This window comes from Athene noctua, chromosome 11, assembly GCF_965140245.1.
Source record: "Athene noctua chromosome 11, bAthNoc1.hap1.1, whole genome shotgun sequence".
NCBI classification, from domain to species: domain Eukaryota; kingdom Metazoa; phylum Chordata; class Aves; order Strigiformes; family Strigidae; genus Athene; species Athene noctua.
In genome coordinates this window covers 16,931,911-17,076,089 of record NC_134047.1, presented here as the reverse complement: position 1 = coordinate 17,076,089, position 144,179 = coordinate 16,931,911, and the positions used below count along the sequence as shown (strand labels likewise).

At 42.9% G+C, this 144,179-nt stretch overlaps 2 protein-coding genes across 20 annotated transcripts; one reads left to right on the top strand and one right to left on the bottom strand.

Annotated features, from left to right (window-relative positions):
• The first annotated feature begins 57,728 nt into the window (after window positions 1–57,728).
• MAP7D3 (MAP7 domain containing 3) lies at window positions 57,729–104,603 on the top strand. 15 transcript variants are annotated; one of them, XM_074915486.1, is made up of 23 exons: window positions 57,774–57,886; window positions 58,292–59,722; window positions 64,847–64,905; window positions 71,704–71,805; window positions 72,633–72,713; window positions 74,121–74,284; window positions 77,113–77,227; window positions 78,193–78,225; window positions 83,267–83,368; window positions 85,785–85,883; window positions 86,276–86,374; window positions 87,469–87,594; window positions 89,919–90,064; window positions 90,446–90,582; window positions 91,145–91,389; window positions 95,839–95,974; window positions 97,081–97,261; window positions 98,397–98,501; window positions 98,753–98,806; window positions 99,606–99,699; window positions 100,149–100,347; window positions 101,479–101,774; window positions 103,112–104,603. In XM_074915486.1, exons 2-23 carry the CDS (start codon window positions 59,535–59,537, stop codon window positions 103,117–103,119), a joined length of 2,769 nt encoding a protein of 922 aa, XP_074771587.1. In that variant the 5' UTR covers window positions 57,774–57,886; window positions 58,292–59,534; the 3' UTR covers window positions 103,120–104,603. The 15 variants fall into 15 exon arrangements, 14 of the variants coding, with proteins under 14 accessions (XP_074771592.1, XP_074771593.1, XP_074771587.1 ...); XM_074915492.1 differs by lacking the exons at window positions 58,292–59,722; window positions 103,112–104,603 and adding an exon at window positions 65,619–65,661 and having other exon boundaries at window positions 57,772–57,886; window positions 101,479–103,100; XM_074915487.1 differs by lacking the exon at window positions 103,112–104,603 and having other exon boundaries at window positions 85,785–85,862; window positions 101,479–103,101.
• Window positions 104,604–105,382: 779 nt separating this feature from the next.
• Window positions 105,383–138,852, bottom strand: FHL1 (four and a half LIM domains 1). 5 transcript variants are annotated; one of them, XM_074914973.1, is made up of 7 exons: window positions 118,385–118,406; window positions 117,618–117,620; window positions 109,430–109,611; window positions 108,544–108,721; window positions 107,886–108,055; window positions 107,150–107,336; window positions 105,383–106,369 (listed from the first exon to the last, which is right to left on the bottom strand). In XM_074914973.1, the coding sequence occupies exons 1-7, from the start codon at window positions 118,404–118,406 to the stop codon at window positions 106,212–106,214; spliced, it is 900 nt and encodes a 299-aa protein (XP_074771074.1). In that variant the 3' UTR covers window positions 105,383–106,211. The 5 variants fall into 5 exon arrangements, with proteins under 5 accessions (XP_074771074.1, XP_074771075.1, XP_074771071.1 ...); XM_074914974.1 differs by lacking the exons at window positions 117,618–117,620; window positions 118,385–118,406 and adding an exon at window positions 138,754–138,852; XM_074914970.1 differs by lacking the exon at window positions 117,618–117,620 and having other exon boundaries at window positions 118,385–118,481.
• Window positions 138,853–144,179: the final 5,327 nt, after the last annotated feature.

Here is a 144,179-nt window from a genome sequence, read left to right as displayed (position 1 = left end):
TTGTATGCAGAAAGAATTACTGCATGAAGGCTAACAGTGAGGGTCAAAGCAGGGTGGTAGAGAAGGAAACAGGTCAGACTGTCCATCCACCTAGACTTAGCGATATCATAGCAGAGACAAACTGGGGTAAAAGGAACTCAGGGGAGGACTAAAGCTCCAGTTTCTCTGAAGAACTCCGCAGCCCTCTTCCTTACCCTCCCAGGCCCCTCCCTGGGGTGTGCAGCAGCCAGATTAGGGGCATGAGGGGAGTCAGGCACAGCTTTAGCATGAAGCACCATGACACAGCATGTCCTGCTTCTCAGTGCAAAGCCAGAAAACTTGTATTCAGCAGCAGATTGTGGAACAAAGAGTTTACTAATGCAAATAAAGAATAAAGGCGGAGGATAATAGTTGAACTGTATTTTATATTAAATTTCTTTCTCACTGAAAGCAATTTCAAGTTAGAAACAAGTGGGTATGAGGTGGAACTTGTTTGTATGGTATTAATGCTAACATTTCTCCCAGAAAGCCAAGGAACTGAAGGTGATCTGTCTAATTTCAAGTAGGCTGGCTGTAGCTACTGTACATTGAAATATTCATCTTTTTCCACTAATTGCTGTGTAGGAGTTATTCACAGAATGAAAGAACCTTTTGTATTTGCTATCATACATACCAGTTCTAAGACATTGCTCCATTATATTTTTCTGCTTCTCTGTCATCAGTACAGGTTAGTATTTTACTATATTAGCAATCACCAAAAAATCTTTACTTGAATGATACAGAGAAAGGCATTAAAAACTGAAACTAGGATGTGGTTGAGCAGGCAAGTTACTGATTCAAACACAATTAAGTTTCTCTTGTGATGTTATGAAATGGAGTTTACCTTCTGCTGTATTCAAGGCAAAGTATTACTGAAGGGTGAACTTCTTAGTCGCCACCTCCAAAGGTGGTAGGATTTTATCTGCTATTGTTCCACTTTTGTTGTGTTTTTTTTTATTTTTTGGGTTTTTTTCAAAAGAGGTAATCTGAAACCTATATGGGACACATGAGTACCCATTAGAGGTGGGAATTTCAGTTTTTCTTGTTTCCATATTACATTTGAAGGTACTGGGCAACATTTTCAAACATTTAAACATGCATCTACATCTCTTTAGAGATCTAAATCCAAGTCAGCAGTGCCAGCATGTCTGAAAATAAAACCATACAACTGAAAGGAACATCTTGGAAAGATGCGTCTAATTTCTTAATCTTAAGTTGATCGAAGTCCATCTCAGAGAAAGTAAAGGAAGATACTGATTGAGGAACCTAGATGTCCATGCCTGAGTCAACAAGCTCAAAAATATTACTTGAAACTCAGTATTATGGGTACTAGGTTCTGATGATAAGCATCAGATGAATAAGGGAGCAGAGGTATGGCAGGAGGATGTAAAGAGGAAAAAAAAAAAAAAGAGGGCAAAGTGTGAGAAGGTCTAATGATGTTTTCAGTCTCTGTTTAACATGGGGGCTAATCTTGGAAACACAGGGGGATCAGATCCTTATCTGGTCAGTACTGACACTCCACTGAAGCCTAGAGAATCGAATCATGGAGCTCTGTAATTGTGTTCAGTGATAACTGTACAGTAGAAGTAATTATGTAGGTCAGTGTTTATTTCTACGTGCCACAAAAGAGAATCATCATTAGATAATCAGAAGAAAACAAATTCAGTATCAATGAAAAAATCTTGTTTTCTGTGGATAGTGCAGCCCTATATCCATGGGTGGCATTCTTCGTGAACAGGAATGTTTGGTCTCACCATCTTCTGGAGATACAGCACTGGGGTTGTAATGACCTTCAGCTATGGAAAAGAATTAGAGAAAATATTCCATTATAACAATTTGGTTTAATATAGATATTTAGAAAGAAACCTGTCTATACAGAACTCACTGATTTAATGTCTTTGGGGAAATACCAGAAATCAGTGTGTTTCAAAAAAACAAACAGGAATGTTGGGTGCTTAGGAAAAAGCCTTCCTTTTTTCAGAATATGGGTCTGCAACAGTTTCTTCATCTTGGAAGGCAAAGCCTCCTGCTGGGATTCTTCTGGATTAAACAGGCTCACAGCACGTCCTGTTCAGTTTTCTGTAATCCCCAAGATCTTCACTCTTTTGGGAACGCATGAGATGATAGACTATAGTGCTCCCAACTGGAAGTAGGGCTGGTGAGAATGCCAGCCAGCTGGTCCAGGGTGGAATATCTCTTAGGTACCTAAGGTGGAAGCTGAGCAGAGTTCCCTTGCTTTTGGAGAAGAGCCATAGCAGAACCTTAAGGGCTTTCTTACTTTCCTTAGTACAATAAAGGCCATCTGTAATGAGGCCATTAACCCCAAACTGAAGTCTTGCACAGACTAAGCAGTGGAAGGTTTCCCATTTATTTCCACTGGTTGGGACTTGTGAGTCACCATATGAAACCTGTTTCTTTCTAGTCTATGCAGTACACACCGATTTTCTTACCAATCCTAAAATTTATATCCGGAGAAGTCCTGGGAAGGAAATCTGAACCACTGAAAGTTGAACTTGTTCCATTGGAATTTAGACTCCACAAAGCCTGGGATGGTGATTTGTGGTTTAAATGCCTTGGTGTAGATCCAGCAGTTGCACCTGACCCACTCCAGTCTGAAACCAAAGAGTGGAAGGCACGGGAATAAAATTCTGTGTGGGTGTCACATCTCAAACTACTAGAGACCAGGGAGGAGAAAGGTCTGGGCCTGTTGTCTTGTGCCAACCTTGTACCTACCCTGAAGCCATGGGTCTCCGTGCAGCACAATGCACAATTCCTGCTGTTAGTTATCACACTAGGTCTGTCACACTTGTGCAAGTGGAGCTGGATATCACCAATTCAGTCTTCTATTTCCTCTTTAGGGACCCAGTCTAGTAATACTGATTTGGATAAGGGCATACCAAAAAAGAAAGGAGGTACACAAAGGAGAGGAATGGCAGCCTTACCCTTATTGTGTCATACAGCATCCCTCTGACTCATGCTCAAGGGAGAATACTCTAACATGCTACTTAGAGCATTCTTGCTGAATGCAAATGCAAAACTACACATTCCTCAGCAGCACACAATGCATGGGACTGCTGTGTTAATACAGGATTTTCAGTCTGGTTTCCTGAAAAGACTGAACTGATTTAGCTTCTCCTTTGTTCTACCCATTCATACCAATTTTGATAGACACCCAGAGGTACTGAAGTTATTAAATTCTTTCACGTTTCTATGAAAAATCAACATTATTGGGGTAGCCTAGAATAAGCCACTGCACATGTTATTTCTTACTGAGCTGGTAGATAGCAGAATCTTAGAATAATTTAGGTTGGAAGGGGCCTTTGGGAGTATTCAACCTTCACTCCTGCACAGAGTTGGATCAGGCTGGTCAGGCACCTGTCCAGCTGAATTTTGACTCTCCAAGGAGAGAGACTCTCTCTACCACCAATCTGGGCCACTGCCGCCTATTTAACTACCCTCATTGTGAAAAAAAGTGCTTCCTTATAAATAACGAGAATTTCCATAGCTGCAACTTATGTCTGTTGCTTCTTGTCTTCTTGCTGTGCACCTCTGAGAAGAGTCTGTCTCTTCTCTATAACCACCCCTCAGATAGCCAAAGACAACAATTACATCTCCCTTCTCCTTCCCAGGCTGGGCAAGCCCAGATCCTGCATATAAAAAATAGCTACTAGTATGTCCAATATCCTGTATAAAGTTCTGGATCTTGGCTTTATGAAGACTGGAAGGCCACCAAAAACATAGCTCACATAAGAAAACACTGAATGGCATGCGAAAACAGAATTAGAGACCAAGCCGAAATCTTTTTTGCAAATCTGTTTTTTACTGCATGCTGTCACTCCATCATCATATCATATAAGCAGTTAATGGAAGTGGACAAAAACCTATTAAAGAACAATTATCCGATGCAGTACAGAAAGGCTACTGAGGGGAGCCTTATTTCTTAATGTAGAACAAATGTGATGCCAGTAGCAGGCGAAGACTTACAAATCCAGCTAAACAAAACCCCTCAATGCTTACCAGGATAATTACTCAGATGAAATCTTCCCCAGCAAAAGTGTACTCGGCACTGCTTCACTACTTCTTCCTTCATTAGGCAGTGAAACACAAAGATAAAAAACCCTAAAGAAGTAAGAAGAGAAATGTACAGGTTTTCAGGTGGATTCTCCAACCTTCTGTCCCTTTTGTAATCTTTCTGTATGCCACTTAGTTACTGGTTTATTATGTATGGGGAGAGAGGTGGTCCCTGGGCCAGCATCATGTTGGCCCAGAACTGTAGAGTCCTTTGTGTATATGAAAGGGTAATGGGAAGAGCTAGTGGCAGATTTGTATAAGAATAATCTGCAAGTCACTGTAGATTCTCACAACCATTTTTATGCCCAGATGAAATGAATTGTGTCAGCTCCTGTAAGAGGCATTTAGGGACCCATGTTTCAAAGTCACGAATTCATGTCTTTAATAGTATATCACAGCAATGCTATTAAACAACACTATCATCCTGACTGATTGATTGTTAGACTATCATACATGATGTTACAAATTTATTTCTATTCCACAGCCCTAAATTGTTGTATATATAGCAGTATTCAATTCAGAAATTACCTTGCAAGGTGTTAAAGATGCTGAAGAGATACAAGAAAAATATCCTCACTGGTCCCCAGGCAAAAAAGACAAAGCCCCAGGTTAAGCCCAAAAGAAACATCAAGCTGAAAGCACTTTTGAGGTCTTGAAGAAAACCCCGTTTCCAGAATCTGGATCTCCTTTGTATCCTTGACTTCATAGAGTGGCTTTGAAGGAGAACAGTGATGAACATGGCTGTATTCATCAAAAATATTAAGAAGACATAGGCCACAACGGACATGTAAAACACTATGTTCTGCTGAATCCAGCAACTGCAAGAAAGGAAGGTATGTATTCAGTAAGGAGTTTTGTGAGCGGTGAAACTAATGAAGCCTGGTTTCCAGAATAAGTGTCCTGTGTATGGTTCTCCAGTACCTAGTAAGGGACATTCCGTAACACCCATTACTTTCCCCAAATGAGGACATTCATAGAATCTCTCTACTTGCCTTTTTTATGGATGTTATAGAAATTCAGTAACTTTGAGACTTTGATATTTCTGCCAAATTCAGATAAACCTGACAGTTGTTTCACAACTTGAGGTATACACACAAAGGCACACTAGGAAAACCAAGTTAAATACAACTTAATTGGAAGTCTAAATAATAGTGTAGCACAGAGATGGGCACCGGTTCACTTTTTCTCAGACATAAATTAGTGAGTTTCACTGCTTTTTCCTGAAGATGGGTAACAGTTTTCCCTCTGAGGTGTCATGAGTGTGTGTTGCCTCTCTGATGGGATACAATTCAAATATTCTAGGTAATCTTCATCAACAAATGAACAGATTCTGCTAAACAGAAAGCAGGTGAAAAAGGGAAGCATTTTTTGCTATAAAACCCGTTTTAAAAGGGAGGAAAGATTGAGGTGTTTTCTCACTGGAAAAGAGAGGAGGTTGATTTAAAGAATTTGAAACTATGAAGAGACAGTATGTGAATGGACATTTAAAAAAAAAAAATCAGAAGCAAATGTGGAAAATACTAGAGCAATGATTCTGCCTTTGGGTTTTGCCAGAAATCTAGAACATGCAGGAACATATACAGATGTTCCATTGTACTCAGTTAATGTGATATAAAGAAAGAGATTTTCCAGAAAGTAAAATGGAGTTGACTGGCAGAAACCCTCCCTTGTCCTCCAGCCCAGTCTGCTGATGTCAGAGTTACTCCATGTTGTAACCATCCATCCAAAATTATACAATGAACCAGAACCACTAAAAGGAGAGTGTTAAGATGGGTGAGAAAAGACAAAAGCAAGAGAGAAGTTGTTGCTTTCTGGTTACTTCTTATGTCTTTAAGATTCTCTGGTGACCAGCAAAATGTTTAAAGTATTATACTTACAAATTGCTGAAGGGATTGCTCTCAGAATGTGATCCATTGCCATAAAAGTCTTTATTTATAATGAGCACAATAGTAACTACAATAGCTGGTATTCCTAATATGGAAGACAAGAGAAAAAATTTAGATTAGAAAGAAAAAGCGAAGAACGTGGAAAGATGTCATATAATCTCTGATAAGAACAGCAGACATGTACATCTTAGGATCAAACTCTACCCCTGAAGCTCCTTCTGAAATGAGTGTAATTACATGTGTGGCATAGCAGGTTTAATCTCCTTATTTATATAAATTACAAATGAGTAGGCATGAAAATATCTGTGTTTGCAAAATGTTTATGAGTGTTCAAACATCTCCAGAAGGGACCCAATCTGGTAAAATAAAACCAACTGATTATTACAAAAAGCAGAGTGTCAAAAGATAAGCAGACCACAGCATTTTGTGTTAAGATCTGATAGAGGCAGACAATTTCCAGACAGTGTTTTATAGGTCTTCCCTTCCACTCATTTCCCATTTCCCATACTTCTTTCAGTTCTGGCTTTTCTGTTGAGAACGGCTGCTGCCTACACCATCATCATGGATGGCTGCAGCTGAGAACAATTATGTGTGACATCAGATCTAAAGATAGAGATCATGATACACTACACACTATTCAAAAGCCTAAAACCCCCTTTAAAACACACCAAATGGCAACCCAAAAAATACAGACCAAATTCTGCTCGGGGTCAGTGCCTCTGATAACACTTTTTCTAATAGCTGAGCCAGCATTTTGGGTCCTTTTTGTTACGTTTCTCCCAAGCAAGTCTCTGATGCTCAGTACTGGGAGGAAAGGTGAATCAGTGAAGTCCCCAGGAGAGCTATGAATGAAAGCCCAATCCATCCTCCATGGGGGAATCACACATAGAATGGCAGGCAAGGACACGAGGCTTGGAGAAGGAGATCAGAATCACCTCGGAGCATCACCAATGCAGGGATGAAGGCTGTGGGCAGCTCATACTTCCTCAGGCACACCCACAGACATGAGATACCATGATAAATCATTCCTGTAAAGAGCAAGAGGGGTAGGGAAAGCAGTTCCTTACACCCACTTTCGCCTTTCCTTGCATGGGATTCTGCGCAGGGAGCAACAGGCACTTTCTGTGAATGTCTCTGTGGGCAGAAGAAACTTAAACTAAACCTGCCTGGGGGAAGAAATCCATCCTCAGGGCTCAGGGTGTGCACCACATTTCTACTAGCTCAGTGTCCTAACTTGCTTTTGCAAATGTGCCCCTATCTTAGAGAAGTTAACAAGTACAGAAGTGGAGAATAAACCCACTTACTTACCCCAGCCAGCAATACAGCATTTTAGGATGTACTTTGGGACATAAACATTGAAAACTTTGACAAGAACCAAGTAAAAATGAACAGACTTCAGGCACATCCATGTGAAAGCTGCAAGAAGGAAATAGTGAAGGAGCATGGCCACGGTGATACAGAGACCTGGCTGGTTGAATGAGGACAGCCAGGAATTGGTGAGGAAAACCATGTTCAGCATCAGCAGTGCAGCACAAAGATTGAGCAGGATTTTTGAAGGGTTGTCTCTCCGCAGCTTTCTAAAAAGAAGGGGAAAGTCTGCAGGGTTATCATTGCATGAGTTCTGCTGAGTGCATTCACTAATGCGAAGTAGCACAGATGTATATTTGTCATATTGTAAACTGTTGCGTCTATATTAGTGTTTTCTATCACATCACTAGTGTGTTTTTGGAGCAGATCTCCCAGCCTGAAGAAGCAGAGCTTCTGTATACATGGAGACCTGCTGGGTTTTTCCCACTTGGTGGAGGAGAGACAGACTTAACATCATCTTTTTACTACTGCATCAAATATTATTGTTATTGCAATATTACTGGATTATGAAAGCCCCTATGGTTTTACCTAAGTCTAGGAGCTACTGGCACACACAGCATAAAACGAAACCTATCCAAAAAGACAAAACACAAGAAAGACCGAGAGCAAGAGAAAAGTTTACTTATTTTACTACTGATATCATCCAGCGTACAGTCTATATACAGGGAATAGCCCAGATTCTCTACATGATATCTTACCCATACCCATGGGTAAATTTATGAAATGACAGAAATTTAGGAACGTAGAAGTTGCTGAACAGTTCAGCCTAGTGCTTGTATTGAAGCATGAATGTTTGAATCCCTCTCATTTCACCACAGTCACAGATCAAAATAAAGCAATATTATACTGTCTGCTCACGGTCTTCCCTCTTATGCATCACAGCATCAAATACTACCAAACATTTTGATAGTTGCTGCAAATTCATTGTTGCTAAAATATTAAAAGCAATATAAGAAAAAGGATCACACTTACTCAAGGGCTAGATATGTCACCAGCGTTATACCCAAAAAAAGGGAAGAAGTACCACATCCTGCATAGCTTATCAGAGTTAATATACGATCATGTGTGATATCTATCTCTGTCCGGGACAAGTCCTATGTCACAAGATAAAGAATCATAGTGGTTTGCCATAACAGATAAAATTGCTTTCTACATTTTCACATTGATAAAGAAATTGATTTCTGTTCTGCTCACTGGAGAGTTTCCATTAATATTTTTGTGTGTTTCTTATTGTTTAGTCCTACAGAATATCCAAACTAGTAATGCAGTATATGCAGTATTTAAAGTATCCAGTATTAAGTTGTGAGGCTAGAAAAGCTGTACTTCAGAAGCCACAAATTCAACCAGGATTTGGAAACTCTCTGTGTAAGAGAGACTCTACTTTGTTTCACTGGCAGCTGCCACGCTTGGGAACTGCACAAACCTGCTAAATGTCTTAGAGCCTGGGAGGATCCTGCATGTCCAGAAAGCATCCCTCTGCAAAGATCAGCTGGGAGGCTGGGCCCTCTTCTCCACAGCTGCTGCCAGGAGTAATATTGAGAGGATATTGTTATTCCCAGCTACAGTTTCTCTTCTGTTTGGTGAAACTTCAAACCTCGGCCTAGTAACCTACATCTCTGATGTACAATCAAGGATGCTGTTAAATACTTGTAACTGTGCTGGTCCCTAAAGTGGCAGTGCAGAAGAGGTGAGATCTTAAAATCAGACTGAATACTTTTTGCTTGAATGGAAACTTTAGCAAGTTGTCTGAAGTCTGTAACATCTAAATTCCTTCCTGTGGAAGTCACATTTTTACTACCAAGGAGGGCTTTCATGCCTCTCGGAGCAGGGTGATGCTGAATTCTAGGGGAAGCTGAGCAAGCATCTGAAGGCTAAGGGATGGCCTTACCCCATCATGTAGGTTGTATCCCACTGGGATTAGACACCTTTAATCTACTCACTTTGCTTTGAACTTGCCTATCACTTTGCATTTGTTGCAGCCCATTCTCAGGCAGTCATCTCACTTTCTGACATGCAACTTTTAGAGGCAGTTTTCTCTGCATTACAGAGAAATAAGAGACAATAGTTAATGACATCTCCTGTATTTATATTAAACTTCCCTTTCTGAGGGAGAGTAGATAAAACTTTCACAAAGGTGTCATTAGTTGCCACTGACAGGTCATAAATTTAACATAGTATTTCCAGTGCAGAACACAACATATTAATGTTGATTAAGTTACATTGCAAAGAAGTACAAACTACATCTGCAAAATTTGCCTTGAAGAAAGTGACATTTAGAAGACCTTATACTATAAAAATTATTGTAACTCTTTTGTTTGTTATTACTGATTTTGGCAAAATTACAGATATCTAACAGGCTGTATAGATATAAATCTCCCATCTCTCCCCAAAACTAGCGATGACTTTGTTTAGTGCCACGGGACTTTTTTGGAGATGATTCACAGAGTACTTACCAGTAGGACTCCAAAATGGGTAAGATGGTTACAAAAACAGATTGTGTAATTCATATCTGTATATTCCATTTCACACCCCGATGTATTCCAACCACCCAGTCCATCTGTGTAATAGAGAAAAAGGGATTTTTAAGCAGAGTTAGTCATGCTCAGTCATTTATAGCTCTGCAGCATGTAGAATGTGTGAATATGAGCTCAAGTTAGTACAGATTGCAGGGTCATTTAACAGCACACGAGTGAGATTTCACACAGGAACACATCTTATATGGTTGCCTGAGAACCTCAAAACTTGGATGAAAGCCTTTGATGGAATGAAGAAATATTTAAAGTCATTTACATGCCTGCACACAGAGAAAGCAGAAAGGTAGGGAAAAGTGCTCTGGACTAGATTATGCTGCAGGATGTGGAAACACAGAAGGCAAGAAATATTTACAGGGCAGAGGATTTGTTTAGGCAGAGTGTCGCACGGAAAAAGTTGCATCTTCCCTGGTAAGATTAAATTTATGACCCTATTTATGTGATGTGTATGACATATTCAGAAGCTAAGCTTCTGATTGAAAAAAATATATCTATTCTAACACCAATAATTGCAGAGAAAAACCTCTCCCACATGTTCTGAGCTAACCCAGTACACAATTCTCTTTCTGTGTCTGTTGATTACCTGAGCCATATTCAAGACTTGACGACAGCAAAGCCCCCACTGGCTTCCCTGAAGTGTAAGGTCATCTGACATTTCATTGCATTTCTGCTTCTTTTTTTTAAAACTAAGTTTTCTTATTCATGTAGATGCAGCACTGTACAATGCCAGACATGTATCCCCTCGTAATAACACTGATTACCAAGGTATCAATGTCAGTGGAAGCCAGCGACACAGACAGCCTCAAAGTTTCAAGCTGCAGTGTCAAGAAGCCAAAGGCTCTGTGAGGCTGGTGACAGAGCAAGCGTGACAGCTCTGTAAATAACACTTACCGTTTTTCCAGAAGTCCCAAAAGACGCAGTGCACTGCTGCATTACCCTGAAAGCAAAGAAAAAGGAAGCTGTGACATTTATTCAGTACGTCTGTACACTTGCAGATGGTGCATTTTGCCTGTAATCAGGGTTTATAACTAATGCAGTTCGATTTGATTTCCTCTGTACTGGAAGCCCATTATTTGCATGGTGGTGCTGCAGAGGGTCTGCAGGTCACTGGAGATGCCAGCAGTTCAGGAGCAGTTGGACACTTGGTCACTGGGAACCATCTGGGGTATCAGCCGTCTCACCCGTGGCACTGAAAACCAGCAGAGGGGCTCAATTTTTGCCTTTCCCTTTACTAAGGGAAATCCTGGGAGTCAGTGATTTTCACAGTTTTCCCAGTCTTTCTGTATCTTGTATTGTCTTTTAAGGATGGCAGAAGATCTGACAAGTTGTCCAGCTTAGCCCAGGTCCTGTGTCTGATCTCATTGGGTTCATGTGGTATCTGAGATGTCACATCGAATTACTGGTGAAATTCAAAAGTTATGACTAAGACCTAGAATAACAACCTGAGATTTTATACAGTAGAAAACAAAACCAGTTCTCAACACAAGAAAACCTTTATTTTAGAATTTCAGTGTTTCCACTGTCTCTGAAACCAGACAGGGAAGATACCTAAGAGAAAATGAAGCTTGCCTGCATATTGCAAACAGCTGAACAGATTTAAATGGGTATTCGATGCAATGTTTTCCCTTGGGGACATTCTAGTTTATTACTCACAACGCTGCAGCAAACTTTCCCAAAGCACAGATTCATTTTCTTTTATTATTAATAAAGTCTAATAAAGACAGAGTTTACAGGAAGCCATCTTAACAGATAAGCTGTTAAGACGTATGATCTGTATATAATTAGGCAGCGAGCCAAAGATGTAGGTTAGGATGATATCTCATTAAACATTTAATTAGTATATTTTTAAAAGGTCGAGGAAAAAAAAAATCTTAGAGGTGCCAGATGGCCTGGTGGAGTAAAAATGATAGAAGAGAAGGGATATCTGGATGAAATTTCTGCGTATGTATTATTTGCTAGAACTGAATGGAAAGAGCATATTGCCATAACAGCAGCATTTTTGAGCTGTCATTAACTTGAACTTTAATCAAATTCATCTTATTGAATAATTTTGTTCTGCCCTGGGTTTGCGATATATTTGTGTGGAGGCTGGACCATAAACAGTTGCAACACAAAAATGTTAAGGTGCATCTGAGTCAACAAATTTGACCTATGCCCATCAAAAATAATTCAAGATAGATTTTAGTTCTGAAACATCATTTTGGAACAAAACAAAGCAAATTCTTTTTGAAAACATCTATGAAATGTTTTGATTTCTTTGAAATTTACCCCTTTTGGTGACTAAAATGATTTGCTGAATTCAGAGCAACTACAAATCATTTCAGTCACACCCAAAACTTGCCATTTTTTTAGAAAGTAAACTATTCCTTGAAAAAAATTGCCCAGATCAAACCAAGGAAACAATTAAAATGCCCCTTACAGTGAAGCATGGATTTAGAGTGGAGACACGAGCTTTACTAACCTGTGGGAATTAAACACCGAGATCTGTGTGGTCTGTCAATGTTTTGGTTGATACATCATGGAGATGTCAGGCAGCAAAATGTTTTAAGCTTATTTGTCCTGTTGCCAGTTTATTATAAAGGTAAGTGAACTAGGCTCTACTTCAACACATCTCTGATGAAATGAACACATCCTACCGTATTTTGGACTATGTGCTGAAGAGTAATAATCACAGGCTCATTATGGTTCTGAATTGATGCGTTTTCAATGCTGGCACTCACAACGTAAGTATTCAACATCTCCTTCGTTAAACTGTCATCCTGCAGTGGAAAAACACACGCATGCAAAAAAAAAAAATCCAAGCCCTTCCCTGCTTCCATTTTTTAAAAATGGTATTTATTGGAAATGACAATCAGCTAAACACCATGGGATGCCTGATGTAATTTAGCTACTTGCTAATTCATTAGAAAATGTAGTTAGTTGCAGATTCAGGGACAGTCTTCACATCAGCTGAAGCAGAACAGAGTTTCAGATGCCTCAGCTGGATTGAGAAAGCTGTATAATTGTTTCAGTACATCAAAACATCCAGTTGTACATCATTAAGCTCATTAGACAGTAGACACAATTGTGAATGCTGCTTCTGTGTGAAAAGCATTGCTCAGCACACTGTATGCTCCATCATACCAAAAGAAATGTCTTCCTTTTAAATTACACTCACCCACCCCCCAAGTTAAGAAAACAAGTACTAGAATAGTCCTAAATGCCGCATATCAATGCTGCTATTATTTTAATGGAGACACAAATCTTGAAATTATTTTCATTATAGTTGATATGTACTATGCACATTCCTTAAGAAAGAGCTTACTGTCAGAGGAAGATTAGGGTATATTCTTTCCTACAGAACAAAAGTATTAGAATAACATCAGCTACAGAAAATGAACAAAAAGTCTAAGGTCTACAGACACCGCTCAGAGCATCATTGGCACAGAGGAAGTTTTGCTGCCTGGGTACATTCTCCCTGCACTTTCCTTAGTGTTCCACCAGTCTGATGATAAATGTGCCCGGAACAGATGACACTTGGGATTTTTCTTTTGTGCGCACTAAGAACAGCTGAACCAATTACTGCCACGTTAACATTTGTTAGGAGCTGTAGTGCCAAAGATGTAGGTTAGAATGATATCGCATTACCGCAAAGAGTGATGTAGTGCCAAAAAACTTAAACTGGATCTTTGAATGCTTGTCTGGGTCAGAGTGCTCAATCCCTAGGAATTTCTTCAGTGATTTTGGCAAAAACACTGAGGCCAAGGCCTTTTTGAAAGGGTTGTCTTGAACACTGATCTGCAGGAGAGAGATATGACATGCTCAGAGCCACCTTCCTCAGGTCAAATACACAATGGTACAAAATAGAGGGAGGATTGTCTGGTTTAGTCAGTGGTTCCTGAGGTGATACTTTGCTCTCACCTTGAGATCCATGCCTCTGTCATAGGAGGTAACACCAAAGGCCAGTCCTCCAAACACGTTGGGATCTGGACGCATCACCAACAAAGCCAAGGAAGTGGCTATGACTGACGTATTTCTTCCAGTGTAAGTCACCTTATAGCCTATCTCCTCAGTCGTCTTCAGGATACTTTACCAAGAGCAACAGCAAGAGGAAAAAAAAAATAATATCTATCTCTTGAAAAGTTCTCCTGGCTTCATAATATGCATCCAGGAGGCAATCAGCTAAAAACCTCTGCTCTGATTTATGATTACAAGGACCAATCACTAGAGCAGAATGGGTCCATTTTGGGGTAGATGCCATTTTGTCTGGCACTGGGTCAGGTGATGGCAAGCAGTTGAGTTAGCATGTTTCAGCAGGCTGAAAGTCTGGCAGGTGGGAGATACCTTCCTGGGGGGACAACACAAGGTGGTTGTGGGAAGACCAGAGTCAAAATTCACACCCAGTCAAATACTGCATTTCACCTGGAAGGCAATAACTTGTAAAACCTGCTAATTTGATTATTTGCAATCATCTAATTGTACCCTCAGCTAAAATATCAGAGCCAAAATATTTTAGTTTGCAAGGGACCTCTGGAGGTTTGTCCTCCAATTCCACACCTCCCCCAGGCAGAGCATGCTTTAAAGAGAGGTTAGTTGCTCAGAATCTTGTCCAGTAAAGCTCTGAATATCTCTGAGGATGGAGATTTCACAGGCTTTCTGGGCCCTGCTCTCAGTGGTTTGTTTGGTTGTTTTTTTTTTTTTCTAAGTAGAGAGAAGCGGCCGAAATCCAAAGGAAACAGTAAATTAGGGTTGTTTAATAGTCATGGCTATTAAAAGAGTCAAAGACAGCTCCACATCTAGTTTGGCCACCCTTAAGGCTATTCAGCAGTATGCAAGAAGGGATAATACTCTATTGAAAGTGTGTATGACAGCTGGCCCTGACAGACTAAAAGATAATCTTCCTGTGCTTCTTGGGTCTGGTGTTATCTTCATGCATCGTTGGCCCCAGACACACAAGGAGCCCCACGGGATCCTTTCAGCCACAGATGCCCTAGAGTTGGAAAGTCTGGAGTTCAACTTCCTCAAAATATCTGGGACTGAGTATTTCTACTGAGGCCTGAAAGAAGATGCATAATAGCTCTTGTGAGGATATCATGCTAGCACTCATCAGGTATTGTCATAGTGGTTGTTGTGCTCTTCTGAGCTCTGATTTGTGGAGAAATTAAAACACCTAAGATTGTCTTGTCCATAAAACTGTAAAGATGCTTTCATTGTAATTTGTACATAGCAACACCATCTCCATTAAGAATCAGGAATCCGGGGCTTATTAGAATATCATCCTTGTCCCTAAAACCTTACATTTCACAGGAGGAGAATTTGAAGTAAAGGATGTTTCACTTAAAAAAACCCCACAGCCTATTTGAGAAGGCAGAGGTGTTGAGTGCTGGCAGCTATCACAGCCCCCACTCCACACACTGCAGTGCGGTAGACTTTGAAGAGCGAGCATACAGCCAAAAGGATCACGATGCTACTCAGTGATTTCTCTCCAGCAGATTTTCTAATCTATTTTTGGCTACTCCTCCTTGTGGACTCCTGAGTTTGAAAAGGCAATGCATAGTTGTCCAGTACAAACAACTGGGTTGTTGTGTAGTCCACACCCCACCTAGGACTTAAGTGGAAATTTTATTTTTATTTTGTTATTTCTTATTTTAATATTTCTTATTAAAATATTGTTTTACACTAAATGAGAGAAAATTGTAGATACGCACAGTCTTTAAAATGAGAAATACTGAAAGACTTTATAATATGATGAATACTGCACCTCTTACACTGTTGGCTAGCATTGGATTTGCCAGTGCGAAGTAGAATAATCTTTCCTATTTGGAGGTTCAGGCCATGCAGCGAGAAGTGGGTAAGCTGTCTTGCCCCCAAATCAGAAATGAGTAAACTCTGTGTACTTGCATTTGCCTTTGTAAAGGCTGGCAGTAGATTTCTGAACAGTGCACTGCTCAGCAGCAGAAACCAGACATTTCAAAAACAGGTAGTTGAGTTACCCTTAAGATCTCAAAGGAGAGAGATGCTTTAAAAGTTAATCTAGCAACCTCCATTTTAGCATGTGTGAGAATCACGCAAAGGATGTTGGATTCTAAATGTAATTTTGAAGTCTAACACTGAATAGCTATGTTTGAAAAATCTTTATCAGCGCAGGTACAGCACTCCAGCCTGCGTGCTGATGGAGCAAATACATGTCTCCAGGCTGACCAGCCAACAGACCTCACAGCTGAGCTGTAAAGATCACCTCTGAGATGAGACGGCAGCTAGGCAGTCTCCCTGATCTGCCTCCAGACTGAGGTGCCCATAAAGAACAACTCTATCATGGTGAATCTGCAGAACTGCTTCTGGTAAAAGCACCTTTGACAACACAATAACCATCATCTACTGCCAAGAACCACAAACGAGTTTAAGATCCAAGTACAGAAATTCTTAACTCTTGTGGTAGTATTTTAATAGACTGAATGAATTACTCCATGGTGCCATTTTAGCTTAGGAAGCCATTTCTGGGGAATTTATCTTACTTACCTATTGGCCATTTTCTTAATGGTCTGATCTTCTGTTTCTTGCAGCAAAATATAGTTTAGTACATATAATATAGTCTCTGCAAGTGTCATGCTCATATCTGCAAGCCTTACGATATCAGAAACTTTACTTGCAATGATCTCCAATTCTTCCATACGCAGTGTTGCATTTGGCAAGAGGTATAAAATATGATGTACAACATCTTGTGCATTTTCTGACAAAAATGAAAGTACAGGTTATTTATGTGGCATAGCTATATGTCTAGCTATATAGCTACATATCTCTTTGTTAAAGCAAGGAGTTAGTTTGCTTCTCTTCTCTTTCCATGTGGTCATAATGCTACTGATCTGTAACAAAATTATGTCCTAAGAATAATTCAAGAAGACCTCCACATGTCAATGAAACTGGCAAAAACTTCGAAGTAAAATACGGATATCTCAGGTTGTATTTTAAAGGAAGAAAGCAATGTACTTTTCATAAGAATATTATCACCTGCTTTTCGATTATAAAGATTATCTGTAAATAATATTTACTTTTAACTTTGGATATATTTACAAGCATTTGTGAGTTCAAAAATACACAAGATTCCTCCCTCTCTCCAAATGCTGCTTAACTGATATAGCAGCAAAAGCAAATTTTGAATGGTATATTTGAAAAGTTGTATTTGCCATTCATCATCTCATCATCCTTCTATAATTTTTTTATAGAAGCAGAGTTTTACACCCTGGGAGTCAGACAGACTGTATGCAACTGCAGATATCTTTCAATGGTCTATTCTTTGATGCCACTGCTGAGTAGGTGGATAAGCTATGGTATTGCTTTTGTTCACCATTCAAACAACTTGTGCTGTTTGGCATAGCTTAAAAAAGATATAATCAGGTGGTAAAGGTCACCCTATGGCTTACATGAATTACAGTACAAAGTTTTCAGTTCCATACACTGATTTGTGCTTCTTTGCATGAGATATTATGAATGTATATAATTTGGTGTGGTAACAAAGAGAGTATAGACAGTCAAAACCTATCACATTATTCATTGGTTATTTACTTAGTTCTAAATCTAAGCGTGAAGACTTGTCTCAACTTCTGAAGTGCTACATAGAGAGTTTTGAAGCACCTGCAAAATACCCTCACATTAAAACACTTTAGGATGACCAGGTGAGTAGGATGCACACAAAACAACCTTATCACTTCAGTTCTTCAAATATTCAACATAAGCATTACCTGAGCATACCTATTTTTACTATGATTCACTGGGTCACTGAAGTATCTGGTGCCTTACCTTCTGTTATTGTGATATCATGGAGGTCTAAAATATTATTTGGAAGCTCTTCCAATAATTTACATTCAGTCATATTTGGTTTCTTCCAGAAAGCTTGTTCAAGTTCAATATTAATTGCACTAAAAAATTAAACAGTGTACATTGTTACAAGAAAAAATATATAATAATTGATGTTCCTCATATTTCCCATTTAAGTAGCTCAGAATGTAATTAATTAGCCCAATTTTGAAAACTGACTTGCAAGTCAGATCTGATTTCGCACTCATTTAGCAGAGTTGAAGCGAGCCCAATGGCAGAGCAATTTGAAATGCATCTGGACGTCCTGGAGGGCAGAGAGCCACGAATGGATGGCACAGAATGCTTCAGTGCATCTGTATCCCCCCAACCCTGCTCAAGCAGAAAGTCAGCTTCCCACTGTGCTGCAGCACTCCCTTTTCCTGCAGCCCGTGCTGGACTGGCCCTGGATTCTTTACATCTTCCTTGGCACGGCACTGCTGTGTGCCATGACAGACTGCCATCTGGTTCCCCATCACACAGAGCCTGGCGCTCCCTCCTGTTTCCCAGGCAAGAACCAAAACGAGATGATCTCACTACTCACCAACTCCTTTGAGCAGACTGCAGAGGGTTTTTCCGGCAGCTAACCTCCGCTTCGGTAGCTGGACTTGTTAGCGGCCAGGAATAATTCCCCTTGTAGGTTGTGTGTGAAAAGCTTTCTGGACAGTCCATTAGTGCTGAGGAAGAAACACGTATACACTCTTTAAAAAGATTCAATAGCTGAAAAGAAGACCCCTGATACCCAGGGACCCAGCTGCTCTCTGGACCTCCATTCCTGATGGGAATGAGCAGTAATTTGCAGACCAGATAAGAGTATTTTGCAAGTTTACGGGCTGCAAGAAAATATTTTGCTTACATATTTAATCTGTTACTCTACAATCATTTTCTCTTTTGTTTGACAAGGTCAGTTCTCAGATAAAGCGTTAGTTTCCCAGCATCACAAACAGTATTTAATGACAGTACATCCTGCAGGCTTTTCTAATCTATCTGAAGATGTTTTCACACTGCCCCTCATTATCCCATCAATGTCTTTCCTCCAGGCTTGTAGTTTTATTGTCTGCAGCTGATCTCTTGTAAGTCTTTGGTATAAAATATGTTTTTGAGTTTCAGGTACAGTCTGTTAGCTCTTATCTGACTTACTTCTGTATTTTGAGGAGTGATAGAGATTGTATCCAAGCCAACAAAGAGATTATTTGCCATTTGAGGCTTGGTTTGATATGCACTGACATTAAGCAAGTGTTGGCAATGGGTTTGGTTTTCATGCTTGGCTCTGACCTCTCTCAGTAGCCAGGCTCTGGGGCACTGGCTGGGAGCAGGGGCTCCCAAATTTGCAGCTGCATCAGCCTGACCTTGCCTTCATTACAGAGGTGCTCAGACCTGCCTTAGCACCAGGATTCAAGTTTTAGCTTGCCTCTGTTTGTCTGGAAGCCAAGTTTTCTGATCTTGCTGTCATTGCAAGATGTTCTACAGCCTGTGCATCAGATGAGGTCAGTCTGGTTACTTGTAAGGATGTTTTCTAGCCTAACCTCTCCACAAAATTCAAATTTGATGAAACAATTGTAGCCAAAATTACAAAGCATGTGATTTCCAATGAAGTGTTAATGAAGTATTACCTATTGGCCTGACCGCCACATCTTCAGGTTTCACGTATAAGGATAATGGTCCCTCTTTGTAAGTGTCATTCAACAACTGTTTGATCTTGAGAGCCAGCATTTCTTGTATTTCAAATGATGTGGCCTTTATAATGGCCTTACAGATGTAGCTAAAAATACACAAATAAGGCTACCATATTAGTAACACTTCACAATTATAAGTGGCTACAAAGTTAAGGAGTAACCCAGAAAATTATACTGAATTGGATAATTTATGTATGTATTTTGTTCACCATAAGTGCAGTCCTATGGCAAATGTCACCAAATGCCACTTCTTGTGTACACTAGTACCTTATCTCTGGAAATACTTTCTAAAGTACAAATTATTGGGAATACAGATACAAGAATCTTCTTGTAGTTGCATGGCAAATACCTCAAAAGATTTCCTAATCATGTTACCTTGGCAAAGAAACATCTCTATCACAAGTAAGCATTTTCCAACCATGTTTTAAAGTTTGAAGTGAGCTAGTCATAAAACGAGGTGCTTGAGAGGTGGCAGACTCCAAGGCTCCCTGGAAAACTGAGATTTAACTAACAGTATCTCCACTGGATTCCAGCTTTTTCTCCTCAAAACAGCTATTCTTCTGGATAACTATGTTTGCTGACTTTAAGAGGTCTGGAGAGACTTCTTCTGTCTTTGAGTGGCTTCAGACATGGCAGAAAGATGCAAGAGGCCAGCTCTCAGTTGTGGGTGGACCACCTCAATGGACCTCTGATTTAACTGAGGGCTAACAAGTGAGATTTCCTTAGGTCTGGGATGTTTCAAGTGTTTCCAACTTAATCCTGTCTTTACACAGTTGTTCCCCACTCAGCATGGCCTTTGTAAGCCATTTGCAACCCCTTGAAGGTGATGGGAACCCAGCTCCCCTTCCTCTTCTGGCCTCAAGTCAGAAGGCAATTAGGATTTCCTGCAGAAGAGGTGCAGGGTTCATCCTGGCAGCCTTCTTGGGCACTGTCCACTGACTTCTCTGACCCCAGTGAAGGATACTGCCCACAGCCACCTCTTACAGTGCAGCACAAGCCTCCCAGCTTGCCACAGAAACACTTTTTGCCTCCCAGGTTATGGGGTATGAGAAGGAAACCTTGGATGCTCAAATACATTTCTCTAAGTCAAGCATTACTGTGCTTCTGACTCCACATGAGCTTTTCTGTTTTATATAACTAAAGGTTCCACAGTTATTCTGAAACTAAAACAGCCAAGGAGGGGCATAATTCCTCCTCATCCTAAAAATGAAATCAATATGAACTCTGGAAGCCCAGTTCATAACCATGGGTCTTACCTTTGTGACATCTGCTTTACCTTCATCTTCAATTCACATAGAACGACACAAAAATTAGAAGCTGGTTAGAATCAACTGGTGCAAGTTGGATTTTAAGGAAATCAAATAGCAGAAATCCAGTGTGCTATTGAAATAGAGCCTATTGCTTTAAATGTTATTGGGAACTGACTCTCTAGAGTAGCTTTTGTTTCACAGTACTTCTAGAGTTACATCAGGATAAACCAAAACATTATAGTGCATTGATGCTGCCTCACGCAGAGAGCAGAGCAGATCTGTATCTATAACACTGTTCAATGACTGTGCTCACCAGCAGGCTATTGCAAAGCAGGTTGCTTGCAGATAGTGCTGGGCACATCCAGCATTCCTTTGCACAGAACATATCAACATCTATTGAGACACAGTGGTTCTCCAGCCCAACAATTTACATTTACACCTACCAGAGTGAAGGTCAATAAATAATATTTTCAACAAAACACAATAGTATCAGCATTTAGACCACACAACTACTATATTCTCTATGCAGAGCTAAGAAAAAGTAAATTTTAAAACCAGAAAATAACTAAGTACATACATGAGCTCTCCTATAGACACTGCTTTGTGGATAATTACCCCTGCAAGCAAAAGAGAATCATTATTTCATAGTAAGCATATAAATATAACATGCCCTATTCTGCTATCACCTAAAAAAAATACCACAATGAGCCAGACCTTGCAGGAGAGGAGACATCTTGAATTCAACATAGGTATATCTACATAAATTGCCAAGACCAAGTGCTGTAACAGATATGCACCCTGACAAAAAACGCTTCTTCCAGAACGGGACTCACCCTTCTCTTATGGGTTTCCAAATTGGATTCACCCATGTAAACAGTGCAGTGTGTTACTGTATTGCCATTTGTAAAGCAAGCAGTAACTGTGGAAGTCAGAGAAGAAAGTAGGAGGTTGGAATATGCATAAAATGATAAAACTCCATGTCCGTACAGGTGATACTTTTATGAAATGCTGAATATCCCTCTGTGAGCAGCTGCTCACAGTTTGGATACAAATACAGTTGGATTGGGCTAAAAGGGATGAAGCAGAGGAGTCTTGTGCAACAAACCATTGTTTCTGAGCAGGGTTTAGGAACTAAAATATCCTTTCATTAGACACCGCCATGCAAGAGACAGTGTGTACCTACCTACACAAACTAGACAGCCCCCAGCGGTCTGTGACCCTTACTCTGCTGGTGGATGTGACCCCTAAACTTCTCTGCATTCACATGCAATTACTGAAACAGGGCTTCAGCAGTGCTAATGTGAATAAACCCTGAAGGTATCAGCGCTCTGACTTACTTTTCATCTGCTGCAAGTACAAATTTCTGTTCTTTTTGAATTGCCAGGATGACATACCAGATACATCAGCCTCCCCCCCCCCCCCCCCCCCCCCCGGCTCTTTGCTCACACACTGCAGAGGCAGCAAAGGTTTCATCTCATTAACCCCTATATATGGACAAAGATGAGTTCTCAGTTTGGTAGCAGCTACTTGCCTTGCATTAGGCAGGGTATATATTTCAGGTGAATAAGCCCAGTAAACAAAATGTGCATGTTCACATGATTGCACTTGTACACGTCTGGGGGTTTGGTTTACACCCTTGTCATGGGACTGGTCAGTTGTGAAAAGGATGTTTGGAACCTGGCTGCAATTTCACTCAAAGGACAGAGGGTTGAGGTGACACCACTATACAGGCAGAGGCTTACCTGACTTTAAAGTTTGTCACAACAAATTCTTCTTCAGTAAATATGATACTGAACTGGAAAGAAAAAAATAACATTTTTATTAACTCAATTCATTGACACTTTATCTAGACCTGCTTGTAAATTTAGAATTGTCATCAAAATTCTAAATCCCAATCAAAATGGCTAAAAATTTTTTGCAAAATGTCAACACTTTTCCTTCAGAATTTAAATTTATCCTGTTAAAAATGCATTGGATAACATGATTCTGAAACCACAATACTGTTACATGGATATTCATTTCTGTGCTGTCCCATCAGTTTGCATTCTGTACCAGCTGTCCTCATCATCTGATACTTGCTAGAAATACATGAGAATGAGAAAAGAATGCTACTCACCCAGTTTTCAAGAAGCTTCCTTGCATCATAGTAATCAGGAGCTCTCTCAGTTTTGTAGAAAAGAGAAAAGTTCATATCAACGTTAAAGAAGCTGACTGTAAGAAGAGAACATGAGTGAGATGCATCCTGTAGTTGGCACAGAAGGTGATTGTACCCCTTCCCATCTTCTCACCCCTCCGTTGAACTGTGGTTGTGTTTCCCATTCCCACAGTCACCGAGGTTCTTTGGGAAATCCCAAACTCCAAGAGCCCAAGTCTAGATTACTGCTGCATTTCTAGAAGTTTTAAGGAGCCCAAGGGCCCAAGCACATGGTCAAATTATCGCAGTGTGGGTGCGCTACCTTGGCTTTTACTGCCTGTTAAGAATGCATGGGAAGAGATAGGAGGATCTGCTGACACATAACACCTTGCTAAGCAGCAATAGTTTAAACATGATTGAGTCTTAAATTGTCACGTGTATGGTGACATTCAGTGTCAGTGATGGTCATGTCAGCATTTAAAATGTCCTCGTTTAGCACTTACGTGGAATGGTGCCATTGGTACCACTGGTCGGAGATAATGGGGACAGCGTAGGAGCCCTTGTTGATGATGCTTCACTTGAGCCTGCTGAAAAGAACATCAAAAAGACCTAGGAGTCCACAGTGGCAAAAGTGTAAGGAAGAGCATAGTCCAGGTGAGAGAGATGTGTGAGTCCTTCAGCAAAAGTCAACATAACAAAGAGCTGCTGGTTTTCCACAGACCTCTGCAGGCTGAATGCAAAGGGGGAAAATACATCTGCACCTGGGTTGTTTTTTTTTTACTTCCCCAGAGGTAGATGTAGCTAGGGTACAGCTTGTGTACAGCTTATTGTGTAACAAGGGAGAAAACAGGATTTGCAGGGTTTAGATTACAAGGAAGATAGAGTTTATGCAGCATTATCTTTTTTCACTGCTTGCGTTGCAGAGCAGTTATCTCTCTGTTCCCTTCTTGCTCATGTAACCTGTGCCGGCCTTCAGGAACAGGCATTTGTCAAACACAGAATGCTAACGGGTTAAGATGCAGTAATGCATGTGGGATGAACGTTGATATTCATGGTCTCTGGTATAATGATAACCTGGCATAAGGATTCTTATTATAAATGCCGACCATCCTACCTGTTGTTTTCAAAGTAAAGAATTCCAAGAATTCGTTCGTAGCTAATTTTCCTTGAAATGAATCACCTTGTCAAACCAGATACAATTTTTACATTTCACAGGCAATCTGCCACATCACCAGGCAGACAGGGACAAAACGGGTGATGTTTGTCACATGTACTACAGAAAATTGCAGTGAACCGAATCACCGTATAACATTACAGGCCTTGGTGATGAAAGAAAAGCAGGATCACAACATTTTGCTCTAGATGTACTGTTTCCTCGCTATGCTGGTAATTTGTGTTTTTTTCTTCACTCACATGACTGTCAGAGGCTTGACATTCTAGCTCTGACTAAGAGAAATAAACTTAACATGTGAATACAAAGCCAAATGACTGTGAATAAGGAGAGTGGTCGGAAATAAGTAGGATAAGGCCATGCTTCATAAAACATTGTTTTCTCTACTGTAGTTCAAGGTAAGGAGAGTCACCCATGCTTAAAATAATAGCCCATCTCTGACCCGTTCAAATCAATGGCAATACATCCATGGACAAAAACAGCACCAGGAGCTGTTAACAACTTGAAGCCTCCTATTTTTATCCTAAATAGATTCAAATTATTTTGAGAAATTGAAAGGACAACTGAAGTCAAAGTGCCTTCTGAACAGGCATGCTACAGTACACAAGCTTCTGCTTCTTAGACAAACAAGCAGTTTTGTTCTTTGCATTGAGCCACAGGCTGTGCACTCAGCACAAACTGGAGCAATGTCTGAGTTCCAACTTCATGAACAAGAGGGCAATAAAGCTATTGGAAGTCCAGCACTGAGTTGTTTCTCCATGTTGGCTCTTGCAGGCTAATCTCAGACCCTTCAGTCTTCAACTCAGACCTTCAGCCTCCAAATGCTCCTTGGAGGTGCCAGTCTGTGTTTTGGTGTCATCTCATGGTCTAGGAAACAGCAGTTTCAGCTCCCATAGTGTCATCAGCAGAGGCAGCATGCTCAGAGCTGGCAGAGAGCTGAGCCAGAAGGCTCCTCCGCACGTGGAGGCAGTGGATGGGGAGCAGGAAGAATGGAAGGGCTGTTCCAAAGATCAAACTGTCCAGCAACCTGTTTTTGCAGAGCAGTGCTCTTTGTAGCACAGTCCCTGCTGCTCCCAGGGTGTACAGAAAGCTGTGAAAATAGCAAGCCTGCTTTCCCATGATGCTTGATGGATCTTAGATTTTCATTTGGACATCTCTCCTCTTTACTCAGGTCTTTTGCTTCTGAGATAGTACTAAACTGTTGGAAAAAAAAGAGGACTAATTTACTCTGCTTTACTCTTCCACTATAACTCTGGCAAGTTCAGGAGCAAGCTGTCACATGGCCATTTCAAATTCGTTGCCTGCAGTAGGTCAGAAACATGACCTGACGTAATGGGTATCTGCTGATTCTTTATTTGGAAAAGATCCACATGCTTAGATCATCTAGCTGCAAGACAGACCTAGATATTCAATACACAGACTCCTACCAATAGCCACTAGCACTGTCTGACATACACGTGAATATGCAGAAAACAAGAAGCCAGAAGTATCTACTTAATTAATAGCAAAACCCTAGAGACAAAGGAAAACAACTCCTCTAAAGAAAACAGAAGGACCTGAAACTAAGGGGATGTGCTTTTTCCTCCAGCATCCATGCATATCAAGCCCTTCTCATCTTCACAACACATACTACCATGAGAATATAGAGAGTAAAACCAAGAGTACCTGACCCCCGATGCTGCAGGGGCAGATATTCCAGCATCCCCAGTGACTTTAATGCCACAGTTTACGTTTCTAGTGGAAGCCTGTGTGCCGTCCTGTGGTGTGAAGCTGCAGAGATGGGTTCTGTGAGCCCCAGTGTGATGCTACAAATAATTAGTCCCTGTTTTCAAGCTGATAGAAAATGAGTGTCTTGTTACAAGATTTTTTTAAGAACTGATGTCATAGAGGAAGTGTGATGAGAACGTAGACGGGCCAATGCTGTGCAGACATGCCCTATCACTGGAACAAATTATTTTTTCTTTCCTTACAGAAGTACAGACATGATATTAGTCTATGATTTATCAAGCCATAAACTAAACTGTACACTGACAATAGTGTTTAACTTATCCTCCTGACTGTTACAGTGCTGCAGATCTCCATATAAGAGGAATCTTCATATAGCTGGGTGATTACAAGCTCTACTCTCTTCCTGTTATTATCAGTGTAATGTTTCAAAACCCATTGCCTCAGGGGTGATGTATGATATCACCCCATGCCAGCCAAGGGTGAATCAGAAAAATCTGCTAGGAAAAAAAAAATTAATACAGAAATGGCCAAACAAAACCCAAACCCATTCTAATCAGGAATGTAATTCATAATGCCGTTTTCACCTCCTGACAAATGAAGCACAATTACAGCTTCACAGATTCTACTTCATTTCTTTCTCTTTCTTTTCCTCATTATCACCTGAAGAAAAAAAAATCTGTTTATTCTCACATGTCAAGGATCATTACCGGCAGGCAGGTGTGGAACTAGCCACCTGCATCCTGTAACTTAATTTTCTTTAATTAACATGCATGTAATTCCATTCATGAAATGAAGGCCAAGGTGTGATGACAGATGAGATCTGAAGCTAGAAAAATACTGTACCGCTGACATTTTTAAAGTCTTAGTCATGAATTTTGATTTGATAATTTAATAAATGGTTTATTTGGCATCCTGTAAATATGCATTATTTCCAACAGAAGAGCAGTAAAAATTAGACCAGCCAATAAGAGAACTGTAATAAATATATTTCTGTATTATTAGCAGTCATTTTCAGATATTGTATATTCATCCCTCTCCCAGATTATTTAAAATTAAGAAGAAAATAAGAAATCAGTGTGTGGGTGAGGTAGAGGGAGGAAGAGATGAAGACTGTGAGTCAGTGAGAGGATGAGAACACACGCTTTTACTTCTATACTTTTAGCAAAGGCCTGACTGAGCTGGAAAAGTGAAGGATCATCTTCAAGAACTCTGGGAAAAAAGCAAAGGCAGAACAATAACTTTACTCCTGCTATTAAGCAAAGCCAGTGCAATTGCTATGATAATTATATCACTTATAAAAAGTCAACACACCTTCTTAAGGCTGTTTCCTGCTACATTCATGTGAGAAGTTTCACTCACTGTGCCTAAATAAGTCCTGGCTTTCCAAAAGTAATGTAGGATTTCCAGAACAAAGCAGGTTGCCCAATTTACCAGCACAATTGCATAAACTGTCTCCTGTCAAGGTGAACCAAGCAATGCACAGGTCTATAAACAACATATATAAACACGGGAAGCAAACCTTTCAGCTAGTAATAGGACATAAGTAACAATTTGAGTCCTGAGATTAGCATTGAAATGGCACTTCCCCATGACACAGCAACACTTTTTCTCACGACAATATTTTATATGCATGCTCCAGATGTTCTCATGTAGATTCAATATGTATGACCCCGTATGGACAATCCATACGAACTATGGCCAAGCGCAGCTTCCCCTATCTGACAGACAGAACATAAATCTCAGTATGTATTTACACCACCCACTGTTATCCCTACCTAGTGTATTATCAGTATGCCTCTGTGCAATAGCTAGCTCATGAATTTCAGTTAATTAAAGTGAGGAGTAGATTTATAGTGGAAGCAAAGGTCTTGCCAAGATCTGACACATGACAGATTCTCAAACATGATTAAATTTTATGAACATCTCTGTAACTAGGACTTCACAACAGTCATCTTAGTTATTGCTCTTGGGAAATATCAGACTCCAGTAACCCTTCTCCCAGTGTGGAACACAAGTGTGGATCCAGTGGTTCACGGCACCATAGGCAAGAGTAGCCTCGGTGCCTGTTGGTGTAGTTCATCACTTGTCAGACACGCTGCTGTTTCTCCTTGCTGATAACCTTTGAATATTTGTGCCAACATTTTCCAGACTCAATGTCAATTCAGGCTGCACTGAAGAATCCTAACTAGAGGAAGTCACCTGGTTCTTGGGGACTTCTTTAGAAGGAAAAAACACTTTGGGCATTGAAAGCCTCTCTCTAACATGCCCTGTCTCACTAAAAAGCTGCTCAAATTCATCCAGGTTATTGGTTTTGAAAAATCAAAGTCCAGAAACACCGAGCGGAGGCTTTGATTTTAGGTGCTAAACTTTTCACCAGCAAACATGACTAAGCTTCTCACAACTTCTTGCCAAGCCAAGGACACACATTTCTCACAGAGCAAACGGGCCCAAGGACAAAGGTGTTAATTGGAAAAGGGAAACTGAGCCTTCCATCTTGCTCCTCATCAGATCACGTGTCCCCCCCAGTCAGGGGCACAAGTGGGGAATAGCTCCAGCAACAGGCAGTGCAGAAAGAGGACTGCCTGGATAAAGGCAGTGGGGCAGGGGGCCAAGAGACAGATGGGAAAGTTGTAATTTACAGCAATTGTTATTAGTGCCTGCATTCTTTGGTGCAAAGTGAGGAGGTGTGCACTGAGGGAGAGGGAGGGAAATCCCTCTGAGCACAGGTTTCAGCAGAAGTTGTTGATTTTGTGATGCTCTTATTGCCTTGGGTCCTGGTTCAATGAAACCCGGAGTAGGAGATGGGCAAGTGCAGTGAGAATTGTGGTGAAATCAGTGGGTGCTGCACTTGACAGAGACGTCCTGTCTGATGGAATGTTTCCTGAATTGTCAAACTGGACACCAAAAATGATCAATTACTTAGTACTGTGCCTCTGCTTTCCCTGTGAAGCCACCAGCTTACAGACAATTAGTAAAGATGCATTCACTGTTATTGTGGAGCACCTAAATATCACAGCATGTCATTAGTTTAATGTAAATTAGTCAGTCAGTCAGTCAGTCTTGGCCCTCTGTTTTAATACTGTACAGTTTAAATACCATGTAGTACATACAGACATCAGGATTGAATTATAAGATAACCCAAACCACTGCTAAGAGTGCTTTTCAATGAAGTAACATCCATCTAGGGCACACAAAAGACAGGAGTCCTGTGGAAAAGTGATTAGTATCATCTAACTAATGTCTCTAGTTAAACATTGTTAAATGTATTGAAAGAAAATGGATGAAGGGTCAACCACTAGAAGGTTCATCTAAAAGATGCCACCTGCCAGCAGCCTCCAGAGGATTTCAGTAGCAGAGCCTGTCCCTGCCAGCTTTCCCTCATCCACAACCTCTGTATCCGCTTCAAGAGTCTGCGTGGGGTGAGTGGGCAATGTCGTATGCATGGCTACAGCTCTGTCCACTCCTGGACTCAATCACAGCATCAGTGACTCAGAGGCTATTAGACAATCCCTGTTGTCCTGAGCAGTGCAGGGTTCCCTACTCTTTGTGTGTGATCCCCAGCAACACACAAGCCCCAGGAAGAAAAAATATTGCAGAGACTCACCACAGCGCAGGTGACAGTCCGCAATGGGAAAGATGCTGCTGAAGTTCCAGTACTCTCCCTTCCAGCTGACAGTATTGCCCATGGCGCAGTCCAGCAGCTCTTCCTGACCTATCACACGGTCCCACATTTGGAAGTAGTACAAGCTGCCGATGAAGCTGTTGCTTACCCGCACGATAAAGCCATCCTTTCTTTTGTGCAGGTGACCCAGCACCAGGCTACCGTTGGGTTTCAGGCACTCAGCGCTGCCAATGGTTTCATTATGCACAAGATTACCGTTGCAGTAGACCTCCAGCAGTTGTTTCCTGGTGTCCCACAAGCAGCACACGCTATACCACACGAAAAGGGCCAGATCAATCTCAATGTCTCGTCTGGTGCCAAAAAGATACAGTCTCAACCGCTTGTTTTCGCCAGAGAGTCCAAGCTCTATGTCATTTATGTCAGTGGAGGTGTTGTTAGCATCATAGGAAAACGCTGCCCAAGAGCTGATGTTGGCAGTCCGGTTTAGGTCAATGCACACCGTGAACTGACATAGCTGAGGGATGCTGAAGTTGACCAGAGACACATACTTATCATTCCTTCCCAGCAAATCCAGTCTTTCTCCATGCAGATAATGTGTTTCTGTAATTAAACAGCATTAGGGAAGAGGGTAAAGAAGGAAAATAAAGTGTGACTTCCAAAGAAAAAGCTGCAATATGACCTCATTTGGGTACTTCCCTGAATGATAATTAAACAAATTAAAAGTTTCTTCTATTTCTAGTTTCTGCTGCCTTTGAAATTTAATTCTGAGACCACCCACGCTACCAGTAAAGAGAAGATGAGTTTAACACTGCAAAAGAAAAGTTGAGGTCCTCAAGACATGCCAAATAAGAATCAATACAGAATTCAGGTCTAGGATCCACATGGTCCAGTATCAGTACGAGTGTCCAGTGCAAAGATCCTGGTTCAGCACACTCTGGGTAAAGAGCTGTTTGCAGGTTTGGCTCCTAGGTGACATAACACATCCCCAACCTTCAGGTTTTAGGTCAAGGTTTCTGCTGAAAATAAAAAATCATAAGGACTGTCCTTTTCTCAGGCTCTGGAGAATTTGTTCGGGCATCTTTTTTCTATATTACTTTAAATTATCTCATAAAGTCTTTACAACCTACTCAAAAGGGTTTGCTGATAGAGGCAACATCCCTGAGTAATACTAACCGCAGACCTACACAGGCAGTGAGTAACTTGCCCACACGTGGCTCCAACTCTGACCGCAGAGTAGCAGAGTAGTAGCTTCAATGGCTCTAACTCAGCCCAACCTCAGTCCCTGGAGCAGTTTCACAGGGGCACCAGCAAGCCATGGAGGCTCTCTCACTCTGCTTATCTGGGTTTTGCACTCCACGTTAAGTGTCTCTTGTATATCTGGACAGGAGGCAGCCCAGTGCAACGCTAAGACACATATCTCCATTCTGGCTCCTGGATTTGCCACGGTCTCCTACTCAGTGACTCTCGCTGCAGTCATCACCAGCCACGACCAAGTCCCTTCCCCAGGCATGAATCTCTGTGAACATGCACAAAGCCACCGGCAACATGTTTAGACAGCAGCACACAGTCACCGGAGGCAGGAGCCAGTCTTTCCACCAGCTCCATCTGCCACCAACAAAGTGTTTCTCTACGGGGTGAGGTGGCCCCAGAGGCACCTTCAAAGTGGTATTTAATCAGACTCAAATTGTAACCCAGGCCCCCCCTGTACAGGTGACCCACATATTTAACTTGACATTATGCTCACGTGTTTACATGTGCTTCACTAATTCAGGATATATTTCTTCTAGATCATAATTGCCACTATGTTGAGTCTTTTATAAGCACATCTAGGGGCTGTTTTTTCAGCATTTTCCCCAAATGAATTAAAACTTTTCCAAACCTGTTTGCCAGCCATGCAAATCAGATATTTGTATAAGATTTCCAAGTCTAACCTGACCAATTTGCACTTCTAATAAAGGTTATAAATGTCATGGACTGCAAAAATAGCTGGCACTTCTCCCCATCTGCTTCACACACTTCAAATTGGAGGCAAGTAGGAAATGATCCATCCAGAGAGTCTGTATCTGTATCACTCTGTAGGTGATAAGAAGTGGTGCATTGCTGTCCTAGTGTAACCTCGTGCATTCAAAGCATAAAGAGAACATTCCTGTTACACATTACAATGCTTTGCATATCTTTCATGTCTGTCTCAGCGCTAAAACCAGCTCCACTGAGCACCTCAGTGTGTCACGGATCTTGCACCCACATGCTGGTCTAGCTTCCACCACTGCAACTCCACTAAGACGCTGGTTTGCACCCAAGACGATTATTTTCCCCTTGAGTGGGAGTACGTAGGACTCAGAACAACAGTGTGTAACATCCATTCAGTGGGGGCCTCTGCGTGGGATGGGTGTTTAGCACTTCTCCACTAACACACCAGCCTCTGCCTTAGTGGGAGCAAACCCTTGCGCATGAAATCACATGGCCAGTGCTGGGACTGCAGGAGAAGATCCATGGTGGAGCTTTAGAGGATGCAGAGAGGTGGGTGTAGCTACTCAATTACAGCTCAAGCAGTGAGTAACTCATTACAGCACGGGAAAATGCAACAGCTATCTTCAGCCATATTTGCCAGCAGGTGCAGGGCACAAAAGGGTAAGAAGATATTTCCCATAGGTTTCTCCAAAAGATGGGAATCCCTATGGGGTGTACAACCGGCAGAACTGGTGCTCATTCCACAAGTGACCAGAGCACCATTGCACCCCAGCAGAGACACGCTGAGTAATCACCCTTCCATGGGACAGGCCTTCCAACATCTTATAGCAGAGAGATTAGGAGCCTTTGGCCAAAGCTGAGAGAAAGTGGGTGCATTTGGCAAGACCTAGACATTAATTCAGTCTTTTTATTATGGAGGCTTTACTTGAAAAGAGCTCATTTTTCCTTCAACGGCACTGTGTGCTGGAAATGACCCCAGTGCTACAGGGTGCGTTTTAGAAGCATGAATTACCTCTGTGCCCTGCATTGTTCTTGAGTAGAAGTCAAAGAAAGAAATATAAAACCCAGCATAGAACTAATTATTGTTTTGCTGGGATTTATGGTAGAGTGAAAAGGTGTTGAGTGTGTTCCCAAAGCAGAGCTTACTGTGCTTGACTGAGGGCCTAAATTATTACTGGGGAATTTGGTTGTGCCAGTAGCTTCATGCTTTTCCCCAAAGACCATGAAGTAAGTAAGTGCACATCTTTCATTTTACATGAGAAGTGTAAAACTAGAAAAAAAAAAACAACATACAGAAATGCGGGAAGACACCTAGGAAGGAAACAAGTGAATAATGACAGAACCAAGACACTTTTCAGCTCCAAATGTGGACAACAGTTGTGATGCAACCAAAGCCTGACATTTCACTCCTTGCTATATTTCTTCATTTGTACAGACTCATCTGCAGCCCAGACTGAACCAGTATCCCAGGAGAGGATGTGCATCATGTCCAGACCTGTAGGTCTGCAGGCCAACATATGCTCAGGGATATACAAGGACCCCAGTACCAGTTGCAGTGGGAAGAGAGAGGTCCAGAGCAAGAATAACTGCTGCACTGGAGCAGAACGAGAGGAAAGTGGGCTCCTATATAGATAGACTGTGTGTGCACAAACCAGGAAACCAGCAGACATCCCCTGGGCTGGAGGATGCCTGGAGCACATGGGCAGCACCATCCCTATGGTTAATCCTAAGGGCAATTACTGTACCTGCCAGGAGGAAAAGATGAGCAGCAACCATCAAGATGTAAAGAGCCTTGTAAGAATAGTGCTGTCCAGGGCCACACGTGAACCTCTTCATTCTTTAGGCATGTTCTGAAAGAAAGATGTTGGTGAGCACCCTCCTAACACACACTTGGCTGAGAAATTCAAACTGCTCCTGCAATTTGCTGAAACGGTATTTCAGGGAGCCCAGAAGTCCTCCCTCCCCGTGACTGAGCTGAGTCACTAGATCAGTAGTCTCTGTAAAGGTCACGGCTATACAAACCCTCTGGTTTCTAAAAGAGATGAGATTTACACAATTACACTTTGCATGTTTTGTCCATCTGTCACAACTCTGCAAACCTGTTAGCAACTTTTCAACCTGCTTGGACAAAAGGAGTCCGTGTCTGAAGTGGCGAAGTTCCTACAAATATGGGGAAAACCAGAAAGCCCTGCCAGTGAGGTTAAGCTGGATGTGCTGACCCACAGTTATACCCCCCAGACTCTCATGGGATGGGAGACCACAGGGCAGCAGACAGGGAAAGAGGCACTCAGAGAAGCAGGACACACTCATGGACAGTACAGTCTAGAAAAGTATTTGTTCTCACTGCTGGGCTTTGTCTACAAACAGACTTTCATCAGTTTAAATGAGCCCTGGGAATGTACTTGTAATTGGGGAAGGGCTAGTTCCAAGGTATAAGCATACACTGAACACTTAAAGCAAAATCCAAATAGGCCACTCTAAATTGGAAGGAGATTGTCTTATTTTGTGCTTTAGTTTGACAAAAGTTGCTTCATATATGACTGTAGTTTAAACCAGAGCAACTGAGAGCACAGAGAGCCCCCGACTCACTAGTGCCCTGCACACTCCCCTGTGGTGCTCTGCTTTCTCTGCTCACTTCACCAGGCATCAAAGGCAAGGGCTTATTCTTGGTTTAGGACCACACTGGATTAAATCTTCAGCTACTAACGTGGTATATAAAATGGCTGTAAGAGATGGACTAGATCCTCAGTCTAAGCTGGCCAAGCTCTGTCCAGTGGAGTCACCTGGCTTCACATTAGATGCAGACCTCACCTCGGGCTCCCCACAAGAGGTTACTACACTCTGACCGCTGGGAGAAGGGAAATTGTCCCTTTGTGTGGAGACATGTAAAATAAACATTAGAAAATTATTTAAAATGTGAGCTAATAACAACTCTCTCCATTTCCTTTTAAGACTGCACTTTAAAACTTACAAAGTTAGGAAACATCCCATTTACTGCTGTGACAACAAATTTCTTCTCCCGGACTTCTCCTTTATTACTCTAGCAATCATTTGCAGACTTTTGCAGTAACATTTAAGGAACAGATCATTATGCTTCCAGCCTGTGGTACCTAAACAGGACTTCTTACATATTTCAGGTGATTAACACTTTCTCCTAAAAACACCGTAGTCATTAAAATGTGCTGCGCAAAAACTCACCTCCCTGTGTAGCACAGAAATCAAGGTAGATTTTTGCCCAGTGCTCCACACTGTTTCTTCTGTCAGATGCCAAAAGAACGGTGAAGAGAAATATGAAATCAGATGGGATGTTGTGGGTCAGGCAATGAAGAGCAACTGATTTCTGTTCTGAACTACATTTCTTAGGAAAACCTGCTGTGACAACAAATCTCTGCTCCCAACCTTCTCCTTTATTACTCCAGTAACGATTTGTTGACTTTCGCAATAACATTTAAGAAACAAATCATTATGCTCCCAGACGTCACAGGTTGTATTAAGTTTTGTGCAGAGCAAAGTCCAGAACATGAAGCATTATAAAACACAAATTAGACAGAAACAACTGAACTGAAGAGTTCCCCTTGTTTCTGATTCACAAGTGACTGCACTAACATTAGCTGTCATTTTCCCACAACAGCTGTCTAGCCTTTATTTGTAGTATATAGCACTATAATGTAAAGATCAACCCGTATCTTTCTTCCCTCCTGCAAGATATTAATCATTCATTGCCGAGTTAAAAAAATATTAAATATTGCTTGCTACTGAGAAAGACTTTGAGACCAAGGAGTGAATGGCACCAGGCAAGGATGGTCCTGGCTTCAGCTTAGCTGGAGGCCAAGTCCTGAATTTTAAGAGTTAGCTCTGAAGGGATGAAATGGTTTGCACAGGGCCCCAGAGGGCTTGCTCCTGTCTCCTGCAGAAGTGTGATCTTAAATGTTTTGGCAGTGGCTCTCAGCAGTTCAGCTCCCTCACTGGATCTGGTTAGGGACACAAGAGGAACTGGAGAGAGCCTGAACCTTCCAAGGCTGCTTAACACTGCAGTTCATCCTGCTCCTTCAGACACTCTAGTGTGCAAACAGGATGAAAGTGTCCCCCTCTTCTGCTCTCCTAAATAATCTAGTCATTCATCTTCACCTTCTTCCCGACAAATCTGTCTCCTCCTCTTGGTTACCTCTGTATAAAGGCTCCAGACTTCAGGTTTCTCCCCTAAAGACTACTACAGCACCCCTTAGCCCATCTGCCCCATATGCAGGAACCCCTCTCCTGCCTTGTCTTCTCACCGTGCACTAGCACAGACCCTCTCACAGCCAAGCAGCTGTGGCTGAGCATCCTCCTGCCACCCACCAGCCTCAGCCAGCAGGGGTTTTTTTCTTTCTCTTATGGGCAGATCATATTCATGGAAATTGCTAGGCATGCACCGTTTGTCTTGTCCAATTCATGCTGAGTAGCTTCTAGTACTCACATAAACTCTTGCATGAAGACCCTTTCTTCAAGCATGGCATTGAACAGGACTTTACAAGGGTCGGTGGTTCAGAAGTTACCTTTTTGTACCTGTCAAGCTTTTGTACCCATTAAATCAGTATCATGGCATCATGGTATAGAAGGAGTTTTTACTGCAACATCAGAGCAACTGTTGAGAAGGTCCAGCTGTTCCCTTTCTCCACTTTGTCCATCTTCTTTCTGTTTCCCTGCTTTTCAGTTTAGTTTGGTGGTTTTAATTATTCAACATAAGTTGTTTATCAGCTTCACTAGAGATCATTGCAAAGTGTCTGGAACACCATGTGAGGGCATCTCCTCTTTAGCACTAAGTCACAGGCAGAGCCTGATCTAATAACCAGCATCCTGCATCCATTTCTGGTCAAAACTTTCCTGGGAAGTTTTAGAAGTGGACATTTAGGACTCAGAGCAGAAAAAAACTGTGATTAAGGAGTACAGTGAAATGAAGAGCAGCAGAAAATGAAGAAAGAATGCATTCAGACTCCATAGGGCCATTCAGATAAAAAAATTTTTTTGCTTTACTTTGGATGTGCAAATATTTTTGCCAAGAGGTTGCTATGGTGACTTTTCAGCTCTCCCAAACCTCCTCATACTGTAATTACATCTCAAAGCCTGTGAGCTCGGAATCTTTGATTCTTTGGAGGAAGAATGTGGGTGGCTGACTCTTCGGGATGTTTTTCAACCAGCCATTTTTTTTCTAAAACAAACCAAAAAGATTCTTATACTTGTGCCTTTAACAGCTGCTTACAGTTTCTATGAAACCTTCTGGCCTTGCTGGCTGCCATCCTCCCAAGACCTTCTTGAATAATTTTTAACTAAAAGGCCCCCTTTTCAGAACACCTCAGTTCTGCATTATGCAACAGCAAAGGTTATTAGAGGATGTTTAGCTCCCAGTTGGACTGAGCTTTCTTTATACCACTGAACATTTAAATTTTGTCTCTAACTAAAATGTGCATTATGATAAGAGTATTTTTGCATTTCCTCAGCTTTTGTTATTTACTTCATTTGTCACGACTGAGCACTGAAAGCACAGAGGCGGTGCAAATATTCTCCACATTTTCTAGTCAGTGGAGCTGCCCAGTTCTGCCCAGCTCCCCTGAGATAATGCACCTTTAAAAAAGAGTTAAGACCCCAAATACATATCCTTTGAATCAGAAACAATCAGACCACTGTTGTTCAAAATAAACAGTATAAAATATTTAACAGCAAAGGGATCCAGTGTTAAGTTTGAACAAACAATTGTTATTCTTTTGCTTCAAAACAGAAACATTGGGGTGCCTTGCAGGGCCCACAGCACAGAGACCTGGCTGCAGAGGGCAGCTGGCCAAGCAGAGAGAGGACTGCAGCTGCCCTCTGGACACTGATCTGTAAATAACATGCTTGATCATAAACCATAATCCTGCAAATTTTATTGTAAAATATTAGATTAGTTCACTAAATAAAGTCAGGAAAAGATTAGCAAGGGGTTAACCTTTTCTTTTGGAAACCTTGACGGATGTAAATATTACAGAGTATTCTCTGAGACAGCTGACAGCTAGCCCGTACAAACTTCTAGTTACAAATCAGTTTTAATATAGAAATTACTTTTTTTTTCCTTTTCAATTTCAAAGCTAGGAGAAAATCTTTTTGACCATGATTTATTGAATCCTGTAGTGGGTGTTTTAGAGACACGGGTAAAATACTTATGAAGTTGTAGGTGTTCAAGAAATACAACTTGAAGAATACAACCACACTTTCACATTTACTCTGGTCCTTTGCTATGGACTGATTCTAGAATGACATATATTTCATTCTGTCAAAATATCCCAAGCAGGTATTTTTAGAAGGAAACAAAAATCAACTTTTCTACATTCATTTTTTATTCTAAAAGATTTATACATTTAAAATTCAAATTGGAACAAGGATTTTGAGTGACCCAAAAGAACGTGTTTTGAAACATACTCTCCTTTTTCTTTCTTGGTTATGTTTCAACATGAAAAATAGTAATTTTTATGAAGTCAAAATCCTGTTCCCCCCCTGAGTAGTTATCAATGGTTCCTGAAAGAAAACGTAGTGTCAGCGAACATTTTGCACCTTGCTTATCAAAGTCTGATGTGCCATCACCTCACTTTGACTTTCTACATGGCAGAAACACTGGGTGAACTTTTAGAACATGATGTTCAACAGGCTCAGGGCGTCTCGCATCCCCTTCCTGCTGTGACGCAGCTCCACCATTTGGGCAGAATTCCCTGGGCACAGGCTTTTCTATGTCCAGCTGTGCAACCCTTACCAGGGAAAATATGCCCCAGTTGTTTATCTACCTGCATCCAGCTCATTGCCATGCAATTGCTGAGGTGCTACTACCACTTTGCTCACCAGGTACTACAGCTGGAGCACTGGGCAGACTGTGCAGCTGCCTACACGTACCATCTCATGTAACCACACATGAGCAGTATCTGTTTGCTCTTAGCAGCCCTTAATTTTATTCTGCATGACCGCAAAATACAGAGCTGTAAAACTTGCATCTGGACATCTGTTTTGAAGTTATTCTAGGTCTTGCTTCACCTCTGAAATCCTCCCAGGTCTCCCAGCACAGGGGATCTCCAGGTAGTGTCCAGGCACTGAGCTCAGGGCTATTCCTCTCCCCTCAGCCAGGCACCTTTCCAGATATTTGTGCCGGGGGTATGGCCACAGCACACTGCATCTCATGCGAGGGTCCTGGCAGCTCCCTGGCAGCTGGAGTGACTCGGCGCTGGCCTTTCACCTGTCAAAAATATTGCATTACCCTCTAGAACCAAGCCTCACTAACATTTCTCACAGCAAATTGAGAACCTTCTGCACAGCCCATGAATCTCTGCAGCACCCAGCAGGTGGTTCATCGATCCCGTCTGCTACTGCTGTTACAACCACAACATATAATTGCTGGAATGGAAAGTGCTACGTCCATGCAACGCACCTACACTCCACTCCCTGACTTAATGGCCCCGGAGTGACTGCAGCATGGAGACAGACACAAATTACATTGTCAACCTCCTAACTGATTTTATTAGTAGTGTCACCTCCTAGTCCTCTGGAATTATGGATTATGAAAATTGCCTTGAAAGTAATTTGATGTTATGAGGATTTGGAATGGGACCTTTATGGCTTGAGTGGTTAATACTGTATTAGACTCATGTTGTGGGACATTTAAGTAATGAAAGAGGGAAGAGAAGGAAAGCTGAGGTAGGTATGAGTGGCTGTGGTGGGAGTTTAAGAGATTGAGAGCTACATTTGTAGCAAAACTTGTGTGAAATGAAAAGATAGATTCTGAAATTACCTGTTTAAACCTGGGTTGTCTCCACAACATGGTTTCGTTAAAGACACCCACCTGGTCTGCTCTGAAAGAGCTAGCTCAGATGCAGTGGTCTGCACAAGCTGATTTACCACAGTTCTGTCTGGAGCACAGGACAGATGAGAAGTCCCAAGCATATCCAAGAGACTAATGTGAGTCCCTAACAGGGAGTCCCCACACCCCTGTCACAGCAGTCTTCACCACTGTGAAGTATTGATTGCATTTAGCTGTCCTCAATGAAGCCAGCTTTGCCTTAGGTGCATCCCCCGCTTCCCCAGGAGAAGGGGATGCGTGTAGACACTCACACACAGATTGGCCAGGAGAGCGGACCGATGGGCACGGGGCTTTGGACTTGGGGAGGTGAATATTCCACACTTTCCCTGACTACTTCAATTTTCCCCACTGGAATCTCAATCCCACGCATCTGCCTACTAGGCAATAAGAAGAAGCGGTGGTTCTTTCTGCTGCAAAAGAAACCCAGTTAAATACATCTCAAGACACTTTTTACCTGCAGAACTCTGTGACTTTAAACTTAGGCTTAGAGAAGCATGAAGAGTGGGTCATTAGAGTAAGGGTTTAGCCTAACTAGACCTTCTACTAGGTTAAGCACAGCAAAAATATACAGCAAATAGCAGAAGGACCTACAATCACATACTACAATAGTTATGCAGATAAGCCACCAATACAGTTTCTCTTTTTTAAGGTATTTATATGTATTTAAGGAGGAAATACTTCTTATGGATTTTCATTTATGTCTTATTCTGAGAAAGTTCTTGTCCTTCCTTTGTCAAAGGTGTAATCATGTTACAACCAGGACAAGGCATGCAAGCTCTTCACTGGGTGAAATGTAAAGAATTTAATGACTCTATTAAAGAAGTGACAAACAGCCATTGACTTCAGTGGAGACCCAGTTTACTGATGACACAGTCAGAGCTAAACCCTGGCAGACTGATGCATGCAGAGGTTTGCAAATCCTGGCCTGACATGGGACCACTGGATGTCACTGTTGCCTCACACAAGTTTTCTGCTGGGCCTTTTCCTGGGCACACAGCAGGTGGCTCTTGCAAAGAAAATGCTGTCATTGAAACAAGAGTAAAAACAGCATAAACAGAAGCAAGCTGCTTATTTTTCAAAAGCAGCATTAAAAAGAATGAGTAGAATTGCAAGAAACAGGGAGTGGCTTTTGCTCAGGGTTCATTGCTGTCCTCTGAGGGTGACCGCAGTTTGTCTCCTTGGGGTCTGCAGCAGCGTGAGCTCCGAGCCCAGACACACAGACACAGCGCAGCAGAAGGTAACATGTGCCAAGGCGACACATGCTGGAACGAGACACGGATTGTGTCCCTGTCAGCTACGCATTACTGCTTAATGTATGAGCCCGAGAGACTGAAAAGACTGTTAAGCACGGCTCACCGTACGCTGTAATCCATCTGCAGAAGGCGAGAGCTGATCTGCAGCATCGGTTAGTCCTCTGCCTCTCCTTCAGCTCCTTTTTAAATATTCTCCTGTCCAGATCCCAGGCACATGTACAATGCGGGAACAAAACCAGAAAAACAAACATAACAAGAATGCTGTCCAGTGGTTAATAATTTCCACTGTTGTTCTTCCACAAACCAGAAACACCTTCTGGAAGAAAAGTAAGAACCGTAAGCTGGGCTCAGATATTTCTTAAAGTTACCCTTAAAATCCTTTGTGCAAGTGACACAGAGTGACTCTTGCACAAAACCAGCAAAGTTACAAAGCAGAAATTTGGCCCTGTGCCTTTAATCTGTGACAGGTTACACTTTAAATTCTCCTTTCCTTGGTAAAACTGTAGTGATATTCATGTAAATATGATGGAATAATGGTTCTCATCTGAGCCAAACACCACTGTCCAGGCAGGAGTTCAGAAAGATGGGGACCTCCATAGTCTGTAGAAGTAACTTCCTACAAGTTACTGAGGTCTGATTCTTCTCTTCGACTTTTTCATGCCTGGTGGTTGTGGTTTCAGGAAAAACGATCCCTTGCTCTCACTTTTGCATAGGACCGTTTGCATTGGAAATAAGCCCCGGACCCACTGTTTTTCCCATGTGCAACGGGACTTTCCCTTCTGCCCTTTTCGTTCAGCCTGCTCCATCAGCTGTGCAGAAGGGCATTTCTAATCAGTGGTATTCCCCAACAGAGTTCCAGCTGGGATCCCTAAATTATCCCACATTTGCAGCTTCCCTCAATGCATGAGTGGAGGGAAACCCTGATCCCAAGTTTCCTGATACATGCACCTGCATTTAGAAGTTATCTAAAGGCTGGAAACTTACTGTTCATAACTCAAGGATTTCTACATGGTTATGATGCTGATGGTCAAAAATATGAAGGCTCCAGTTACTCCGAGAGTCACCAAAATTGAGCTGTTCAGTGGTGATAACAGACTAAACATTTCAGACAATCAGCTGGGGCCAAAACCAGACAATAGCAATAGGAAGAAATCTTGTTCTGTAATAGCCCATGGACATATGGCTGCAGATGTGGAAGAGAGAGCAGCACATCAGTGGCAGGATTTCCTACTGCATCCAGCTGGGGAGTGGGAGCTGCCTGAACTATGTGAACTATTCTGCTAGGAAAGTACAGATGACACAGAAACTCAAATAGATAAGTGTCATAGCCGAGATTTTTTCCACAGCCTGAATTCAGTGTGTCACATCATTGCTGCTTTTCTCATTCCCTGTGGCTGGGGAATGTCTTAAAGTGATAATAACATTTTCACTAGACATGAACCAAAACCCTGTAAAAGCTTTGCAGGTAAACGTAATAGGGTGAGATTCATATCTCACATAAGTGGATATAAATTTCTCCACCTGCTTACACTAGACCTGGTTGTGCAGTCAGGGACCCAAACCACAGGGACTGTTACCAGCTAACAGGACAGTGCACTGTCACAACAGCCTTTGGTTGCCCCAGGACAGACTGAGCTGCTAAGAGGCAGCAGCCCCTCTCTGCAACATGTCCTATAGGCTCTGATTTAGTACTAGATTTCATTTTATTACCAAGCAATGCTGGGAGTCTTTTACTTAGTCTCTTGCTTGCCAGAAAGAAATTTATTTTACCCATTAATTATGGGTACTAGACTTGAGTGGGAGGAAGAGTTTTTGTTTTCTGTCCATTCCAGCTTGTTAACTGCATGTATCTGGTGAGAGGGAAAAATAGTCATGCAAACTAGAGCCTGCTAGATTGAAACGTTGCTCTGTGGCCTGCCTTAAAGATGCTGGTGATTTTGGTGCACCTCTCATGCAGATGTGCACCACACATACAAACCCTGCCAGCAGACTCCAGTGACTCCTCATTTCATGAGCTGAAAAAACAAGCCATGCCTCTCCTTTCCCACCAGAAATTCCTCCAGGCTGTGGTATTCAAAGGGAGAAAAGGAAGATGGTACCCTGATGTAGGATGGATGGATGGATGCCAGAGTGGTTGGGTGTTCTTCAACTGTATCTCAACCCACCCTCACCATCACACAGGGAAAAGGAGACCAGGCAGTGAGAGGTCAGTGGGAGGACTGATGCCCTGGCTGCCAGAGGGTTTCCTTCCCTGCCCACAACAGCACGGTCACAACAGTGGCCACATCACCAGTGTTTGCTGAGGGTAGAAATGGGTTTGTCCTGTGGCTTCTGACTCCTGTGCATGACTGTGGCTGTCTGTTTTATCTCTGCTAGCACAAGGCAAACCTCAGGCAATTCAGTGTTTGATCCAGGCGCCTTAATTCTAAGTGACTCCTTGTGCCATCTGCACTCTGCTCAGAAAATTTTGATTGGGAATTTAATAAGACACTCCTTTAACTCTTTTAATTCCTCTGTAAATAGGCAACTGCATTTACTTAGCAACTGCCTGACTCATTTCCTCTCTGAGCAATCCTCTGGGTTCACGCTGCAGTACTTCCTCTTCACATTTTCTACATCTTCTGATATTTTTCCTTTTTTAGCTGAGGCAGGCGGTTAAAAATAGCAACAGGATTTCACTGTGTGTTTGTAAAATCAATACTGCCACCCCAGAGATCTTCTCAAGCCCTTTCTCAGAATCATTCCATTTTCAGTTGTATAATTATTGTTAAGTCTTGAGGCAAGAGAAAGGATGCATTTTAGTAGTCCCCAAAAAAATAAAAATCTAATAAACATGTAAACTTCTTCAGTACAATTCAGATTCATGTTTTAAAATACATCTGAAATAATAATGACATTAACGATCTCACCAGAGGAGGAAAACTGGACTTAAGGGACAAAAGCTTTTTGCTATCTTTGTATTTTCACCAGATGTTTCGCAGATATACTGGTTTTTGATGCACTCTTCTACACTAGTTTACATTAATTATCACCTAGTACTGTCCTAATACAGAATTAATTTTTTGCTATAAAGAGATACCAAAATTCCAGTATGTGAAAGCCCAAACCCTGTAACTACAGTGGAACAAGCTGTGCTGTGCAAATCAAGTTTGTTTCAGGAAAAAAAAAAAAAAAAAACAGCACTGGTTTTAGGTAAAGAAGGAGTTTGGGATTTACCAGATGTGGTAACATTGCTTTAGGAGAAAGGTGATCCTGTCCTATTTCAGGGCAGGGGCCTTGCTCAGACCATGGAGAATAAGGCTTAAATCTGAGACTTCCTTACACATCCAGTAAAATGTCCTTTCTGAAACAGAGAAGTCATGCTCAACAGCTAGTGACATTTACGCCATTGCCGTCCGTGCTGGCAGAGCCCCAGCCTGCGCTGCTCCTGGGTCTACCTCATCCTCTGGGAACAGTCAAGGAAGTCTCTCTTCCAGGAGCACCCCATTCAGCCTGCCACTGTTCTGAGCAGAAGGAATCCACAGCCAAAAGTGTATCTGAAACTTCAGGGGCCCAGGAGACGCTTAAATCTAAAACTTGATCTGAACTCCGCTGAAGGGATGTACCTTGCAGCCCCTCAGTACCTTACATCTGCTCTGCTCAGAGCATTTGGGAACCACAACTAGCTTTTAATTGTGCTTTCCCAGCTCACTTCTAATTGAATTTTGCTTTAATGTTTGTACAGGAGAAGGAGTGATAATTGAAGGGGAGGGGACCCTGCTCAATTCAGAAGGGTGTATGTTCAGCGGGTTTATAGCAGGTAATAACTAGTGCCTCACTGGATTGTTCTCACTGGGAAGAGAGGCTGAAAACCATACTCAGATATTTACAACATTGAGCCTTGTTTCCTTGAACACTGAAGAAGAAAACCAGCCAAGGTTTCTCCTGTTCACCATTTCCAAATCCAGGTCATCAGAACGGCCCACACCCAAGACAGTGTGTCCTCCTGCTATTTCAGGAGTCCATTAGATGACTCCTTTTCTCACTGACACACAAACCATCCAGCTTGCCTCAAATCCTCTAGCCTTTACCTTTGCAAGTACAGGCTTTGACATGCAGCCCTTGCTTTGGCTGGAAAACCAAAGGGAAACACAACCCTTAGCTGTCATTACAGAAGTAGGCAGTAATTGGTCTTTCTATTCCGTTTCCAAGAGCACAGTGGTAAGTGAACCACCAGCTTTAACCAAGTCTGCAGTTGGTGCACCCTCTACCACACATGAAGTATTCATAATTCCTGATTTATTCTGTCTGCCACAGCCTGCTGGAGAAAAATTCCCTATCAGATGCTACATAGCATCCTTCTGTGCTGCATCCTACATTTAGTCACTGCACACAGGCATGCACCTTATCTCATTTTTATTGTTAAACTGTGCCGTGTGTTCAAGCGAATGGTTTCTTAAGAGCCCTGCTGCATCAAAGGCTTTTAAGAAAAATTGTCCCATGAAAGCAGGATGAAATATGAATGCAGAATACAGTTTTGTGCTTGTACCACTACTGTCTGGAAATGAGGTGTTTGACAGAAAAGCAGCAAACAGGCATGAGTAGTTCTCTCTTTATTTCTGCAGGTGGCACCAAGCATTTAGTCCTGAGACATATTTGTTCTTTTAAAGCTATTTTGAATACTAAAAGTTGCTTTCTGTGCTATCCTACCAACCCTTCCCGTATCGCAACCTGTATACTAGAATGATGCACAGACAAAGCAATAGGGTCTGTTTCGTTCCTTATCCCAAGCTGGTGGTGACATTAGCTATAATACATCTCACTGAGGTGATGCAACACTTCTTCCACCAGCTCTGAGTCCCATCTCTCTGTTCTGTGCCAGTCCCCACTTCTATTTGCAGTGGGTTTTTTTACAACCTCATAAGCCTCATTTAATTTTTCCAAACCTTATTTTTTTCTTAGTTTCAGGTCTTCATTCCTCTGCTCCACTCCTCTGAGTTGATCTCCGCAAGAAGCACTCCCTGGTCAATGAACACCACAGCCATGCATGGATGGGATATGTCAGTCAGCTGGCGGAGAAGTCTCCTGGTGAACCCTGCTTTGCTGTAGCTTCTCCATCCAGTGTGACAGGGATCAAAACTTCACACTGACACTAGCTGAGGAGAGGAACGAAGGGCACAGGGAGAGGAATGGTGAAACTGTGCAGCCTTTCCTCTTGGAGAGCTACCTGCACACACAAATAGAAGTAGAGAAACCACGTTATAAGGATGTTTAGAAGCAAGACTGTTGTGCTGAGCTGTACCGAGCCTCTTGTAGCTACATCTCCTGCTCAGCTGCACACTCTCGGTGGCTGCACAGCACATGGCCAGTCTCCAGCTCTGGGACCCCATGTACGCAGGCCCAGCTGGTCAGTGGTTCACCCATCAATCCTTGATGGCTCTGGGACTGCGGTGGGAACCAGGGTGTGAGGCATAGATAGCCCCAGCCAGGGGGAAGACTGGACAGAAGCCAGTGGCATGACTGAGTATGGGATTACAGCTGAGGCAAGCCAACATCTCACTGCACTCGAGGGGGGGTATCACTGACCAGTCCCCCATGCCCAGCCCTGTAGTCCTACGCACGCCTCACACCATCCACCCGGCCTTGTCTGCAGGAAGCTGTACCCTCAGACTCCTTCCGCAGGGTCAGTTTTCTAAGGATTTAATCCCACAGAGACACTGAAGGGCTGGTACCACACACCCAGAGCATCCTTTCCTTTGAGCAGTGGAGGTCTATAAAGATGGATGCTCAGACCACACCAGAGCATCCTGCTAACCTGCCTGCCCACACCAATTTGGTGAACCAGGGAAAGAACTGAGACTAAAAGTAGACCCCGGTCAAGAAATATAAACTAAATATCCTTATTTCTAACCACTTGCTGTCAATGTAAAACTTCAGTTCCACAGTCACAACTCTCAAATTTGCAAATCATAAGCTCCCCCACAGCTAGGCTGGGTGCTTTGAGTTTTTGAGGCTCAGCTGGGGATTATCAGTCTTTGACAGTTACCTTTTTGGGTGCTCCTTCCCACAGATGGCCTGACTGGCTGCATTGTGTCAGAACAAGATTGATTTCACTGCAGCCTTTTGGAGCTGTTACTCTATCCCCAGGCGAACATATCTCCCATACTCACGTGCAAAGCAGAGAGAGACAGCTTAGTGGCCCAAGCCCAAAAACGTTATGACTTACTAATTTAACAATGCATTTTATTCACCACTGGCAGTATTGGCCAAAGAGCAAAATGAGGAAGTCAGATTCATCCTTGTCTCCCATGTATCAAAATAAAAGAACATCTATAGCACTGCACAGCCATGCTCAGAGCAACTGTGAGCTTCACGGCTGGACATTGAAGGATATTACTGGGCACAGACAATGCTATACCTGTCCTGTCCTCCTCCCAGTCCCGCTCTACAAAGCATTCTGCTGTTGACTGGACTGTACATAGGCTTTTCCACTACATCCATCACTGTTACATCTGACAGCTATTTGTACTGTGCTTGATTTTCTTAGCTGAGCTGTCCATGTATTCAAGGTACACAGTAAATTTAGAACGCATGAAGATTTCCTTGATTTCCTTGTGTCATTGACAAGATTATTTCACTTGAGTAGCATTTCTGGCCTACAGCCGAGTGTGCTGCTGTGTACTGAAGCATGTGCTTGTTAAAATATGCTATAGAAACATTATAATACTTAAATGGTAGATAATGTCTTATAATTTCAAAGCACTGTATAACCACTAACTAATTGAAGTTCACGGCATCACCTTCAAGCAGATAAGAAACTACCACTGAAAAGTAGCGGCCAACACTTATTACCCTGAGTTCTGAACTACAGTAGTTATTTTTCCAGGTGTGGAACAGCAAAATAATTGAGTTTGCTCAGATGCCACTGTACAGTAATAACTGTCAAATGTCAGTATTTAAATGAAAACTTCAAATGGAACCCACCCCCATCTACTCTTCCACCCACTCACCAGCAGAAGCTGCATGGCTGAAGTGAGACCATCGCAGGACTTGTCAGAACTTCTTTTCACACGAGTTACGCAACCCCAATACTGCCTTCAGTCAGTGGGGTGCAGGCTCTCTGAAACTCATGCCCCCAGGAATCCCCTGAGAAAAGACAAGGCTACAGACCCGGTAGGCTGAGCAGGTTGTTGTCATACTAAGAAGAAGAACCAGTATTGCTGGTGGAAAGCAACCACCTCATGCTCAGACCTACCAAGGCACTGGGTGCTTCTTTCTTTTTCATTTCCTATAGCAGAGCGAGCTTCAAAGGGCCTCTCTGTGAGCTGCCTGCTTTGATCAAGTGCTAAAACACCTTGAAACGTGGAATCTCAGACACCAAAGCCGGTGCTGCATCACCACAGTAAAGCAAAGGAGAATCTTCAGGGCTTTTCAAATATCTCCCCCTTTTTATTCTTCACTGGACAAACTGTGCAACCTCAACAACACACTTGCAGCCGAGTTTATACACAGATGGGTGTTATCCACACTGCGTTCACAGTAATTTACATTAGGCCACTTACCACAGGATTTCAAACCACTTAAGGCTCACCACTGTTGACTTGAGCCAGAAACTTTCACACGTGAAAGCAGAAGTCATGGCAAATAAACTAGTAGAAACTCTATTAGCAATTTCTATGACCTGTGCTAAAAGCAGTCATACTGAAAGTCAATAACTTCCAGAAAACAGGAGCCCCAGAGGTTTTTGTTAGCAGGGTAAGAGGGTTGAAGAGGACTGAAATGGAAGAGTTTCCGTTGAAAATCTCACTAGAGTATGTGCTCAATGCTTTACTGAGGCTGTTTCACTGGCTACTGGGTGTTCAAATGGTTTGTGGCTCTTGTGCATGGTTCACTGTGCATGGGAGAGAATTACGGTCGGTACTCTGGAGGATTATTCTGGAGTTAATATCACTTATATGATCACCCAGCATTTCCACAAAATATATCTAAAAGATCCCTACATGCTATTCCTATGTCTCATTTATTTCAGAATGTTTAAATGTCTTGCTAGTTTGGCCCTTAGATTTCTAGAGGAAATCTGGCTGTTCTTGCCAAAGATGTAAATAAATGTAAAGCTGGAAGGTAACAGACTGGACAGAGTGGATTTCTTTGGGGGGCTACAATCCTGCACGTTGCTGAATCCATGGCCCACAGCATCAATTTATTCATCATGATGCACTTACCTATTATTTGACACTCACAGTGCTTTGAAGAACTGAGCCAGTGCTCATTACAGCTACACTGGAAGCCTAATTGCAGAGTACATCAGTGATTACATTAGAGGGGGGTGTAATAACTGATGGGCTGTGTGTGCAAAGTGGAACTGGCATAGTTTTAGCATCTGCAGGATTTGTATCCCTGACTTAGAAAACTCTAGCTACCATAGACAGGCCTCACATATACCACCTTCACACAGTCCAGTCAGGGACAACTTGTTACCTGCCTGTTTAAAACTGATCATTTTATAATAGTAATTTTCATTAATTAATTTCCTTTTTCATAAATGAAGCATATGTTCTTTTTTCTGTGGTGGAAAGTCTACTTCTGTTGCAGCTCACAGCTCTATTTTGAAAATGTGTTCTGTTAGGAAAACTCTGTGCTCGCTGATCTCCTCAAAGAGCAAAGCACTCCTTGCTTTATTGCTACGAAGCGGAAATGTTTTCTTTAGATGCCAATCTTGAAGACTACCCAAAACTGACATTAAATAAAAATGTGAAGCCAAAGGAATCATGGAATGGTTAACTTCTGAGGGAAAGACAATTAGAAATTGCTCAAGGAGAAACATCTGGCTGTTCTCTTCCTGCTCCATGCCACCATTCAGAGCATTAAATGAAGAGTAATTCAAATGGGAAAGCATGAAACCTGCTTATGACAGATGCTTGCGATTTGTTATGGCTGTCCCTGCAATGCAATCCACAGTTGCAAGAATAAATGGCACTGCTGTGATTCTGTAGCAGCAACTTCAAAAAACAACCCTACCGAGCAGGGAAACTGGCCACAGATGGGCTGATGCTTGTACTTTAAGGCTCTCAGCTCCAAATCTAGCTGCTTATCACTCCTTCCAGAGTGTGAGGTCCTCAGTAGCACAGCTCTTGTTGGGCTAGTGTTTACCAAGAGCTGTCTAATGGGTCCAAAACTGACTTCTGGGTTAAATTGAAACAAACAAAAAAAAAGTGTAAAAAGAGAGTTTTGTTTGTGTAAAATGAGCAGAAGTCTGACCCTGCATCTCTCACGATGTGTGCTTGGATGTGTGGGTGCAGGGAGGCAGGGGAAATATGTGAGAGAAGTCATAAAAGCTCCTAGATAATGCCTCTAAAGTATTTCTAAGCCATTGCACAAGTAACAATATACAGAGACTTAAATTCAGACACAAGGGATCTATTTTACATGGACAGAAGAATACTCATGTGAAATACGCTTACAAAGAAGCTTCTTTAGGCAAAACAAACAAACAAACACTAGATTCATTTATCTCCTTGCCCTCTTTTTGTGCTGGAATACAGGAGCTTCACAGTGTTACAGTCTAAAACCGTGGCAGGGGCCTCCCGCTGTCCCTGACGAGTTCATCTGCAGAATCCCACTTCAGTTCGTTCAGCTGGTCGGGAGGAGAGGGCCCATTTCATGGGAGGACAAGGTAGGGTCTATGGAAAAGCAGCCTGTGAGACCAGGGTCTTTCCAAGCCATGTAAGAAGTCAGTGGGAATTGCCAAAGCAGCAATCTCCAAGCCAAAACAGGAAGGAACACCGTAGATTTCAGTAACAACTGTACTGGTAAAGCCTCTTCTCTAAATACTTTCCTTACAAAAAGGAACTACTCTGTGTTTGCCCAAACATTATTTCAGTATGAAATTGGTCTTTAAAAACTGATTAAGTAACCTAAGAGCTAGAAATTTTTTTGACACTGCTGAATAGGACCCATAGCCTTTACCCCATATTGAACTTGGTAGGGTTGGATTAATTGAATGAGGAGAGGCAAATTCAGCAGCAGAATTAACAGATTGTAACTCCCAGACAAGAAATGGAACCACAGCTTCTCAATGCTGTGAATGCAGCCAGCACCTATCTGTGCCAGACACTCATACGGTCTTTTATTGTGCAGCCCTAATGGCATCCATCTCACACCAGGAGCATCTTTGGCCTCTGACAGAGGAAAGCAAATTGGATGCAGTCATCCGAGAACACAACTTGTTAGTGCCCACTCCCGTGTGCAGGGGAAGGGTCCCCTGACAAGCTGCTTGGAACAGCAGCTAGATGGCATTGGGATAAAGGAGAGATTTTCAGGTAGGTAAATCACAAGATACTGGAGGAAGTTGAAATTTGGACTAAATTAGCTCCAGCTATTCAGTGCATTAATAAAATCATTATTGGATTTTTGAGTTTTGATAGATTTTTGTTGTTGCTACTGGAAAGCAGTTTCTTCCTCCTCTTCCCCTTCGTGAGTGGGGTAGTGTAACCATCACTGCCAGGGTTCTCCCTGGCTGGAGTTCGTTTTCCTTTGGCATGGGAAGGGCTGGACAAGAGGCTGCACATCATCTATACCAAAGCTGTGCAGGGAACGAAGACAGTGTAATGTGGCTATTAAATCTAGGCCTGCCAAGAAATCTAGGAAGAGCAGGTGGCAATATGAAGCAAAAGGTCTACACGGAGCTTGGAAAATGGGAGCTGTTCCTGACAAATCTCATTTTTACTGCAGGCAGAGCCACTCTACAAACTCCAAGCAAACATCTTACATCAACTTAGGAAAGGAAAGACTTCAAAGCTTCTATCCTTGCACTAAGAACCTTCCCCATCATCACTACAATCTGGTCTTTATTTTTGCTTTTTCCAAAAGCAGTGAGGCAGTTATCAGGGACTCTCCTCTCCTCTGCCAAGGAGCTCTGCACATAATAAAATTAGCATGGCTCACTGCTCTTCTTTTTTGTCCAAGGACACTTCTTTGAAAACTGATCTTTCAAAAGAAGCCACCTTTGAGCTGTTAGAAAGAAAAACATCTAAGCAGCATTGAGTTACTGAGAAATATTTTCACATTCAGATAACTGAAAAATTATTCTGTATTCTCAAATTTCCCATAAGTACTCACTTTTAGGGAGGGATCGATCAGAAGGATTTTTAGATCATTACATAGATTTGAGGAGTCATCTAAGAGTCTTCAAAAAACGTCATCTCGTCAGATGCGCGGCACTGTTAGCATAATACTCTCCACAATGGTGTTTTATCTCAACACCACTTGGAACAATACAATATTCATAAAAAGACACTGTTGGAATATATTATCTCATCAGCACATGATGATAAGATTAAATTGTTTAGTGTTAGAAGTGATAAGGATTTACGATATCAGTGTTCAGCTTTTTGGAATTGTATTACTTAGTGCCATTGACAGTAATCACATCAAAATTCTGTATAATTTCAAATGATTCAGTAATAATTACCAGATTGCGCTGTAGGCAAAGGGAAATGCTGGAATCTGCACAGCCAGTGCAGCATTTGTACAATGACTCAGTGTGATGGGATTTGTACCTTAAGAAAATTGACTGAGCTGATTCACCTTAATCTTTTCTTTGGGAAATATACTGCTCCAAATCAGAGCAGGACAAGACAGAAGCAAGTAAGAAAACTGCTTTTAAAACTTGCCAGCTGCTCTACAGATCCTGCAATAAATTCTGGCCCAGATTTGGGCTCTTTGGGGCAGGGAGTAGCCTACTGCCATCTCTGTTTAGCTGCTATAACTGTAGGCTCCTAGACACCGTGGCAATACAGATAAATAGTGAGTGATGACAGCATTAGGTGTTTACACCTGCAGTGAGCACTTGAGTGCAGAGCATCTCAGTTTAGTTGATTAAATGCAGCTTTTACACATGTTGTTTAGGCAGTCACTTTCACAAAATTGGCCCAAGAACCAAACTTTTATCATTTATCATTCTTTGTTTACTATCTTCAGTGTGTTCAACCTACCAGATGCACACACATATACTCATAAATACAGTAACTGTCAACCTCAGAGAGAGCTTCTGCTTGATGGAAAGTCATAGAATAAATAAGTAGATACATAAATCCTGAAAAGACAAGTCTTGGTGAGAACAGACTTCTATAGCCCTATCTTGACCCCAGTAATAACTAAAATTTGCATTTCATGGGAAATATGTATGCTAAGGCAACACATAGGAGTTATTCTATGAAATGAGAACTGGTGGGCATGCAGAGGATTACAGACAGGATCTGTTTCCACATGTATTACATGTGCATGTTCTTTCTTACTTCATTCCTTTCTGTATAAATTGGTCTCCTGTCCTTACAAAACCATTATACAGCAAAGGATGATCTAAGATACGGAGCTGGTGTCAAGCACTGAAGCATCAAACCTTTTCTGCCAGCTGCCCAATGTAGGCACATGACCACAGTGTCTTCCCTTGAACTCATTTATCTTTTGTCACTGCTTAGTATGCTCCATCTAAATTTAGAAGGCAGTTCTGCCATCATTGCATGGAATAATACTTGTTCTGGACAATAGTCCCAAAGCCCCCAAGCAGGAATTGTAGAATCACAGACACACAGAGCTGGAAGAGACCTCAAGAGGTCACGCAGTCCCTCCTCCTGCCCTCTGATCAGACCTGCCTTTCTGGGCTGACACTCATCCAGCCACAGATCTCCCATGTTGGAGCTTTACCGCTTCCACGGCAATCTATCCCACGATGCTGCCCTATCCCTACCCACTAACGTTTTCCTTAAAATGAAACTTTAATCTTCCCTGATTAAAATTAAGTTCGTTGTCTTTTATTCCCTCTGCTTCAGTCGTTCTATTACCCTTCATTTGCCTCTTCTTTAGACTAAAAAAAAAAAAAGCAAAATTCTTTAATTTTCCTCATTCATCTTCTCATTATTTTTGTTGACTTCCTGTAGATCATCTCCAACTGGCTTCTATCTTCTAGTGCAGTGCCCCAGCAGTAGTCGTGCTGATGCCTTCCCACTGCTGAGCTGAGGGGAGGACTGCCGTATGTCCAAGGCTACCCTTCTGTCCGTGCTCTCAGACAGGCACTTCCCTTTTCACAATGCCATGGCACTGTTGACTCATGCTCAGCTTGTGACATCCCAGATTATTTTCTGCTCTATCTGCTATGTAGCAAGCTGTTCTCTGTCTTGTCTTTCTGCAATTATTCCTGTCTAAATGTTTTATCTTGCATCAGTCCCTATTTCTCCTCATTTGCTCCTGGATTGTATTTCTAACTTTCAAGATCATTTTGAATTCTAAGCTTGTCCTCTAACATATTAGCAATGCTTACAAATGTTATAGGGATGCTTTCCATTCCTTCATGCAGGTAACTAATAAACATACTGGACCAAGGACAAACTCAGGGCTTGATTCTGTATCTCTTATAGTAAGCAGTACTGTCTGACAACTTTATAGCTAAATAATTATTCACCCAGATAAATACAAGCCAACTTGAGCCAAGACAGAGAATTGCGGTCCTTAGAGTATAGATGTATTAGTAACACAGATTGTTGCAGGTACTTGTCCCAGCAGGAGAGTAATAAACAAGAATGTGCAGTTAAAGCCCATTTAGAAAGAAGGTTGGACAGCTACAGTAATTTTCGTGCCACCAATTTTCTTTCCATCACTCATGGCAGTTACATTCACCACAGGAAACCCACTATAATCTGTCACAATATATGCCTTACACTTTTGGATTTAGAACGTTTTGAAACACTTTTAAACATTTTTTTCAGAATCCTGTTCATGGATATAAATATACAAATACATCTAATTTCCCTGGTTTCTTGTTTTAGCTCTTACTCAGTGAGACTCTGACATAAATGAAGTTGAATATGGATTTTACTATTAGATACCTCAATGATCAAAGCGATTAGGACCTGTAGGCTCACAGAAAAACTGGGGGATATTTTTTTTAACTAGAACATAAAAACTGTTATACCAGAGAAGTCCAGTCAAGCACAATATCTAATATCGTGTAACACTGGATACTTTGGGAAATGGGATAAGAAATAGATTAATGGGTGCGTGCTTCTTCCTCTAACACCCTCCCCAGATCTACCAACAGCTTAAGTATTTTCTGAGCTAGGTTTGGTTTGTTTTTGTTTGTTTGTTTGTTTTTTTCTTGTGTCTGGGTCATCAGATGTGCAAGCTTTTGCTTGACTAATTTCAGCTACTATTATTTTGACTAATTTCGGTATTTCTTACAGTGAAATGGATAGTATAAAGCCCCTAGAATCTCAAATTGCATGCCGTGCCAGGGTTCTATTGATTTTCATCTCATAATGCCAATATGTACCCATCAGTGATTTGGCCTGAAAGATTTTTGAAAGATTTGTCAGAAACCATCACATGAAAACTAAAAGGACAGAAGAGATGACTGTAAAATTAAATTATTCACTTTTCCACAGGGACAATGGAAAAAAGGACAGTCTTTAAAGGATTAGAATAAATCAGCTACTGCAATCAAATCTGCAAATGCTGCAAAATTGAAAGATGATTGCAAGTGCAGCTGAAGCTATGCAAGGTCAAAATTTTAATGAAGTTCCACTAAAAAGGCATAAGCAGTAATTGTGTGACCAAACTGAAAATCTGAGAAACAAGGTTAAACAGGAAATAAGACTAAAGTTACAGTTACCAATGCTGAAACATTAGCTCAAACATTCCTAAACCGCTCATCAGAGAAAAAGGTAACACATTTTCCACATTGAGGCAGATTTTCTCAGCTCAGTTCCTGTGTGTCTAAAGATAAAAGATACGCATATCAAGCAGTATGTATATGTATGGAGAGCAGGAAGGGACAATGCCCCCCCTCTACCTCAAGAGTCCTTTTATCTCTCATGAATTTGTATGTGCTTGGCCTTTTTATTTTAAGTTTACAGCATCCACTGTCCCACCACAAATATTCTGAGTGTGCAACACTTGGTTTATTTCCCTTCCTGTAATTTATACCTGAAGCTTTGCATGTGCAGAATATCAGATGTGTTAAATTGCAAACACTGAGGCCACTTGTATATGTGTCTGCTGAAATGGAAAGAACAGAAAATACCATCTCATTTGAAAATTAATTTTAGCTGCCCATTCCTTTTGTAAGCATTCCCTTCAGCAGAGTAATTCTTCCCATACCAATTGTCTCATTTTTCTCACTGAAGCAAAAATGGATAAATAGACACTGACCCCTTTTATTGCACAGTGTGTTAAAGAAATCCTGTAAGCTAAGGAAAATATATGTAACCTAATCAAAATTCAAAGGCACCTCAAAACAATCACACTTTATTTTTACAGATACAGGAAGTACAGGCTCATAACTACACATTGTTTACCAAGCTTGCAAAAACATAAAAATTACATTCTTTCAGGTAGTTTGACCATTTTTTTTGCACCACGCCTATTGTACTTTACAGTGTAGAGAATCAATATAAACCATCTTGGTGATATTTTCTGATAGCTGTTGATGAAAGGGAGATGGAAAAGGGCATGGACACAGAACAAGGAGTCAAGAAATCTGGGCTGGTTTTGGTTTGTTTGTTTTTTTTTTTTTTTGCTGTGCTGCTTTGTTCATGACATAACCAGAGACTTTGATTTCAGTGACTCGGTTTTCTCATCTGTAAAATGAGGATAACATCTGAATGTCTCTCCTGGAATGGTGAAATTTAATTTCAGCGTGTGTATAAAGCACATTGAGATTGCTAAGTGGCAAGGTGTTATTACTACATGTTATAAACAAAACTTGGGAAATTTGGCACTGAATGTTTAGGGCTTTTTCCCCTTTAGCTGCCCTTTTAAATAATAATAATAATAATAATAATAGGCATTCTATTAACACTGAAAGGAAACAAGAGTCAAAAGATTATCTGTACACACATGCTAAAGTGGGGAAAGCCAATATAACAAACAACAAACAAAGAAGAGGGCAAGTCTGTGGTCTGAATATTCAAGTTAAAATGGAGCCCTGCTCTGAAGTTTTGCAAGGTTCCTTTTTACTCTCTTGAAACACTACGCGATCTTAGTGCTACTTTTTATGCATTCTTCCCATTATGGGATAATACTTTGGCCCACAGACAGGTAAACTTTATGAAAGAGCGTTTTCTGCACAGGGCCCAAAGAGCCTACCCTTTAACACAGCCATGGATGCTGTTTTATTCTCACTCTTCCCAGAGCATAAACCCAGAAACAAAATGAGACTATTCCAGAATTCACTGATAAGAAACCAGGCAGCAAAATAACAACTAAGTGACAAATTCAAGTTAACGTAGAACAACATCTGGGAACTCATTCAATGGGGTTTCAGTGATTTTTATCCTGACTGGCCGGACCACTTCACCCTTACCCTGCTCTTCTTTTGGAAACATGGACAAAAATGGGGGTACTCAAAACACAGACTCAACTCCTATCCCTGTCACAAGTCAGTGAGCGCTGTTACGTGGTGGGTGCAGCTCAACTCAGGTTTGTGTTTGCTTCTTCCTTTTGAATTCTGTGAAACTGAATTTCCATAGCACCAGTAAACAGGGGATGCGCTTCACCTTTAGACCATGGGCCACTCAAGCCAGCAAATTGTCAGCAGCACCCAGCAGCATCGGCAGCCACAGCCCTAGCGAGCTCATCCAGGTGGGCACTTTTTCCACAGCTTCAGGCCAATGCTGCGTTGGCTACAGTAAGGTAACGCCGCCGAACCGTCTCCAACTCTCACCCATCCGAGCTGAGACGAAAATTTGTTGCACCATCTGAAAACTGAGTCTGCCTCCCCTTCGCTTGGGGCAGTTTGTTGGAAACGGGAGTGGACAGATGGCCTGCTTATGGCGGCCGGTTGCCACAGGCCGGTGGCCCAGGGGTGCGTGTCTCAGAGCTCCCCATCCGCAGGGGGCTCATCGCGGCTCACGGCGGGGCAGCGTTGGCCGTTGTGGGGGCCGGGAATTAAGGACCCGTGGGGCGGGCGCGGAGCTGGCCTCGCTGCCGTGCGCACAGGCCGCGTTGCTCTGAGGCGGCCGGGGGTGCCGGGCTCCCGCCCAGGGCCTGGCCCACGGGGGACCACGACGGCTCCCGTGGAGCGGCCGTTTCTAGCGGCTTCGTCGCCCCTTTCCGCGGGCGTTCACCACCCGCCGCCCCAGGCGGGCTGCGGGCGGGACGGAGCAAGCGGGAGAAAGCGCCTTTCCCGCCACGGCCGCTTGAGGCCCGCGGGCCCGCCGGAGCCGGGGGGCAGCCCCGGGCCTCGCTACGCCCCGGCGCGGCACACCCCGCCCGGCCCCGGCGAGCGGCCGGCCCGAACGGGCGCTGCGAGGGGGCCGGCGCCGGGCGGGCGGGCGGTGCGGCGCGGCGGGGCCCTGCCCTCCCCCGCGGCCGCGCTGCCGGGCGGCGCGGAGCCTGCGCACTGCGCTCCCGCGTCCCCCTTCTGCCCGGCCGGCAGTCGCGCGTCCCGGCGCTGAAGATGGCGGAGGGCGGCGGTGGCGGCGCGGCCCCCCCCTCCTGTTCTTCCTCCTCTTCCTCCTCCTCCTTGAAGGGGCTGCGGGAGCAAATGGGTGAGAACGGGCAGCGCGGCCCCGGGCCGGGGGGGGGGAGGAAAAGGGGGCCGAGGGGGGTGGGGGTGTCTGGCCCGGTGGGGGCGGTCTGGGGACCCCCCGGCGGCCCAAGGGCACGGCCCGCCTTGGGGCCGGGTGCCTCCCGCTCGTCTTCCGCCCCGCGGAACGCCCGGCCCCCTTCCCGGGGCGGGGGGGAAGGGGCAGCGGGGTGCGGGGCCGCCGCAGGCCGCCGGGCTTTGTGTCCGGCTGGCGGCGGGCTGGGGGAGAGGCGCGTCTCCCGCCGGGGCTGCCCGGCCACAGCCCCTCTCCCCGCCCGCCGGCCCGGACGGGGCTGCGAGGCTGCCGGGCGTCATTCCCCCACCTCCAGGCGTTAATTGCTGACTTGGGACCTCTCGCCGCTTGTAGGCAGCAGCAGAGGCGGCTGCAGGACTGCTTCGTTACACGAGTCGCCCATTTTTCACCACTTCTTGACGGTCTGAACTTCTCGGTTTCTCTGGCGGCTCTTGCATGCGGGCTGGCAGCTATCGCAGATGGCTTGTCCCAGCGGTGTGTCCGGTGGCTGCTCCGAGCGCAGAAGACAGGGACAGTCCGTGACATTGACTCGTAATCCAAGATTGGATAACGCCTCAATTTATTTTTCTTTTAACTTTTTTGAACAGGTGTCTTGAGGGCTAAAGAAACTCTGTTTTGGTTTTGTCCTTAGATGTGTTGATGTGCCTGTTTATACTGACGGTCCTTAATAATTATGGCACTCTGAAATGAGTATTGTGCATGCATGATGTGTGTTCCAAGCATAATTTCATGGCACATCCCCACAAGTTAGCTTTGTAGGTGAGCCATTAGAAAAGATAAACATCTTCTTATCCCAGACCAAAAAAAAAAAAAAAAATTGTGGTTTGATTTAAACTAACTTGGACTACGTACAAAAACTACTCTTTAACAGCCTCTCACTTGAGAGATATATGTACCTATGTAATTACATAAAGAAGAGTGCCTGGCAAAGGGTCCTGAATGCACAGCTCTCATCTGGCAGTCTTTCTTCTTCGTTGTGTTGTGTGTCAGAAATATTATTTAATTACGTTTTATTTCTCTTTCAAAATTAAAACCATCTAGTGTTCCAGAAGGATAACAATCTGCCAAAAGATAGTGCTTCTCACCTGCACAGGCCATGTCTATTTGATCCTAATCCTCCCTGCTAGAACTGCTGAATTTTCTTTTGTGTGTTGGATGCAATTATTCTGTGACTCCTAAGTTTCTTTAAAGAAGGGCACCCGTGTTTGCTGACAGCTGTCATGACCTAGATTTAGTCCCGAAACCAGAGTTGAAATGTTCCTTGAACCAGGCAGCTCCATCTCCCTTTAGATATGCACATGTTCTAATATGCACATCATGTTAAAAAAATAAAAACCCTCACTAGATCCTGGAAAGGCTAGTCCTTGATTTTTTTTTTTTCCCTGAGAGGTTAGAAGCCACTGAACCAGAATCTAAACTTTAGTTTAGATAGAATGCATTTCTAGCAGTTATCTGCTAGAAGATAAACTCATTGCTTATGTGAGTTGAAGCAATACTGTCTGTCACTGTACAGGTCGCTGCAGTTCTGCTCCTGACTTTTTGTCAGTAACATTCCCTCACTCTCTGGGGAAGGCAGATGATGTTTAGAAATCGTCCTTGCAATCCAGTGGTTAACAGTGGAATTTGCAAGATAATTGCCGCTGTATTTGCTGTTGTTTGGAGAAGTTATGAGCAGCAACCAAGTCTGATACCGCAGCTGTTTGGAGAAGATGTAGAAAAAAAAGACAGCGGGAGGAACCTCATTCTGTCCCACGCTACAGTTCGGTAGGTTCAGAGAGGGACATAACTTTCTGCCTTTCTAAGTTGTTTGCTGCGTGGGGAGCTTCTGAGAAGGTTCCAAAATACCTGCTAACTAGAATACTCGCACCCAGTGTCTGCTGCTCTGTGGGCAATTGCGTACTTTGCTGTCTTAATCAATCTGGGGAACAAAATCTATACAAAACAAATAAAGCTGTGCACCTTTAGTCATTTGCCAGTGAACTTCTGGTTGGGAATCTCACATTTAAAGAATAAATATAAATGAGCAGCATCTTGCTGAGAAACCACAGCTCCTTCTGGTAGTCTGGCTAGGAGGTGTATATACATTTTGTAGTTACCTTTTGCATAGGTTCCTTTGTTGATCCTTATTACAGGACTGCTGGGTTCTTGTTCCCTGCCTCTCTGCTCTCTGTCACCAGCCTCTTAATACTGGTTTGATCTGTGGCTGATTGGTGCTTGTTGATTGTTTTAGGCCTTGAAAGTGTAGAATCCCATGGTACCACTTGTTACTAACTTCTGTACCAATGCGGTAAGTTTAAAGAGAATCTTTTATTTGCCAATTCAAGCTCGTATTGATGTGAGGAAAAGGTGTTTCTTTGAGTATCAACTGTAATTAAGACTCTGCAGGCCAAATCATGCCTGCTATGCCAGTTCTACAATTCCTTTGCAATAATTTTCTGCCCTTACATCCCTGTCCAATCTTATTTAATTTAGGTGGACGACAAAAAGCAGAATTTGTTACTACAGCTAGAAGCCAGTTAACATTTCTGTCGATGATCCATGAATGTCATTTAACATTAGGAATGAATTGTGATTGTACATTGTGAAACAGCAGTGCACAAATGGCAGTTGCTTACTCTGTTCTTGTGATCCATGCTTGCTGCTGTCATCCTTCAGGGATGAAGAGGAATTTTTGCTCCTGTTCTAATACCATAAGCACTGCTGAGCTTGTTAAGATTTGAGAAGAGGGGAGTAGCCAGTTATTTGCAGTTTACCCAGTAAATTAGGTTTTTCTTGAGTGGTATGGATAATCAGAATACAAATACATATAATTTAAGCTGTTGTAGCCTACATTTATTGTTTTATCTTTATTTTCACTGAAATACTAAAATCTCTTATCCTGTCTCTTGTACCAGTGGTAGAGAGTGTGTATTTGCTTTTGACAGAGCTTGACTGAGCTTTTGGCAGGATTTCCACTAGTGTATTGAATCACTGTTGTGAATATTGTTCAAAACAGTATATTAAAATGCTATATGTATATTTTCCTTTCGAAGACCTATGTGATCTGTTGGTAAACCTGTCTCAGGACCTGGGACAAAAATAGTGCCTTTTTCAACAAATCTAGCTGCAGGCATAATTCGTGTGACCTCCGTGGCCAAGCTCAACATGGTTGGAACCTGTCTGATAAAATAACAGCTTCATTCCACCTGATCAGTTGTTTCTCCCAGTATAAGTGACACTGTCTGGCTTTGTCTTGCCTGGAGCACAGTTCCTGGAAACTTCTTTACCAAACACATATACACAAAATTGGCACAAAAAAGGAGGCTGGATGGATAACTAATACTGAAACTTCACTGCTCAAGCAAGTAGTCAGGAACATGCGTGGATTTGTGTGGTCTCTAGGTAAGAGTTACAGAACATAACTTAAGACACAAGTTTTGCACCAACACCTGTGGAAGTACTAGAGAACTCTTTGGCAGAGTCTTGGTGGCAAAGTCCCACAAGAGAAGATGGTGAGTGCTGTCTAGAGAACATTGTTTGGGATCCACAAGTGTCTGTCAGACACTCAACCAATTAATTGACCTCTGCATCAGAGCTCCTTGCTGGCAAGAGAAAGAATTTACTTTTGTATTTTGGTTTTTACAGAGTGGTTGTCAGTAGAGGTAGGCTTCAAAACTTGTCTGGGAAGCTGCAAGACAAAGGAACTATTCCTTTGCCAGGTTTCTGATAGCATGGGGGTGCTACAGTAAAAGCATCCTCAATGTTCAGTTGTTTTACTTGATGGTGTTTGTATGAAAGACTCTGTGGAGCAAAGGTGGCCCAGTGACTGCAGCATTCAACTGGCATTCACCAGGTCTTGTTTTGTCAAGCTCCTAGTAACTTTGGAAAGGGTCTTTTAAGGTTTTTCTGTCCTTCATCTTTTTTTCCCTGCGTGGCGGGAGTAGTTACACTGCTTTACAGGATACCAAGGTGATAAATGCGAAGAAGTGCACAGAAATTGGATTTCACATAGATCCCAGTGGTGAGAGAGAACATTCCCAAGTCAGGCTGAGAACTTAATGTAATTGTAATGGCTATAAGCCTTAATTTCATTTTCTTCTTGTTCATGGAAATGCAATAGTACAGAGTAGGGATAATTTCATGCTAATTCATAAAGATGTATGCTACATATTAGATGCTTAACATTTTGAAGATTACTTCCAGTTGTAAATGGTTTATAAAAAAGGTTTTATTTTAATTTAAAACTTTAAATTCCTGAGATTTTTCCAAATGCATTCAAGAAAGAAATCTTCCTTGCTACAAAGCAAAAAAAAAAAAAAATTCAAACCCATGTGCCTATACAACATATTTTTAAAAATTCCTTATACAGAATGTTGCATTCTCTACATATTTCTTCATGTGTTAAAGTTACACAAGATTCCATGCTCCAATTCAGATGGAAGTATTAAACAAATAATGACTTCAAGGATCATAACTCTTCACAGTGACCGCCCAGAGATACTGTGGCTTGTACTATCCCTAACTGTACATAGCCTTACAGTGTGACTAGAATGAAGGACTGCTGCTGCTTTATACACTTGTGGTTTTCAAAAAGAAAGTAGGTAGAAATATTTAAAGTACTGCTATGCTATTATTAATTATCACTTCTTAAAAGTGATAAGAGAGTTAAGAAGAAAAGCACTGGGTAATTATGAGATAAATGGAAGAAATACTCTGGGGCCTCAAATGCTGCTGTCTGTCTTTAAACTTGATTAAATAATTGGAGATGCTTGCAGTCCTGTTGTGAAAGGATATCCTGACAAATTAAATTCTGAGCATGCAGTTTTAATGACTTCTGTGAATATGACCTATCAGATGACTTGCGATATTTTAAAAACAAATGGGATTTTGAATTCTTGGTCTGCCACAAATAAATTAGCACCATTTAGCTTTCAATTGCATAGCTTACAACCAGGTAATTCTTAATTGATGATATGCTTTCGATGTGTTTGCATAAGTCTGTCCAGTAATTAAAACTGTTCTAGATTCTGGTGATTAACTTGTTTGGAGTGTGGGATTCACAGAAGAAAAAATAAATGCTACTCAAAGCATTTTCTTCTGAAAGAGAAGCCTCAGCTGCCCTGCATAATGCCTCAGCCATCCACCCTATATATGCCTGTGTGTTCACAGTGTACATAAATGGATGCAAGCATTTGCTTTTAAGAAGCCTGGCCTAGTTGCTTGACATTTGTTTTCTTCTAAATTAATTTTATTTTCCAGTCAGTTTGGAACTTCTGCTTTCTAGGTGGAGAATCCACAGCTGAAGTTGCCTTTGAAGAAAACAGTTACCACTAGCCATGCTCAGCATACTTCTGTCTTTCCTCGCAGTGTTTTTTGGCTTCATAATTCCCAGGGAGCTTCTATTATACTGTCTTATGAGTACATAACTGGCTTTTAATTTACAGACAACCTCTGTTGTTTAAATGCACTGACCTGAATCTTATGAGGGAGCAAAGATACTGTAGTGGCCTATGAATTGCTTTCTCTGGGCAAGTGTTTTAAAGTTTTTAAGTGTTAAAATTCCTCTCCCAAGTCCGAGAGAAATTGGCTACAAGAGTAGAGAAATCCTGTAGAGATCTTTATACTTAAAGAACATAATTTAATAGAACACATTCATTTGAAAGTTTGTCCTCTACTTAGTTTTGCCAAGACAATTTCTTTAAGGAACATATTTTTGCAGCACAGTGTTGATAAATGATATACAAGTTGTGTTCTGGACGTTCAAAACCAAGGATGGTCATTTCCAGACCAGATCAGCAAGTATCACCTTACTCACTTTCAGATTTGTCTGAAAGACTTTCTACCACTAGGTAGTGAATGAAGCAAAAATATAGTCTCTTTATTGGTCTCTCTTGCCCTTTTATCCTGCTTAGGTTTTTTTACACCTGTTTGTCATTTTTCACTTAACCCGTTCTTCAAGCTCTTTGGAGCAGGGATTGATTTGTGATTTGCTGGGGTCTTACATTACTTGTAGTGGAATGCCTCAGAGCTTTCATTTTTTAATTAGGGTAAGCATAGAGTTCTAAGAAAACTTGTGGTTTAATTCCTCTTATGTTTTGCACTACTGTGTTCTGGTTTAGACAGCATTAAACATGCTGCAGACCTGTCAGTGTCTTAGAGCAGTGTTCTGGTGCACAGCTTATTGAGTGATTTGATTTGAGTCTGGGGGCTGGTCTCTTGGGGGTAAATGCCAACGCAGTCCCTCTTCTGAAGCAGAGATGGTGTTTGAATGACCTCTAAAGTTGTCATAAGAAATTCATCAAGTTTAAAAGGCAAAAGCAGTAGTTTTCACTGCCATCATGTAAAGCAGCTATTATCCTTCCATCTAAAGAAAGCTAAGAATAGTGTTTTCACAGGTTTTGTCTCAAGTTAGTTGTGACTTGTAGTGCTAGGCTGTGTATCTTTGCTGCATTGTTTGGGCTGGGTGTATTGAACAATAGCCAACCTGCAAACAAGAGGACTAAAGCATTTACAAGGAAGCAAAAGAAACCAGACTGCTCTGGAAAGGGGGAAGTAGTGGATAGAAATCGGCCAATATCCAGTGTTATGGATAGTGCTATATAAAATAAATAAATAATACAACAGGGAAGACAGATGTGAAAGAGAAGAAGAGAGCAAAAGTTTGTCTTGAAGTTACTTTTTGCAGTGACTGTGCAGGAGTGTGAGCAAGAGTAAGGTGAAAGCAGCCTCCAGAGTTGGAGGAGTAAAGCGTTTTGTGACTGTCTAGCTTTTGGCAGCACTTGAGCTAGAATTATGGTGAGAACTAAACTGCTCAGAGGAGGTTAGCAGTGGGACTGCTCTGACACCTGTTAAGCCAGTCCAAGGTGAGGGACAAAACATGTTAAAAAGTTTTCTTCTAATGTACTTCAGGAGCCTGAGGCATCGGAAAGTGTTATTAAAGAAAGAAAATGATCTCCACAGCAGAACAGGTACTAATAATCTTCCACTCTGTGTTTAAAACTCCACCATTTACCACTTGCATCCTTCTGTAGCTGTTAAACCTTGTCTAATTCTGTCAGGTTTGGAGTGTTTAACCTGTATACACTTATATATAAATATTTAACTTATGTCACATAACTACTGAATTTCACAATGAATTAACTTGAAATTATGTAAGGGCATATTTATTATATAAGGTGCTTTCATTTTAGTCCCATGTATTAGGACACTTTGGAATTTCTACTATGCAGAATCAGGTAGATACTGATTCCTGTTACACTTAGGAAGGTTCACAAGGGACTTTTAGTCATAGTTTATTGCATCAGCATTGCAGTCAGTGTCAAATATATCTTTAAAAGAAATCACTCAAGGAAGGTGAAAGTAATTTCTGTTTGTTTTGCAGTTGACAAGAAGAGTTTGTAGTTGCCAACCCACAGAAACCATGCAGAAATATTCTCTTTACATCTAAAATGCAGCCTTAATGCATTCTGGTGGAAAATTTTACAGAAAGTACAAATACTTTAGTGCTTTGCTCTTTCGCTGAGAAACATAATGAGCACTCCAGCCTTTCCAAAACTCTGGCTTCCCTGTGGCTGTGTCTTATGAAGACTGTGCTTCTAGACAGCAAAGACAAGACAGCAATGCATGGCTGTTTGCTAAAGAACACAATTGGGACTCTAAGGCTTGTATATCCTTTCTGCAGGAAGCATCAGCTCTGAAGAGAGGTCATTGTGCAGATAAGCTTGGTAAGCACTATGCAATAAACAGATTAATAACTAATGCCAGGTAGAACAGGGAAATTATCTCAGTTGTATTAAAGCTTGCAGAGAGTTGGAAATGTATGAAGTAGAGAAATGTCCCCATTGGGGGTCTTTCTATACAAATCATATCAAAAGAGATGGTAAAAGATTGTGTTCTTTAAAAAAAAAAAGTGACAAGTGGATCATGGAGAACGAAGAGCCTTTTCACATTTCTTTGGGAAGGTGAGGAAGAAGCTGGGGGAAGAGTGTGGCAAAGGGGAGAATAAAGGCAGCAGAAAACCAGTGGATGAGAGTATCTGCTGTGGTTCAGTTTAATTTCTTTCAAGTGATAAATAATAACATGTCCTAAAGAACCCCAAATGGTGAAGCTGGGAGCCTTTTCCAGTAAAGGGAGTGGGGTTAGTGTATCAGCCCTGTGTGCACAGTACCATAGTGCTTCTTACCAACTTTATGATAGCTTCTGCAAGAGTTGCTGACATCTCTTTGTCCTCTTTGAGCTTTGTGCTGGCAGTTGCTTTTCCCATGAAGTAGAGAAAAGCATCTCTTGTCTGAGCAGTGTGAGCAACGTTAAAAATAAGAGAATACGAGTGACAGCAGGAATCAGTAAGACTCCATAGGAGATACATTCACAGTCCCGTAACAGCAGCATTTGGACTAAGGGTAGTACTTGTCCAGTGTGGCTGTCGGACAGTGCTATAGCATCTCTGACTAGAAAGTTTTTGGGATGGCTGCCAGTTCTTTTAAGGACAAATTTTGATTCCTTGATCTGTGCTTGTATTACATTCAAGTTTGGTTTAGATTATATGCTTCCCCTAGGGAAGCTCAAGCCACAAATTAACTAGCAACCTTCCTGGTGCCTCTCTGGTCATGCCCTAGGCTGAAAAAATACAGCAACATGTCTTTAAGATTGCTTCAACCATATCTTTTTAGGTTTACTTACAAGAGAGAAGTGGTGTTTTGTTAATTATGTGGGGTTTTTTTAACGTTTCCAGCTCTTAATCTGAGTGTGGATGTTGAAGAATAAGTAAATTCTTGCAAATGTGTCTTAAATACTTGTGGAGCTGCTAATTCATATACTATAAAGGAATGCTTGTGTCAAAAGTTTTCCAGTGGGATTGATGCTTGTGATGAACTGAAGAAATCATCCTAAGATGCCTTGAACATTGGGAAGAAAACCAGATTGTTGTACAGAATTAGCTGCAGAAATGGGCTTAAGGAGGGGAAAATACATAAAATGGGTAACCCATGCAGGGAATAAATATAGATTGAAAGTGAGCAAATAGAGTCTGGAATAAGGGTAAGACAAGAGGAAGCTCTTCTGGCCTGCTGAAGCTGAGATTCAATGTGCACTGCTTTCTGGAGATCTGTGTGCTTCCCATCTGGTGACTGCCCAGACAAAACAGGAGAACCATCTGCCTTCCAGCTGGTCCGTCAGAAGGTGCCTACTGGGAGGCTCACGTATTTGGTTGTGGAGCCTGTCAGTCCTTGCAGCCCAAAGATGGGATGTGAGGATCAACAGGAAAAGACAGAAGTGGGAAAGCAGGGAAAGAGGAAGGTGTACAGAGAGGGCTTTTCTGTTCATCCTTAGAAACTTTCAGTGGTGTCCACCTGTTTGTGTGAGGGTTCATCCTTCTGGTTTCCTTTAAACAAGGAGTAATGTTGTAAAACCAATTTTTCAAGCAACTGACATAGGATCTTGCATCCATGTCTTAATGTGTTAATTAATTAGTGGAAATCAGCTTAAAAGGCTGTGCAGAAATCTCAAACTTGAATGCTGACTTCACTTGTCTTTCCTGAAAGCACGTACAAAAACTATTAAAAAAAAAGAATCTGAACAGTTTTACTGAGAAAGGTTACAATCTGCTAGACGAACAGTAGCTGCCTGTAGTAGAGCAAGACAAAAATGACATCTTGCAGATTTGACACAGTTTGCTATAAAATCAGGGATATTTTACCGGAAAGTTCACTTTTGGTTTATGGATTGCTTATTGACTTCTTGTTACCTGCTTTAAACTTTTATGAAAATGCTTAGATTCATAACAATGCTTAACATTCAGGAGACTTCCTAACTTTTGTTTCAGAGGCTGAGTCAGGGATTTTTCTTGTTTGTTTGCTTTGCATAATGAGTCATTAAATCATAAGAACCAGAAGGATTACTGTGAAAGTCAGCATGTTCTGCTATCCTTTCTGATTCGGCACGGTAAGAGCAAGTGGGGCAGTATTCAGTGGGTCACAGATAGTGGGAGAGGCGATGGGATGGAAGCCCTAAACCTCACGAGGTAAAGGGATGGGGCTGGTTCACTCCCTGATGAGGTTTACTAAGCACAGCAACTGTGTGGGTCCTTTGACAGCCTTGGCAAGGGCCAAGGGTATTAACTCAGTGCAAGGATTAAAATAGAAATAAAGTTTTATTTTTAGCACTGGTCTCTTCAGGGCATATTGGAAACCTGATCGGCAAAGGGAAGTATTATCATGCTCAGTGCAAGGGAGGCACCACCATACCTGTGCAGTTAGCATGGTCGTGAGCTGGAAGGTGAAATTGGGAGAGCTGGTTTCAACTGGCACGTTGCCTTCAGCAGTGGCCAGATCCTGGTGCTTCTGTTGGTTTGGTTTATCCATGATACACTTGGCCAGACACATAGTGCTAAACGGTGATGAGGGTGCAGAAGGAAAACTGCTTCTCAAATTACCTAACAGCCCTATATTATTATGCATAAATACAACTTATTATTGGCCACATGTGTGGCTTGTACTTTTATTAATTTTAGCTGAAGTATTTAGAGATTGACTACAGTAAAATAAACACACACATTATGCTCATCACAGATTGTAATTGTGAAAGACTCTGGTGACTACTGTGGGAGGGGAACCTCAGAATAGAAATAAGATTTAATTTGCCTCTAAGAGAATTTTTCTTCTCCAGGAAGTTTGCTGAAAATGTTCATGAAGGCACCCCCCAGTAATACAGCATGTGACACAGGTTGTAGTGAAATCATTGTAAACTGATTTCCCATTCTGGGGTATCCTGATTAATTACAGAAGTATTAGGCTTATTTTACAAAAGTAGTTAGGTTTTTGTGTAAAATTATTTTCAGTGAAGCTTTGCTCCATAGCAGACTGCTACATTCATTATGGAAAACTAAGCAAAAAAACTAGGCATCTGTGCCAAAGAATACTTAAATGAATTAAAAATTAAGAGTTATCTGTATTCTTTTAAAGGTTGCAAAGTACAACAGTATGCAATTCATTTTCTTGTACTAGAATGTGGATTTTGAAAATCACAGTTTCATACTGTAATTTTACCATAAAATTGACAAGGGATGTAAAACCTGTCTGTTGACCTGAGTCTTGGTGAAATTGAGCTTACACATCTTGGGGATGCATCTAATGTGATGGCTGTTCCCCTTTTAATAATTTTTTGTTCAAATCCCCAGTTCACTTTTAATTCTAACTTTCTGTTAAATTGATTGCTTCTGTGTAACGTGAAGGTGAACTCCTAATGCCTTTAAATCTATTTGTAAACATGTTGTTTCTATGCAAATAATGAAGCAGTGAACACAGATATTTTAACTGACATACAAAAAAAACCCTGACATACAAAATCCTTTGGCTATTTCTAGACTTTTTTCACCTCTGTGTCCTCTGCAAGCTGTACTGTTTCTGTAACCCACTTTCCTATTCTATAGATCCTCCAGTAATTTTTTTGCAACCTTAATTAAGATGAACTAATTGCTTTGCAGATATGACACATTTTAAATGAGTGCCTTCTAATCATGAACTTTATTCAAGTGTTTGTTTATTTTTTTTAAATTAATAAATAAAACATAATCCCCTACATCCATTATGACTGGCTTGTTCAGCGAGATTTCTAATAATAAAATACTTCTGCAAGTAAAATAAGATTAATATCGTACTTGTTTAAATTGGCAGCTTGCTTCTTACCATAACTTTGTTACAGAAATTTGGATGTTTGAAATTTGAGAGTTGAGGAAGAATTTCAGTGTTGGTTTAACTAAACCTGGTGTAGGTGTAGGGTGAATTTATTTTGCTGGGCTTGTTTCCCATCTGGGCTGGGTTGAATTGGCTCAGTCTGCCTGTACACCTTCTGTTTCTCCTCCCTTGCTGATGGAGAGCAAAGAAAAGATGCAACAAATGTTTCTGTATTTATCTTGACTTTAAATGCTATTTGAAGAAGCCTTTGTCATCTACAGGGGTGTTGTTGGATATAAATGCCCTGACTGTATATTTTTGCTCTCAGAAAAACCTACAGCAGGCTGTTTTTCCTCAGGCTGTTTTCACATCTAATTGTATTGAGAATGTATAATTTTGTTGTTCTCCACTTGGTCAGTTTTTGGGCTAGATTCCCATCCATGTGATGTGCTACAGTGTACAAAATCAGCTTTTTTGACTGACTTTTGTTCTACATAGTGAAATTACAGTGAGCCCTTTTTTAGCTGTTCTCTTTTGCCAATTGGTAATCTTACCGTGTCGCAGTATATCTGGTCTCCGACTTGTTTGAAAAGAGCCTCAGAGATGTATGGGATGGAACTGAGGAAGACTTTTGTTTGGTGCTGCAATGAAAAATTAATTCAAGACATGGCAACAGCTGCGGGTGACAATTTAGAGTTGCTGAATAAGTATTGTAATCAGCATTTATCACTGACATCACATCGGATTAAACACTTTGAGGTGATTGTTCATGGGCACAGCCTTAGGGAGGGTTATTACCATGACACAACTAGTTGTCATGGCAATGCATGGAGAAGAGGAAGACTCTTCCTTCCTCCTTTGCATTCTGCACTACTCTATTAAAGGGAAGCCTGAGATCATTGGCAAAGCTGTCGTCCTTTTTTTTTTTTTTTCTAATGTAACACCAAATTCTACTATTCACCCTTAATGTTATGGTTGAAATTATGGTTGAAATCACAGCACGTTATGTGTTACTTTTGTGGATTGCCTTTTCTGTTTAAAACAGGATCAACTTCTGCTTTCTCATGTTTGGTTGATTGCGTGATGTATTCTGTTGCTTCCCCCTAAGTTGGGCTTTTCTGTAAGAACCAAGTTGATCTCCCTTATCTGTCAGCCAAGGTGAGAACAAGGTGTCACTGCTGCAAGGACACTCCTGTTGAAAGCTGTGCAGGGAAATGGGGTAATGCTGTCTTACAGGCTGCCCTGCCTGATTTCTCTGTAATGCTTCACCTTCACAGCCTGAAAGGTGATTAGTTAAAGTGAAAGTTGATACCAAAATAAAGAAAATCTGTGGAAAGCGATACAGTAAATTAGTCTCCATAGCATCTTAATGGGTTTTGTTATTTGATGAAATTAATATTGCTAGCATTTCATTTCTGTATGATTAACCAGGAGTCATAGCCCTGCAGTTCACTGTGCTCACCTTGGCGAGACTTGAATAAGGTGAATGGGTCTCTGCACAAATGCTCAAATTACTGTTTTCGAATCTAATTTATAATTTAAAATTATTTTGGAAGATCCAGTTTTAGAAGTACATTGTAAGCATCCCTTAATTGTTTATGCAGCTAGTCCACTTTGTTTCATGTCACAAAATAATGAAAGCTCTTCATAAACCTTTCCCTGCTTGGGTCTCATTAGAATATGATTCCACCAGTGCTAATCGACTATTACATATATGTGTTCAGCCCACAAATACAAATGTAAGTCAGACTTAGAACTTTGCTAAATACTGTTTTTCTTCTTAGAAAAGTTATTAAATAAGTTTGATTAAAAAAAAAAACAAAACAACAAAAAAACAAAAAACCCAAAACAAACTATGGTGCTTTGCTATGCATTTTAAAACACAAGGTTTCCTAATTGTTTTTCCAAAGAAAAGCTGTGCCAGGTCTGAAGTCTCATTCAACAAGTTTTTTTTCTTCTTACAAGTTGAGTAGTCCCAAGTTAGTAAATAAAAGTATCCACAACCTCAAAAAGAATTTTATGTATTTATTTTTGAGATTTATTTAATGAGTTTTGGTTGTAGAGCTTTTATTAATATGAAATAATTCTTTCTCACAGTTGCTGCAGCCCAAGCCATAGCAGAAGAAAGAAGAAGCCAAAGTGGTGTTAGCCCTATTGCAGTCCAGACCTCAATAAACATAAAGACAGCAACTAAACCAGGTATAATTATTGGTCATTGTTCTTAATGAAGTACTGGGTTCACAAGGGAGAGTTAATAGGGAATGAATAAAACATCTTTTAAAAAGAGGTTTGATGCTCTTTCTTCAGGAGGCATCATAGCATAAAGCACCTGGTAGATGGTTTGTAGATTCATTGAAGGTCTGATTTTGATGACAGACTTTGTTCTTGACTGGCTCAGAGTTCAGTTGGTGAAGTTGCCTATCTTTTCAGCAGGACATAACAACAAAGTTAGATTATTTTTTTGTTGTTCTCTGATCAGGTTAGTGGTTCACTTGCTGAAATTCAAGTTTCTATACATGCAAAGACTTAAGCAGTCTTGGTTCTGCTTAGCCTGCAAACTAGCTATCCTACAGCACTTTGAATTTGTCATGACGATGGTGAACTATGTGTTCTCAGATTGAGCTTTTCTAGATTCCTGTAATTCTTGATCATAGGAATTAATATGTACAAGAATGAGGATCAGAGCTGAGTTTGGAATAAGGGTATCTTCTCAAATCTGAGTTCTGCTTAGGCTTTCTTTTGACTGTATGCATTGGGCCTTTTAATACTGTGTCTGCTTTCTGCTGCACCTAGTAAAAATAGTGGATTGGTGGTTGTGAGAGAATGGAAAGGGGGAAAAGGAGGGTATTTAGCTTCCTATGAATTTTTCAGACGACATCTTCAATGTCTATAGAGTGTGCAGTGCTTTGGTGGTATGTGTATCTCAGGAAGGTTCATTTTCATAGTAAAGACTTTCAACTTTTTTATTTAAATATGAATATTCAAAATAACTGACGATTATATGTCTTCTGTTTTTCTCTTGACAGTGATAGATGGTTCCACTCTAAGAACAGAAGAAAGACAAAGGCTGGCCAGGGAACGTAGGGAAGAGCGGGAAAAGCAACATGGTATTTTCATGTTTCATTTAAAATATAATTTCCTAAAATATTTGTTATTAATAACTTACCCTCTTATTCCTCCTTCGGTCACTTTTTTCAGGTTGCTGGGAAAAAGAGACAGGGTCTGCTCTTGGTCTTGCATCAGTGACCATTTGTGAATCTGAATGGAGAAGTATTAGCTTTGAGAGGAAAACATTCCAGAGATCTTTAGCTGCTTGAAGCTGTATGTCACATCTGACCTTCCATTTCGTAGTGACCACCAAGCAAATTCAGCCTATTTTTTATTGAAAGCCTTAACAAAAACACTTGAGAAAGTAAAACTTTTGGCTTAGAACTACTTCCTGTAGCCCTCGAGACTGAGGTTTGGGGAACACTGTTTCAGAGAAAACTAAAAAAGATTGAGCTAGTTGAATGACTTGATTGCCTTGAACACTGCTTCCCTTGTTTCCTAGCACAGTGAAATGACTCCTGGATTGAAGTGTCAGCAGTATACGCTTTATCTTAGCAAAGAATCTGAGATCTAGAGAAGAGCATAAAATCTTGCCCAGCTTTATGCTGTTTGTGATGTGAATCAGTGCATGTGTGTGCAGCAAGAGAAGAAAGGGTCACAGTATGCCCTGCAGTCCTGGTTCTTGGCCTCCCAGCTTGTGTGGAGTGCTGTCTCTCTGGCCTCTATGTTTGTTTCTTAAAGTAAAAGCAAAGACACACAGCAACGGGAATGTTTGTGTTATCCTAATGTGGAGAGAGGATAGGACTAGGATGCATGTAAATTCAGAAGTGTATATGTAGATACTGCCTGTGTATTGTTGGTATAATTATCTGGTCTCTCAGTTCATTTTATCTGTCTAGCTGTGGAAAGTACTTCCACTGTGTACTCAACCACTAGCTTTTTGTCACAGGACTTGAAGCTTCCTGTTAAACTGCACACAGCTGTTCCTAGGTGGAGGCTGTGGAGAAGAGCAACGTAACTATTTTGAACTTGGGTGCAGTAACTGTGGGGTTTTCCCATCTTGTCACTTAGTGCTTTAAATCTTTTCATTATATCTTTTTCTAAAAAAAGATTAAAATCGCAACATAGCAAATTCTGCCTTTTGATACTCAACTTACTACTTGCTTATAAATATTTCAATTATTATAATGTCAAAAAATATATATACTTAACAGAGGGTATATGCATATCCTGACATTCCTGTCTAGACAGTAAAGTCTAATGGCAGGAAAGGTTCTGATTCCAGCCTAACCTGGGGACAGAATTAAAGACTCCATCGACATGTGCAGTGTCATCCAGCTCTGCAAGCTACTCTTGTTTTAGCTTTAAGCGGTGATATTATGCTTGATAGTCTCTTGCCTCTAGGTTGCATTGTAATATCTATAAGTAGTTAAGTTTGATTTTCATTTTTTCTTAAAAATTTGCAGCTGCCAAAGAGACACAAATCCTTGAAAAGGAGAGAAAAGCAAAACTCCAGTATGAAAAACAGTTAGAAGAAAGGCAGAGAAAGCTAAAAGAACAGAAGCAGAAAGAGGAACAACGGAGGGCAGCAGTAGAAGAAAAGAGAAAACAAAAAATAGAGGAGGAGAAGGTACTACTGTCAAATTTCTATAGTTTTAAAGAAACTCCTACATTGTTTTCCTACATTACCATGCTCTGAAGTGGTGTGAAACAGAAAGTTATGGAACTAGTGAATGTATTAGAATATTAAAAAATTTCCCCATCTGTCCAGTGGGCTGTATAGACACATGTCTTCATTCCCCATCCCAGGCCTACCTTTAGCTATACCTGAGGCACTCAGGACTTCAGGAGCTGTGGCTGTTGTTTGGCCACTAGTTACTTTTCACGAGCAAAAACTCCACCCATATTCTTAGATTTCTAAATTCCGTTCAGTGGACTTTGTAGATTCTGTTTGTAAATCAGTGTGGGTGACAGGTCTTAGACTTAATTCTGTGTCTTGCTTCCTGGGAGCCCCACTGTGGCCTAAGGCTCACATTCTTTCAGTTGTAAATTACAATTTGTTACTATACATTGAGCAGTTGATAATATGTGTAGGTACCATTTGCTGCTTTGAACTGTGTATTCACTCTTCTTACTTGACTCTGCCTTTGCTTTGACTGCACATGGGCCAGTAGAGCAGTGTTTGAGTTGCAGAGCTCGTTGCAAATTGATAGAAGGTGAAAGCAGGAATAAATGCATGAAGTTACGCCATATCTTTTGAAGAGTAGGTCTGCTAGTGCATATTAAATGTGAGGCAAGTTCTGAAAGGGTTCATTTCCAGGGTGTCAGCAGTAAAGGCATGACACACACATGTGCTTTCATGACCTGGTTGTAAGAACTTGCTGTGGGTCATTGATGAAGAGCCTGTACGCCTGGCTGGCTGTTCCCTTGGAGTCCAGCCATTGTTGTAGCAATACATCTTTTTTTACCCTTTTTGACTGGCAGTATTTGACGCTGAGGTTCGGTTAGCTGTAGTTGGCTTCTGGGTGTGTTCAGATTGATATTCCATTTGAACTTCATAGAATAGTTTACATTGCCGGAGAACAAGGAGAAATGTTTGGGTGGGCCTTAACTGCAGTCCAGTGCAGTATCATCCCTTTAAGCAACTACTTTAAGCAACTAGCATCCCTTATGCTTCAAGAGGTATTACCCCTAAGCCCACAGTACCTTTATTCATGTAATTTTGAGGATGGTGGATATTTTTTAAGTGGCCACTGGGGTGAATAATCAAGAAAGACAAGGTCTAGCTGGTGAGTGTTTGATTGGTGTTAACCTTGTCTTTTACTTGGTCCCTGGAGGAAGATGACCTTGTACATAGTTATACATGAAGAATCCATCACGTGGGAAAATAGTGTGCACTTGTAAACCATGCTTTCAACCAGGAAGTGAGAACACATCTTGACTTTGGTACTCTGATATTAGAAAATAATCACTTACAAAGAAGCTAAGCTATCTTAGGGCAATATTTGCCAGGAAGATACTATCTACAAGTTTAAATTTAGTAGATGGAAATGCATCCAAAATGCATAGTCTCCAACATTATTGTTTGGTACCTCAGCCAAATCTCATTTAGTTAATCATCTTCCTTAGATAAAGTAGGAGAAGCAGCAGAATAGCAAATACTGTGGAAAAAGACGCAGTTCTCTGCCTAAGAAGAGAGTCTTGAAGACAGCGAGCCATGGCTAGGATTGAAATACCTTGTCCTCTCACAGTTACTCAATTATTCTGTACAGCTGTGCAACTTTCTGTGTTGGTGTCTTGAGCCACTAACTGATTTTTTGTTGTCTGTAAAGTGAAGCCTATGTCTTTAACTGTGACTGTGAAGAATTACCGCAATGCAGATACCTCCATGGAAATATCATCCACAGATTACATAATGTCTGGGTACTTTGGCACCTTGGGTAAACTCCAGTTCAGGTTTCTTTAACAGAGGGGGATCTAAGCTTTGTATTTCAAACAAAAACTTTTAATTTTCTCTTTTGTCAGTGAGTGGAATCCATCCTCCCTTCCTTCCAAGTTTACTTTGTCTGCTAATACTCTGTGGCTTTTTTAGTTTGTGTTGTGAAGTGCTGTTGAAATAAGGTGAAAGTCTTGCGTCCTCAAGAGGGAGAAATGTTTGGATAATGAATCCCCTTGGCATCTTACTGCACTGTATCAGCAGTAAATACTGCTTCAAAAGATCACTTGGGATATGACTATTCCAGAAGAGAAATCTGTTGTTGATACATGTATAGAAACCTGGCTGAGAAGAAACAGTCTAGCATGGTTACAGTCCATCTTTATGCACAAGAGCTAAAGTTCCCCCATTAGTAGTCACTAGTCCTAGAGACTGAATTGAAAGCTTCTTTCAGTTCTCTTTGTCCTGTCAGCAGTGGTTGCTGAGGTCTGGAGTTGATTGGTCGTTTTTGCAGTTTTGCCTTCATGTCTTGTGGTTTCATCATATCTCTATTAATGCCAGTGTCTGTTAAGACTTGGGTTAGCCTTTTTGTAGTTCTCTGCAAATAAAAATAACCTTATACTTGGCATTTTATAATGGCGAATTTTTGTTGCCTTTTAGAAATAACCAGAATAGTTTAAAGGGTAAGCAGTTATTTTTGCTCAGTTTGGGGTTCATCCCTATTTAGAAAATAGGTAGTGCCGTTTATTGAATAGGAAATCTGTTTGGTGGCTATTTTAAGTAAATAGTAGAATAGATTATCTGTGCTTCAGCTCAACCTAATCATGTTTGCAGTGTTTTGAAACCATTAATTACCCTTAACATCCTTTGCATGATAGTTTTTGTAGCAAAAGCTTGTTTTCAGGCAATATAGGTGGAACAGATTTTAAATCATACTGGGCAAAAAAAAAATCTGTATTTTGTCTTCTGGCATAGCTGTGCTTTGTAGTTATAAGCTTCACAGAGATGTTGTTTGATGATAGGAACGATATGAAGCAGTTATGCATCGTACCTTGGAACGGAATCAGCGACTGGAAACACGACAGAAGAGATGGTCATGGGGAGGATCTGTAACTCCAGAATCAGAGAGTAAAACAGGTAAAAAGCACCTTTTCCAGCATGGCTAAAATCACAGAATATTGTATGTGAACACTGGCAAGTGCAGCAGTATTCATAGGGACTTTGTCATCTTTTCCTATCTTGGATCCTACAACAGGATCTACGGGTAGCTCTTGGGGAAAGAATCATATCTGCACTTGCCCTGAAATGCTGCTCAGACTTAGAACTATTTTTGACTTTGGGAAGAGCTGGAGAGAAGCCACATGGGAAATACAACACCTGGCAGCACTGCATTGCCAGCTCCCAACCATCAGATAAGGGGAACTGTAATGTGTAATGTTAAAATAATTCTGAGTCCTTCAAATGCAATACATGTAATGGTGTACTAAGACTGATGATAAACAGAAAAAAACACCCTGTGGTGTACTGTGATACTACATCTAAAATGTTTTAAACACACCCTTAGATTTACAGAATGCTAAGTGATTATTTGAAGGACCAGTAATGGGTAAGGAGATGCAGTGGGCAGTGTCGGAGCTTCTCTGAGAATAGGCTCTGTCTTAGAGTGGGCGATGCATTTTAATAGTCTTTAAATTGAGCTCGGATTGTTTCCTGCTTCACACAATTAACTGTTTCTGCTTGTAAAGATTCTGAAATCAGGCCAGCAAATCAGGATTGCAGTGGAGGGGACTTTTTCATGCACTGCCTAATTGGAAGACCCCTCCAATAAGTAACTTAACATAAGTTATTGTTCAGGCATAAAATAAAACAAAAAAAATGCTTTAATTCAGCCTATCTTCTGAACTGGTGAAATTGTACTAAGTGTGTTTTAGTAGTGTTGTCTTCTGTCAACTTGAATGTTGACTTGTGTTTGTTTATAACGTGTTTGAAAGCGCTTTGATATAAATGATCATTATGATATCCAGCTTCCCCATTTTTTGGTTAACTTGCATTATTTGCTATCTGACCTTGTGATTTAGCTTACAAACCTTCTTCTTCTACAGAACAACAGACCACAGATGAAGGTGGAACTGGTGGTATTGATTTCTAAAATGTTCTTTTTCTGTTGTTTTACACTCACTACTAACCTTATAAACTTGAGTTCTTGTGTCTCTGAAACTAAGGAAAACCATCTTATAGATCTTTTCCTGGATCTTGGCCAGCTGTGCAACAAATGTGATCCCTAAGTAGAAAGCAGCCCCCTATGTTTTTAACTGTCCCTCCCAGCTAATTAAACTACAGCTTAAGTCATGGCATCCTGAGGGAATTTTCAGGGAAAGAATATGTGCATTTGGGGTTTTAAAGATGACTGGATACAGCATGGGGGAGGAGAAGATAAATTCTTAGTGGCATGTATTTGAATTTAAATTAGTTCAGTAGTCTAAGCTTTTTTTTCTTTTTTTAAGGGCAATTTCAAACCCTTCCATTGTTTCCTAATTAGCAAAAAGTACATGGTAGGGTTTGGTTTGTTTTCTTTTTGCTTTGTTTTACCAGCAATTGAAGTAACATTTGCAAAGTCAAATGATATTTTGCTGAAACTTTGTGAAAGGGAATGGGTCCTTTGTGCAGTTTGATATTTTTTCCATGAAGGGTTTTGCAAAATCAGATCTATCCAATTATCTAAACATAATTCTATATATTAAATGTGTTTTCGTTGGATTTCTGGCACTTTTCAGTGCACAGATTGAGCCATTCATAGAAATGCTTTGTATCACTGTTACATTTGTCAAGGCTATATGTTTAATAAGCAAAATTGTTTTTTGTAGCTAGCTGAAGATGATAGCTCTCAGCTGAGACCCAGCTATATCTGAATTCTGAAAATCTGTGCATGCTCACAGCATTACTAATTCAATACAGCTGTCTTGTAACACTGACAATATGAGACTTGAAAATGCAATGAAAGTCTGACTGAGTATGATTTAACTACTGTGGCTTATTCTGGCAGCACAGCAGAAGCATGTGTGTTTTATTTAACTTCTCTCTTCCCTTTCTGTGCACAGCATGAATCCCTAATTTTCTCCAAAATTAGCCAGTTTGACTGGATTGGTTTACCTGTTTAACATGTGTTCCTTGGATACATATATAAATCCAATTACTGTATTCCACATTACCGAATGTCATTTAACCTTGAAACTAGGAAATCACATTTGCCTTACATGTTTAGGAAAGCACTATTTTTTTTCTCCCCAATTCTTTTCTACCTTATCTAATTTTAAAGCTAAACTTTATAACAAACATAACATTTGCTCTCTCCTAATTTATATAAGAAAATGAGTTTTGTCTGTCCTTTTGATCGTGAAGGAAGATTTTCAGTGCTGCTGAAGCACATTAAAAATAAAATCTTTCAACAAACATACTCCTGATGTAATAATACGTGCTTAAACTGTACCTTATGCATCATATAGTAGCAAGAGGAGGAGCAGATAAGTTCAGCTACAGTAGATCAATTTGAATAATTTGGCACCAATTTTGAAAAAATTTACTATGGAGGTAAACAGTGCAGCGTTTGACTAAGACACCTGTGCATCCACACTGTTTTAAATTTCTGTTTGATTTTATGTTGAGGTTTCAAACATACAGCTGTCTTTAACTGGGGTGGATAATGTGGAATCATGATCGAATTGATGCTTCTTGTATTTATTCCCATTTCAGGATCATTCTCAGCTTTTCATATGTCTGGGAGCTCCTCACTTAATTGTTATTTAAAATCTATCCAAATGTTGTAGGATGCCTAAGTCCAGCCAGCTTTCTAAAATATCCTTATTTGGTCCCTTTCACCTTATATTTGCATAATTGCTGGAAAGACACAATTATTTTTTTTTTTTACTCTGAAAAATGACACTATACATTACAACATTGTGTCTGAGTAGTGCACCTTGTCTAACAGCATGTCTAGAGCAAGTTTCAGTACGATATTATTTTCCCACCATTAGTTTCTGTGATGGATTTGGGATTAAAGGCTCCATTTCTTAAAATGAAAACCATTGGGGGAACAGATTTAAAATATTCTTTACATTATTTTAGGACTAAATCCTTTCTTGTCTATTATATTACTGTGCAAAAAAAAAAAAAAAAGACATGTTCTTTGGTGAACTGACTGTGTCAACACTAAGATTTAGGAACATTGACTGGTAAAGCAGAGTTTGTGGGTGATAGAGGTAGTGTGCAGTATGTATATACAGAATGTGATCCACTGAGACTGTACCAAGTACCTCACTAATGGCCTGAAATTTAAAAATTGATGAAAGCCCCAGAGTCGAATGTTATATTAATGACATTGCTGTCAGTGCTAAGATGAAGCATGCAGGGTGTGGTCTGCCAAGAGAAATGGCAAGGCTGTAATAAAGCATCCTTGATGACAGAGTCCTTGTAAATGAAGGAGGTTTAGCATGACTGCTAAGCAAAACTAGATGTTCAGGTGCATCTGTAGTGGAGACGTGCTATTAGAATAGAAACTGGGCTGCCAGAGTCTCTCCTTTCTAAATAAAGAGCTTCCTTGTCCTAGTAGAAATTTGGAAGGAAGTGATAGATAATCTTTATTTTATTTAGCCTAATTTTATCCAACCCCAGACAGAGAGTGCTGCAGCACCCTCTCTCAGTGAAACTTGGGGAGAAGCTAGGATTGAGAGTTGCTCGCTCTCATAACAATTTTCTTAAGATACCGTGTTTCCCATCTCCTTACCCAATTGCAAGCCTTGCTGCATGGCAGTCATACGCTTTCTTTGGCTTTGCTGCTACAGTTTGCTTTCTCCCTTCCATTAAAAAAAGTACAGATGTTTGGTATTACATGAGATTTGTACTGTATGCTTCTTCCATTTCAAATCCCTTGATATAAGTATTCTAGCTTTCCTCCCAAAATACAAAAGATATTTGAGGTATTTTTTCGAAGTTACTTTGTAAAATACCTATGTAACCAGCCTAATTTACTCAAGACTATCCTTTCTGTCTTCTAAAGCTTTTTCTCCTAGTGAATTGTCCAAAGCTTTAAAGTTTGCAGGAGCTGTCCTGTGGATGAGGTAGGGAAAAAGTTGAGGCCATCTGATCATGTATTTGCAAATGTATTGATCAAAAAAGCATTGACTTCTTAAGATCTTAGACAATTAATACAAACTAAGAATTTCTGGAAAAAGAGAACTCAAATATCTGTATGAATACCCTTTTACCAATTAGGTTTTTTTCTGTCAAGGCATCAATTGAGATATTAGCTCATGCCCTCGCCACTGCTGTCATTTCCCCTGAAAAATATAAACTTTTTTTTTTTTCTGAATGGTCATATTATTTAGCCTATACATTTTTGAGTCTTCTAGTAGAAGTTTTGTCCCTTGTCTCTTTACTAAACAGCACAGCCCACCTCCAGAACCTGTAAACTTTCTAGAAAAAATTACTTTGTTCAGTGCAATTTATCTCAAGTCAGGATTTAATTTTTTTGCCCTCTGTGTCTCAGTAGGTGATAGACCAAATCTCAGATTTCATGCAACTGCTGAAGTCCTAATCTGAACCAAGAGAAATTTGTATGAAGCATCTCCATGATGTTTGTAGGCCTTAGACTTGCACACTTGTGCAAGGAGCCAGGCTTTATTTTTAAGACCAGACGCTAGAGGGTACTCTTTACCTTTGAAAACACCCAGATACATGAATTACGAGTTTTCCAATTTTCAGATATAAAGCCTTTCAAGCTTGTTTTATTTATCCCAGTACTCAGGTTTCATTCATAAAAACCCTTTTCTTAGGGTTTTTTTTACGTTGGGAAAGTATCTGCTGAGCTCAGATCTTACTTTATTAACTAGATTCAGTAGATCCCCTTTTCTCCCTCTTACCCTGTGGGGACTTTGCTGTTGTTCACTGTGACAAGAGCTTCCCACTTCTGTAGCTTCAGCTACAAAAAAATCTACTTTTCACTTGATATGGTTTTGTGGGAGTCGCTAGTTCAGGAGGCCTGGGTTGGGTACACATGTCAGAAGTACAGTGCAGAGGTGGGGCTGTCCATAGGAACCCTTATGTCCTGGCTCTTGCTATAAGGAGCTGCTATAGCACCCTGGCCAAAGGGAAAAGATGCTGCCTCTGTGGTGAGTAGTGCTGCTTTTTCCTTTGGTACTTATGCACTAATGAGTTCACATTATGAGTTCACATTAATCACCTTTGCTGTCCAGTATGCCAGCAAAATTGATTACTTGTGTTTGATGTATAGGATTTCTTATGTTTATTATGCTAGTCTGCACTACTTTGTGTGCATTACTGTCTTCAGCTTCTTGGGTTTCCGTAGCAACAGGTACATGCTTTTCCAAGGCTTTCACACTCTGGGTTAGTGTTCATCCTGAAAGTACATTATTTGAAATGAAAAAGCAGGTATTATCTGGCTCGTAGTAAACTTGAAATTTTGCCATGTGAGATGTGATTTTTATGTGTGTACATATGTCTGTGTGTATACACATTCAAAAAAAAAATACTTAATGCCTCTTGTGGCAGTTTTTTTCTGAAGAGTTGCCAAATTGATAGGAAATGTGAACTTAAGGGACTAGCTTTTAGAGGAAAATCTGGAAATTTCTAAAATAGTTACAGCAACTCTTGGGAAGTAATCAGAAATAGGGATGCTTTCTTGCCTTCCTCAGGACTTGCTTGTATCCCTCCAAAAGCATTTGTTTTGGCTTTGTTTTGTTAACTAGTGATTGTAAAACTGTTTTGACATACCTATGTGGAAGGAACAAAGAAAGAAATTACCATTTTTCAAGTTTTGTTGTTACTTTCTCTATCTTACCAGTCTGGTAACAACACACAACCTCAGCAGCTTTTGTCTTTACATATTAGGAGCACAGGATTTAAAAATTACTTGTTTGCATACATATGCATAAAATCTTGGCACGACTCCGCTAAACTAAATGACTCTTCTGTGCACGTTACAACTGGTGCTAATTGTATCAAGTCTGTTCAAAGAAAAAAAAAATTACTTCTGTTTCTCATTAAGCAAAACTGGAAATACCTTTCAGGATGTAATACTTCAAAAGTTAGCTCGCAGCGGTGTGTGAAAGGTTATTCCTCAGGTATGAAGATGAATTCTAAAGTGAGCTCTTCTTTACGCAGCCAGCAAGCGGTCCACCTCCACAGCAAACCTCAAACAGACAGAAGCTGTCATGAATAAACGCTTGTCATCGTCTGCAGCGCTTTTAAATGCTTCTGATCGAAGTAAGTGTTTGTGTTGTGTCTGCTGGTAGCAGGTGTGCTGCTTATTTGGGGAGGAGACAGGAGGTGGAATGATACTCCCCTTCCTCCCTTGCTGTGTAACTCACTTAATATTTTGATCTCAAATGCATTTCATGCAATTTGTTAATCCAGCTTGACTGTTCAGGGCTTTGGCCCAGTTGATGTGATCTCTGTTAGAGGAGAAGAGTAACGGTAAAAATTGCTGGTTTTTTATTTTTCATTTCTGTAATTCTCTTACTAAAGTAAAATCTTGGTGGATGATTGATTCACAAATCATGTCACATCATTACGGGTTTGCATGCCTTAAATCACAGCCTAAAATTTCAGCAAAATAGAAATAGTACAAAAATAAAGTTTGCCTTGTTTTGTTAGACAGCTTCAGTCCTTTGATTGCCCGTGGGAAGGAAAAAATCAACTTAGTTTTGACATCTTTCTGTTGTGCCAGTCCTGTACCCTATAGATAAACACTTTCTTTTTAATATTAGAATTCTGCTTTGAGCAAATAGAGAAGGATGCATGAAAAACTCTGACACCTGTGGGAGGTTTTTGGGTGGGAAGAGATTGTTTTGTTTTGACCTGGAGTTCTAGCATGACTGTAGCCATAGTGTGCAGCTCTGACACTGTTTCCTAGCCCAGTAAATTAGTGTAATCTTGATACTGATGCTTAAATTAAGTATTTTTTAAACTGTTAGTGCATGCCACTGCTTGCAACTATTCTGGGCTACTTACTGTGCCAGTGACTACCAAGGAATAAAAAATGGCCTGGAAGCCAACTATTTCTTCAATTTTATTTTTTTAAGGGTTTCTAAGAGTGTTTGCACTCTAGAGATTGTCTACCAATTTCTGTGGCTTACAATCTCATTTTGAATTGCAACTTTGGAGTGGATGGAGCTCCTGACTGCAGCGTATCATGTTTAAAATGTGCTCAATGTAACTAGTCTTAACATGTAGAGATGTAGAGAATGAGATAGATCTCTGTTTTTCCCACTTTCTGGTAAACCTGTACATGTGAGTCTCCCTTCTGCCTCCTCCCCTCTGCCTCATCCCAATATTTTCTGTAAATCATGGCAATCTGCCTTTTCCAAATTTTAAAAAACAAACAAACAACTAACTAACTGTGAAACAGAAGAAAATGTCCTAATCTTGTTAATAAAAATAAAAATTATTTTCATGAGCACATATCATATTGTTTTAGCCTGAGATTTCCTTGTGGGGAATCTTCTCAGTGTTTCATAGGAGCCTGCCTATATCCTGAACGTTTGGGGGTTTTATCCAAAATGATGAAAAGCATGAATAAGCTAAGACCTGTTTAATACGAAAACAGTTTCAACTAGGTCTATGCTGCAGTGTTCTGTCAATCTGCAGCCTTTGATCAAATGAGCTGTGCTAGAAGAATCCCTAACATGGACACAGCTAACAGTGATTTTGCTGGTTCATGTTGGAAGGTGATGCAGCAGAAAAGCTTGTACTTATACACTGTGTGCCTGGTAGGGGAATCAGTGAATATATCTATACTGACATAGCTGCAGGGGCTCTGAGTCACTGGAGACTGCTTGTGATTTAAAATGATATTTATATATAATGTGTCTGCAGGGTTCAGCTCTGAGTATGAGTCAGAAACAGGGCTGCGAAGTACAAATTAAGCCACTAACAAAGGAGGTCACTAATTATCAACTAATTGGGATTGCTCTCAAATTTACTGTTACACCTTGAAATCCTTTATGAATCCTTGTTTGCTTTGGAGGAAAAATTCTCAGGTGGCCTGAAATACAAGAAATTTGGACAGGACTCCACATAGTCAGGGTGTAGAGGTCAACTAACTGACAGGTTTAGATCATTATAGCAAGTTAGAGCGATTCTGTACTCTTGATCTGGCACTCAGGAAGAAATGGCTGTTTTGTAAAAGATGTCTAAATTCAGATGACAGAAAATACAGGCGCAGAACTAACCAGATTGCTTCTGCTGTGTGTATGTGCTGGGGAAGGTGGAGGAGCAGGATGCGGAAAGGGGAGGAAGATGCCTGTCCCTGGATCAGTGGAGTATTTAATCAGCTGTGTTCTGTGTTAATTCTGAGCTCACTCTTACCCATACAGAATGTGAGCAATGGACTTTTAAAATGATATATTTATTTTAAAAGGCTTACAAGAATGGCCTCGGTAGGTCAAACAAGAAGTCTGTTGAGACTGGCATCCTACTGCTAATGATCAGTAACATATAGGAATATAAGAAATAATGCTTTATATAGAGTAAGTCTTCCCTGATCCAGTTTTTCTGCTTCTGAAGTATTCATACTGTAAATTGGCCTAATTACTCTTCTGTATCTTAGGGAAGTGGGGCAGGTGTTGGAGGGGACTTCTAGGCTTTTCAGCATAATTAATCCATGCGCTTTCACTTCCAGGTACCACAAAGAGAAGTGCCTCATTAAACAGACTGAATAACAAAGTTCCTCTACATTCTCAGCAGTCTGCACTCAAAGGTTCGCAGGTGGAACAGAAAGGTGCTAGAAACCAGTTTGTTTTGAGAGTTGGGAGGCAGTAAATGGGATATTTGAAGTTAACTTTAAACCATGTCCCAGTTTCATTATAAATGTTTTTATTCAGGCTTTCACTGCTGCGCATGCAGTCTATGCACTGTGGCATAAATATCATTACACACGTTGCAGTGCCAGATACTGGGTAACTGTCTGTAAACCAGCCTGAAAAATGGAAGGGTGGGGGGAGAGTAGACAAATGGCAGCCAAACCATTTAGATCATGAGAAAATAGTGCTTCATAATGATAGGTCAGTGGTTTTAGCTGACTGGCAAAAGCAAAGCATGGGAATGGCAGTTTAGAAAATCATACATATAAATATCTTGTTAAAAATAATCTTCCTTACGCTTGGTCTCTAGGAGGAACAGAAAAGAAGAGGAGCACATCTTTGAATAGAATGAGTAGTAAACCCCAATCCTCTCCAGAACTAGAAAAAGTGAAAAAGGAAGAAAAAACAGGTGGTTGTTTCATAAAGCTGAATATTTTTTTTTAAGCCATTCATAGTAACGTTTGGATAGACTTACATTCACTAGTTTCCTTGGTTCTTAAATTTTTAGGACTTTTTAATGGCTTTTTTAGTTGCATAGTGGTAAAGATAAAATTGTAAATGGTAAAGATTGAATTTCTCCCTTTGGACAAAAAAGAAATCCTGTAAGAAGGACTTTGACTTTGCTAAATGGCACCGTAAGTAGAGAGCTAAATATCTCTCTGCTTGAGAGAGAGACATATTTGAAAGCTGGTAGGCTTCAATGTAAGATACAGTAAAAATGTCACTGATATGTTCACTTCTTAGTTAAATCTCACCTTTGCTTTTTAAGCTCTCTTTCATTATTCAGTTTGAAAGCAACTTCTCTGTTCCTGCTGCTAGCCTAAACTTTGTGCATGCAAATGAAGGAAGAAACCTGTTCTCACTTCAGTCTGTTTTGGTCTGTGTATTCCCCACTAGGTTACAGATAACCTCTCTTCTAGGAACTCTTCCTAAAGCTGAAGACTAGCAACTTTTCTAACACATTTTTCTCTTTGAGTTAGCAACTCTGAAACTTTCCTTTTTAGCAGCTGTTGCCAACAGTGGAAATTATATTCTGCTTCAGCATCTTTCCTGTATGGAAGGATGATGGGTGCTGTCCATGTGAATTTGTGTGTGCAGATGATGCCTGATGATAACCATTTGCTTTGACTTGCAAGTCTTCTGTTTATTATGTCAGAACAGCCTTTTCTGGAATCTAGAGAATAGCTCTGAAGAGCTGTGTCAAAAACTTTTCATACTTTGACTGACTTCAGCATTCGCCTCTGTCATACGCGTGCCAGTTTTTGCACGTTAAAACGATTAGTATTAAGCAAACTGAGGACAAGAAGTGCAACGTAAGAGATTGCAGTTCTTAACCCTTCTGTGCCTTTAGTTTGGATTTCCCTCTCCATGACTTCAGTATTTTTCTTCCAAAACTGTTATGATTTGCAACAATGCTCACAGTCTTCCTTTGCTTTGTACTGCTTGTCTTTTTCATTATATGATTTCATGTTGGATCCTTTTTGATTTGTTCCCATCATTTAGCTCGTCGTTCCCAGCTCAGTCCTCTGGACAGTAGCGTAATCAGTCGCCTCCTCGCCCCCACACAGGCCTCCTTAGCTAGGAGTAAAAGTGCTGCTACATTATCGGCTGATGGACAAGATCCCTCAGGTAACAGGAGGGCAGCAAAGCCTGAAGGTTTTATGCAGTTGCTCTTCAAGCAAGAACTTACATGATAGTCGCTAATGATGCTACACTTCAGTATGAATCAGACAGTTAATACATGGTTATGTATAATACTACTTATCCAGTATTTTCTTTGGTCAGTAATAACCAATTTATATGCTATGTTGCATGTTTACTTTCCAAAACCATAGAATAATACTGGCTTTTAAACTCCAGTGCCAGTTTACTTGCTCTGCAGAGAACAGGATGCTGGTGTTCATTTTGGGTTTTGTTTGTGGTGGTTTGTTGTGTGGGGTTTTTTTTAACTGACCGAGATCTGCATTTGGGTGTACCCTCAAATGAATCTGAGAGATACTGCTCAGAGAACAGTGCTAGGAAATGAAAGGGGAAGAACGCAAATAAACATATTGTTTCAAAGGAGGCTGAAAGGAATAAGTGCAAAGCCTAAATTTCTTTAGGGGAAGAAACTCTTGTAGGAACATGATAAATGGGTTATCTTAATAGACAGGGAGCCCTGAGCTGACTTTGCTCAGGCTGATTGTAGAAGTAGAGACATACTAGAAGAAGATACTGTAGAGAAACCCTGGCTGGTTTAAGCAATTTTATATTGGTCCAGACTGAGCTGACAAGGCCACACTGTGGCTCAACTTAGTACTAGCACAGGAATCTCTGGATTGTGGGCAAGTCCTAGCTGCATCCCACATGTTTTATAACTGATCTTGGTTGTAATAACGCCCCAGTAAATGCATATCTGGAACCAATATGGAGTCTTTTCTCCTCTCTTACCTTACAACTTGCGTTCCCAGTTTTGCTTGTTTCCTCTTAAGTATGTTTTTCCATCTTTGTTTTTTATCTTACGCCATTTAACTTGGTCCTTGTTGGTAATGGTGACATTTCTACACTGCTCACCTTGTGTGGTAATCAGTTTTTACTTTTTTGGTTTGTAGTCAGTGGTCATATTTTTGCACACCTGTCTATGTGCCATTTTTATTTCACCATGAATACTTCAATTCATGTCATGTGGGGAAATACCATCTTTTTCACTGTTACTGACAGCATGTGACTTATCTTTAATTCAGCAACAGTGAATATCTTTTACTATTTCATCGGTTTACTTAAAGGTATTTTCTTCATTTCAGTAGAAACATACCTGTGCTTTAGCACAAACTATGCACAAACAGAATGCAGTTCTCCTTGCACAAATGCTGTAAATATAAAAATAAAATGTGTTTTCCATAAAGTTACAAAAATAAGTGCTGGCATCTGTCACAATGTATTCAGACTATAGAAAAATCCAGTATCTAGTTTGAGAAGTACATTTTTACATCTATGTATGCTTATCCATCTATAATTATGCTAGTGAAGAAAGTAATTACACGATATAATTTTTTTTATTCAATATCTTACATGTGGAGATTTACACTTCACGTAGGACAGGTATTTTAGTTTAATAGTTGACCTTTTTCTCTTGATAGATTTCTTTTACACCACCTATTTTGATTTATTAATGCAGATAAAAGGCACACATATGTAGTAATAGAGGGGCAGAAAGGGAAAGCAGAATAAAACAATGTTGCACAAATGCTTATTTCACAAGGAAAGTTTGTAAAGTAATGCTCAGATTCCTAATGCAATGCTGCTTTATAACTACTCTGGAAAGAAGGAAGAAATTCTTCCTGTGAGGGTGGTGAGACACTGGCACAGGTTGCCTAGAGAAGATGTGGCTGCCCCCTCCCTGGCAGGGTTCAAGGCCAGGTTGGACGGGGCTTGGAGCGACCTGGTCTGGTGGAAGGTGTCCTGCCCATGGCAGGGGAGTTGGAACTAGGTGATCATTAAGGTCCCTGCAGCCCAAGCTGTGCTATGGTTCTGTGATGATTATATGATTTCATCCCTGACTTTGGGCAAAACATGCTTAAAATTTGAACCTGCCATGAAGAACTTGTAAAGAAAGATGCTGAGCCATTAAAACACAAGTATTTGTGATTAGATGCAGCTTGAATAAAATTAAAGTAACACTGGTGTATTGCAATTTAGACATTGTTTGGAAAAGCATTTTATTTTTATCTACTCCAGACTGCTGCTTTCACAATGGTTTTATTCTTGGTGCTTGTTGCTTCCAAAGTACTAATCGTGTGGTGGTGGCGTCTGTGTCCATGACCCATTGCAATGTGCACTGCCTGTGGTGTTTCCCTGTATGGTTTCTAACACACACAATCTTTCTTTCTCTCTTTCTCCCTCTTCTTTTTCTTCTGTTCTTATGCTGTCCACTTGGTTCTCGTTTTGTCTTGTCATATTCCTAACTTTTATAGAATCTCACCTCTGTCCTCGTTCAGCTTCAGCCAGTTCCATCAATTCCTCAGTCCCATCTCCTAAAGTGCCCGTGCGCAGTCGTAGCATCGACAGATTGAAATCTTCTGTATCTTCATCTGATGCAAGTTCACCAGATTCAACCCAGGTTTGTTGAAGACCCACATTAATTAGGTTTGTATTAATCGGGAGGGGGGAAAGGGGTGGAGCAGCTCAGGACGGGATCCTGTTTCGACAGTTTTCTTGCTTATTGAAATGTTCAATAGCATTTGCTTCAAAACCACAGTATTGAAATGAAATTGGGATTTTATGGTCCTTGATCTCCCTGGTACCTTAAAGATGTGCTGTTTGCTGCTTATGGTTCCCAAAGTTCAATTTAGTTAACCTACTGACTGGGTCTGTGTTTTGAAACATAAAAGAAATGTAAAGTACGTCTTGTTGAGAAATTATGTTTGTTGTGGTAGCAGCTTCTCTGTCTGTAAAGCGTTCTAGAGAGTGAGCATTATTTTGTTTTTATGTATTTTCTTAGAAATCAGAAACAGAAAAACCGTCCCCAGGTTCTGGTTTAAGGCGCCCTCCCTCGCCGTCTCCATCTGTGTCTGCCCGTAGAAGATCCCCTTCTCCTGCTAATTTGGTGAAGCGTCCTCCCTCACCTTCTGCAGTTAGGTATGTGTCCAGGTTAAATACCTTCCTTTATTCAGAAGAACATAAAGGCTGCTTCCTGCCTCAGACAGGCTGTTAACACTTGGACGACCTATGCTTTGCCATGTTTATACACATAAGGACTTCACTTTTGATCCAATTTCTCTTTTCCACAGTGAGGATGCAGCCCTTACATGAACCTTTGTCTCTTTTGTGCAGATGAAATACACCCTGGCTTTCTGTAGTCTGTGCAGTGAAACCAACAGGGAACATGTGAGCTTTTGAATATGTTCATCTGCCCGTATTTTTGTAGGAGGTTTCTTGGATTGGAATCACAGGGTTCATCCTTGATGTGGAATAAATGGAGGTCAAGGCTAGCAGGCCTGTTTTGATGTTAGCCCCCAGGTAGCGAGTCCAGGTGCACAGGGTATTTTGGAATCCTGTATTGAGTTTTATGAGGAAGGCACCAGTATTTTGCGTGTGGATTTATTTTTAAAAGCAAGGTACATAACGTAAACTAACCAAAGTAGACTGCTGTCCTCAGTTGCGTGTTTGAAGTTTTGAAAAATGTTCTTTATTTCAACAGGCAAAAGACTCGCCCACCTTCGCCTAGCGTGTCAAAACAAAGGCCACCATCTCCTACTCCAGTCTCTAAACCAGCACCCATCCAACGTCCGTCTCTCACACCAGGTGTTATAAACATTACCAAAAAGAAAACTGAAGCAGAGAGCAAACCAAAGGATAAGGGCACAGAAGGAACAGGACAAGAGCAAGGTGCTTTACCAGTCTCGGACAGGGATGCGGTAGCTGCTAGCACAAAAACCAAAGAAGGTGAGCATTTCTCAGTGACTGATGCACTCTTATTCGAGACGTCTCCAGTGTGTGCTAGGAATGGTGAGATAATTCATGCATGAGGCAGACCACTGGAGGGTAGGATGCTTTAAGGCAGAAGCTGTTTGTTGCTGATTATTTATACAATTTTATGTGGTATGACTTTTGAGTGTGGATTTTAGTGTAGTAGTTGGTTTATTTAACTTAGAGATTTAAGTCGGGAGCTTTCGATATTACTGTTTGTACTATTTTAGGAAAAGCAGAAATCCTGTTTGCGTTTTGGACTTCAGCCACATTAGCTGAGAGATCTACTAGCTAAGGTTTGCGAAGTCAATAGTTAAACTATGCAAAGGTCTTTCAGTCCAGTTGGTAGTTCTTAAAATTGCTTGTGTAGAGACCTGCTTGGAGGAATAAATCAGCTACTGGTGCATTGCAAGCTGAGAGTCAGTTTTCCCAAAGCTAGAAGGCTGCCTCTGTCTCTATTCTAATGAATGTATAATCATTGTTGCCTCAGGAAAAGGTGGTCAGTTCACAGGTCACACTGAGAAATTATCTTGGTAGATTAAGGAGAGCCATACACTGGATAAGCAATTAGTCTCCTAGTCATTTTCATTGTGCCAAGTAAGCACAGCCTCTGTCCCTCTTACTGGAAGTACACCATCTGCCATCTCCAGAACAGAATCTGGGAGAGCCTTCTGATGAGGTCTGGCAGGCACTTCTCTCTGGAGAAGGACATAGGGGATACTTAACGGGAAAAGGAGGGATCTCTGGAATTTAAGCTGCAGCCAGTGGGCAGTACTGGAGGTGAAAATCCTTCAGACTCAAGGTAAGTGGGAACTACGCTTGCTGCACGTTACTGCATGTACGCTCCTGTTGTGCATTCCTCAGCTGCTGCAGTTGTCTGTTACTTCTGAGGCTCTTCCTGACACTGCTCAATGTTGGATATGAAATAGTGTTAGTCAGCTTCAGCTGACAAACTCATTTATGGTACAGTTCTTTGAGCATGTGCTCCTCTAGAAGGAAGCCCGGTGTCATACCCAAATGTGGATGTTTGTGTGAAGCTGCACATCAGTCTTTGGTGTCACGTCATTTATCTTTGCAGTCAGAATGTCCATCCCTCAATGTGCTACATTACTGTGATAAATGTCTTGCATGCCTCAGAGGGGGCATAATTAATTGTGATCAATGCCATCGGTTGGTTGAAACCTCCATAACAATGTGTCCTGTTTCTGGATCTTCCAGTTGTTCTGGAACAAGAACAGGTGTTCTTGTTCCCTGGATGCCCCACCTGTCTTCTCTCTACGCTGACTTCTGGAACTGTATTAACCCAGTTTATCTGTTTTCATTTTATTTTATTGCTAATCTCCAAGCTGGTCATCTTTGTAGCGATTCATGCTGGGGCTTGGTGAAGCTCTTTTTCACACAATCACAAAATCGCAGAATTCTTTGACACACAGGAGATGAGGAAATAGTGGGCATGTTCTTCAACTTAGAGATTATTTCATTTATCTCTTCAAATGTTTTTGGTACACTGCAATATTGCAAAGTGAGGCAAAATCTTTGTTCTTAAAAAGAAAAAGTTGCTTTCAATTTTCAAGGCAGTTTTCATTTTATATGTCTGTGTAGGCAGTTCACCCTGTGGGTTGGTGCAATACCATATTCCAGACAGCTTCTGAAGTCAGAGCGCACCAGTGAATGGCATGTGGCAAATCAGTCTCTAGGTCTTGTAGGTTCAACCTAATTTCAGCTTTGTGCACTTGTATCTTCATACAGTCTCTTCTCCTTCAAACTAAACTTGATTGCCTGTTGCTGACAGACGGCAATCAAGTTTTTGTCTTGTTTTTTGTGTCTTCCTACTAAAATATACCGTTCTGCAGTAAAACACTTTTTATTTTTCAGTGACTTGGAGCAGTTGTCATTTCTGGCAGCAGCCTTTCGCAGCTTCTCTGAGAGTTAAAAGGCTTGTTTCAACTTAAAGCATAAGAAGTGCTCCTTCATGAGCTCTCACCTTATGCATGATGATAGGTAATAAACTATCATGGAGCCTCACTTTTCTGTATCTGGGTAGTGAAGGCTTTGGATTCCTGTATTAATTGTGAATTAATTACTTGCCTTGAAATGTGTTGGAATCTTCCCTCCATCCAACTGTTAATTTCACAATTGTTCTGAGACATTTCTCTTGCCTATCTCCCTCTCTCCCCTTTCATCATGAAAAGGTACTTTGAGTAAAAAAGACCAAGAATGACAGTGGGAGTACAAGAAAAATGGAGATGAGTATAAAATGCTGGAAGAATCTTAGGGCATGTTAGCAATCCCATAGGGAAGTCCCATGTCCTGCCCTATGGAAACAGACTATACAAGGGGTGCATGGAGATGAAAGCATTGAAGTACGATTGAAGTAACCATATGGAAAACATCAGTGAAGCTTCAAAAGTGAAAATGCAATGGAAAGGTCCCCTGTAGTCTTGAGGTCCTACCCTTTCTTTTGTCTTTATGCCCTGTTCTTTCCATATCTGTGGTGATCTGAATTGTTTTAATTTTCTTCTAGCATTTTCAATACCAGATATTCATCATATTTCAAGGATTGTTATCATGTTATAACCCTATAACCTAAAAGCCTAAAACCTTTAGGCTTCTTGCTGAGGATTAAGTTGTCTTATTTAGGTTCAGTTGGGGTGGGGGTGGGGAAATAGGTTAAACCTGACATTAAATGTCAACCAGTTTTACACAACTGAGATTCCAGTGATGTTAAAAGAGGACTGCTGTGTTGATTGCTGTGCAAGTGCATAATAGAAGATGGCCTCTGCTGTAAAAAGTGACTTGTCTAACTAGCAAGACACTCAAGTGGTAGAGGGGAAGAGAGACATTTTGATTTCTTCATGGTTGTATACTGGCAACACTAAATGAAACCGTTCCTCCTTTTCTTTAAATCAAAAAGTTGCCAAATGTAGGAAGAAAAGCACATTGCAACTCTTGAGTAGGCAGATCCTGCTAATGTTTTTTTAATTGCAAAGAAGTGGTCTTTCCTGCTCAGGGAGGAGGAAGAGGAGGAGTAGGACCACTTTTGACTGAGTTTAAATTTGGAACTGTCGTGTCTGATTCTCGTTTGTACTGACATGACTGCATTTGTGCCCAAAACAGAAGCATTGTGCGTTCTGGGGAGATGCTTCTTTCTCAGCATTGGGTAAATCTAAATATTAGAAAACTTCTCTGTGACTGCAGTCCATCAGTGCTGGAATACTTTTCCTAGGACTGCAAGAACAACTTTTATGCACAGAACACTGCTCTGATTCAGCTGCTGAGGGTTTACTCTGTAATTATACCCTACAGCTGCAGGTAGTGATTATGTGTCCATGAGGCTTAAGCAGCTTTTCAGGTATTAATGTTCCTAATGATGGCATTGTGTTTTCAATGATTTGTCTTTAGGTCAGAAGCAAAATAATTGATCAAACCCTGATGTCATTGTTCATTAAAATTACCTTGACTTGAAGGCTTCGCAGATGTTAAGCAAACATGTATGTGCCGATTGGTCAAATATTAAAAAGAAAGGCAGGTCCTCACCAACATTATGACACTATTGCTCTACTGAAACCAAGAGCTAATTCTCTGAATATTCAGATGATTAATTCAGGCAGTAATATTTCTAGAGAGTGGAATTTACTGATAAAAATTCTAGTTCTGTATATATTGAGAGCAACTGGATGGTAAGGGTTATGGGGTTTTTTTCCTAATGTTAATTTATAATAGTATATCTGATGTTCAGACATCATAACACCAGGCAGAACATGGAGAAACATAAACTGCAGGACTGTACAAATATCTACTAACCTGGTGGTTGGAGGTGTTTTGATCTCCGTGTAATTGGAAATTGATTTGTTGCTAAAATGTGTAGAAATATGGTACTGCTAAAGTCATTAGTATGTGCTTTCAGGGACAGATAAAATGGTGTTTATTTGCGCCCTAAGATACTCTATAAAAGCATGGTTATTATTGTTTTGAAACAAGAGAAGTAAAAAAAAATTAGTATTCTGTCTTTAGGGTCATGTGCATTGGGTTTTATCAGAAGGAAGTTAAGTGTATTTCCTAAAGCAGTATTTTTTTCACTTTTAAGTGTTAGAGAATAATCATGTCTCTTCAGAAACATTTTTTTAAGTGCTGTGGTGATTGGAGAATAACTGTATAGTCTGGAATATGGCTGGATCAGTGTAGTTGAAATGAGTTGTTACTGCTTCAGTGTCAGTGAGATGTTGTGGCTCTTCATCTCTTTAGGACTCCCCTTTGGCTCTTGTGGGCCTTTCGATACAGGGTGTACTCGCTCAGTGATGAGCACTGATCAGAGAGATAGCGGCTCAGCTGGCCAAAAGAAAAATTGCATTTCACAGTGATAACATCTTTCTTAATTTTACATTATTGGGGCCTTTTAACAGCGGTTTGTTTTAACCTTTGCAGAATCAGGTAGCAAAACAGTAGCAGGGACCACCACAGCTGAAGAAGCTGCTAAAATCTTGGCAGAGAAACGACGTCTAGCACGGGAGCAAAGAGAGCGTGAAGACCAAGAAAGAATTCAGAGACAGGAAGAGGAAAGGTAACGATTCAGGAGAAGGAAGGGATGCTTTCAGTGGTGGGTGTGGTTGGAACGGATACTCCAGCTGTGTATGTTTCCTGAGCTTTAATTTAAGTTCCTATAAATCTTAATGCAGTTCCTGAAGCAGAGACAGGCGGGGACAGCATTTGAGACTGGGCAGGTTGCTGTGTGTATCATTAATCTGTGTCTCAGTATATGTGTAATGGCATAGTCATTGTGCAAGTCACTGCTTCTTTTTTTCCTTCCAGTCACTAGTGGTGCTTTTATTTCAAAACACCACTTGTATTTGGTTTGTTTGTATTTGTCTTGAAATAGCCAACCTCTCTGTATTCAACTTTCCTTTGAACTCAGGCAGTGGTTTGATGGTACATTAAATCTCATGTTAGTGGTATGGTATCTGAATCAGAAATGTTGCAGCCAGTTAATTCAAAGCGATAAATCAGTGTGCATTTGGTTCACTGCATAGAAGTTGTTAAAAATAAATTATTAACTTTGTGTTGAATAACTTTATTCCAGATCAGGGGTCACCTGTCTGTGTTTCTGTGAACATGATAAAACATCAGATTTTGTCTGTTTTCCACTCACGGGTATAAAGCTGTCATCAACTTGCATATAGTCTGCTATAGATGTTTTATCAGAAATATGTCATCAGATCTGTTGTGTACATCTGCATGGTCTGGCACTGTACACCTCAGTATATCTCTGGAATTTGGACTGTGGAAGAAACAGTCTTTTAGGAAATCTGCTAGATTTATGTTTCACAGTCATTAAAAGCTTCGTTCACATTGTGGATTCAGGTGGTATTTATTAAATTGTCGCTTAATCCAGTTCTCAGTCAAACATTCCATCGTTGGAGCAACCTGCCTTGGCCTTGACTTAATCAGCAAAGAACATTTATGTATTCATAGACAATTTCTTCCAAGTTATTCTGCTTTATCCTTTGACTCGTATGGATTTGTAAATCCACATCAGAAGCAACGTATCTTTACGCAGTAATTTTGTGATTGGATAACTTAGTTCTTTATTGCTCTCCTAGTCTCTCATGTGTGTGCACACTTTTAAAGAAATAAATATCCAGTCAGTAATTTGTATCTTGGAAACACTAGAATCAGAGAAGAAGAAATGGCCAAGAGAGCAACTGAGGAGAAAGCACGACGGGAGGATATGCTCCGCAAGCAGGAGGAAGAAAAGAGACTGGCTTATGAAGAACAACAAAAACAAGCTGAAGAGGAGAGGATCCGCCGAGAACAGGAAGAGCAGGAAAAACTTGCAGAGCTTCAACACCAGGTCTGCATATCTGTAGGCTCCAACTGTGTTCCTCATACAAGCTGCTGACGTGTTTTTGAGGGGGTTGTCTTTGATTTTTCTTTCACAGAACAGTTTTGACAAATCTCTGACAGGAATGATGTAAAGCAGAGTTCATCCTGTCTGAGATGGTTTTGAGAATGTCTTGAAGTCCTTTCCTTGCCCTAGTCTATGTGATCTTTTTTTCCAACATTTGTTAAATTTAAGTGTGGGACAGAAGCAGATATTTTGGAAATTTTTTTAGCCATCTGGGATGCTATTTTGCATACATAAAATATTTGTACTGAGCCCACTTTACCAGCTTACTGCTACAGATTATAAGGAGGTGGTCTGTCTGGAAAGTCATCTGGCTTGCTCTGATTCCTTTAAAAGAAAGATTGGTACTGTTTCACAGACTGCTTTTCGGTAGTGAAATAGTCTTCCACAGCTAGTGTTGGTACCTTTACAAAGGCATCCTTCTAACTGAAGGAAGCTGTTTTGCAGAAAGTGGACTTTCTTTAAATGACATTAATTTTAAAAATGAGAGCAATTTTACAATGAAATTATTTGTGTTTAAAGAGCTGTGTCTTATGGATAGCATTGACATGTGTCTGCACATTTCCTTAAAAGCTTCTTTAAGTTTGTAACGATTATTCAGAGTGTTAACTATGCTTCTATCTTCTTTCTAGTCATATTGGAAAAGATTTTTTCAGTGTAGAAGGAACAGAAGCTGTTCAGTACCAAGTATCTTGGTAGTAATACCTGACTGCCAAGATTTTTAAGTTAACCTTGCCACATTTAGAATTTAATTGCTGTCTTGTTACTTTCCTTAGACAAATCTATATCCTGAAGTATATAGTTTAAACCCTGCATAGCTCAAAAACATTCAGAACATTTGCATAATCGCAATATAGCTATGCACATCATTTTTCTTTTTAGATCAGTTTCTGAATGTCATAGTAATATATGCTTCATGTCAGTAGCTGGGTAATTGGCATTTAGCTCAATGTATGGTAATGTTAAATACTGATTGTCTGATGTTCCTGTCTGTGTTGAACCACCATCTCTGTAACAGCTCTGCTTTTGACTCTTGGGTCTGAGTTGTGCACTGGGTGCTCTCTTCTTGTTTTATGTTCAGAGAGAAGAAGCTGAAGCAAAAGCTCAAGAAGAAGCTGAAAGACAGCGGCTGGAAAGAGAGAGGATTATGCAGCAAAATATGCAGGAAAGGCTTGAAAGAAAAAAGGTATACTGTTTTGAAAGCTGAAAGGTTTCTCAGCCTGAAATAGTGGTTGAAGTGTTAAACCGAACAGGCAAACAGTCTCAGATGCATTTAAATAGAAGTAGTGTGTTTTTTTTAAAAAAAAGCCAGCTCTGCCTTGTGAGCTTTAAGAACAGTGAATAAAGTAGTAAATTTATGAAAGATGAAAATTTAAACCAGGATGCTGAAATATAAAGCTCTGTATGTCATTGCAAATATTTTCCCTGTTTTAACAGAGAATCGAAGAAATAATGAAAAGAACACGAAAATCAGATCAAAATGAATCCAAGGTACTTTTTTGTTTGGATCTGTATAATGACAGAACACGTCCTTCCCAGAGAAGGCTTTGCTTTGTATCCTGTCTTCCGCTGTTACCCTTACGCAAACTGGCTTCCACGTGAAGTGCAAAGTTCTGGTGCACCAGAATAATTTTCAGTAGCTTTCCATTGCACACATTCTTCTGCTTTGCTTGGTCTGACAAGAAATCCTTGATGCATTTTTGTTCAAGACATAAAGAAACAATATGATCTGGCCTTGTCACTTGCAGATTGGTTAAAAATAACACTGATTAATAATAGATTTAAAAAAAAAAAAAAACAAAAAAACAACTGTATGCATTCTGCTGGGGCTACTTTTCCACAGAAAACTTAAATTCCTGGCTTCATCTGTTTGCTTAATGCAAATCTTGGATGGCCTTTGGATTCCTACAGTAAACTGGATGTATTCTTGTTAAGGTAGTAACCTAAGGTTTGTGGTAAATTACATGTATTATGTTGAGGAGTAGTTGTCCTCCTCTGAACATTCAAAGACCCTGAAAATTAATAAATGTTTAGCACACACCTTGGAGAAATGAGAGGAAAAGGAACTCAGGAATAGTTCATAGGTAGGAGATGGAAGTGGGTCCCACACATTCCTTTACAGGCTGTGGCTCAGCAGAACATGTGTTGCTGGGTGACCTGATTGTCTGTTAGCCTTTGGACTAGTGTGGCCTCACTGCTGGGCACAGAATAGTCCTGCATGGGAGCTGTGACTGAACCATTTGTGAAACTAGAGGGTAGTGAGTTGTTCTGAATAACACTGGCAATTCAGTTGCAGAATGAAGGGAAGTCTGCCTCTGAGGCTATGGAGGGAGAGGACATTGAAGAGGAGGAAGAGTTGGGTCTTGACAAGACTGATCAACCAGGTAAGGAAACTTGATGAGTCAGGTCTAAGTGGCAGTCAGTGTCTCAGTGATGTTTAAGAACTGTTAAAAAGGTCACTCACGTAATAGCATTCTGATGGTCAGAGATGTGAGTCCCAGAAATGCCAGGGAGACTCTTGGCTTGAACAGAGAGTAGATCATTGTCTGTTTTGTACCACAAGAGACAGACAAAATGATCAAATGCAGAAGTGATTTGAGTGTGAAATGCAGGCAGCGTGCTTTCATTTTACAAGTGTATTTTTAAAGATGGAAAACAAATTTCATGTTGTTATAGGCAGCTTGTCTGCAGAGAAATTAATCTCTTGAAGCCAAGTGCCTTGAACTTTGACTAGGAAAGGTCATTTTGGCACTTGAATTTTACTCATTTAAAATAGCAGTTCTGTTACTGAAAGTCGTCTTTTTTGTTTCTTTTTTTCCCACCCTGCTTCCAGGAAAGCTAAACGGCATTGACTTAGCCCAGGAAGTCAAGGGGGAGGCAGAGGGTTGTTTAGGGACTGCGCATAGCTTGATCTCTGCAGAATCTGAGGAACAAGATGTGTCAGAGTTGAAGGCCAGTGAAGTGTTTATGAATGGAGGTGATTTGAAGAGTGATGAGGGGTCTCTACTTGTTACTGAATTAAAGGATTCCAGGTGAGTCTGTGTAGGTGGCTGCTTTACTGTCAGAGCAGTTATCCATCACACAAGCAATCTCTCTCTCTCTATGTTTAAATTAAATTTAGTGCTCTATGTGGCGTTGCCTCAAATTTTGCACCCCGCTAGCTTTGTGGTATTTCTCTGGCTTGCTCTAGGCATGTGGTGTGTGCATGCTGTCAGTTTACTGCTTCACGCAGAGGCAGTTAGTTCAGGATAATTGCTTGTTTAGATGGCACCATATTACAGTACTGGCTTTGCTAAGAAGTGAGACACATAGCCAGCAATGTGGCAGTGTTACTTACAAAGAACAGCACTGGCTTGAAATCTTTTCCCTTGAAATGGCTAGCAGTTCTTTTCATTAACAAAACATTAAACAAGATGGAGAGAAACAACACTGAAAAGGAAGAATAACCTACAGAAAGCTCTAGAACAGTTTCAGTTGCACTGAAGCACTAGATACAGCACAAAAGCCTCTCTTAATGGGAATTCCTTTTTAGTATTTAAAATTTTATCTTTTAAACATAAAGCATTTCCATCCTCTAGTGGAAAATCTGTCCTCTAATGCTTGTTCCATTTGCTCATCTAAATGCTAATGATTTAGAAATGACATTGTGAACTCTTTTTTTTTTTTTATAAAGTGATGATAAATTAATCTCCTTCCTCCAGTGATGGTTTATAAAGACATTTTCATGATTTTCTTAAGAATGAATGGAAATTGATCACTCTGATCTGGGTTTAGATTTTGAATCTGTTGTAAATATTGCTAGTCTTATGAGGCTCAGTTTTGTGTTTAAAAAGTCTTAACTGGAGGAAAAAAAAAAGAAAAATGCACGCTACTAAAACAGAGTTTTAATGGTGCAGGACTTTAAACTTGTTGCTTATATCAGCCAGACCTTACCTGAGAGCTATTAGTATAGTAAGACGTGGCTATATGTTGGTGAGCCGTCCTTCCCCATTGGCTCTTGGAGGGGAGATCCTGCGTGGCAGCTGGAGGAGCTTGTCTGGGAATGCCCTTCAGGATATTCAGTGCTTTGCAAAGTATGCAGCCTTCGCATTGGCTGGCCTGTAATCAATCTACAGGTTAAACATGCAGAAACTGTAATACAAGCATCCATTCTTCTTTTCTAGCCATCCTGCAAAAGAAATGGTTATCGATGACTCAGTGAAGTTGGGTGTTAACGAAGATGATCATAGAATTGGACTTATTCAGAATCTTAACGGAAGATCTGGTTCGTGGACTTCTGAGGAGTTTATTGACATTGGAGTACATTCCAAGTCAACCAAACTGAGCTCAGACAGGATCTCTGCTGGTAACTGTAATCAAAACTTGAATGATGCTGCTACAATACCTTCTAGTCCCAAATTGGCTTTTGAGGAAGATGGTGCAGTGAATTCATTGACCAAACCTATAGATGCTTCATCAGGTAATCCAAGCTGATTTCCCTATCTGTCTCTTCCTCTAGCTAGGCAGTTAACTTCCTTGCAATTTACTCTCCTTGCCTTAACTTCAGCTTCTTATTTTCAAGGCACTTTTTCCAATGCATAGGCTGGAGGGAAAGCTCTTTCTTTAGTGCTTGTAACTTGCATTCTGTCAAAAGGAGTCACCAACGGATGCCTTTTTAGGGAGTTGCTCTAGGCAGCAACTAAGGCCCAACATTAAGGCTCTTCCAAAGACACAGCGAGCCCCTGTGAAGCTCCTGTATCTCCTACCAGCACTCAAACCCATCTGTTGCATTTTTTAGGCTTCCCCTAAGATGTCTTAAATGGCACGTTACTTTTGAAGATACTAACAGTTTAAAAGGTGTCTGATGTAACTCTACAGACAGGACCTTTCCACTCCTAGACATGGTCTGTAACTTTTTGATGCTGGCCTGCATGGTCTTACAAGGTCTCTTCAGGCTCTGGCAAGGTATTAGCTGTCCTCTCTACTTACTTAGAAATAGTCTTTTGCTTCACTGAGGGGGGTAACAACAACCTTAAATTCCACGGTTGTATTAGATTCTGGGAGGAGTAATAAAGTTGCACACGCAATATTCTGAATTTTTGGAAAGAAGCAGGGCTGCATCTAAAGCTGTATGTACTTGAGAAGCCAAACCCTGATGCAGTACAGCATAGCGTGTCAGGGAGGCTTCAGTAAGCTAGTTTATGTAAGACTAAACCACTGATGTTGGAGCTAAACCCCAAATGGACGTACTCATGGCAGGAGATCTCTTCCTCTGAGATAAATGACTGTGTGAACAGTTGGAATGAATGGTAGTGGAAAAAACACTTTGCTATCCACATTTTCTTTAAGTGATGTGTAGCACTTTTTTTGATTAAAGTGTAGCACTTTTCTAGACTGAACTGTTTCCTGAGTCTCCTCTGTCACTCTGCGTCTTGTGAGTTTTATTCCCATGGATGTAGCCTTCTTGAGGCGTCCCTTGAGGCCACGACTAACTGGGCCATGGGAATAGATGGATTTAACGTGATACTGCTGATCGCGTTTTGTTCTGAGCAAAGTCATTAACTTTTTAGTGATGAAAGTGTTGCCTTTTAATTTTGAACTTGAAAGCAGTTAGATATAATATTGTTTACGAATGTTGTACATAACTTCAAAAACTAATACTCATACATAACAAAAGTTACTGCACTGATTTTGGACTGTAACCAGGTGGTTCTGTGCTCACTCCCTCGATGTAGACTCCAACAGTGATGATAGACATATGTGGCATACACACAATTGTGATGGTTAAATGTTTTCTTCTCTTTGCTCTTTGGACAGAACTGTGAACACTAGAGACCTGGAAATAATCTGATTGTACTTCAGTAATCCAGTGTTTTATCAAGTACCGAAGGCCTTGTTTTGAAAAGCTGCTTGTTTACCTTTATCCATCTTCAAGTTTGCAAAAAACAAAAACACCAGGGGAGGGATGACAAACTTCTAATTTGCACCTTGAAACATTTCAGGGAAAATATTTGTGCTGATGTTCCTTTTCCATTAATTTAGCTAATTGTTAGATAAGATCTCCCTGTTCAAGTATCACTTGTTTCCCTTTTACAGACTTTACAGTAGCCTGTTTGAGTCTCTGGTTTTTTGTTTTGTTTTGGTTTTTTTTTTCCTATTAGTATCATGTACAGCAACATGCCCCTAGAAGCTCCCCACTTTAGCTACTGGATAGATTTTGCATATTCCTAAAATGGCACTTGATGAAATAAAAGACTCATTCAGTACGTGCTAAAGCTGAACTCCCTATGTAATGTTTTAGAAAAAAAGTTACTTTTTGGTTCGTGTGCTATTTAAAAACCACAAAATTTACTGTCTTCAATTTTTGAATGGAAAGGAAAAATTCCTTATTTTCTAACAACATGAAAAAATGGGCAGTTTCAAAATGTGGTATTGTACCATCGCTAATATGTTTTAATCTATTGGCAAACATCAAAACGTTTTACAGCATATGCACTAATATATTATGAAAATGTTGAGTACCTAGTATGTCTGTCATAGCGCAGTTTAACATGTCATGCTTTTAAATATGTTTTTCTTTTGAATTATTTAAGTTTATCTACACTTATAGAAGTATTATTTTATTGTGTACATAACAGTATTAGACCACTGAAGTCATATTTTGTTCATGTTAATTATTCTAAGTGTTCCTGTTTTAGCTTTATAACAGTGGCTGCAAGCTGCAATATATATATTTCCCTTCCCCTGAAGCATTCATTAAATAATCTATTTAACCTAAACTTGCCTGCTTTTACAGCATGAAGAGATTAACTAAGCATCTTCTGAAAATTGCTACTAAAAGTAATACTGCAGCCTTGTTCTTATATCTCCTGTAACAGATATACTGGATAAGTGATTAAAGAATAGCTGTCTCGAATCCTGCTATAAACCATTGGCTGATACTTCAGTTCACATGAATCATCCAAATGGCAGCTGTGTTTTCAGTGGTTAAATGCAAATGGTTTTGCTGGAAATAAATGTGTTCTTTCCTCGACAACGCAGTTACAATAGGGAACCCTCAGCCTTCTTACTCTTGCTGTTTGCTATTCGGAAGAGGGTAGATCTGTTTTAGACTTTAGAGCAGTGCCTTAGGTGAAAGGAGAAATGTATTTTTGTATGATAGCTGTTTCATTCTGGCAGAGACAATCATTCTAACAAAAAAAGATGCCGATATTTTTTTTTTCTGTGCTGATATTATTTGTGGAATGGTCTGTTACAGCTCTATGTAAATATGTGAGCCCTGTTAAATAAAGTTTGCAGTTGAACAATGCTTTATTTCTGTAATACTAAACATGACCTTACTAGGAGTCTCCAACCACTTGCCATGCTGACCTGCCTTGAGATGCACTCAGGTACTGCTCTAACTGCTCCACACTGCAGATTCCCAAAACTAGGAGCCTATTTGGCAGTTGAATTGGTGTGGTTAGGAAGGTATTTGTGCTAACACCTTCAGGTTTTGCTGTGTTTGTACACGCTGATGATGTGTTCGTAACTCTTGAATTCTTTAACTTGCTTTTCACTGTAAGCCTTTATCTTTTACTTGTAGCACCTTTGTGCTCTAAGGGTGAGGCCAGCAGTGCCCATCAAGAATACAGCAAGATGCTGCCTTTTATTTTTCTTGCAGGGGTTCTTTGTTTCTGGTAGGTGCTTGTGAGCAGAAGGGAATGACTGGAGCAGCATCCAGTTGATAAGTATTTCTTTCTACAGTAGTGATACAGAGAAAACCATAAACCAGTGTTCAGGTTGCTGAAGGGTGGTAGATCTGTGCATGGACAGTGGCAGTACATATGTTCTCCAAAGGGCTTTTTCACACAGGCTGTTCTTGGCAGATGGTCCAGTGTCAGTTATATATTAAAAAAAAAATAATTAGTTTATGGAAATTGTTGCTTTGGTCTTCAGCTATTTAAGGGTGCTATGGCAGAACAGCTGACTCCTTACTTTGCCAGTATCAGTGTATGAGACTTGATTTCAGTAGCTCAGCCATAAGAGGTGTCAATTGTGTAAGATGGCAAAATGAAAAAAGAAGTTTTCCAGACTGTAGGACTTCAAGCAGGCACTAGTCTCATTTTTATTAATTCATAAAACATACACTGACATGATAGGAGAGCTACTGTTGTCTGAGCTATTAAGGCACTTCTAAATGCATGTGCATTTTGTTGTAGTTGAAAGATTTACTACTTGTTAATGGATTAATAATTGTATATAGACAGCCTCAGTTAAACAATGATGTAAAAAAAGCTGATGAGAAAAACTTTGGGGCAAACCATGCAGAAATCAAGATTAAAACAAGTTTATGGAAACTTAACTAAAGCTAAATCATACTGCCAAAACATTGTTATATGTAAGATGAAGCTATTCCATACACGTGCTGCAATTTGGTGTGGTAGGGTAAGCTAAGGTATTGATTATTGAGCTGCTATTAATGGTGTGATGTATGTAATGTGCTTGTAAAAGCTTAATAATGGATCTCTCTGATCCCAGGTGCAATCTTTGCATCTCTGTTTCTGAGGTGCATGCCTTGTCAAACCCACTTCATTTAAGCACCAAGCTTAAATGTATGCCAGACAAGTTTAAAACTAGCTTTGTTTTAGTTTAAGCCACGTGCAGATTATCTGGTAAGTGGATCTCTAAATCTAATGGCATTTCAAGCCTTTATACTAAGAGTTACTTGGAAACAAAGTTAGATTTTTGCAACACTACATGCTTTTGTACTGCAGGAGCTTGAAAAGTCAAACCCAGTATACTGTAGGCTACTTTAGTTTTTATACTAAAATGGAAAAAGTTAAAATTCTTAACATGCAAAAACCTGCTCCTTTACCAGGACTGTTTTGGAAAGCAGAGCTCTAAAATCCATTTTACAGCAGTTGCTGCCTGTTCCTTACAGTCGTTTGGGACACTCAGCACAGTAAATTTTTCCATTATGGCAAACAAAACGCTTGTTGGCCAGACCACGGGCACACTTTGTGCATTTGAAACAATAATCGTGCCAGGATTCATCTTCGTAGTTAACCACGCTGGTTCCTCTTCCAAATCCTGCTAGGAGAGAAAACAATTATAGGACGGCGATAGTAGCTTTTCCCTTGGCTGGGTTAGCCCACCAAACAGCAGATCCCATTCTTACTGCCTCCTGTAGTCCTGCAGACCAGATTTGTATGCCTAAAACACCAACCAGAATTGCAACTGAACCACATTGTTTGCTGCTCAGTATTACTGCTCTTAGAGGAACAAGCAGCTTAGCATGTGGCTTTTGCAGCTTGTCCCTGCAAGAAGCCTTTTCCCTTGGATCCTTTCTCCAGGAAACCATTAAGCTGAAGACCAAGATGTAGACCCAGGACAGGTTGGATTAAATGCCCTGTCTTGTTGTTACAGGCTCAGACCCATGCTCTAAAATGCAGAACGGAATGCAAATCTCATGGGGCTGGCAGGATAGTGCCCACATTTCAGGGCTGAGTTTTGTAATCCAGTAACTGATACGTGCAAAATACAGAAGCAAAACAAATGTCACTTCGGGGCAATAGAACACTGCTCTCTTTAGACCTAAGGTTCCCAGACTAAGATATAGGTGGGAACAGTCCTAGTTGGGGAAGTGTTGTAAAAGGTAAATTTGAGCTGTGTAGAGAGTGAAGAGCTCAGTTACTCAGACTCCATCCAGCAAGAGCACATGGCTTAAGTTAGAGCATGTGTAAATTGCTGGGATTGGGTTTAGGATACTAGACCTGCTTCTGGTGTTAGCAGCCCATGAGCTGCCAGGCTTTGGGAATCGCTGTTCTGACCTTAAGCACCCACTGCCCTCAAGCTGCATTTAATCCAACATACCTGTAATAGGATTCTTGCAGCCAGCACACTTCTTGGCAACACACTCCTTGTAACAGTCAACACAGTAAAAATCATCCTCTACAGCTGTGAAGCGCTTCCCACCCAGTTGCTTCTTGCAGTTGGAACAAATGAAGCACTCTGAATGCCAGGGCTGTTCCTGGTAAGTGAGGCCTCCAGAAGTGATGGGCTAGGAGGGAAAGAGCAGAGATGTGTTTCAGAATCAGTAGAGAGGAAGAGATTGGATGCAGGCATGGGGTGAAGGGGGGGAGAGGGCTTTGTCATGGAGATGAACTCTTGAAAGTTCTCATTAAAATTGAGTTCCTCTAGCCCAAAATCCTCTGTGTGTGGAGTTTTCATAATAGTTTATTATCACCTGCAGTGATTCTGAAATTCTATACTAATCAGTTGTAAAACAGCTATTTTATAAAATACTGGTGTACTGCTTGAATGCAAAATACCTACTAGAGAGTTTAAACCATCCCCAAAGCAAGTGCAAGGCCAGTGCCCACCTGCTTTCAGCGGCATTGCCATCAGATAACCCTACAGCCCCTGCTCAGCTCCTGTAACGTGCAAGAACCATCAGCTCTCACATTACTGCACCACCAGTATCTCAAGGAAAGAACATAAGCACTGGTACAGCTTCAGCATCATCTGTCTGCTGGTTTACTTTCCTAGCTTCCAGAAGACATGTGAGGGGTAGTTCTGGCCACTGCCTTTGCGAAGCGGGAGGACTCACATTCTTGCATTTAGCACAGGTCTTGGCAAACTTATGCTCGTGGCAGGAGACACAGAAGAAGTCGTCACCCTTGGGGAAGAAGCTCCCAGATCCAATCACTTGCTTGCATTGGCTGCAAGTGAAACAGTCCTTATGCCAGACCATCTTCTTGTACTCAACGTTTTGGTCTCCTACAACAGACAGAAATAACTTGTTAGGTGGGATTTCAGGCTTGTGACAAACTCCTCCCCCTGTGCAATGTACCATACCTGTAGGCAAGTCCTGTTCATAACTATGATAGGATTCAGCTGTAATGGGGACAAGGGCTGAGCTGTTAATTTCTGTATCTCACTTTAGCCAGGGCCACCTAGATTTTCTCAAGACATTGTGCCTGAGCCTTTCTGAAAAGAGGACCTTGATTTACAGAGCAAAGCTTTTGGTAGAAATGGTTCAAGACTAACTACTAGGGTGAACTATTTGTATGAGGGTTTACTGCAAAGCAGCCTTTCAGCACTTGAATAAAATGGACAGGTGAGACCGAGTGTCAAAACTTGCACCGTTTTGTGGTGCTCCAGCCTTCCACTGTGATGCCCGTACCCTAACTGCAGCCTGATAAACCACCACAGTTTTGCCCCAGAGCAGAATGTGGCAGTTGTACCCCTGTCACTGGCACCAGTACCTGCTATAATAGGCTTGAAGCAGCCCTTACACCTGGGTGCATCCGCAGCGGCAGTGCAGTTGCTACACCAAACCTTGTTGTTCTCCCTTAGCATGAAGGGCTCATTCACCAGGGACGTGTAGCACTTGAAGCAGCGGAAGCAGGTGTCATGCCAGTAACGGTTCTTGAAATGCAACTCCTGGAATGAACAGAAATGGAGTGAGCAATAAACCCTTCTCTTGCTGAGCAGCCCTAAAACCAAGCTACGGTCTCACCAGCCTGAGCAGTAAAGGATAGATCTGTTGGCTCCTAAGCATGTCTGCATTCAGTGGCTGGAGGTGCAGCTCATCTGCAGGCAGTTAAGGAAAGGACGTTTAACCAAACTCACTGACACAATCACATTCACTTTGGCCTTTCAAGGTAGCAGAACACGCTTCAAACCAACAGCTTTGAGATTTAAAGTTCTGTAAGTGTGGGCCGCTCTGGTTGTCAAGCTACCTCTCATTCAGGTGTATTTTATTATTGCTATAAACATGAAGCAATATACATTTGACAAACTGATAAAAATCAGCCCCTAAATTCCTGGCTGCTGTGCCCAGATGAGTTTTCTGCAAGTCCTGTGCAGGCTGGATTAGGTGCAGTACTCTTCAGGACAAGTCAGCATCTGAAGCAGTTCACGTGACTGAATCTAGATCCTGAAATTAGCTCCCGTGCAAACCCAGCCCATCATGAGCACCCTTGCTGCAGTGCCCCAGAGCCGCTGGCTCTTTGCCCGAGGAGCACTGGACCCAGCAGCCAGAGGAATCACAAGAGAACTTGTTTCCACACAGCAGCTCAAACAGACCAGAGCCAAGAAAACAAAAGGGGAGGGTTATCAGCACCACCCATTTAACTGCTCAGCACTCACCTTGGAGTCAGCTCCAATGGGTTTCTTGCACTCAATGCAGGTGTTGGCACAGATCTTATCGAAGCACTTGACGCAGCAGTGCCGACCCTCTTTCTGCACGTACTTCTTCCCGTGCAGAGGGTCACGGCAGTAGAAGCAGTCAAAGCGCTCTGACATGGTGCCCACAGTGTAACTGCCAGGCCCTGCAAGAGAAAAGAGGGTGATGTTACAGCACGGAAGCCCTGATAACTGCTCCAGCTTCTTGGGTCTATGTAAATAAGTATCAGGAAGATGGCTCAGCAATGAATGCACGGTAATGTCATGTTCCTCAAGGTCTTGTTGGTAGAGAAAGCAGCTTCGGTGCCAGAATGTTAGAACAATTTTTCTATTCTGGCAGCTTAGTGGTTTATAAAACACAACAGTTCTCTACCAACTGCACTGGCATTTTCCAGGTGCCTCCAGCTTTGTCTTTAGAGTCTAGATTAGACTAACGAACGATCACACTCAGAGAGGCTGGGTGCAGTAGACAACCTGGGTTTGGTCACAGCAATCACAAACACCTGCTTAAGAAGGTAGCTTGAATGTCCCAGGTCATGAAATGCCATTTAGGATGCAGAGAGAGAAATAACCATAAAGTCTCAGAAGAATGCAGGCTACAGAGTAAAGCCATGTTGGCCAACTCCTGGGGCCAAGCTCTGGAGCTCAGCAAGGGCAGGGGCTGCCCTGCCTCCTGGGAGCACAATGCTTACCACTGCAGCTAGCAAAAGCAATTGTGGTGGACTGACCCTGGCTGGATGCCAGGCACCAACCAAAGCCACTCTATCATCCCCCTCCTCAGCTGGACAGGGGAGAGAAAATGCAACACAAGGCTCATGGGTCAAGATAAGAACAATGGAGAGATCATTCAGTAATTACCATCACAGGCAGAACAGCTTAACTTGGGGAAATTAGTTTATTACCAGAGTAGGATAATGAGAAATAAAAATTAAATCTTAAAACACCTTCCCCCCACCCTCATCTCAGGCTTAATTTTACTCCTGATTTCTCTACCACAGCAGCACTGGGGGATGGGGAATGGGGGTTGCAGTCAGTTCATCATCCACTGGCTCTGCCACTCCTTCCTCCTCAGGAGGAGGACTCCTCACACTCCTCCCCTGCTCCAGCCTGGGGTCCCTCCCATGGGAGACAGTCCTCCACAAACTTCTCCAACACGAGTCCTTCCCACGGGCTGCAGCTCTTCACAAACTGCTCCAGCATGGGCTCCTCTCTCCACAGGTCCTTCCAGGAGCCTGCTCCAGCATAGGCTTTTCGCGGGGTCACAGCCTCCTTCAGGCACATCCTCCTGCTCCAGCGTGGGGTCCCCCACGGGCTGCAGGTGGAGATCTGCTCCACCATTAACCTCCATCAGTGCAGGGCACAGCTGCCTCACCATGGGCTGCACAGGAATCTGCTCCAGTGCCTGCATCACCTCCTCTCCCTCCTTCTTCACTGACCTTGGTGCCCACAGACTTGTTTCTCTCACATATTCTCACTCCTCCCTCCCACTGCAGTTGCTGTTGTGCAGGTTTTTTTCCCCTTCTTAAATATGCTATCCCAGATCACCACCATCACTGATGGACTTGTCCTTGGCCAGCGGTGGGTCCATCTTGCATCCGCCTTGCCTTGGCTCTGTCAGACATGGGGGAAGCTTCTGACAGCTCCTCAGAGAAGCCACCCCTGTAGCCCCCCTGCTACCAAAATCTTGCCACTCAAACCCAATACAGCAATGCATTAGTAACACAAATATTTTCAGTTCCTTCACTAGCCATCTGAGATATGAATGCTAGATTTCTGCCTACAGCAGTTCTGGCCAAGCACAGAAACACAGCACTCTGCCTCCTGGGGTCCAGCCTGCTGCGAGCACAGGGCTGAGTCCCACACCAGCCTTCCCCATCACCTTCTTAAGAGGAAGGATACTAGACTGGTTTTATTTACATATTTCACATCAAGCAAGGATAATGATACCTAATCACTCGCTGAGAGCCACTTAGTTCGTTATGGCCAGGCCCACCGCAGGCCTCGGCGAGGTCCTGGCTGAGGCGCCGCAGGATTTGTGCGCAGAAATCCCTGCCAACCACAAGCGGAGCAGAATAGTTTCCATGTTTCCAGCCTAAGCCCACAGCCAGCTGCAGCCCTCCGAGGCCTTTTGTGCTGGATAGTTGTGCAAGTTCCAGCTGCCTCTTTTCACCGGGCTTTCACATATAAAGTCATAAGGAAAAAAAGAAAAAAAAAAAAAACCAAACCAAGAAAGAAAAGATCTCCCTACATGTAAAGATACTTCTTCAGTTCATAGCAGCAGGGCCCTGCCAAGGTGTGATGTTTCACCACGGCCAGGGAGCCAGGACATCAGCGGGTGCGAGGGCTCTCGACCAGAGAATTTTCCACTTTGGCTGGAGGTGCACGCTCACGCTTTCTCCCCAGACACCCACCCCAGCCTGCACACCCGGTCTCAGCCTCCCAGACCACTTCTGCTAACAGCTCCCTCCATTTCCCCACACCCTTCCTCAGAGGGAGCTGGCAACGCTCCTGCGAGGGGGCTGCAAAATCTCCGGCAGGGCTCTGCTAGCCTGTGCTGTCCCAGAAACGCAGCTCCATCCCTGCCCCTGCAGCCCCCAGCACCGCAGAGCCCCGTTTCCCCCTAACCACCAACCCAGGACACAGCCCTGAACTTTCCGCACCATTAGCAACCAGACGAGTTGTGGCAGCGGTCTGGCAATGGGGGCTGCCAAGAGGAAATTTAATTATTCTTTGCCTGATAGAGCTGCAGCGCCAGCACAGAGCAGGAAAGGGAGAAGGACAAGGACAGGCAATATAAATTGCTTCCTGCTGTGAGGTGGGGGAGGCCATTAGCACCTCCATCCTGTAGCCTCACCTCAGACTACCCCACCAAGCTCCCAAGCCCCAGGGTTTAGGGGCTGCTTTGCTTCCAGCTCCTGATGGAGCTCAGCAGCACAGTGGCTCCTCATTCCATCTGTGCTGCTCCAAGCCCCAGCACAGCACCTTTATAAACTCAAACAGGGCTCTGGGCTTTTTGGGGTGTAGAGAGGGTACGTTGTTCCCCACCGTGCTCTGGTGGCAAGGGAGGGTCAGCGGGACGCCACTGGGCTCGCTCTCAGCTGTGGGATGCTGCGCAGGCAGGACTGTTGTGTTGTCACGGCACGAGGACCTGTTTACACAGCTTTTTCTTGGACACTTGCCCACCCCAGTAATTCTAGAGGTACCATCAACTGTGTGGGCCAAGCTGTCAGCATGAGAAATGCCCACACTGGCACGGGAGCCCCTGAGGCCAAGAGATTGTTTCCATCTTAGAGAGGAGAGGGGCCTTGCAGCAGAGGTGCCAGCTGAGCAAACCTCAACAGAGGAGAGCACATCAAACCCAACAGCTCCTGACACTGCCCAGACACCTCAGCAAGAAGTGAGGGGTGGCTGCTGCCTCCACCATCTCCTCTACAACCCCTTTGCTTCTTTTCTGTCAGAGTAACATGCTGTTGGCAGCACACCATGAGCAGCCCCGACACAGCCATGTGCAAAGCCCGGGGAGATGCCTGCCTGCAAATGAACATTTTACTGCTATTTCAGAGCTCTCCCTCTGCCTCATCTCTGAGCTCAAGAAGCTGCTGGACAGGCAGTAGATGATGTTGGGGCAGGAGATTGGACTCATGCTATTGCTTTGTAGATTTTAAAATCCAAGAGTCATCTCACTGTCTCTCCCCTTTGTCACCCTTTCCACAATGCCAGGCCAGAACAAGTTGGAGCATTTCTCTTGCAGAAAGCAAGACAGATATTCCTGGAGAGGAGCATCGCACAGCGAGGCTGCAGCAGAGGTGGGGAGCGGGTTCACACCCTTCCCCTCAAACTTTACAGAAGCAGGCTGGAGGCCAAGCTGGCAGGAATTGCACACTGTGGTGACCGAGGTCTGGAAATGCCGCCTTGCCAAGGTCAGGAGACGGCCACGTCCTGCTGACTACTACCCAGGGGTTGTGTTTGTACCAGTTCAAGTAAATGAAACAAACAAACAGCTGAGAAGCACGGAAACTATGTGAGCCACGGCCAGCTCTGCAGAGCTTTATCAAGCAAGTGGGTTTTATTTAGAAGAAATGCAATTGCACAGAGTCCAGTGCAAATGGTATCGAAACGTTCCTGGTCTCAGGTTTAGGGTTGCTTTCAACCAGAACACATAATCGTGAACATATGGCTCAGGAAGTAACACAATCCTGTGTTCCCATGTAATGCATCATGTGCTAATGGGAGACATACATTTATCACAGCAGCTTTGGAGCTCCACAGACAAATTAACACTGTGCCTGTCAGCCCCAGGAGCTGAGCTGTGCAGGCTGGCAGGCCTGTTCTGCCTGCCTTGTGCCATCTCATGGACCAAAAGGCCCCTCTCATATATACATTGGGGCATAAATTTTCTTCCAGGAAGCAGAAAAGCTCTTACAGGAGCTTTCTGCCCTCGGTGGTGTCATCCCTACCCTGATCTAGACCCCAAAAAGGCACCTCTATCCCTTTGCCTGCAGTGAGGATGCAAACACTGACCATGCTGTCCCAACAAACGTGCTGGCTGCTCGTGATCTCTGCTCACCCATGCCGTGCCAAGAGACCACGTTAGCCAGACTATCTCCTGCAACCCTCCCACAGGATCAGCCCACCCAGCCCCAAAAGCCACCAGTCTGTGGCAGAATGGGGCCCTGCACCAGTAGCAGCTGTGCTGGGACCACGGGATCATTTTCCCTAGAGTGAGGCAAGTGGCCACGGAGACTTCAGAGCTCTGCTGCCCTGGGGAAGAGGCATTCAGCATCCTACTGCTGGTCTCCTAAGCAGTTCTGTCCCCTCTCACAGAAAGTAAACAGACAGGTATTTGTTGTCTCAGTAAAAAAATAAATACATCTTCTAAAGCCTGGTTGGCAGCAGATCACGGTTTTGGAGATGTTTATCTCCTTAATAACCTGTTCACCCTTCAGCTGCACCAGGTACCCACAGCTTAACTTTCCAGAGCTTCCAGGTATATTAACTCCGGCCTGTCTTTGCTGCTTGGAAAATAAACAAGCCATGAAACTAAGAATATACTGGGTATATGCAAAACCCACGACTCCTCCTTGCGTTTCCTCGGGGCCTTTATTTTAGTGCACACTGCATACCCATAGCTTCCCCATACGAGCTGTGCAGCAGCTGCTGAGCACGCAGCAGGAATTCACACCAGTGGTACAACCGTGCTACAGCAACACAAAATTCAGTGCTCAGGGTAAGCATTCATCAAACTAACCACTAAAACCGTAAGTGCTGTACCTTTGTGCTTCATTTCACCACGCTGTGCTTAAACCAACAGCAGTACATGCAGGTGGTGCAGCTTGGAAGTTATTTGAACACAGTTTCTGTGGCTGTACCTTTACACCAGACTACGGTGAACCAACAGCCTGGTCAAGTGTCTCCTGTGTAACCCCAGGAGAATCACATACCCTGAGGACATGCACTGATCCAAATCCCACTTCAGCTTGACTCTGGGGCCACAGAAGCGGAATTAGGAAACGGAGAAAAAGTATGGACAGACTGGAACTATTCTCGGGCCCAGGCTGACGTCCATGCGCACAGGATATTCTGGAGAGAAGCAGGTGAGAAGAGAGAGCTCAGGCTGTCGGGGGGAGGAGTAAGTGCAGTATGTGCCCATCCTGAAATAGCCTAGAGGACCCTCGATAAAAACAAGAGCTGAAGAAAAATCCATCAATACTTCCAGAAACTAACCCCCCCCCTTTAAGCAAGGTGTCCCTCTGCCACCAGCCCTGGCAGGGTGCTGTCTAAATGTAGCTCCCTGATGGATTTGGCTACAGTTTGAGGGAAGCTGGCCAAACCAGTGGCCTTCTCAAGTATCAGGCTATTTGGCACAAAGACCCACTGGAATTCAACCCTAACATTTACCTGACCACAGAGGTGCCAGTTAGCCACTTGTCCTCAGAGAGCATCTGCTGCTTTTCAAAAAACAGCCCCTCAGCCCTTGGACAACCATGCCTTTCATCTTTCAAACGCACATCTCAAATGTTTGGGCTCTGCCAGCTTCCACGCACCTCAAGTCATGCTGTGGCACAGTCAAGGGCTCTCCCAGCCAATGGCCAGGGTCAGGGCTGTACCCTGCAGCACGGCAAGTTTGGGGATGGAAAGGGCACAGACCTAAGAAGTGCCACCCCACTAAAACTATTGGATTAACACAGCCTCCTGCCTCTCCCACCACCCCTGGGCTGGTTGCTCCAGGTTCAGTCGAGCTATACACCACAAGGCAGCATGGCAGTGGTTTGCACAACAAATGAAACTGAAGAACTCAGCAAAGGGAGCTGAATCATAGCTGATAAGCAAAGCACTTAACACAGGGTATGTGTTAATGTCTTTGGGGAATATGTTTAAATGTCATAAACCACCAAGGAAGAACTTGGAGTGTGGTCTCTAAAAGCAACCAGGGAAACTGTACTTTACAATTATTCTGCTACTTAGGAAACAAGATGAGGCTGAAGGCTTTAACACTCTGCCCTATGCACAGCTGCATGCTCTATGGCAATACAGAAGGAAACAAGCAACTGCCTTTTGATTCCATCAGTTTTATTTTTCTCAGCAGACTGAGTACACACAGCCCCCACACCACCAGGTATTGGCTACCCCTGCCTATTTCAGCTCACAACCTGGCATCCCCTGGCCTGTCACCTGAGTTACTATTCTCAGCATTCCTCTATGCAATGCCGCGTGGTCTGCTATAAATACCAGGGAATACCCTTAAAAGAAGGGTCCCATTAATCTGAAACGCAAAGCAACAGTTGGGACTGTACCTCAAGGTCACTGGCACACTGCCCTAGACAACAAACATTTGCAAAGACAAAGGAAAGAAAAAAATTCTTTACAGGTCATTTTTGCTGTGAGGGATGGCAGTAACAAGTGGAGAACTGTGCTCTTCCATTGCCAGGCTGGGACACGTGCGACTCTCATACTCTATAATTCAAAAATTAGTCTGTTGATAAAATGGAAGCTTCTTTATTTAGAACAAGAACAGCTCCAAGTTCCTCAGGCGGTTGCCAAAAACATTCCCTACAGTCCTATTGCCACCATGTCTAAGCACGTCCCAATCATTATTAAATCTTCACAGTTCCCCAGGGAAGTAGGGACCTGCTATTAAAAAAATACACTGCTCCAGCCCTGCAAACACTTCCCTCAGGGCTCGCTTTTGCACTTAACACAGAGCTCAGCTTAGGCTAACAAGGCTCCCAGAGTGCACATCACTGCCTCCAGTAAGGCTGAGCACTTAAGCAGAGTTTAAGCAGTGAAGCCCAAACCTTTCAAACCTAATCAGATTGACTAAAGCAAGCGAGGGCTGTTCTGTAGGTCACTCTGCGACTGCCTTAAGCTTTGACCTTTGAAACTCCTCAATTATGTTCCCAGCTATGCATGGACCTGCCCCCATCTCAGTGGCTGGATGCCTTTCTCATGCCCAGGTGCTCCCAAGAGCCGAACGTGAGCCTTTCTTCTGGTGTGGATGATTCACCCACCCCCCCATGACAGGCACTACGGTACCCCACTGCAGCTGTCCCGGAGAGCAGGGCTCCCCGTGGGGTGTGGGAGCAGACGCTGCCCTATAACTTGTTGGTGGAAGCACTCCAACCACAGCATCTGCTCAGAAAACACTTCAGCATTTTATCGTACAGCACAGCATCAAACCCATGGGTTCTTGCCCCTGAGAACACCTCCCCGAGAAAGATGAGAGAGAAAACAAAGATACAGCTGGGAGTATAATAAAAAGATGCTACAGCATCAGTCAGCCTTGTGGGCTGAAGTTAAAAACTAAATCACTTCTTACATTTTAATTGAATGGATCACACTTTTTAAACACCTTCGAGATGTTTAAAAATCCACAAAAGTCAGAATTTACTCAGGAAGATACCTTGCAGAAAGTATATCTGCATCACACAAGCAAATCTTAAGTAGCTGCGTGCCATGCAACAAGCGTCCTGCTCGTGCCTTGTCCTGGGAGACTGAGCGTGACGTTGAACAGCATGCTGTGACTCTCGTCCCCAGTTTAGAAGAGGCTCTGTGTTCTGAACCAAGTCTCATAAGCACCTCTGTCCCCTGGCTCGCTTTGATGCCCACAGGAACTGTGCCCCAAACTTGACACCCTCTCCCCAGGCACATCCACCCCCTGGGCTATGTCTAATTGTATGTTGTGATGTAAACACACACTGGACACACACACAAACATGGTTAGCTTTTAAGAATCAGATAAGCTTTTAAAAATCCTGAAGAGCTTTCAATTGTCTGTAATTGGAAGGCTAGAGGAGTTTAGTCTGGATGGGAAGACACACCACCACCATTTACATGCCATGGGGGACACGCAAAGCATGCTCTCAAGATTCCTGTCAGTGTTAATGGGAAAAAAAAGTTAACGTTTTCCTGCCACTGATGAGGGTCAGCGCTTTTGATCTACAAGACAAACACAGAGAAGAGGGAGTGACCACAACCCTCCCACCAGAGCCAAGCAAACCATCTGGGTTTACATGCTGGGCTTCTGCACACTCCCCTCAGCTACAGGTTTCCCCTGCTCACTGAAATAACTGCTCACTGCAAGGAAGAGCGTCATCCCCCATTTTCACCTAGTCTTTCTCAGATAACAGCTGAGCCCCAGCCTTCCCACAGCAGCGGATACAAAAACACTTACCATCCAATGAAGCTTACAAAATAGATGAGGCCGCCGCCACCACTGCGCTCCCAGTGCCAGTCCCCCACACTGGTTATAAACCCACTTGCCATCATTAGTTACAGCTGCAGATTGCTGAGGCTTAAAACTGCGTTCAAAAGAGTTATTTCTCTGGTGCAGGAGCCTCTTAACAAAACCTTCCTCCCCGTTTACCAGGCATCGCACACATGGGGTTTCTCCCACAACACCTGGCAGCACATCCACTTTACCTGTGTGCCTGTGGAAAGCCATGATTAGCAGCCCAAAGTCACCAGCAGCCCCTTAGGTAACAGAGTTCACAGTCTCTTGGCCGATAAGGAGCTGCCCCGTTTGATAACATACATTTAAACGGAGGCTATTAATATGGACGGGACTCCTACCAGATGTCCATTCCCCTCCCCAGAGATCACAACCTTAATCCCCCTTGAAAATTCTTACCATTTTAGGTGATCTGAGGGAGAAGAATAGGATCCAGAGACCTCTAGGTCTCTGTAGGCAACATGTAAATACCTGCCTGGCTACTCAGCACCCAAATTAGTCCCAAAGGCAGAGTGTGCCTCAGGAACTTGACCCCATGCTAGTACTATTTGGCCTTGGCTTTAGAGCTAGATTGCGTCTTGTAACAGTCCTGAGCTAAATTACAGACCCGACGTTAGTTCTGCACCGCTGTTGCTGAAGAGGAAGATCACAGCCCCATGGGGGCCAGGAGAGACTGCAAGGTGCTGTCCCCTGGCTGTAGGGCCCAGGAAGGATGTGGGTTGTACCCCTGGGGACCCAGCTGACAGCCCACAGAAGGAATAGAAGATACCTTCATGGGGGAGGTTAGACTTGCCTTCAACACAAGGGTCACGCTGAAGTTTTACTGGCAGTAAAACTACCGTACCTGGTCCTCCTCCAGCTTTTACCCTAAGGAAGCTCAAGACATTAACTACTCAAAGTAAACAAGTCCCTGAACAGCAGCACTTGGAAAGCCAGGTTTCATGACTACAGGGCTTCTCTAGCATCTAACGGTATGGCTGGGCTCGTTCCCCAGCACGGGTCTTATAGAGAGCACTGGCTCTTTACTCAGGCACCCACGGAGCTCCCTGGAAGACCCCAGCTCCATGGCTTCAACCAATGTATTTCCACCAAAGTCACGACAGGGAGCGGAGGGAGCTCTGGCTCAGGGCTGGCTCCCACGAGGACACACAGGCAGCGGCAGCTCCACGGCCGCGCGCTTGCCCCGGGTTACGGAATTGGCGGCGGTGCATGCTCAGGGCCGGGGGCCAGGGACACCCAGCTGCTAATCCCGCCTCGACACTGGCCGTGGGAAAGTCAGTTAACCTCCCTGACAGCCACTGGGAAGAGCCAATGTTTATCATTCCTTCCACAGAGCCCATCGCGGCGGTGTCTGGCCTCTAAACAGCAACCGTCATCCTCAGCCTGAGTGGCCCTCCTACAGCCAGGAACTGGGAACATCTCCATGTTCCTGCTGCAGAGGTCCCGAGAGCTCCTCGACCACACACGTGTGGCAGAGTGTGCACAGCCTCCAGCCCCAGCACCGGGGTCGGTGACCTCTTGGGCCTTCATGCCCATGTTAGGGCCCCCAGGTAGCACACATGCAAGGTCAGCATCTCACCAGCATCCCAACATCTCCGAGTTTCCAACAGGGCCTGGAAAAAGCCACACTTGACAACATGCTGTCCCAGAAGAGCACAGCATGGATCCACTTGTGTAGCAGATTGAGGCTGGGAAACGTGCTAAAATACTAGCACATTAAAACACTTTGGCTAGGAAAAACCCAACGTTATTCTGCCCCAGCTCATCTATAAACTCAAGCAAATTGTTTGCATAATTCAGATGGTAACCGGAACCCTAACAACTGGTATTTTCCTGTGCTAATCTTGCTGCACGCAGTGTAATATTTACAGACATGAGTTCATTTTTGGCAATGCACGTAGAGCTTGCACCATTAACCAGTCTCATTCCTTTCTAGCTGCCTACACAAAGCACTGGCACCCTCCCACTCAGTCATTTCCTACTTCCCCAAGAATACCCTCGTATTTCAATTAGAAATGGCAACCTCTGCTCCCCATCCTAAAAGGCAGGACAGCATTGCTGTGTCAGCAGCTGCCGCGTCCCACCCCAGAGGCGGCTGCAATTCAGCGGTGGTTTGACAGCATTGCAGAGGCATGTGGAGAGTAGGGATGGACACCTGGCCATCAAAACGTTTCACGTGCACAAATGCATGTGTGTTTTCAGCACGACAACAGGCGTGGGCTGGAGGAGGTGGGCAGGAGAAAGCCTGGCCAAAAACCAGGCAGACAACCCAGCTCTGCTGATGCTCATGAAGCTTCACCATGAAACTCCCCAGAGCAGCACTTGATGGCACAGCTCACTCTGCAAAGCCTCCAGTGATTCCCCAGAGCAGTCTGTAATAAAAAGGCCATTTTGTTTTTAATTTATCCCCCCTGGGTCAGTGCAGCAGGGATGGGCTGAGGAACAGCCCTTGCTGAGAGGACAGGGCTGCTCTTGGCTTTTTAACTGGCTTTAGCCATATGACCTTGGACAATTCCCACCTTCTCCCCAAGCTCCTCTTCCTCCCTGCAAACCCAGGTGATTAAACACAACATTGTTGCAAGGTATAGCACAAGTACCAAGAAGAGACATCATTATCCTGTGAAACATGGCAGGGAGCGGAAGCCTCCAGGAAAGGGAGGGTGCCCCAGAGAAGAGACATGCCAGCCCTGTCTGAGCTCTGTTAGCCAGGCACCACCCACCCACAGGTTCCAGAGAAAGAGAGTGCTACAAACATATCAGTGAGTGCACAGCAGGGCATGCAGGCTTGGGTTTCCATGTTTTTAACATTAAACCTGTCCTGTAGGTTTTCAGGACTCCAGGGAGCTGGACTGGACACACTGATCCCACCGCACAGGTCTGACCGCAAAGTGGCATGGCTGGGACATAGTGTCATCCACTCGGATAGACAAATGATTCACATTGTGGTTTCCAGAGTATTTTCTTGCCCTAACAATCCTGCCAGTAAAGGTCTGGGAGTCTCAGCTTGCTCGCACATCCTGCTGTCACTCAGTGGGCAGAAAGTCTTAAATAGAGCCGGTATAACCCAGACATTGATGAACTATTAGTCACCATCATCAAAGAAAGAACCAAGCAGCAGTAAATATGAGCAAGAGAAGAGCACCTGTCCACTTCTCAGGGCAACGCTGTACCTTCTGCTGCTATACACACTGCTTAGCGATGCACAGTTAACCTGCATTAGAAAAGCACACTAGCCATTCCCCAGGGTCCCCACAAAACAAGAGCCCCATATTGCTCCCTACCCTCCCTGTCGTGCAGGCAGTGCTGGACTCGCTCCATGCCCTCTCTCCAGCTGGAGGCTGCTACTGTGACAGCACAGGACCTGCACGGTCCCATCGGCCAGGGCTGCCCCGGCAGCATAGGGGTTAGCCCTCCACATCCAGGTTTGCTCCCACTCACCATTTACACAAGCACTTCATCCTTTTCAAGTATCAGCACAGCAGATTCAGGTGATTTTTAAGTTTTAAATCTGTTTTAGGTTGCATGCAATGTGTGTTCTCCCACAGCAGAGCGCAGTCCTTCTGCCAAACCTATTGCAGACCTCAGTTAAACATCCCTTGGCTCTTCTGAGGCAGAAACGAAACAAAATAATTTTTTTAAAAATACATATAAAGGCAGAGATTGCAGGAAGCCAACCAACAAAGGAATTGGGCTTAAGAGGAGAGAGGACACAGGTACAGGTCTCTCCAAGAACAAGCCCACCTTTGCACTTGCAGCTGGTCCATCAGCAGGAAGAGGAGACAGCAGCCCCATTGTCAAGGAAACACCAGGCAGGTTTGGGATCCGGGACTGACCCCTGGGGCTGATCCAGATCTCCAAGCACACAGTATCTCATGTGGTTCCTGCTCCCAGCACTGGCTCTGCTCTAGTGAAAGCACTGCAGAGCGTTGCAGATCATCTGGAGAGGGCTGCCAGGGGATGGCCCCTGCTCCCCCCCAGCCAGGGACCCTGCGTGCCACCCACAAACACACCTCAACCAAAATGGGGAGTTTCCACCTAGTCTTTTCAAATACTTTCCAAGTCCTTTCAAAGCCTGTTCAGTTCCAAACCAGACAGTTTCTCTTTGAAGTATCACAAAAATGCTTCAGAAGACTCAAACCTGGCTCGGTTCCCCCATTCTGCATACAAGGCTACACGGCTCCGCACCCCTGAAGCATCCTGCAGGCACTCAGGTGAACACAAGACAGAGACACCCTGGTTCACATGGGATGTACCCACATCCAGAGCAAAACCAGCAAGGACATCGCTGCAACATACCAGCCATCAGGCAAGCCCCGTGCCCTCAGGCAACCAGCTCAGAAGGGATGGTGGAGAAGGAAATGGCACATGGCAAAGACACATAAGGTGTTTTCCCTTCTTCCATGCTGAACTCCAGCCCACAGCTGGGTTCTGTGTGCTGAGCCTTTTAGGGAAGCTTTTAGGATCAGCTGTGAAGGTAAGGATAGAGGAACTGGGAACAGAGTTATAAGGAGGCACACACAGACAGAGTGACCCTTCATGAACTCAGATATGATGTGAGCAGAAACAAAAGGTGGAAAAGAAGGTAGGATAAGAAGAGAGAAAAAAATAAGGATGAGGGTGTAGTAAGGAAAGTAAGAAAGACAGGAAAGAATGGTCAAGAGATAACGGAGCTGGAAATAAAGGCATCTGAAAAATAGCAAAACTGGAAAGAGCTATAAACTGGGTTTTTCCCATCTGCCTCCATCCACAGGCTGGACTGTTTCCAGGACTATTCCCATGGCTTCTCCAAATTTATTTCCCTGCTGCCATCTGCTCTGCAGCTCCCCTCTACACATGCTCCTGACTGGCACTTCTTCCTATCGCCTGTTGCTGACATGGCAGACCTCTGCCTGCTACTGAAAGCCAAGTGACACCAAGGCCTGGGGGGAGTATCTGCACATAAATCAAGAGCTGCTTGGTAGACTCAAGGCTTTGTTCAGCTCTTGTCCCCCCTCCTGGCTGTGTCAGGGTTGGAGAACAGAATCCGCAGCGTGGTGGCGTGCAGGCACCATCCAGATCCATGGCAGCAGCCTCAGGACATGCAAGCTCCAGAAAGGACTGGGGTGAGAAGAGGCTGAAGCACTATTAGGTGCTGCTCAGGGTTGGCTTCAAATTAACAGCACAAGAAAGTGCATTTCCTCCTATCTCTGCTCCCTCCTCCCTGTGGCTCTTTGCTGTATTACAGACAAGACGCCAAGACTGTATCTTCCAGCAGCAAAGATGCCGAGTGCCTGCTGTGGTCCCTACAGTTAGATTTAGACCTTCAGTACAAGCTCAGAAAGGAACAGTCCCAAAATGCTGAAGATTTTTTTTAAAATATCTCTTAGAAAGACAAATGTATTGGTCTTAAATGCACTAGGTTAAATCTGGGCTGCATTTCTCTTTCCAGCTCTGTCTCTCATGTCCTTCTGCCTCGACACAGTCAGCAGAGAGGAGTTGTGAGTGTGCCGGCAGCAGACTGGGAGGCTCAGCGGGCTGCCCTCAACCTCCTTGCATGAACTGCAAGGTGAAAGCAACAGGTCTGAATGTGCCTGGACATCAGCCAGCCCTAAGTGGACACAAAGGCCTCTTTTGCTCCTCTTGAAAGATCCACATGCACTGCCAAGACTGGTCTGATTCAGATGCCCTCTAGGAGCATCAAGCCCATTACTAGGCTAAAAACCCTCAAACACAGCATTCACCTCTTCCTCCCCAGCAGTCTTACAGCTGCGTCGTGCACAGATCCACTCAGCAGTGCCTAGTTTGAGCAAAGCAGCCTCAATGCACCTCATGAAGTCCTCCTCAGGAGTCATGTGCCCTGACAGGAGCAGAAATCAGCTGGTTCTTGCAAGTTCATTTATCACAAAAGCAGCTGAGGGTGCAGAAATAAGGCGTGCAACATTTACCAGGGAAGATGAGCCAGCAGGCACGGGAGAAGCAGCCTGCATGGTCTTGGCACGGTCATCAGACCATGGCGATGGTCTCCAGGTTGGCATGTCGGGGTCCCAGCAGTGCCACGCTCTCACCCACGCTCACCAGGCCCCTGCAAGAAGCTCTGTAGCTTCTGCTCACTACATCTTTTACCAGGGCTGATGTGGTCCTCGGAGGAGTACTCCCTGGGGCCAAGCAAGCTGCACTACAATTCAGTTATTACTCCAGGTTATAATCCCAAAGCTTCATGTTTAGGACAGCGTTGCTCTTTAGAGTGATCTTGGCCAACTGCAGGGATCTTTCTTTGTTCAAGTTTAGATGCAGTCATGTGGAGGAGGAATGACCAGGGGATTCAAATGTGAGGCAAAGGTTTGCCAGGCACAGCTTTTCCCCCATGGCTTAGCCCCAGCTTCAGAGCTGAGAAAAGTAACTTAAGTCCCTGTCAAATAAATACCACGCTGATCCCAGCCATGCAGCACAGCAGTCTTTTCCAGGAAAGATGAGGTCTGATGAGCACTCACAGCAATATAATCCTACCATACCCACACAATAAATGCTCATGTCGAGGCTTCACCAAGTTGTTAGTGAGCCATCACTGAAATAATATTTCACAACCTCCATTATGATCTCTGCACTCCTAATTGCTTTCAATTACTTCTCACAGGCACGGCAGCCGGGTGAGCAATGCTCTCCCCCAGTGAAGTTAAACAGCTCACCGTGGAGAGCACAGAAGGAAGTTCGCCTATTAGTTTGCATCACTGCTTGAAAGCTGGGTCATTCACCTTCCCTGGAAATCTACCCGCTACAAGTCAGAAATTAGCAGCTACCCAAACGTCAGCTACAACACACACGCTCTCCAGCATCCCCCACATGGGTTTCCAGTAGCCCCAAAATCCTCCTGCATGCATTCAACAGGACCCGATAGCAAGGAAGACTTGTAAGGTGGGCACTGCAGCCCATGCCCAAGCTTTTCCTCCAAAGGCTGGAAATTATTTTGGCATGATGTTTTCTAGCAAAAACATCATGTTCTTGGGAAGCTACTGGGCAATTAGTCCTGCAGACCTCCTTCCTCCACCCCCACAGCACAGTGGGCTAAGCCAAAACCCCACACAAGCATCACTTTGCAGGACCAAAGAGCCTTGGTGCTTCCCCTTTATTTTCAGGGGAGAAGAAAGAGCTGTTTGTGAATGGACTGTGATTCTGGCAAAACATTCTCCAGAAATGCAGCACGTGGGAGACTCTGAGGATAGACAACTTCAGCTCAGGTGGTCAGAGGTTAAAGCAAAAGCTTCTCAGAAAAGGGCTGGGCAGAACCACGCTGCCTGACTAAGGACGAAGACAAGCCACTGCTTCAATGAGAAGGACATGCCCTTCTGAGCACTGGCATGCTGGTTGGGAAGATTTCCTAGCATCCAGCACACCATCAAAGCACCGTCTGAACCTGGCACAGGCCCCATGGCCATTCCCTGAGCACTGATTTAGAGCTGACAGGAGCCAGCCCTGGTGTATGGGTTTAGCAGGACAACCAGCCCATTACCCTGGGCACAGGACAGTCACCTCGAGCAAGATTAGCATTTGGCTACCTACACTTTCAGTTGTTAGACAGCGCTGGTGGCTGAAAGGGCCAAATCACCCTTGTTATGTGGCCATTTTAAAAATAACCTTTCCCAAAGCCCGGCAGTGCATAATCCTGCGTCTGTCTCTGCTCCAAGAGCCGAAGGAGATCAGCTTGCAGGGCTGACGGGTATTTTTGGGCACTCTGACTAATTGTCAGGACATATGCTGGGCATTCTTTAGAAGGAAAAACAAAGCTGCAAAGTCCCTTCCAATGAGGCCTACGGGTTTGGATTAGTCACAGAAGTTATTCTCAGAAACCTCTGCTTTGGGAGGGTTTGATATAACTTTCAACTTCAGATAAGTACATTTTAAAGTGGAAGAAGGGGTCAGCTTCCCTGAGCCTTGACACAATGAAGGCTCAGCCAGGCTGGGCCATGCTGCACCAGAAACAAGGGCAGGAGGAGTGAAAACACTTCACCTTGGTGTGGCTTCAAATTCACAACTGCTTTTTTGGCACCGCATCACATGGGCACTTGCTGGCTGTGCCAGCAGACGTGCTGCAGGACAAGCCAAGGAGAAGACACCCACTGGAGGGGTGCGAGGAGGCCCACAGGCACCTGCCCGCTTGCAAGGCCAAGTCATGGTGCAGCCTCCTAAGGCAGCTTGCTCTGATCCTGCATTACCACACATTTAATCTGCTGTAACGAATGTCATTTAACTTCTCCCTTTGCCCAGGCTTAGTTTGTGGCCAGAGTTGACTTCAGTCACCATTCATGTTATATTTTTCAAACTGGCCCATCAAGCATCTCGATAAAGCCCTGTTCATTTAACAGCCACACATTGCACTGCTCAGCCAGGCTCTTTGCATCTCTCCTTTTGTGGGGAAGTTGGAACCTTTGCCAGACTAGGACACCACTCACTGATCCTACTGAACTTGCCTTGGCTGCTCTTTTCCCAAACTGACCTCCAAGAGATTAAGGACTCAGGCAAAACCAGAGAAGTCAGCGCAACTACCAGAAGAGCCTGAAGCCCTAATAAAGGGGTATTTTGCCAACTGTGTCCCTCTTCCACTATGCTTAGAAGCAAGGGACTCCCAGCTCAGCAACTCCAGAGCCTCAACGCACTGCAGCCAAACATGAAGTCCTCCTCAGATGCCAGCTACCCCAAGAGGAACAGAGATCAGCTGGTTCAAGTTCATTTACCATGAAAAAAAAAAATATAGCTATAAAAGGAACCTGATTTGTTGGGGGGTTTTTTGTTGCAGTTCCTTGCTGCTTCTCCTCCCAAGGGCATCTTTCACCAGTCTGAGCACCTCAACAGCACTACACTCATATGCCAGTTTAAGCCAGCACTCATACAGCTTAATTTCTCTATGCTTATCAAGACAGCAGATAAAGCACCTATGTGCAACATCTCCACAACATCCTGGGACACATGAGTCCAGAGCAGCCCATATTTCCTCAGCACTGTGCAAGGCCTGGAAGTGCTCTGCCTTTCAGTCCAGAAGATATTTTGATGCTTGGAGCTCCACTGCTGTCTCACCCTGTGCCACTGGCCCACTTGTGCTTTCCCCTTTCTCTGGTGTGTATCAAACCCTGCTCTTTTCATTTGGCAGAAACACCGCACCAAAAGCACACACATCTCAGGGTGACAAGAGCTTTTTGAAGTCTCCACCAGTGCTTTCTGCATATTTTTCCCCCCAAGCTGCAAAGCAATTTCCACTGAGGGTAAGTGTTGTCAATTCAATTTCTAATAACGGCATTAAAATGTATGAGCCATTTCTCTGGAGTCAGGGATAATATTTTCAAAGTGCCTGTGTGATACAGGAATGTAAATCTGATTTTTCATAAAGTGATAAGGAACCCAGGTCTCCCTGGAAATCATGTCAGATCAGAGCTAGGCAAGGTCTACACTAAAAAGCATTCTCCATGGGATCAGTTCGAAAGCATTGATTCTCATTTTATTAAAACAAAAAAAAACCAAACCACAAACATCTTTAAATCTTTCATCAGAGTTAAGATTTAATTTCAGCCCAAACCAGAGAGACCCAGCCCAGAATAGCTCTCAGCCCATGGACAGGAGCCCAGCCATGGTTCGCAGCATCCCTGCTGAATGTCCTCATCTGCAGGATGAAGGCTCTTTCAGAGGTGGGGGGCAGGGGAATTCTCCTCACCAAAACATCCTCCCACTCTAGTTTTTTGAGTAACTGAGCAAAATTTCAGTTGCTTTTGTGTCTTTGGAAATATTAAGATTAGTAGACTAGTACTTGGCAAGAGACAGTTCAGCCCAAAGCCATATGGAGAGGCAAGGTTATTTAAGCTGCTAAATTGAATTTGCCTCCCATTTGCTGAACCAGCAAATACCTTCATCTTCCACCTCCATAGGGACAGGCCAGCGAGCTTGGAGGCAAGAGAAGGTCCTCTCTCATCTCATTCTCCCACTGAGGGTCTCCTCAGCAGCACTGCACATTACACCATTTCTATCAGTGCTCACTCCTGGAACAATGGGCAAAGTCTGTGGGCTGTTACATTTATTAAACACAAAGCTTGGAATAAGAAAAATAAGATACTTAGAAGAGTGACTGATTTTAAACACAGAAATAAACCAAGTGGAGTTGGTACAACCACTTATGTGTTTGATTAAGCCATCCTCTGCTCTGTGGCTGGATCCAGGCCCCAAAAAATTATTTTGTTTTCTTTTTCAAGTAGCAGTGAGACAATAAATTCAGGAACAACGAGTAACAGAGTCTGCAAAGAGAAACAGGCCTTGATACAACTGCTGCTAGCTGTCAAACTACTGACCAAATCACACTGTTAGAGGATCGGCTCCATGTGACAAAAAAGCAGAGCTAATTGCACACAAGTGCCAGGGAAAACTGTCAAAAAGCTAAAGCAGATGTGAAACAGTGGTTTGCTTTCTTTTAAAACCAGCTTGTGCAGCTGCATTCCATGGGAGCCCATGAGCATCCATGTCCCGCTGGGAATGCTGCAGGACCATGGGAAAAGGGTGAGGCTTCCAAACCATCGAGGACTTTTCCTGCAATAGCAAGGACTCTATTGTTCTACTGATAAAGTTACACCTCTTGAGCCAAATTGTCTTCTCAGCTGTGCTAGAGCAAGCCCAGTAGCAAGCTTTGCCTGCTTTATGCCAATGTTGAGCAAGATTACACTCGGTCCTGGCCAAGTCCAGGATCTGCAAAGTACAGCAGTGTTTTAGTTGCCCAGAGACAGCCAAAAAGCAAACATGCCTTGATACCAAGTAGGTGAAACACTGGGGTGGGGACACGGGGAAGAGAGACAGTGCAGGTCTGCAGGGATGCCTGTCCCACTGCCAAACACTAAACACCCACTGCTCAGCCCCATAATAAAGAGGGGATATAAAGGAATAGAAAACACCACATGAAAACAATTCATGCACACGTTAGGCGTGCTGTGCCTCATCTCCAAAGAGCTGCTGAAAGCAAACGATAAAATGCCATGGAGCAGTTTGTTAGCTGCCTGCCAACTCCTTTATGGGCAATATGGGGGACACAGTGGAAGGAGCTGCACTACACAGCAGAGTCATGTGGACTCAAAGCAACCGCTGAGATGGCCCAGGCACACCACTGAGACCACCACTGACTCTCTGCCAGCCTATAAAAGGCAGATGCATGCGGGTGAATTCATGCCTCTCTCACCCAAATCTCAGTTATAACTCCTCACATTAAAAACACCTTCTTTCAAACCCCAGCCTGTCCTGAATATTAGAATTTCATGAAGTCCTTCCCTAGAGCCAGTGGCTGAATGCACTGGTGGCTGCCACAGAGCTGCCCATGATGCTGAGGGACCTGGTCATGTCACCAAAGCATTTCCCACATGGCTCCAGAACAGAGCTGGAAGAAATCCACCCACAGGCCTGGAAAGGACTTGTAAGAACAGAGACAGATCACTCCATGCTTGTAAATTTATACTAAAATATTTCCAAAATACAAAAAACACCCCTGCTGAAACCAACGCCCTTTCTACAGATGCAACCTTCAACCCTTGCTCCAGAAAGCCATGAGGTTAATCCAAAAAAAGATTGTGGTATTGAACCATGTGAGTAGGTTCATCACTGTGCCTCTGGTAAGTGGCTTATGCATTGCTTCATCAAGACAACTGCCAGACAATACACTGATGTACTTCTACATTATTTCATGCATTTGATAACTCAGAAATGGGGAGCAAAAACCAAGAAGAGGGAGCAGCAGAGACCACTGCCACACCTTTGTCAGCATCTCCCCTGCAGCGTTCAGAGGGACAGACAGTACTTCTTCCTACAGACAGACTTCTTTAGTTAAAAATTGCATTCCTTCAGAAAATACAATTCATTGAATGGGAGTACATGGAAACGCCTCTGCCTTAGCAGAGAAAGGTGCAGGTTGCTACCAGAGCCCTGCCTGGACCCTTTCTAGCTGGGCTGTCAGAGACCAAGTGCAGCAGAGCCTCCTTGTCCTGCCTTTCTGTCTGGCACCTGCAGCCCTGCGAGAGCCCCCTCCAACCCCAGCCTCCATCACCCAGGTCTCAGCTCTGCAGCAGAACGCAAGAAAGCCATCTCTGCTTGCAGCAGCTGCTCCCAGACACTGCGGTGCCCTGGCAGAGCTGACCCCAGTGACTGCCCAAGCTCAGGTCCTCCTGACACCTAGTGTCACTGGTAGGCTTATTCCTGGGAGAAACTGCATGGACAGGCAGACACAGAAAGCTGCCAAACCCTGACACTAGCATCATCCCTTCAAAAGTCAAGTCCTGATCTACTTAAACTGGGGACACTTCAGGGTGAAATAATGGCAGAGCCCACATTTTCAAGCTCCTGCCCCAGGTATGTTGCAGAAGAGGGTGAGGTTTTCCCAAGTCCTTGCTCCAGCCCCTGGAACAGAGGCAGGGGAGAGGCTCTACCCATCAGATACTATCTAACTAGCTGTTTACAACTAGCCCTTATCAACAAGTCAAGTATCTCAGTTGTTCCCACAATCCTTGCACGGGGAGAGGTTTCCAAGACAGGGGAGATGTCAAAGGAGGCCAGCACCTTATCCTGCCCCCAGGGCTCTCCAGCCCATGGTCCCACCAGGAATGTCACCGCCACACTTCCAGGAATTGTAAAAGCCCAGGCTCAGCAAACAGCCTCATGCACCATCCCCTGCCTGATCTCGTTTACAAGGCAAAAGCTCTCTGGCAAAACAGCTCACACAGGATCCAAATGTCAGTGGAGCAGACAGCGTTACTGGCTCTGGCTCCCTTTCCATCCGGCTGCTCCAGCTCAGGCAGCGACGATGCTCAGAGGATGAGCTCATCACTATTTCAGGTTGAATTTGCACTTGGCAATCTCCCTGGTAACCAAAACAAATTACTCATTGGTTTGTAACAGATTTATTGGTTGTTTGTTTCAGTGTCTAGTGAAGTATACAGAGAGCTTCACCACATTATAGCACCAACACAGCCTGGGGTACAAAAGCAGGGAGAACAGCCATTGCTATGGAGGTGGGCTGTGTTAGCACTGGAGGTCAGAGGGAAAGCTGACTTTGGGCCTGACCCCAGCGACACGGAACTGAGAAAAGGTGTGAGGCATGGCCTTTATTCACACAAACCGCAGGTGACCCTGCATGGCAGTCCCCAGCCATCCCAGACACCAGGCAGGTGTTACAGGCTCCTCCAGCACATCAGAGTAACCAGAGAGCTGTCGTGTGCAATCCTCTCCAGCCAAAAATCCAAAAACCTTTCCTCAAAACAGGTATCAGGAGGGTCTGACACTAGCATATTCACTAAGACCAGCCATCACCAGCTTCATTTCACATGTCAGGACTATGAGGACACAGGACAGTTATAGGACTTGATGCCTGTTTATGCTCTTGGGCAGGAATTTCCTCCCATTCATCACCACCTGCATCAGCACAAAGGGCACTGAGAAGCCAGGGAAACAGGACTAACCCCAGGGTATTTACCTGCTCTTATCTGCAACTATAGAGCACTTGAAAAAGATCAGCAGTGTCCATTTTTCTGTCACACCTAAACCTGACCCAAAATACAGAAGTTGTCCAAATCACCTCTTACATTTAACAAAGGGTACATGTTTTTACAAGAAAGAAAAACTCTACCCTGACAAGCTCAATCCAGCAAAATGAAATGTTGGTCAAGATACATCATTTGGGGCTAAGCCCCCTGTCCAGCCTTCTAAAATGAAAGCAGGTGGGTTGTATCCCCTGCCCACTGCAGGAAACCCATCCCATCACATAGTCAAAGTTTCCATGTTCAGCTAAAAATCATTACAGTGATAGGGGGTACAAGAGATAAAGGAAGATTATGGCAAGAGGCGGATGACACGCTCATGCATCCAACAAAGCAAATTTGGACAGAACTAAAGAGATTTGCATCCCCGCTGAGTGCCTTTGTGCTGCCGCGGGGTGAATGTGGGCTGATCTCCCATCCTGCTCCGATGCTGCCACTGAGGCCATTTCCAGAGGCAGCACCGAAATACGTTATACATCAAGTGGCATTTACCTTGCAGGCTGTCCCAGAGGGGCTTTCAACGGGCAGAGCAAGGGTAGACAGAGGAAACAGTGTTTGCATGTGTTGACTGAAATATATAGCTCTGTGCATTTTTAAAGTGAGATATGACCAGAGAGAGATTCTTGCACCCTGGACTACTCATTGCTGCCTCTCCTACGGTACTGTCAGAAGCAAGACAACTTAGAGACCATCAGGGAATTTTTAAGTGGAAGCAAATCAGTAGGAATTACTCAAATCTCTAAACAAGGACCACACTCCCCTGTGCTTCTGGAGGTGCTGTCTGTGTTTGCATCCCCTCGAAGCACCGATGGCCCTGCAGTTAATGCTGTACTAACGAGCAGGACACAGTGCCAGGCCCCCAGGATGCTTTCAGGATCCTAACCTGCCTCCATGGGCTGTCTGTCTGAACAGATGTCAGCCAGAACAACTCATCCAGCCTGTCCACTGGATTAGGTAAATCATGCTAGAAAAATCTCTGTAGTACCCAGCAGCAGCACGAGTACGCACAGCTATCCCAGGGCCACGTGTCTTCTGGGATGAGGCAGTCCTGGGGATGACACACCTATGGGATATTTTAGAGAGTTCTTTGCTGTGTTGGATCAATGAGAAGAGGGGCAAACCAAGTGGCACAGGACAAAGTGGAAAAGGCTTGAGAGTCCAAAAATGAGATGATAAAGACAGGAGCTGGAAAGGCAGGCAGGCAGCGCCTCAGAAGCGACTAATTCCAAACCTTTGCTCTAATGTTTATTATAGAAAAGAGCAGATAAGAAAGGCGGGTGATGGTAACTGCCAGGGGCAGCCAGTCCCAAGTTAAACAAATAGCAAATGCCTTGCAAGTAGCCTGCCAAGTCAGAATGGTTCCCACAACTTGGGGCATTTCTTCAACAGAAAGTACATTATTTTCTCCCACCCCAGCATCCTATCAGGAGTGGGGGAAGCTATATTTAGGGTGGTTTCATAGTTACTCTTAAGGGGATCTTTGGTCAGAGACCACTGGAAGCACATGAAGAATGAATATTCCCAAATGAAGGCACTGGGGAAGAGCTAGGAGCCAATTCTCTGCAGGAAAGCCAAACTAGCAACCACTGTGGGCTGGACCAGCCATGGGTCTAGTGTGATGAACCACTTCTGTTTTTCTTAGCAAAGGAAGAAAGGCTCATCCAGCACACTGGTTCATAAGACAGTTTTGGAGGATTGAGTGGATTTTTCACTGTTTCTGGCCAAGCAAAACAGTGGAGAGCAATTCTTGCTCTGCCAGAACCTTTAAGTCCTCTGCTGCTTAGACACTGGTGTAACACAAGAATCCTCACATACTGGGGCAGCTGCTTCAGCATTAAAGCTAGCTTGAAGAAAAATAGGTGGATTATAGATCTCTGTACCAACTGTGCCTTCCAACAGGAGTCCCTCAGCATATCTAGCACATGCAATTGCTTGTTAACGGGGGTCTCAAAACCATCATTTCAGTAGACAGACACCACTGGAGACAGCCATCATTTGATTTGAAGCTCCCCCTATCTCAAAGCATCATAAAGCATGAAGGTCTCTGATGTCTGGAAGACAAGCGGGAGGATTTTCCAGGAGGGAAAGATTTTCTATTTTTTTTAGTTATTTCTCCTGTTCTTCCTCCCCATCTACTTCACAGAAGAGACATCAGAACAGACTCATTTCACTGTAGCTCTGCAGTTAAACAAGTAAACCGACTCTGAACCCTTTTGGTCCAAGCTATACCTGTCAGGTTGCCTCCTGTGAGGTAGATTTTAGTCTCCTCTTTCCCACTCTCCTCTGATTTACCCTTCCCAGGGGCTTAAGCCAAAAAGCCACCCTGCAGTGCTTTCTCCCAGCAGGAATAGTTTTCTCCTGTTCTTCGTTAGAGGTCTGGGTGACAACTGGTACTCTGTATTTGATCCCAACAGATCACAAATGCAGCCGTATCCAAGCACTTTTAATCCATCACCGTTAACGGCTGTTGACTGCCTACTCACGTGCCAAACAGCTGGCTCTGCCAAGCAGGATGGAAAAGAAGGATGCATCCCAAGCTACATCAATCCCTAGGGTCACCTCAAGCCACAAAAAAAGATCAGGCACACCTATGGAATGAGTAGGTCTTCCAAAACCCCCAATCTGAAGTCAAGAGGTTTTGAATTTCCTATTTACAAAAATAATGCAATTCTGTAACAGCATCCAAACCAAAATTGTAACTCTGCCTTAAAGTTTCCAGTCAGGCGCACAGCAAAATACCAGCCCTTCCACTCTGGGTTGCAGCTCCATCGCTGTCGGGAACCCTGTCCTCTACAGCCTTTTACAGGGCACTCTTTAATTTGGCCTTTTTGAAAAAGTACTTCCTCAGAACCTTGCCTATCCCATTCCAGCATGGCTATAAGGCAGTCCTTGTCCTGATTTTTAACAGCCCTAAACGTCATTTTAGTCCTGTCTTGCCATGGGCCACAAACCCTATTTGCCATCTCTGAAGAGGGAGATAAAAAAGTTGGGAGAAGCACAAGGGCATCCGTCCGTTCCCCCAGACAACACCGTGCTCTCTTGCTCTAACAGCGGGAATTTGCTCTGGCAGCATTCTTGGCACCACGCACGCCCAAGTCACTCAGAGTATCAAGGGCCAAATCCTGCTTCAGTACGTGCAGCAAGGACGCACAGGGAGGGTGAACGCTGCCCCGCCAAGAAGGCTTTTTTGTGGCTTTCCACATACCATCTTGGAGCAGAGCAAAGCCTTTGCGGGAAAAACTTGGAGCAGCACAATGAGTCATTCTCTGGTAGGAGATTTTTGGCCACGGGCCTGGGGAGGGTGAGCATGTGGTAGCACAGCACCTGCATCCCCCGGGACTGCGGGTAAGAAGCTGGAACAGGGCTCTGTTTTCCTGCCACCCTTCCCCTCACTGCACCCTGCTTGCTTTGCGGGGCTCCCTCCCAGCATGTAGACCTCAACTTAGCCCAAATTTGTGACTGCCTCTAGACACCACAGGACTGTTTCTCTGCACCATGCACCTCATAATCCTTCTTTAAGGGACTTTATTCCACCAATTTACACGTTTCAGAGCCCAAGTTTCCACAGTATTTTTGCTGAGTCTGCAGGCTCCCTTTGGACACAGGTGGGAGGTCAGCAGGGTGAAACACTCATCACAGACCAGCCGTGGCCTCTCAGCTCTGATTCATTCCCACAGAAGCCAGCTGAAGTGACATCCCTAGAGCCGGCTGTGGGCTGCCCATCTACAAAAAGCTCCAGTCAAAGCACATCAGGGAGTCGAAACGCACTAGGCCATATCCCATTTCTGAACGCCAGGGAAGCCTCAGTGCCTTTGCTCCTAAAAGTCGCTGCAAATAGGGTTTTTACTGGACCCAAGGATGAAAAAAATAGAGCCAAAATGTATGGCACAGTCCTTATAAAACCATGCTGCAGAAGTGGAAGCATGCGTTTATCTAAAGAGCATTTAATCCTTTGGAGTCCTTGTGTCTCAAGTGCCATCTGCTTAAAACTCCTCTCCAAATCAGGGTATCTAAATGAAACATGAGGTCTCTTTCTTCCTCCTACACTCCCTCTGCCAAAAATCAGACATGAAATGACTGATCTCAGACGTTTCTGCTTTGTTAATCTCCCTGTCTGCATCTTCTGTAATAGAGACAAAAAAAAAGAGATCCCAATGAATCACAAAGAAGTATTTTGACTTACAACACATTTTTTATTATTAAAATTACAGGTCAGGTACGGGAAGATTTATTGTGAAGATGTTATTTCCACTACCTTTTCAAGCAAAAGTGATTCCACATATCTGAAGTTACAGAATCGCATCTGAAATCTCAGCTTTGCTACCTTCGCCCTCCTACACGCAGAGCGCAAGGTGACGATGGCTGGGGACCCCGAGAGGGGGTGAGGCAGGCACTGCCTGCATGGCTCAGCCCTCCACACACCCTCTGATGACACCTGCACCTCGGTGTGACCCCAGACGAAGCCTGGCACTAGCCAGCCAGAACTTACTCACTGCTCTGCAGGAAGCTGCTCTGGTTTAGGAGCACACCCAAAGCCTGAGCAAACTTTGCACATTGCTGGTAGCAAGGCTTTCCGTGCTGCATCCAATGCACTGGGACTTTGGGTCTAAGCAGCACTACAAAAAGGGGAAGTGCTAAACATATGCTGGACTGGATCACCTCATCAGCAAAGATGAGAGGAATTTTCCAAGGTTATTTAAGGAATTGACACCTAAATCCCCCTAGTGCATCCCCTGGAGAGGGAATAAACCTAAAAGGACATCATTCACACAGGCTAGTGGTGAGAGGATAGTAATATTCCTGGCTCACATAATTAGTTTTCTCCATTGAGGCACTGGAAGTTTTAGCCATGCCCCCGCTCCCACCCAGTATGTATTTCCAAGACAGAAGGTGATGACAGCTGTGGTACCCAAACCACAGCAAAGGAGCACAAGCTTCCATCAGCATGCACTAAGCACAGAAAGCACCATGGTATATCTAACACAGAACTGCCTTCTTTTCACATAGGTATTACACAAAAGGAAATAAATTTCTTCTTGGGGGCAAGGAAGGCAGTTACTTAAAGCTTTTGTTATATTCTAGTGCAAAGGGTGTAAACTGTAAGTCATATTCATGAGATATTGGCTTAGATCAGAGACAAAGCACATCCTACAGCATTGCTCCCCTATTCATGGATGTGAACAGGGACCTGACAGGGCTTCCACCAGCTGCTTCATACCATATGTGGATTTTCCATTCATGGTACATTTCGATGGAAAGGCTGCTTCCGAAATAAAGGCCAGCCAAGATAGGCTGCAGAGTGTTTATTTACAAGTGTTTGAGAACCCTAAATGTCTCCTTTTGAACAGCTGCCATTATTTACATCCAGGCAAAGAATTATACCAACATACATGCAGGCAAGCCATCATTCACGGCAAGGAATAACTTCTGTTAGAAACACGTCAAGAGCCCAGTCCTACAGACCTCCTCCCTTTAAAACTCCCCAAGAGAAGGGCAAGTTAGAAACCAGCTGTAAAACCCCAGCCCTGAACTGGTTCCTCTGAGCTGCAGTCCAAAATCTGAGCAATTAACTTTGCATTGAGCTCTTGGGGTGGGGCGGGGGTCGCACTTGTGATGTTAGTTCCAACACACCTAATCCACATTTTTCTAGCAGGTATTAGTCAAGAATGAATTTTTATATACGGTGCTCTTTAAGGAGAAATTAAGAACTCAAGAATGCTGGGGGGGGCGGCAGCACGGGGAGGAGGAAGAGGAGGATGTTGTCACTGAAGTGAGTGCTTTTATCATTAAAAAAGAAAGTTTAAAATTTAAAGCCATATTTGGTTGCTTGCTCAGCTATTTGCTTTCTATATCATGGCTTAAGAATTTAATCAGTTTCCTTGCGGAAGTTTTGTTTTTAAAAAAACACTCTTCCTCTCGAAACAAGGTAAAAGACTAATTGGTAGGTGTACTGTTTCAATTTTTATTCATTTTTCCCCTCCCTTTCATGTGCTAGAGTTCAGTGATTTAAAAAGAAGCCACATCCATTTCTAAACCACAGACTAGCTTCTGCTTACACAATACAAACTGGACCAGAGTCACACATTAACTTATCTTTTGCCTGGTCGCTAAAGAAAAGATTAATGACTGAAACACCCATCTTGCAAGCACATGAGCAAATAGCTTCGCTCAGGCAAATGATTCCACAAATCTAGATAGATACAGGGGTGCAGTATTTGTATAAAGATAAAGGTGTTTGCTTTCACACGGGGACAGCTGCAAGTGCGGCTCATCAGAAACGCTGCCTCATACTCCGTAATACAGAAAGAAAGGGGAAGATGTGATAATTATTAGGTAAAAGCTTGCATTTCCATATGCCTCCATTCTATTACTGCCAGCCTGCTCCCACAATCCAGAGGGTATTAGCTCTCACTTTGAGAGCACCGTATCACCTGAGAGCCCATGAAACAGCCACCGCTTTAGCTATTTCCTCCCCAGCTGTCATTAAACACTTCAAACGGGCACATCTGATCACCTGCCGAGGAAAACACACAGCTGACAGCTCTTACACGGCTCCGTACCACTGCAAACACTCCCTAAACACCCACTCAGCTGGGAAGCAAAGAAAAAAAGCTATATTTATACTCTAGTGCCTGCCTGTACTGTCAAAGCCACCACCTTCCAGGAGGGAATACGTGTATCAAAAAAAAAAAAAAAAAGAGGATGCAAGACAAATGAGAAGCAAGAATTTAGATAAATTCCACCCCCAAAACACCCTGTAAGACATAGGCAGTTTCTAAGGCTCAGTGATCCATGAAGAAACTGTTTGCTAGAAAGAGTGTTTCAAGAAGTACATCACACCCCCACAGACTTCCCGTTTCCCCCATCCCTGCTCTCACAAACCCTTCCCCAGCAGAGCAGTCACAAGGCAGAGAAAAGACCCAGCACAAGCCCTGAAATCCAAACATCTGCGAAGCATGGGATGCTGAGACGCTTCCCTGCCCTGCTCAGGGAGATGATGCTCGAGAGGGAGAGAGGCAGGGGCATGTGCTTACTGGCTGCCGGAGAGCCTGGGAGCTGCTGCGAGGCGGCTGCTGCCTGGAGGAGGGATGGATGGGCTGGGATGGACTCGGCGTGCTGCTGGGCACAGAGCCTGGGCAGCGCTTCGGTCCAGGGCTGCGCCTCCAGCCTCGCCCAGGCAGCGCTGGGCTGGGGTGTCCAGCTGGCGGGACAGCGGCTGCTTTGCCACTTATAGCAGGGAGGTGCGTTGCAAAAAAAAAAAAAAAAAAAAAAAAAAAAATTAGTCCAGCCAATAGCACCGTTCCTGCCTAGGGAGCAGCTGAGGGGGGGGGGGGGGGGAACAGTCTGCTCCTCCCAGGGCCTCTGCGTGGTCCATGGGGGGAAAACCCAACCAGTGATGGCCAGTTGCCAGCATAGCCGTTCCCCTGCCTCCCCACAACAGCAAAGCACTGTTACTGGGAGCCAGAGGACTCACCAGGATGAGTAAAGCCCTGCTACCCCCAGAGTGCTAGGAGCTGCACTCCCAGACTCTTTCACACAAGGAAAATGCAGCACAAAAACTTTGTTTGTGAGCGGATTTATCTCCAGCCTCCCATTCTGTCCAAGCTACCCTCTCCCACAGCTAACGCTTTTCCTGGCAGCTCTGTTATTATGTGTCACCTTTAGGTTCATAGGCAGAGTTTCCAGGACAAAAAACAAACAGAAGAGATGAGTTTCAAGTCAGCATCCTGCGGGGATGGAATGAACCCAACTGAAGAGAGCACAGCAAAAATTATGCCAAAAAAGGAGTATTTTCTTCAAAGCAGACATGAGAAAAAGTACTACCAGGTAGCAACTCCTATTTTTAAACAAACCTGCCTGTTTGTGCTGAACCACACCAGACAAACCTGATGACATTCACATTGTTCCCCCCCTCCTTTCTCCATTCCTTATCTCTTTTTTTTCCTGCTCTTACATCTTCCAAGTTTGTTCTACTTTCTTCCACAGTTCTGCTATTGGATATGTGGTCCAGCAAGTTACTTGGTTTGTTTTCTAACAGGAGGTGCTTGCTTTGGAGCTCTTGCGCTACAAATAGGCTTTTGTGGTCCCTTGGAGAGCCACAGAGCTGCTGACTAATGGCAGGAGAAGCTGGGCATCCTGGTGGGTATGCTGGATACACCACTGGTATCCCTGGAAAGCAGATCATCGTACTCAGGCCAAGAAATTTGTGTTTCTTTAGTAAAAAGAAGCACTGCATAAGAGCAAACACACTTTCTTTACAAAAGTATTTCTGCGTGTCTCTCTTCTTTCAACAGGTAAGCCCCACAGATTCTTCCAGCACCACATCATCCATATTAACAACATTCCTAGTGGGGATGAGAACATTGGGTTGCCCTGAGGTTCAAGGCTCAGACTGTCACTATTTGCCAAGAGCAACTTCAGGCACCAACATTATTTATCATTATGGACTGAAGTTTACATTTTATTTTCAAAGGAATCCAAATATCCATTTCTAGCTCATTTTTCCAACTGCTCTCCCAACAAGCATAAAACTTAGTTACCATCAGCAAGAGTTTTTCCTCTAGTGGCTGGCTGTAACCCACAATCGGACCAACAAGAACAGCAGCAAAAGCCCCCTGCCCCCAAAGTATGATATTGCTTATGTGATTGCAGCTGCAGAGCTCTGGCACTCATGAGAAGTCATAGAACCAGGCCCCTAAAGGATGGGACATTCAGACAGAACATTTCCAATTAGATAAATCAAGCCAAGAGCTCCAGGAAAAGCATGAACTGTAGAGTGCTGGGATATAAAGACAAACCAGGTGTTGCACAGTTGTAGGAAAATGTCACCAGGAGCAACTTACTCTGCAGCCACCTCCTGCAGGGTTTCTTCCTTCGAAGGAAGGAGCTTTCCTGCTTCTGGCAGTGAGCAGGGGGACACAAGAGTATCACGGGTCCAGGAGCACCGGAGCTTAGTTAATGCCCCTTAGAGGCCCCTTAGTTAATGCCCCTTAGTTAATGCCCCTTCACTGGAGACCAGTCAGTGCCTCTGCCACTACAAGGAGTATGTGGGGACTGACTCTGATGAAGATGCATGCTGGAGAAGCACATGCACCCCAGTAAGTGAACAAGCCCAACGTCAGGTACCTGCAACCCACCTGCAGAGTAACAAGCATCCTGTATCTGTAGGGAGCATCAGGCTGCTGCCAGGATCCTCTGCCTCTTATTTAAAATGTTAGATGCTTTCTACATACAACATAAACTAGAAATTCCACTGCCAAATCCCAAACACCAGCTACCTCAAAAACAACTCTTAAAGCAATATGTCTGTCAGCCTAATAGAGTAGCAGCTGAATAACAAATTGATCTATTTAACTTGCCTCCCACTGATTACAGCAGAGCAAGTTGGTATTTGAGCAACCCATTGCCCTAGTTGGATTACAGCTCAAGGCCTGATCCTACACTTACTGCATCCTCCAAAGCCCATTTGGCTTCCCCGGTCAGCCGCATGGGCACAGTGTCACATCCAGAAAAAAGCAGCAGAACAAAGGTCAGCAAAGGCACATGGCACAGAGCAAATACTCTTCAACTAGTGCTGCCTCTGACAGCGAGTGAGTGTTTGCAGGATCAGACCTTAAACCTGCAGACTTAAAATGACCAGTATACCTGACAGAGAAGAATTTAAGCACTCTTAACCTCACACATATCACAACAGCAGCTTTATTCTGTTTGGAATAGAGCAGAAGATGATTTAGAGAGCAAGGACAGCACACAACTAGAGTCAAGGAAAAGGCACTTGGGCATTTCTGTATTACACGTACAATATAATACTATTAAAAGCTCTGCCAAAGCATTGGATTAAACAAGAAAAAACTGGAAGAATGATACAATTCATTTCAAAGGATTGAGACAACTCTGAGTCAACCCCATGCTATCAGCACTGCTTGCTAAGGAAGATAATCAGCATTGATTTTTGGCAATCACAATAAATTTTTAAAAAAAGGACTCCAATGCTCCAATGTATCCTTGACTGGTTATCTAAACAAAATGAACTATGAGCACAAGCACTTAAAACTAAGTCGGTTGAATTACTCACTCAAATCTAACTGCTTAAAAACTTTATTTGGAAATGGTGGAGCTCACAGAGCCACGCAGGGAGGCTGTTCTAGAGCCAAGCACTCTGCAAGAAACCTCATAGGGCAGGATGCTACCCCAAAAGCAAAGGGCTCACCTCAGAGCATGGTCTTATCCACACCAGCAAAGAAGGAGATGTAGCTTGCATCATCCTTTGGGTCTCCACACTGTTTCTCATTAAATCCGTCTGCAGCCACAGAGGAGGGAAAAGCCTTCCACACAACGGGCCCCGTTTTTGCAAGTTAATGCTCTGTGGGAAGAAAGCCACATGCGTTCAGGGTGAATCCACACAGAACAACGTTCACGTGCCCCTTAGGTGGGTTTCACTGTCCTGGTTTCCACCTGCCAGGCTGGGACTGGGGGTGACATGCTCTACCCGTGGTGTCCCCAAGCCAGGGCTGATAGCAGTGACAACTACCCATGTGAGGACACAGGGCTGCCCCACTCACCTGCTCTCTGTGGGACACCATGGCCACACAGAACCACAGCAGCTCTCCACTCCAAGCAGAACCAACTCCCCACACAAGCCCTCAGAGCCACCCTCTTCCCCCATCATGCAGGACCAGCACCTCAACCCTTCCTCTCTCAGTCCTTCCCCTCAGCTGCCTCCACTCCCTCCTCAGCTCCAGGTGAGGGCAATTAACACTCCCCCTCATTAACCCTCTGCAGACATTGTCTCCTTTCTCACAAACAATATTGCTCCTTCATCCAAACAGCTGGGAAGGGCTCTTTTTTCCTGCCAATGTTGCAGCCTGAGGGATACAGCCGTTTTGGGGGCAAGGCGCCATCACAAACCCTCTTGCCTCCCCGTCCGTGCTGGATCCCTGAGGTCACTGCCCTGTTATTTGCCGAATTGACAGGCTGTTTTCCCACCAGCATATAAAGCACTCGTGCCCCACACAGGGCCAGTCAGCTGAAAAACTAAAAGGAGAAGAGTCACTGTGGAAAGCTAATCCCTTGAGGCCCTGGCAATGGCTCCCTCCTCAAGCTGTCCTCTGGCTTCTCCAAAGGCTGTTTTTAGCCCCAGATGCACAGAGGAAGATCAAGTGCCCTGCAGTGAGTTGTTTCAAGAGATCTGAGAAGAAAGGAGGGAGGGAAAAAAGAAATAGGGAAAGCAATACAACAGTTTCCATCCCCCTGAACCATCCCACCATTTTGTTGCTGTGAGGGATAACTTGTGGCCAAATTGAACCCCCACCCTGCAGGCAGCTGGGGCTCACCTGCAACCAGCTAATTACCTCTCAGGCTATTAGCAAAAAGTCTCCTGGCAGGCAAAGCAATGGAAAAGCTGAAACATTTCAGAGTCATTCTTCTGGGGGAGTTACTAAGGGTGGGGTTGTGGGAGGTTTTATAACAGTGTGGTTAAAACATCAGTAATGCAAACCCTTTTTCCGTGGAGTTTAAACACATAACGTTCTCCTTTCCAAGCTGTTGTGAAGGAGAACGTTGCAACCTGTCAGCCATGTACCACAGGAGTGCTGGGGGTGGGCACCCAGGCTGCCAAGGGCACCTCTGCAAAAAGCAGGCATCAGTCAGCTCTGTCTTTGCGTCTGCTGCAGTTCTTCCTATTGGTGTAGTTCAGAAATCATATAAATACGTGGGAGTGAGGGGTTAAATTGCTGCTGTGGGGCACCAGTGGATCTGTGTTCACCAGTGGCTGTGCAAACCAGCAAAGGACAAAGTAGGAAGCTCCCCTGAATTTAGTGGGCAAAATGGTAAGACACACACACAAAAAGATTGTGGTTGTATGGGGTGACATGCATAACAACACTAAACTTTCTACCATTTAGTGTCAAAATAAGTCTGTAGCATAGCCCCGTGATACCATCAGCAAACCTGGATTACCAGATCAAAGGAGATTTTCAAAAACTGGACAACCACCTGCTTGAAGACCACCGTCAAACAAGCCCCTGACTAATTACAGGGACTGCATTATTCGAGGCATCACCACTGCTCAGATTTTCCTGAGTGACACCAGAATCTGCACATTGATCTAGCTAGACATTGTTCCCACCTTTAAAAAGCAACTGCAGGGATGGCTCAGCTATCAGTTTAAGAGGAGCAGCCGTGTCAGCCCACTTGGCGGCCTTTGGCAGAGGCCAAAACGCTTCTCCCAGTACAACTTGCTCCTCCTGTGCATGGAAAGTTACAGAGGTGACTCCCGTTTATGAAAGATGATGTACCAGAGCCCCACAAAAACGGACCCATCTGTTAACTCTCTGGCCCCAGCAAGGCTACATTTTGAAAAGGCAACAGAAATTAAGGTTTCCAACCGTCTTTCCAGCAACAATATAAGTTTTCAAGGAATGTTGGCAGCGGTCACAACTATTTATCTGCAGCTTGCAGG

Bases quoted from the DNA above. Each gene is read 5' to 3' on its own strand.
- FHL1 (XM_074914973.1), bottom strand. From the start codon at position 118,406: ATGGCTTTCCACAGGCACACAG. The intron at 108,056-108,543 runs GTACTGGTGCCA...TGTCTGTTGTAG, and splicing joins CTTCAAGCCTATTATAGCAG to GAGACCAAAACGTTGAGTAC. The intron at 107,337-107,885 runs GTGAGTCCTCCC...TTTCCCTCCTAG, and splicing joins CCTGTGCTAAATGCAAGAAT to CCCATCACTTCTGGAGGCCT.
- MAP7D3 (XM_074915485.1), top strand. From the start codon at position 59,535: ATGATGTTTAGAAATCGTCCTTGCAATCCAGTGGTTAACAGTGGAATT. The intron at 97,262-98,396 runs GTCTGCATATCT...TTTTATGTTCAG, and splicing joins TTGCAGAGCTTCAACACCAG to AGAGAAGAAGCTGAAGCAAA. The intron at 99,700-100,148 runs GTAAGGAAACTT...CCCTGCTTCCAG, and splicing joins TGACAAGACTGATCAACCAG to GAAAGCTAAACGGCATTGAC.